Source organism: Phodopus roborovskii, unplaced genomic scaffold (genome assembly GCF_943737965.1).
Source record: "Phodopus roborovskii unplaced genomic scaffold, PHOROB, whole genome shotgun sequence".
NCBI lineage: Eukaryota > Metazoa > Chordata > Mammalia > Rodentia > Cricetidae > Phodopus > Phodopus roborovskii.
In genome coordinates this window covers 38,531,736-38,675,914 of record NW_026126511.1, presented here as the reverse complement: position 1 = coordinate 38,675,914, position 144,179 = coordinate 38,531,736, and the positions used below count along the sequence as shown (strand labels likewise).

The 144,179-nt window shown below is 43.7% G+C and overlaps 2 protein-coding genes across 3 annotated transcripts; one reads left to right on the top strand and one right to left on the bottom strand.

Annotated features, from left to right (window-relative positions):
- The first annotated feature begins 51,266 nt into the window (after window positions 1-51,266).
- Erich6b (glutamate rich 6B) lies at window positions 51,267-79,490 on the top strand. Its single transcript, XM_051195763.1, has 13 exons — window positions 51,267-51,650; window positions 53,518-53,535; window positions 54,162-54,193; window positions 58,079-58,251; window positions 61,425-61,502; window positions 63,710-63,789; window positions 69,194-69,330; window positions 70,182-70,243; window positions 73,114-73,268; window positions 75,734-75,819; window positions 75,983-76,135; window positions 77,904-78,132; window positions 79,271-79,490. The coding sequence occupies exons 1-13, from the start codon at window positions 51,267-51,269 to the stop codon at window positions 79,478-79,480; spliced, it is 1,797 nt and encodes a 598-aa protein (XP_051051720.1). The 3' UTR covers window positions 79,481-79,490.
- A 3,763-nt stretch (window positions 79,491-83,253) lies between these two features.
- On the bottom strand, window positions 83,254-139,066 carry Cog3 (component of oligomeric golgi complex 3). 2 transcript variants are annotated; one of them, XM_051195365.1, is made up of 23 exons: window positions 138,764-139,066; window positions 132,168-132,314; window positions 129,505-129,566; window positions 128,282-128,447; window positions 127,531-127,605; window positions 125,973-126,065; window positions 124,938-125,063; window positions 123,342-123,422; window positions 120,494-120,537; window positions 119,501-119,627; window positions 118,603-118,694; window positions 117,276-117,415; window positions 116,002-116,162; window positions 113,956-114,061; window positions 109,922-110,046; window positions 107,044-107,133; window positions 104,149-104,269; window positions 101,788-101,876; window positions 101,544-101,678; window positions 94,172-94,247; window positions 90,028-90,155; window positions 89,216-89,314; window positions 83,254-85,006 (listed from the first exon to the last, which is right to left on the bottom strand). In XM_051195365.1, the coding sequence occupies exons 1-23, from the start codon at window positions 138,935-138,937 to the stop codon at window positions 84,977-84,979; spliced, it is 2,487 nt and encodes an 828-aa protein (XP_051051322.1). In that variant the 5' UTR covers window positions 138,938-139,066; the 3' UTR covers window positions 83,254-84,976. The 2 variants fall into 2 exon arrangements, 1 of the variants encoding a protein (XP_051051322.1); XR_007835165.1 differs by lacking the exons at window positions 83,254-85,006; window positions 94,172-94,247.
- Between the last annotated feature and the right edge of the window lie 5,113 nt (window positions 139,067-144,179).

The following is a 144,179-nucleotide window of genomic DNA, read 5'->3' as shown; positions in this document are numbered from 1 at the left end:
AACCCACATGAAGGCTGAGTAGGTTTGTTGGACTTCATGTAACCCCAGCACTCAGGAGACGGAGAACCCAAGGGCAAACTGACAGCTAGGATAAGCACAGCTGGTAAACTATGGCTTCAGCAGAGTTCAGCAGAGACACTCTCTCTTTCAATATGTAAGATGGAGAACAATCAAGGAGAATTCTCAACGTCAACTTTGTGTGAACACAAATCCAAACTTGATGACCCCTTGAAGGAAGCACCCACAAGCTCTGTCACTTGGAGCATATTGCCAGCAACTCACCACAAATTAGATTAATACCTTGTATTAATTAGTTTAGTCCCTTGTATCTGGGTGATGTTGCCCTGTAATGTTGAATTTGTTGGACTCAGTAACACTACATTGAATAGCTCAGGGCCAATTGCCAATGTCTCTGCTTAGCAGAGGGCATTATGGGAATTGTGGGGCGACTTGCAACAAGCCCAAATGTGGGCCTGAAAATGTGAAGCAGAAAGAACATGACCAACAATCTGTCTGTTTTTCCAAGGAGCAAAGACATAATTCATTATAAGCCTCTCCTAGGGAAAAGAAAGCATCCAGAACCCACTGTATGACAATGAAATGGCTTCAAGATTTCCCCTTCCAAAACCTTGCCTCCTTAAAAGATCTTCAAGGTCATGTTACTCAGGCCTGGGAGAGCTGGAGTAACCCAGCAGGCCAGGCAAGTCAACTTCAGAGAGACTGAGTAAACCATTCAACCCAGTTCTTGTCCTAGCTTGGTGTGTGTGTGTGTGTGTGTGTATGTGTGTGTGTGTGTGTGTGAGAGAGAGAGAGAGAGAGAGAGAGAGAGAGAGAGAGAGAGAGAGGGAGGGAGGGAGGAGGGAAGGAGGGAAAGGGAGGGAGGTCTATGGGTGCTTTGTCTGCATGTAAGTCTGTGTACCATATGGTACTTGGTGCCATTGAGGCCAGAAGAAAATGTTTGTGAGCCACCATGTGGATGCTAGGAACCCAGTGGATGCTCTTCAAGAACACTCAGTATTCTTAACCACTGAGCCATCTCTCTAATGCCCTAGCTGTGGATTTTTCACGTGTTTCAAAAGAAAACTAAGATAGCTTATGACTCTGACCATGTCTCTTCTACTAGTACAACCAGATAGGGTCTCCTGTGCCATGATGCTGGCCTGCTCTCACCCCTATAGCTTCCAAATCAGATCAGATACCAGAAGCCCTGGAATGAGTTTAAAAGGTGGGGAGAGAGTAAATAATGGTATCACTCCTTTGCTTTCTCCCGGTGGGGTCACCTCGACCTGGAAGTGTCCACATTTGGTCACTTTTCTAGAGGTGCCTAACTACCAAACTTTTCCAGTAGCTTCTTCCTCCTCCCCTCCTCCCCCTGATTCCAGGGTGGTAAACACCACACTGCTAGACCCCCAACTTTGGAAAGTCTCTTGGTACATACCTTCCTCGTATAACCTACTTCAGCTTTCACGGTGCTGCCTGCTAACCCAAGAGGATGCTGCAGTCAACCCTTGGACCCTGTAGTGTTTATAGATAGAAGCAGGAAGTGTGTCTTTTAGAGCCTGAGGGATGACTTGGAAGGCCAAGTTTTATCATGTTTCCTGGATCTTTGAGAGCCCCAGAAGGAAATGGCCACTCCAATTTAAGATAAACCTAGATTACTTAATCCCGGCAAGAGTTGAAGGGTGCAGAGGAACTATGGAACAGGCCCACCGAGTTATTAACAGACCAAAAACTGGAGGAAAGAAATGGCTCTCAGAACCTGGAGGAAGAGAGTGGGAAAGACCACCAAGTTTGAGCCATGGCCAGTCCACACAGAGGCCACAGCAGGGAAAGAGGCGGCAGCTTTCTTATCAGCACTGTCTTCTCCACTTCTGATCACCTGACTAGGTCTCCTGCTGATAAAACTCCAGGAGCCAGAGAGCAAGAGAGCTCCTCACTGCAGTAAAAATCCACAATCTTTGTGCAAACAGAAAGATGGGGGTGACGTAAAGAGTAAATGGAAGATAACCATCACAAGAAGAATGCACAGCATCAGGACCCAGTCAAGGGACAGTTATCAAAATGCCACCACCCTCCCAGTTCAGAATTGATTTTTCAGGGAAGAGTTACGCCATCTATGTTTTCTTAAGATGTGTATCTTAGGGCTGGAGATAAGCAGTTAAGGATACTTGATGTTCTCCTGGTAAACCTGGGTTTGGTTCCCAGCATCCACATGGTGGCTCATAGTCATCTGTGACTCCACTTCCAGGAGATCAGAGCCCTCTTCTGGCCTCCTGGGATACAAAAAGAACTTGTGGTGACAGACACACACACACAGGCAAAATAGCCATTTACATCAAATTTAAAGATCTTCAAAATTTTTCTTAAATGCTTTCCATGAGCAACTAATAAAGGACCATCCTGTTTTTATGAGCCATAGAAATGACCTTGAAGATTTCAAAGGAGGTCACAGAACCCCTTCTCAGCACAGAATCGAGCCGGGCAGGATCCAATCACTTAAGAATCCTCTATGAAGTGATTGCATTCTGTACAATTATACCATCCTCGTTGAGAAAGCGCTCACTAAGAAAGAACAGTGCCCTCAAGGACTAACCCTGACGACAGCTGAGCCTCAGAAGATTTAAACATTGATCACTATCGTTCTTCTATTTCTGAGTGGAAAATGCAAGTAATCACCGGCAAAGAAAGTCCTGGTCCCTTGAAAACCCTCCACACGAAGCCAGCCTGTCAACCCACGCCCTGTTGCAACTCCAGTGGCTAAGGCATACTATATTAGCAAGAGGACTGTTCGGTGGCAATCATGTCATTTGGATATTTCATTTAAAGATCATCCTTCCCATTTTGATCCTTGAAGTGAAACCATGAAGGGGGTAAATACCCCTGACAGCCTGTGTCCTAGACTCTTAGCATCAGACAAGCCTATTAATCCAATACAGAAAAACTCACAAACTCCCAAGAATCCTCAAGGTACTCTTAAAATTGAAATTGATTCCGTGAAACTCCTTCCACCTACATCATTAAAGAAAATTCCATTTTAACTCAGCTTGCCACAGAGAGGACGTGAAGAAAAGGATTGGGTCTAGGAGTGCAGGTTTTTGCACACACTGGACTCCTAGAAGCAGCACAAGGAATGCCCAGTCCAATCCTGACATTTGCCTGCTCCTGCAGGCTCTGAATCTAGCAACTGCCAACCTTCCCAAGTAATAAAATAGAAGAAGCATCTCACACTGTCCATCTCGCAATATATCTAAAAGCTATGTACGCTGCTTTTTGCAAAGCAGTAAGGATTCAGGCATTACGTTGGCCTGCCCCTGTCACCTGGCAGAATGTACTCAGGCAGTACTCTGGTCAGCCCAGGGTTCCATGACTACTAATCTGCACGCAGGTGCAAAGGACCCCTTTAAAAGAGACCCCGCCCAGTTCTCTCTCTCTCCCACTCTCTTTCCTGCTGTTCCCCTGGGGCAGACAGGACTTTCCCTGTCTCCCTCTTCTCTTCTGTCTTCTCTGTCTCTCTGTCTCTGTCTCTCTCTGTCTCTGTCTCTCTGTGTGTGTGTGTGTGTGTGTGTGTGTGTGTGTGTGTGTGTGTGTGTGTGTGTGTGTGTCTTTACCTCTTTTCGCTTTCCTTCCACCCTCGTCCCTTTCTAATGAAACTTCTCACTTAAGCTCTGTCTGCCTGGCATGTTTGTCCCTCCCCTCCACTACCCTTGCCTACCATGGAATCTGCCAAAATTCCCCTCGAACTTTGTCATAATACTTTTCCAGTTAATGCACCCACGGGTAACAAAATTTTGAGGAGCGGGGAGATGGCTCAGACAGTAAGGTACTTGCCTTACAGGGACAAGGACCTGATTTTGATACTATATCCAACCATATGAGGACCCGTATGAAAAGGCAGGGCAGGATGCTGTGCATTGCTATCAAGATGAACACAGGTAGATTTCGGGGCGGGGGAGTTCCTGGCCAAGGAGAGACCTTATTTCAAAATAAGGTAAGCAGCAATTCTGAAGGATGACACACCAAGGTTCCATATGCATGTGCACTTATGAACACACACACACACACACACACACACACACACACACACACACGGAGTAGGTGGTGACGCGGAAGGCATTCCTTATTTTCTTGTAGAATGTGTTGGTTAGTGTTAGTTTGTTGTGTTAACTTGATGCAAAATAAAGTCGTCTTTGAAAGGAGAACTTTAATTGAGGAATTACCTCAATTAAAGGTCTGTGGGGCATTTTCTTGTTGCTGATATATGTAGGAGGGCCCGTTCCACTGTGGGCAGCACCATCCTCAGGCAGATAGACCTAAGGTGTCTAAGAAAAGTGTTTGAGCAAGCCGGCACATCATATCCCTCTGGGGTCTCTACTTCAGTTTCTGTTTCCAGGCTCCTGCCCTCAGCTTCGCTCAATGATAGAATGTGAGCTGTAAGACAAGATAAGCCCTTTCTTTCTCAAGCTGCTTTTGCTCAGTATTTTTTCACAGCAACATGGAAGCAAGTGAATAAATATGGGCAAGGTAACCGAAAGGCCACATTTGACTGCAGGCTCCAGAATTGGAACGAGTACTTTGATCTATACAGTAAGTGGATTGGTGTGGCTGGACTCCTGGGTCCTGTTCACTAGCAGGCTATTAATCTTCCTTGTGGCCTTGAGCCAGAGCTTTTAAATGTTTCCTATCAATTTCTTGGCATGAAGAATGGAATTAAAAATATGCCTACCTCTCCGAGCAAAAGCTCCTTTCTGTTGATATATCTCACCGTAGACAATATTTGTGTCCCTCTTTGCGATGAAATGTCACTTACAATGAGTGAGAAACTAAATGGTTGTCAAGAGGCACTTACGTTTTGCTCAGAGAGTGGGCTTTAAAAGCACTCACACAGGAGGGGCTCAGAGGTCAGGTGTAGAAGAAAGCACATCTCCTTTTTTATAACAAGAAAATTGGCTTGGGCAGATTAACCATTCTTTTTTCTTAATTCCTATTAACTGTCCAAGACCCTTCTCTTCTGCCAGGAATCTCCTGCATTTACCTCTTTGTCAATAGCAGTGTCTTAATTAGGGTTTCTGTTGCTGTGATGAATCACCATGACCAAAGCAACTTGGGAAGGAAAGGGTTTATTTGACTTACACTTTCAGGCAACCGTCCATTATAGAGGAAAGTTAGGGCAGGAACTCAAACAAAGCAGGGACCCGGAAGCTAGAAAGCTAGAGCTGATGCAGAGGCCATGGATGGGTGCTGCTTACTGGCTTGCTCCTCATGGCTTGCTCAGCCTGCTTTCTTTCTCTCTTTCTTTATTCCTGCCTTCCTTCCCCTTCCCTCCTTCCTTCCTTCCTTTCTTTTTTTTTCTTTTTGGTTTTTTGAGACAGGGTTTCTCTGTGTAGCTCTTGCTATCTTAGAACTCTCTGTTGACTAGACTAACCTTGAACTCAGAGATCCATCTGAGTGCTGCTGCTACTGAAACCACAACTGCTGCTTTCAGCCTTCTTTCTTAGAGAATCCAGGACCACCAGCCCAGGGTGGTGCAATCCACAATGGGACAGGCCCTCCCACATCAATCATTAATTAAGAAAATGCCCTACAGCTGGATCTGATAGAGGCATTTTCTCAACTGAGGTTCCCTCCTTTCAGATAACTCTAGTTTGTGTCAAGTTGACATAAGACTAGCCAACACAGGCCATCAGCAGGAATGTGAATTATATTGTCCCTCCATAGGCTAAGGACACTGCTGGAAAGCAACTGACTAACCAGAGACGGCATTCTCCAGTCCCTGTGAGCTAGCCTGAGGTCATGAGGCTGAGATAGAGATGACACATGCCACCACAGCCCCACCTTCAGAGGGGGACATGAAAAACGCTCTGGTCAGCCAAGGGACTCCCGAGGTCCACTTGAGATGGTACACACACCTCTCTTTCCTGTGCCTCAAAGAGCATCACACACTTCCCTAGAGTCAGTGGGGCTGCCCTCCTGGCCTCAGCCTGGGATGGGTCAGCCTGGAAATTAGACTACCTATATTTGTTACTTTTGCCTTAGCCTGACCACAATATCTGACAGAAACAGCTAAAGGGTGGAAGGATCCATTTGTGCTCATAACTTGAGGGGATTCCGGGCCATCGTCAAAGCATGATGGAGCAGCTCAACTGATGGTAGCAGGCATGCAGGGTGGTGACTGTTGACATCACAGCAGACCAGGAAGACAGGCAGGAGCCAGGGGCTGAGGGTAATCTTCCAGTTGTCCTCACTTCATACAGGTCTCACAATCCCCTCAAACAGCATTACCAGATAAAGAACATGTATACAAAAGACGAGATGTAAACCAAAACATGTGGTCTCTGATGAACTATAACATGCCAACATCTTTCACGTGACAAATATCTTCTTCTCAAGGCTGAGGATCAAATCCAGGGCCCAAAGATGCTAGGCGAGCACTCTACAGATTGAACTATACCCCCAGCCCCCACAATCTTATTCTCAAGAAAGGAAGAATCAGCTGCATTTAGCAGGGTAAGAAACTGGGATCAAAAAGATGTGATTAATCCAAGGTCAAATAGAATTCAGTAGCTTTGACGTTTGAAGCCAGGTTTACTGGCTTGGGCTGCAAAGATGGTCACATTATCCCACAGACCCATCTTCCAGACTGTGTGCCCAAAGGAATCTCCAGCTGTCATTCAGCTGTTACCCTCAACCCGAGGCATTCAGCACTTCTCCAAATTGTTTGATGTACATGAATGCATAGGCCATGGGGTATGACCATCTGTCCACTGTCCTTGTGTAGCTGACCACTGACTGCCAGGTGTCATGCCAGCCGGCATGGATTACATAGTGTAAAACAAGTCCATTGTAATTAATTATTTAAATTGGAGCCTTCAGTGTTTAATAATACTAACTGGATACTATAAACTTGGGACCCAGAAAAGATGAATGACCAGAGAGGAAGGATGAATGAGGTCATTAGTGAACCTGATTCTTGCTTGAATCAAGTGTAATACTCATTTGCCCAGCAGAGACTCTGTCAACAGGCCATTGTTGTCATTGAAAAATTCATGTGCCTGAACACATATGGATTCGTGATCATGTGACCCGCCACAGAGAAACCTTACACAGACCCTTCTGTGAAAACAGCTCCTTGCTGATTCCAATCAGACCCATACATTCCAAATCTGCTGGCTAGGGACAGGGAGGTGCATTGCAGTTACCATGGCAGAGCCTCCATTTGCCCATACCCTCTGCCTAGGACCACGACACATATATCATTCTAGCTTCCCAAGGGCGCTCCCAGACTGTCTGTGCTAGCTATTGATTGTTTCAGCAATTTACCAGGTAGGGGGTTAGAGCTATGGGTTGGTAATTTCCTGTCTGTGTCTTCCTTCCATTGTTGTGTTGCTTGGATGCCCTGATGGTGATACAAAACCTGGCTATTTATCTGCAAGATTTGTCAAAACTCGCTAATTGTCAATATGTCTCTGGGTGATGTACAAGACCGGTTGCCAAAAAAAAAAAAAAAAGCTCATTCTGGGAATAAATTGAAGATTCGCCTAGGTGGAAAGTGAAAAGATTGGAGAAAGACAGCTTGGCATTATTCTCCAAAGAGGCAGTAGGAAGGGGCCTACACTGCCAGGGACGCTACGTGTAGCAAGCATGTGCCTTCCTCAGCTGCACCCCCCCACTGCACTGTGCCAGTTTACCCCATAAAATCAGTCAATGTATTCAGCCAAAGAAAGGCCAAACTAACGTGGAAAAAAGTAATCCTCACAGGGAATGAATGCTAGCAAGCACCTCCTCCTCCTCTTCCTTCTCCTCTTCCACTTTTTTCTATTCTTCTCCTCCTCCCCCTCCTCCCCCTCCTCCCCCTCCTCCCCCTCCTCCCCCTCCTCCCCCTCTTCCTTCTCCTTATTTGAGATAGGATCTTATTATGTAGCCCATCTGATCTTGGACTTACTAGGTAGACCAGGCTGGCCTCAAACTCACAGATATCTACCTGCCTCTGCCTCCCAAGTGCTGAGAGTAATTAAATGGATGGCTTTATCCTTTGCTCAATCTTGGATGATCTGAAATCTTTTGTCCCTGGACTTGCTCCACTACAAACCCTATTCTCAATTCATGGGTTAGTTAGACAATCCACTAAGGTCCATTTGGCTTCTTCAGTGCCCCCATACCCCAAAGAAATATTAGCAAAGAGTCTAACCAAAGTCACCTAAGAAATGGCTCCATACTGTCTCCAGCCAAAGTTTCGTAACATACCTTGTATTTCCAACCTTGTCAGGTCCCAAAGAAACTCAAATGGCTTACTGTATAGTGCCTATTAGCATACCAAAGCATATGCCAGCCTCTAGACTCCCTCAGCAAGTACAGAGTCAGCCTGGCTGGCCTACCCCACACCCTACCCTAAACTTCCCCAGCCTAGGGACTGTGCTTCTCTTCTAGCTTCTCATCTCTATAAAAATAAATAAAAAATAAACCCTACCATTTCACCATCTTTTGACTCCTTTCTTGGTCTTGAACTCCCCTCTCTTGGTTCTCTCCCTCCACCCCCCCCCCCCTTCTGTTTTCTTGGTCCTCTTGGTCCTTGTCTCCTCCCCTGGTCCACTTGTTTTTCCCTCTTCCTCTTTCATGGCATGGTTCTGCCTGCAGGCCATGTTCAGTGTATTATTTTCTCTCCCCACTCTGGACCCTTCCAGACACCCTCTGGCTATTCTCTCCCTCATATCTACAATAAAGACCTCCTCAACCATACCTAAGAGCGATCATGTCCTCATTTCATTCAAACACTGTTTTCATTATTGAAATATCAGTAGCACAGATACACAGAAACACAATCAGGATATGAAGTGTTTGCAAAAGAGTGGTGGTTCTTTGGCTTCTCAAGTATTTGGCTGGAACCTCTAGCTCACTCCTGCTTGATCAAGAAAGCTCCATTTCTCTCTCTTCAAACCTCACCTGCTCAGAGACTCTCCAGCCAAGAAAAGGCCCCCCAAAGCCCAATGCCACATCCTTGGCAGCTGCAGCGGCCTTTCCCCTGAGGTTGTCAGGGGCCCAAGTCCATGCCTGAAGTGTACCATACTTGGGCACAAACCCAGCTTATGGAGAACACACCATCACCCCTCACCCACAGGGTGTTTAAGCTCCCTGCTTTAGTTCAGAAACATGCTCTCTCCTGCCTCTTCTCTGGCCTCGATCTCTGGAGGACTCCGCCAGGAGTTGCTTTGCTCAAAATAAACCCGTTCTTTTACTTTTTCAATTCTGCTTGATCTGAATTACTGTGTTAGCAAAAAAAAACCTACTATCAAGGTACAGAAAGCCTATTACCAAGAGCTAAGCATTGTCTGTTGGGAGATGTCATTCTGTAAATATGTTTCTCTTATTGGTTAATGAATAAAGCCCTGTTGGCCAATAGAAGAGCAAGATAGGTGGGACTAGGAGACAAGGAAGATTTGGGGATAGGTTGTAGGAGATTCAACATGAAGGACCAAGAGAACAGAGGTCTGGATCCTCTCTCCAGTAAGATAAGACCACATGGAAATACTTAGATTAATAGAAATGGGTTAATATTTAAGACAGAGCTAGATGATAAGAAACGCTAATAACTGGCCAACAGCTTTATATCTAATACAGCATCTCTATGTGTTATTTGGGGCTGGTGCAACTTTGGGGCCAAACTGGAGGGTAACAATTGTCCTTTGAGAGAGAAGACAGAGTCTAAAATTCACATAAAGGCATGGAGCTTGGTGGCAAGACATGTCTTCTGGAATAGTGAGAATGGTAGATGGAAAAATGAACCAAGGAATTTAAAAATATCCAGAAGTGAGGACTGAAAGGACCAGAGTCAACACAGGACATGCCAAGACCAAGCTCTCAGCACAGAGATTTGCCCCAGAGGGACAGAAGGCAGGGAATAAGAGACAAAGCAGGAGACAAAGGACAAGGGAGAAGGGGAAAGGAACAAGGGAGAGGAGAAAGGGGGTATTTGTCCCCGAGGGACAAAGGATTGCATCTGCGTGGGGTAGGTGTAGCCCTAAGGCAAATGGCAGTTTATAAATGGAAAGGGGGAACACCCCCCACCCACCTCATGTTAGGATGAGTTGGTTTGTTTTTATTGGTCATGTAAATTAGGTGATCTAAAAAGGGAGCATTTGATTGCTGGACGTCAATATTTTGATAGCTGGACCTTGGTAGTCAGCCTTAAGAGGAAGAAATGGCTGAATAGGGGATAGACCTTGGTGGCTAGCTTTAGAGACGTAATCTAATGGTCTAGCCAGGAAGAGGGCATGCAGAAAGGGCAAGACCTTTCAGAGCCATGATTGCCATGCTCACGCCTGCTAGTGCCCCTCAATGGCCAAAGGCAATTCTGTGCTTTTTATGATATTGTCAAGGACCAGATGCGATGTCAACATCATGGAGATAGCCACATTACAACAGGAGAGCTTTGTCACAACTCCTGAGTTTAGGGGCTTCAATCTGCCTGGGATCTTGACCTCGTGGCTTTCAGACCACCTGGAGAGGGCATTTCACCGTGCCCGAAGCACATCAGGTGACAAAAATCTGGTGGCCAGAAAGCAGTGCAGAAGACACAGGAAGAGGAGAAGCTGTGTCACCAACCCCCCTTTAAGGACACACTTCCAATGACCTAAGATCTACCAAGACCCTGACTCTTAAATGTCCCACCACCATCTCCCAGTACTACAAAGATGATGAGGGCAGACTGTGGAGGACTGTCAAGATCTGAACTATAAGGCTGCACTCACTGACATAGAGCCTGGTCTTCGTTAGGTGGAATTAAGAATCACCCCAGTCACACTAAATGCCTTGCCTTTGCACACAGTTTGATAGAAGCAGCCTCTGTGGAACTGGTGTGGGCTAAGGAAAAACACCCAACTCTAGCAGACAGAGCCCTTATCCCAAGCCCTATAAAGCACCTGTCCACCCCCACCCCCGAATACCCCAACTGTCCTGGTAGCCTTAGTCCCTGTATTGTTGGTGCCAGGCTGTTTCTTAGGGCCTTCTGTAATTAACAGGAGTATTTCAGACCCATATTTTAACTCATCTCACAGACTGATTTTCTAAATTAATGTGTCAGCATGGATAGGTGACACACACTTAACTCAGCAGCAATTGCTTACAAAGCCTTTAAAGATTAACTTTCGATTTCACGGGTCTTTAAGAGCCAGAAATGATATTGGTAGCTACTGAAATCAAGTTGTGTTTAATCCCTGGCTGAAAAAGCATTCAATGGCATGAATGGTCTTATTACTAAGGCAATATTTGTTCAGCTTTACTTTTCTGTTGCACTTCTAGCTGCTAACATTTCTTATACACACACACACACTTACTCTAAATGGAGACACATTGGGGTAAAATTTGGCTGGAATGGGCATTGGTCATAAGGAGTGCTCTTTGAGAATGTCAGCACACTGTTTTGTACAACACTTAGGTATAAGGCAGTTAGTACATCCACCAGGCATTTCCAGGAAAACTAGGCCTCTGAAAATATGATCCTTGGAAAGGTGATTCTCAGTCATTTGAAAGCTTCTCTGTCTAGTTGGAGAGGCCCAATTAGCAAGAAGCCACTTATTTTCAGCAACAGAAAGCATTTGGTACCACTTTCTGTCGGAGCTCAGGAGCATGCTGCGCTCCAGGATGAGGTGAGCAGTCTATATTCCTGCCTGTAACTCCGAGACCTGATGACCTCACACTGACATACATGCAGGCAAAACACCAATGCACATAAAATAAACAATTATTTAAAAAAAAAAAACCCTGAAAGTCAGGGACAGATTGGGATGTGAGTCCAGAGGACTATCCTTCATCACCTAATACCATAAGGACTTGGAGGCTGAGATCTGGCAAAAATGTCCCCTCTGTGGTCTCCTACCTGCCAGGTATCAAACAGGCTCACAAAGGTCTCCTAGCTGCCAGGTATCACAGAGCTTTCTGCTCCCACTGCCCCTCTCATTTGACATTGTGCTAACTTTAATCTCGTTTCTCTTTCTTCTAAAAAGTGAGGGGTAGGGGACAGCCGCCATGTTTTGGGACAGTCATTCTTTATGACTGAACATTTTCCTGAGGCTGCCTTGTCCGCTTGAGCTCACACACCTAAACTCCCTTGGCCTCATGTATTTTATCTCATTAGATACACACCAGCCACGTAAATCAGTGTGCTTTGACTAGCAGGGATCACAGAACACACTGTCTTCAATGTGACATAACTCACAGTGGCTCACGTTTCACGCCATCTTTGTCCTGCTTTGTCTCCTGTCTCATGACATTCTACAAGAGTTCAGGATCTTGAATAGTCTCTTAATTACTCCTTATGAGCAATGCCCATCCCAGCTAAATAATTACACAACAGTAGCCTCTGTTCTTCCATCTTCCCTTGGATATAATCTATACAGCAAGTCACGAGAGAGAGAGAGAGAGAGAGAGAGAGAGAGAGAGAGAGAGAGAGAGAGAAACAATGTTTATAGAGAACAAAATTACCTATAAATCAGTGATTTTCCATTTTGGATTAGCCAGTCTCTGAGGCCTCCCTGTGTGAACATCCTAACTGAGAAATGTGGATCTAGGGGTGGCGCTCTTCAGTGAGGTGATTATTGTGGTACATCAAAGACCATAAAACCTCCACACCAAAACCCCCTGGCTCGCTCACTGTGAGTCAAGCTGCCTCCACCCACTGAGAAGCATTTTCCGTCTTTAAAATGGCAGCACTCACTCTTCTCTGGTATACTCTTGTTATGGGGATCAATGGGAAGCATCTATGAAGAGTTTGAACTCTTGGGGGACAGGGCTCTGTATCTGGAGTTATCTTTATCGGCAGCAACAAGGAGCTATGGTGGGACTTTCCTAATACAATTCCTGCTTGTGCCAGCTTCTCAGGGACAGCTGGAGCAGGTGATGGAGTCCACACACTGCCTTTGTCCTGCTGCCAGAGGGCATGCTTAACCTTAGCTCCAATAAGAGACCAAAGCTCCGTGCACATGAGTGCTCACATGTAGACAGGGCCAAGGCTGGGAAGAACACACCATCACCATGGCCAGTAAAGAAACTCCTGATCTTGTGAGGGTCTCTCATGGTAGACACACGGCGGCTCTGATCTGGAGACAGGCATAGCTGTGTCATTCCCAGGGGACATCATTCCACAGCATCACAGCATAGGCAGTACAGGCCTCAGATCACTGGAGCTAGTCTGCAGGAAGATAATCCCTTCCCTGGCCAGCAGTGCTTGCCTGGGATTTTGTTCTTTATGCTGTCAAAACTAAATGATGTGCCCATCGCCTTTGAAGACTGTTCATCCTCAAAGCTTACATTATCTAAAGGAGAGGCCCAGAGTCCAGTCCATAACCCTTTACTCTGCCTCCTGCAGCAGCCACTCTCCTTTCTTTTATATGATGGCCAAGGCTCATTTTCACAGGCAAATTCCTCTTCTGGGAGATTCAGAGGTTCCCTGACCCGAAGCATTGCCCTTTGCAACCCGAAGGCTTCTATGTCTGAATTTTTGAAATATACTGTTGTGTTGCTGTTTCCTCAGAATTAAAATACTTGGTTAAGGCTGAGGTGAAAAACAAAAGAAATCTCTGGAAGCTACTGAAATATGAAGGGTTCACAAGGCCCCTGAAAAAGGTCATCTAAGCAGTAGCAACTGCTGTGTGCTAAGAAACCCTTCTACTGGCTGAGCTGTTGAGTTCCTGCAGGAACTCCAGAGACATCGCCCAGGCTGGGCTTCAGTGGTGAAGCTGCCTTTGCTCATCACGTTCCTGTAACCCATTGCCCACGCTGCTGTAAGTCACCCCAGCACACTTACAGGTTCAACTTTGGGTGGAGTAGTTTCTCTGGTTTATCATCAGCACCCAATCGATCTGGCGATGCCCTATCTGGAGTAAAGACACTTTTGATCACATCTCCCCCAGACCTCTACAAAGCACATGCCTGCTGAGTCCTTCTCCAGCACTTTGGTTTACACTGTTTTCTCTCAAGTTTTCCCAGATGTCAGAGAACATGAGAACAAGTCCTGAAATCCGATGCCAGTCACTCAGTTCCAGAGAAAGCACTTTTGTGTGCGGCTGGAAAACTGCTGAGCACAGCTCATGGCGATGTCGGCAGTATTGGCAGAGTAGCAGTGAATGACCAAAAACTTCAACGACCAAATGAGATGAGATGGTTTCTAAGTCGGGTTGGGAGAGACTGAAAAGCTAAAGTCAAAAATAAATAAAAAGTAAGAAAAATAAATAAAGAAAGAAAGGAAAAATACACCACACCACACACAGAGAGAGTTCAAGACTTATCTGACTAAACAAGCAACGTTTATGGTACTTAGCATCAATGAATGCCAGAAAAGGCAATTTCAGAATTTCTGCAACTCAACTGCAAATGTCATGAACACTTGGGAAAGAAGAGGAAAATGAGTGACAAATGTACTTGGAGTCTTGCAGACTCGTTTTTTGGTTTTTGATTTGTTTGTTTGTTTTTAACTAAATTGCTGGTTTGAGACAGCTCATAGGCTCTGTGAGAACACCCACTGCAGACTTGTCGCTTCCAGCTCTGTGCTAATACAAGCTGAGTTATTTTCCATGTCTGCTTGCCCCAGTCATCAGCCAGGCTCGGGGACTAGTGAGAGCTGTCATCAGTGCTGTAACTGGGTGATGGGGAATGGCGGTTACAGGCAGGGGGCACTTGGTGCACAAAGTATGAGCCGCACTAACAGAGAAGGCATCCGTTTGATTGAAGGCCCCTCAAGCCCAGTGTGGACCTAATAAGCTGCTCTCTGTTGGTTCCGTGTCCTGGCCCTGTGCTCAAGAACCACTGCCTTCTCTCCCCCAGGGCCAGACTCATTTTAATTCAGGCCACATTCTCCCAAAGACTTGGAGAGAAAGCTAAGACTGCAGGCCTAAGAACTCCAGGATAGGAGTCACAGTTGATCTGCTTTCTTAGGGGTGATCCTACTACTACTACTGCTACTACTACTACTACTACTATACTCTCTCTCTCTCTCTCTCTCTCTCTCTCTCTCACACACACACACACACACACACACACACACACACACACACACACACCATACCATACTGAATGTGCTTGGTGCCAGAAGCTAAGTAGGGTTAGGCCTGCTTGGTAAACAGATGGGAGAAACCATACAACTAAGAAATTATTAAGTCCTTAGATTTTTGTTGTTGTTTTGGTTTGGTTTTGGTTTGTTGTTGTTGTTTGGCTTTTGGTTTTGTTTTGCTTTTTGTTTTTGAGACAGGTCCTCATTTATCCTGGGCTGTCCTCAAATAGATTATGTACCCAAAGATGAGCTTGAATTTCTGTTCCTTCTGCGGAGTATGGCAACTGATGAGGTGAAGCCAGAGTGATCTGAAGAAAAGATAGCCAAACCCACGGAAGCAGCTGCGTGCATGGCTCCCACCAGGTACTGAAACACCGGACACGGACTCTATGCCTCCGGGATTTAGACCAATTAAAAATAAATAAATAAGAGGGGGAATATAAAAGTAGGGGAAAGAAACACTAAACAAGTCCTCAAGAGGGTTACCTCTCCGCATCCTTGAAGTGTGTCAAGCTTACACAGCTCTAAATCCTGGCTTGTGTTTTGTTTCTGACCCTTATATCTGGTTTATGGAAGGGAAATAAAAGCAGCCTGCATCCTCTCCCCCACTCCTGCAATGGCTGTGCTAACATCTGCAAAATGGAAACTTTGTGTGCCGCACGCGGTCTGTTCATTCTTGCCACACCACTGAGAATCATTGATTATTGAGACTAAATTAACTTCTTCAAAATCCATTGACACCACAGCATGTTATCAGTTGGCGATGGTACTTTTTCTCAGTGCTTCGTTTTTATTTTTCTAATATATTCTGGGATGTAAGAGCAGGAAGATGGAGGGGGTGTCGTAGAATGCTGTTTTCTGGGGTTTCGTGCCTGTTATACACATAAGACCTGCGCAAGAGCCTGCCAGTGGATTAATTAATTAATGTATGGGTAAATTGAATGCATAGGTGAACTAAAGATTGACTGAGTCCACTGAAACCTGGCACAATGCTAAAACACTGTGCAGGGGAAAGACCAAGACTGCGAGAGATGCCCAGTACACACCACAGGCACATGCTGCTGCCATTTCTGTTTGTCATATAGCCCAGTTCTGAGTCGTCTGAGGCTGAGAGCAATTTCCTTCGGATAGACTCTGTTGGTCTTTACGGCAGGGCATGCTAAATGCCAAAGGGCCAAAAGATTTACTGGAACATTGTACTGTGGCTTATCTAACACTCCCTGCCCACATGCGCTGACTCACTGGGGAGTTTCCGGTAGATGCTGTCTAGCACTCCTTGTTAGAACGCTGTGCTGCTCAGCGACTTGCCAATGATTCCTTTCTCACAAACAGAATGACCAAGTAACAGTGCTTTACTGCAGAGAAAAGAAGAAATCTCACATCCTGTGAGGACAGGCCTCACAGAGCCTCCTACAGTCTTCGGATAATGACAGCGAGAGCTCATCACAAGTCCCAGCTGTCACCGTGGGTGTGCAGTGTCAAAGACAAGAGCAAATCAACCCAGAGAAGCAGTGAGACGGATAGCCTTCCTGTGTTTTGATGTGCTGACCACAGGAAAATGATCATCCCCTTCCTGTCTCTGTTCTACCTTCAAAACCAAGCAAGGAAAAAGATTCAAACAGAAAATGAACCTTCCTCAGCATGCACAGCCCTGGTCCCCATCACCACCAGGCCCCTGAGTTCATTGCCCAGAGCCCACAATGGAAGGAGAGAAGTAATTCACTTGTGAAAGTGGTTTTATGTCCTAAATACACACACACACACACACACACACACACACACACACACAATCATGCACATACATACAAAACCACAAGAAAATAAATGTTAAAATAAAGTTGTATCTATATGTTTCCTCTCATGTGGTAGCATGCATTTATTATTGGTGAATGGGAGGTCTCTAGCTGTTACTGTTTGCTAATGCAGACTAGTCTTATTTCTTTTTGCCCATTTTTATTCTGGAATTATTCTTCTTCTTGTGCCTTGGTCAAACTCCTAAGAGTACTACTATATTTGTAGGTTTGCACACGTTGTCAAATGCCCTCCATACTTTGTCTTCATTACCTGCCAAGTGTGTCTCCTTTCCCTTATGGGTTCTAGATTTTCAGTCTTAAAATTTTACCAAAATCCTAAACTATATGTACAGTTCCTCAAATTCTTATTATGAATTTATTCTTTTATATTAATGTCTTAGTGCACCAGAAACTTTATTCTAGACTATGTTATGAGTTAAAAACCAACTTAATCTTCCGGGTTTATCTTTCAGCAAATCAGGATCCTCCTAGCATGTAGAATCCCTTATAGCTCTCTATTCCTCCTTATAACCCACACTGGTTTGATACACTGGCTTTGGGGTGTGTTCTGAAGTCTAGAATTAAAAGACTCTCTCCCTGAGTTGCTTATATTTTTCAGCACCTGAGATACAATGATTCTCACAAATACCTTGTAAGATCATATTACTCAATTCAAAACCATCAAAATAACCAACCTGATACTGTTAGGTTTTTCTCTGAAATTTCATTAAATTAATATTATCTTGGGGGACTCGATTCTTTGGGGCAGTCATGATTTCTCTTAAAGGACCATAACTCTACTCTTCATTTATTCAAGGGCTTCATTCTATTAGAATTTTGTATTAGGGCCCTCTAGAGAAACAGAACTTATAGAATGAATGTATTATATATAATATATATATATATAGCCAATATTATATAATATGTAAAACATGAATATATGTGTGTGGATATATGCATATATGCATATATGTATGTGTGTGTGTATATATATATATATATATATATATATATATATATATATTCACATATATTTGGGTTTTATTGGAATGACTTACAGGCTGTAGTCCATCTAATCCAACAGTGGCTGGCTCTGAACAATAAGTCCAAGAATCCAGTAGTTGTTCAGTCTACAAGACTGGATGTCTCGGCAACTCTCCAGTACACACTGGAGCCCTGAAGAAGTAGGCTCTAATGCCAGTGAAGGAATGGACTAGCTTCTTCCATGTTCTTCTACAGGCTTCCAGCAGAAGGTGTGGTCCAGGTTAGAGATGAATTTTCCCAGCTCAAAAGAGCAGGCCTGAAGGTGTGTCTTCCTACCTTAACAATCCAGGTTAGTTAATCCCAACCCAGTAGGCAGAGGCAGCTGGATCTCTTTGAGTTCAATGACAGCCTGGTCAACAAATTGAATTCCAGGACAGCCAGGGCTGTTACACAGAGAAACCCTGTCTTGGAAACTAAAAGTAGTAGTAGTAGTAGTAGTAGTGTACTAGTAGTAGTAGTAGTAGTAGTAGTAGTAGTAGTAAATTTAAAATATCTGGATTATAAGTAGATCTTCCCACTTCAAATTAAACAAAAATCCCTCACAGATATGAGCTATGTCCTTCACTTTGGGGGTTTTAGTTAATTCCAGATAGTGTCAAGTTGACAACCAAAAATAGCCATCACAACTCTCCCAAAGATGTATAATATTATTTAGTTACAGTTAGTAAACATTTCCAGCCTTGCCTAAGTATTGCTGAAAAGTATGTAAGTTACTGGCTTGTATTTAATTGGTATGAAAGCACTTAGCCAACTCCATAGTCATTCTAGCATTTTTCTTTTTCTTTCTTTTCTTTCTTTCTTTTTTTTTTTTTAACCAAAAACTCTTTCTGAGAAAATCATATGGCAAGCAAAAATTGACACAATTTTGTGGTTTGTGGTTTTGTTGCTTATTTTGATGTGAATTCTTCTTTGAGCCAATCAGCAATAGCGCTCAAGCAAGAGCAGAGTAGCTGTCCATTCAGGGAGATGGTTGACAGATACCTGCATCTTCATTACCGCCTTGGATTAGTCTCCTCTGCAAAACTGGAAACAGACAACTGGAAAATTCTGAAACTAGAGCCAGCCACTTTCTACCAGCTAGCACAGAACTGACTTAGACACGGTAGAGCCGTTCCCAGATTCCCAGCAGGCTGTACTCCGATCTCATTTCATTAACTTCCAAAAACATGAGTCCACATTTTGTGTGGCTAATCCCACACTGTCCCCCAATGGGCTTTTGTCCCACTAACACTTACTTGCTCTACTTTATTTTGAGTCTCTATGGTTTTTGTTCACTTTGTCTGTTATCTTACTCTGTTCCCTCAAGCCTTCAAGAAAACTATGGAGTAATGATAGGGGGAGTGTCCTTCTGTATATGTGCTTCTCTTATTGGTCGATGAGTAAAACACTGAGTGGTCAGTAGCCAGACAGGAAGAATAGGCGGGGCTCCCAGGCGAGTAAAATTCTTGGGAGAGGATGCAGAGAGGGAGCTGACAGGGAGTCGCTGGGCATGCTGCCTGGGCATTCTCTGGTAAGCCACCACCATGCAGAAATACATAGATTAATAGAAATGGATTAATAATTAAGAAAGAGCTAGCCAATAAGAAGCCTGAGCCATCAGCCAAACAATTTATAATTAATATAAACCTCTGTGTGCTTATTTGGGACTAAGGGGCTGCAGGACCAGACTGGACAGAAACTCCATCTACAGAATAATAACAGTAAGAGGAGCCAACCTATGTACTTGTTGCTCGATTTTAATTAAAATGTCTTTTGTGCTTTTTTACTCAGAATAAAATTTGCCATCGGTTTCTGGTTATTGATCATTGTCCTTGTGAAATAGCTTGAATATAAGTCACAGAGGCTTGGCTGAAATTTAGACAGCTATTTAGGGACAAACAATTACTACTGCTGATTGGCTGGTGCAACAATATTTGTGACTAAGTGGCCTATTCCTCCATCTTGTTGCCTCACAACTACAAAATGTGTACTGCGGCTCCAGACACCACCATCACATTCAAGGTAGAAGGAAGAGAAAAAGAGATTGGAAAAAGCTTTGTTAGGAACCCCACACAGACTTCAGGAAGCATTAGTGACACTACAACCCCTATCTTAACGAAAACAATAATGGACTCGGGCAGGAAAAGGAAGATCACTACCATAGGATCTACCAAGTACTCTCCGCCAGTCACACTCATTTCCCCTGACAATGGCTGCGATTTGTCAGAGACGGTCACCGTGATTTGACGCCATCACTCTCTCTTTATTGATGGAATAAATTGCAGCGATGCTGTCCTTGTGTTTTAAAAAAATATATATTTAAATTTGAATTGTGTATGTGTGGGTATGTGTCTATGTGTGAGTATATGCACACGAATGCAGGGGCCCATCACCCCAACACTCAGGAAGTGGGGGCAAAAGGGTCCAAAGTTCAAGGTCATCTTTGGCTATACAAATGACGTGCGGCCAGCCTAAGACCCTGTTTTAGATGATGATGATGATGATGATAATTGTTATTATTATTACATGGAACTCAACAGTAAACTTATTACAATTTCATCCCTGGTAATTGGTCCATTCATGCTTTCAATGCATTCAGTAAATTTAGTAGATTGAATCTTGACTCCTTCTGAGTCAGTGGTTATACTTTCCAGCTAGCAACCTAGGACACGCTCTCATATTCTCCCTCCCTCCTCCTCCCTCCCCCTTCACCCTTCCCTCCTGAACATTAGCCAGCCTTGCTTGCTAGTAATCTGTCTTTACTTTTATTGATCCTTTCAAAGAAATAACTCTGTGTGCCTTTCACACTTCTGAAGGTGTTCTATTCCATTATCTCAGTTTTCTCTTACTCTAGATTGCTTTATTATTGCCTTTTGGATTTCCTTAACCTAACAGAAAAAAAAAATATGTATTTTTCTCTATCTTCTTTAACAGGAAAGGTACAAAGGCCTGGCTCAGCAGGGAAAGGCATTTCCCACCAAGCCTGTGGGATTCTACATCGATCCCTGGATCCACATGCTGGAAGGAGAGAACCAACTCCCACCGGTTGGCTTCTCTCTCTCTTTCTCTCTCATGCATGCATGTGTGCACTTATGCACGCACACACACACACACACACACATACACACACACACACACACACACACACACACACACATACACACACACACCCCAAGCCCAGCCAGCCTGCCCATGACCCCAGCACTTGGGATGTGGAGTCAAGAGAAGAATCAGAATTTCAAAGCCATCCTCAGCTACATAGCCAGCCTGGGCTACATGAGACCCTGTCTGGAAAAAGGCTTGTTTTTCAAGTGGCTAAACCTGGGGAGAGAAAGCAATGGAGAGGATACTTTTGCTTAAAATGTTAATAGCACTGTGGGCTGGGGAGATGGCTTACTGGGGAAAGCACTTGCCACACAAATATAAAACCCTGAGTTCAAATCCCAGAACGCAGACAAGTCAGGCATAACAGCATGTATCTATAACCCCAGTGCTTCTGTAACAAGGAGGGAGGCAAAGATGGGAGAATCCAGGGACACTTGTGGAAGAGCTGGCCTGGCATATGCAGTTACAATAAAAGGACCCTGCCCGGAACAAGGTGAAGGGGTGAAAGGCGACACCTGACCTCTGACTTCCGTGTGCACACCAGGGCACGTCCATGCAGACGTGTGCACTGACACACACGTCCTACACAAAAGTAAAATAAAAACAAAACATCAACACTATTGAACTGTGCTCTGAGAAGGAGACCTCGAAAATCTCTATTTTCTTCAAATTATAAAGGTTCCCTTATAGCCAAAAGCATGCTTCATTATTTTGATTCACAAACAAAAAGCACACTTGCTTTTGAAAGATGGGCCAGACGAATAGGACGTTGACGGCCCTGTGTGCATCTCTGTGTCCTCAGCCACGCTTGTCTTTGCTGATGATTCAAGGGATCTAAACCCATTCCTAACCGGACCAGTTCCCTTACCTTCTCTCTCCTGGGCTGTGCTCAGCAGCTGCAGGGACTTCCTCAACGGTGGCAGGATATCTTGTTTAACACGTGCACTTGACGCCTCTTAGATTCACCTTCACTTAGTGCCACTCCTCCATCCGCCTTCGCCTCCTCCTTCCCTCTGTTGTCAACTTTCACCTCCTTGCCTGTGGTTTTATCATGTCTGGGTCTTCTAGGCCAGGGCATGTCGCGATGCTGTTACCTCCTGCAACCCCCAGGGTTTGGGTGAGGTGCTCTTGGCAATTTATGTCTCAAAAAATTATTAGACTTTTCTTCGCAATCTCTCTTCAATTTCAGTATTGATCACTCAATAGTTATGTCATACATTCCTAACCTCCAGTCACTTCTAACAGCATGGGGGCTAGGATGACTCCAACTGCTGGGACAGATACACCTTGAAATCTAAGGAGCCTGAAACCATGTAAGCTGATTTCCCGCGTACAGTCAGTGTGAGGCAGGAGCTCTACTGGATCACTTAGGAACTGCACCGTGAATGGCCTTCCCTGGCAGGCCCTGGATTCCACCGGCCCTCCATGCTCCTTATGTAACTGGAGGACAGAGAAAGAAGGCAGCAACCCCAGCCTAATGTGGCCTGTTTCTTACAGCTGTCACGTATGATGAAGAGAGTCAGGAAGTGGATTTGGTGAACTATCCTGCTCTGTCCTTTCACTGGCCATCAGGTGATACTCCACGTCTCTTCAAGAAACACAGCCTACTGCACCCAACTCAAAGCCCGGAGACTCCCCAGTGCTGCAGAGATGGTCCCTCTATAGAGAGGGATGACCTAAGTGGCGATGACCTAAGAAGTTAAAGTACAAGTTAACACTCCATCACACACACATAGAACAGACAGGCCCACCCTGCAATGTCCAGGTGCAGAAGAAGCCCAGTGAAAAGCTCCTTTAGGAAAAATAACTGGGATTCACAGGGGCCACCAGTCCACGGCGCTTACACTGACCTGGGTAGGAGGGTCGGTAAGGCTTTACTGAGGTTGGGGAAGGCGCAGTAGGTGCCTGGCTCTGTTCCCTGAATGAGTTTCCTGTTCTGCTCTCTCGACCTCCAAGCCACTTTCTCAGTGTCTCTGAAATGGCCTGTGAAAAGCATCCCTTTTTCCACGGCTTTCTCCATGGGGCTGAAATTTAATCAACATTGGTCATTCAAAGTACTTCTCGGGTTTGTGTAAAGGCCTAAATGACAACCACTTTCCCAGCTTCACGTGATCTCTAACTCTGGGCCCTTTTCTTCTGTCTTTTGTCTGGATAGCATGTGAGGATCTGAGACACAGTCTCGCTATGGCCTGAGTGGAGCCGTGTGCCCTCTCATCGTTGGGTGAGGGATTTTAGGAAAGCAAGGAGTGAACCCTGTGTGGATAAACCTCTGAGGGGTCAGTTCTCCCTCACCAGGGTCTCCTCAGCTGCCCCTGCAGCCTCTCCACCGGACACTCTTCTTCCCTCTTGATATTCTGATTTGTTTGTTTGTTTGTTTTTCTCAAACACTTTCTCTGAGCATACATTATATATTATCAATCAGTATCTATATACTCACAAATACGTTTTTCCATCCACCTGATGTATATAGCATATTTCCTTGGATTCTTAGATTATATTTCAAAACGCGCCATCATTTTACTTACCACTTCAGAAAAAAGAAGAAAACATTCAATTCCTATGACATCATAACAAAATGTTCTGATAACCTGAAGCTTTATCTAAACATTATAGGAATGTTTTTTTATTTAATTTTATATAACAAAGTCCAATTAATTGAAAACAAACATTTATACACAATATTTGGGAATTTGGGCGTCATTCTTTCCAAACTACTTCCTGCTGGTAAGGGGCGCTGTCTTGGGGGATTCGAAGAAGATTCAGATATCCTAGCTGTAATCTGTAGGGCTGTTTAGGAATGTTTTTTTTTTTTTTAAGCTCTCTCAGACATAAATTTTTATCTTGGTTTTGTGCATTAATTAAAAAAAAAGGAGAATTGAATGAAATAAATTGGCTAACACACTTCTCTGGATTCTTCATCTAGAGACCAGATCATCTAAATTGCTCATTGACTCAGAGCTAAAATGTCATGTTTTCTCACACAGTGTCATCCTCTGTCCTATTAAGACGATGTCTTGGGATAGTATTTTTTTTTTTTTTGTATGTTCAGGAATTTCATACAAGATACTAACTCTCAAGCTTTGGTGCCATTTTTAAAAAAAAAAAATATTTCTTGAGTTTGCCTAAGTAAAAAAATATTTTACTGGCTCAGTCAGAAAAAAAGAAATCTTTGCTACATAAGTATGAGACCTGAGCTCCATCTTTGGAACCATTGGAAAAAGCTGGGTGTGGTGGTTGAGGGAGCAGAGATGGAATTCCTGGTTTTTGTTGGGCAGCCAGCCTAGCTGAGTCAGTGAGTTCCAAGTCTCAGTGAGACACCCCATACCGAAAATAAGGTGCATGGCGTCTGGGAAATGACACGCTTGAGGCTGAACTCTAATCTCCACATGCACGCAAATGTTCACATTCTTGTATGCAAACTCTTTGCCTCCCTCCCTCTCAATGGATAGATGATAGAAATATAGATTAGATAGATAGATGATAGACAGACAGACAGACAGACAGAGACTAGATTCTCCTGATAGTAGAAAGGATGACACTGTGTGGGGAAACATGACATTTTAGCTCTGAGTGGATGAACAGTTTACATTATCTGAACTCCAGATGAAGAATCCAGAGAAGTGCATTAGCTCATTTACTGCATTCAAATCTCCTTTTTATTAATGCACAAAACCAAGATAAAAGTTTATGTCTGAGAGAGCTTGGGAGGAAAAAGAAAAACCCTTCCTGTAATGATTAGGTAAAGCTTCGGGTTATCAGAACATTGTGTTAAGATTTCACTGGAACGATTTTTTTTCTTTCTGAAGCAGATAAAATGACAGTGCATTTTGAAATATAATCTAAGAATCCAAGGAAATATGATTTGTATGTCAGGTGAGTGGAAAATATGCTTGAATTACATATTAATTGATAATATATAATCCATATCCAGGAAAGTATTTGAAGGAAAGAAAAACAAAATGAGAAAAAAAAATCAGAATAGCAACAGAGAAAAAAGAATGTCCCGTGGAGAGGCTCCAGGGCCAGCTGAGGAGACCCTGGTGAGGGAGAACTGACCCCTCAGAGGTTTGTCCACACAGGGTTCACTTCTTGCTTTCCTAAAATCCCTCACCGGATGGTGAGAGGGCACCCAGCTCCACTCAGGCCATGGAGAGACTGTGTCTCCAGATCCTCACATGCTATTCAGACAAAAGACAGAAGTCACCCCTTTCAGGAAGGCCAAGGTAGAGAACAAGGTTGGGGAGATGGCTCAGTGTTTAAAGAGCTGCCTCAACAGCACCAAGACTTCAGTTCGAATCTCCAGACCCCATATACATGCCAGGTGGGTGTTGAGGCCTCATGGAATAATGGGGAAGCATGATGGGGGATGGTTCCTGACACTGACCTTGAGCCTCCAAGTGCACATGTGCCAACATGCATGCAAACCCTCCCTGGACACATGCCAACATGCTTCTACTCCATACACACATGCATACACACATGCATGCATGGTATATACACAGACACACACTAAAAAATAGACAAACAAATAAATAGAAGAACCTAGGAAAATGATCAGCCCACACATGTCCTCCCACCACTGGGACACAGTACTTGGAACCACTGTTCCAATGTACAAACGGCACTCTGCCTATGTGAGTCCCTGGGGACAAGAGGACCAGGATGTTAAGCCTAAGGTGGCTTAGATTTATAAACCCCCTTTACCTGACCTGACCAAGACAGCAAAAAGACCATTCCAGCTTCTCGGGGAATTTATGCAGAATGGGCAAGGCCAGCATAATCTAGACAGTGCTACCAGACCCCTCAGTTCAAATCCGTAATTCCCTTAACATTCAAGATTCTTCATGAGGGAAGGGGCAGTGAGATCACAGAGAAGCGTCCCATTCAGACCCCTAGCCAATGAGGCCCGGCAACACACACTGCTGTCCTGTCTCTTATCCCAGCCAGCCTGTACTAGAGTCAGCTTGCCACCGGTGTGGTCTGGTGGCCTTCCCAGCTTGACACTCTGCGAATGTCAGTGTCACCATGCTCAGTGTCCCAGTGCCTTCTCCAAGACATCACACTCAACTGTCCCCGAGTTTCTATTGAATGTGAGGCTGCTGGCCAAAATGTGTCAAAGTGTTCAGGACAGTACCACACGTCTACAGTTCTGTCTCCATCCTTCCTTCTCACGGCCACCCCATCCTGCCCATTTCTAGTGGGTAAAAAGAGAGAATAAAGACAGAAGGGGTGAGAAGGGAAACGGGCCGAGTGAGGGGGAGCTATGGGGAGAAAGTAGAGAATATTCCTTCCACCTCTATGCAGGGGACAGGGAAAAATACCCTGCAGCATTCTTGGAAAACAGCAAGGTGGCCACAGAAACAGGACATGGAGTGATAAGTTTGACATCACACTGGTCCTGCAAACTTAAGCCGCAGACTTCAAATGTCTACCGTGCTGTAGGATTATGGAGTCCTGGGTGCATTCTGTCCTCTCTGGAACACTTACTATTCTCACATTTCTTGGGCAAATGAATGCAACTGGATGGATCTTGCTGCTAAGACTTGCAAATGAAGGTTCTCAGTAATGACACAGCCCCCCCACCCCCCACCCCCCATCCCAGCAGACTTGGCCCAGGAACAAGTCACAGGAGCTTCAGTGGTGGCTTCCTGCTCCTCCACAGGCTTAAGCTGCCATCTTGCAACAAAATCTAAAGGCTTTAAAATGAAGTCTTAACATGAGGAGGGCCTAGGCCCTGCTCCAAATGGTATGACAGACTTTGAAGATCCCCCATGGAAGGCCTCACCCTCCCTGGGGAGCAGAAAGGGGACAGGGACAAGGACGGGAGTTGTGGGGGACCCGGGAGGAGGGGAGGGAGAGGAACTGGGATTGACATGTGAAACAAGCTTGTTTCAATTAAAAAAAATAAATAAAAATAAAATGAAGTCTTAGTTTTCCAGAGGGGGTCAGCATTCTCAGAATTTATGTTTGATTTTAAAAGCCTCGTGTGAAAATAATTACCTTGGTCCCCGGGGCTTCTGCCCTTTCAAAAAAAAAAATAAATAAATAACAAAAAACAAAAAACAAAAAAACCAACTGAGGCCAAAGCTCCAGGGAGCCCCTGCTACAGCAGAAATAGCCCCAACAGGTTAGCAGGCCCAGAAGGACATCGTCCAGGGTGCTATCCCTTTTCACATCTTCCTTCATCTAGAGAGCTTGGCCGGCAAAAGCTGAGCAGCTGAGAGACTGCAGTCTTCGAAAAGAGAAGTTAAACCCGTGCTCCCCCACAATCAATAACCAGGAGTCTGGAACTGAAACAAAACAGTAGCCTTTGCTTTGTCTTAGGGAAGATAAGCTTCCCAGCTGCCATTCAAACGAGCATGGCTTTAATGGAACAGTGAAAGGGTTGCATGAAGTACTCAGAGACGTTCCAGAAACACCTGTGTGAAATCAGTGGCGGCCTGTGGGCAGGCACACACTTAGAGGGTCATTTCACACGCATTCCCAATCATGACCCCACCATGTGAACCCTTAATTAATTACGGTTGTCCTGGTGTGAAAAATACTTTCCTAACAGAAGGGTGACCTATTCTCATACATAAGCCGACCACAAATCAGTCACAACTCCCTAAACACCACCAAGGAGGTGCTCAATTTGTATCTGCGATGAACTTCAAACGCTGCATAATTTATACCTAGAATCCACTCTCATACATCTGCTAAAATACCCACTCTGACCTCCGCTCCCAATCCCAACTGCATTAAAAAGGGACTATAAATCACTGATGCACAAGCCCCCGTCACAGCCCAGCTCTCCCGAAGCCAGCAACTTTCTTCCTTTGATGAGTTCATCATCCCCCTTGAATGGGTTATGAAAGCTGCTTGCATCTCAAGATAGTAATTCAAAGGCTCTTACATCGAGGCTCATTGTCTGCACAGGAGAGCTAAGTGAGCTTATAGACAAATGGCACATCTCGGGTTCCACAGAACCTTACATTTATCTCTAAGTTGAGGGCACCACCCTCGGATCCTGCTCACACTCTGCAGAGCCGCCCTCATGTTGACAGAGCTCAGCTTTCATCCCTTTCATATCTCATGTCCAAGGGCACCCTGGGCTCACACTGACTTTGCATTAGGGCACTGGGAGACAACACTATGTTTGCTTGTTTTGCTGTGGGTATTTAACATTACTTGGAGCTGGATATGATATAGCTCAGTGATAGAATGCTCTCCTAACATGTACAAGGTCCTAGGCTCAATCTCTGGCACTGAAAGAACCCAAAGATTCTCAAACTGGTTGCACTACTGAAGCCAACAATAAGAAGCTGTCACTCCAAGTCCCTGTGTGTGTAGAACACCAGAAGCCCTGCAATGAATAGGTACCACAAAAAGGCGTTTCTTCCAACTGCTCCCAGGAAGACTTTTAAAAACGACCCAAGAGGGACTCTGAGAAAGTCTTTCCATCAGCTGTCACCCAGCAGTGGGCAGCTCGGTGTCCGATGTCCACCTAAGGATATAAGAGAAGACTCTGGAAAACTGACCAAGCTTGCTACAGAACAGGGGCCCCACTATAAATCAGTCTCCAGAGAAAATGTTCTCAGGGTGACATCAATCAATCCTATTCAAGGGATGCTATCAATGACGTCCAAGATGAAGAGTTGTGTTGAGGTCCCATCCCCACAGGCCCTAAGGGCCTTTATTATTTATGATTGGTTCCTTGCAAATGTAGATATAACTTGTGAGCATCTCAACTACAAGTCAAGTTGCTCTGACAAAAAATAGTCATCTAAAATACAAACTACATCTTGGCCACCACAAGCAGCAGAATTAGATATGTTCTGCCCCCAAAGAGATAGCCCTTCCCCTTGCTCCACGGTGCCTCTCCCTGGCTTCTTTTTCTATTCTTCAGCGATTACTTTTTCCTTTGCATCTTCAGATGGGATCAAGGACGCTGTATGGTAGAGGCAAGTTAGCAACGCAGTGGCTTGATCACTCTTCTGTTCCTATAGTCCTGGGTCAGGGAAACATCCCTGGCCTCCTGCCTACAGGACAATTCCTTATGGCCAACCCCAAGATATATAAGGGAGCTTTCTAAGGTCAAACACGTTCTTCGATTCTTCAATGGAAGAGCCACCAAAAGAGTGGGGAAAGGATGCGTTCAAAATACAAAACGGGAAGAAAGCGCCCCAAAATGTAGACAGGGGAGAAAAAGAATCAAGAAGCAATGGAGGCCGAGAATGGAGCTAAGTCGATAGGGGCCGCACGAGAGGTGCTGGGAGGGGAAGACGTGCGTGGTAATCCCAGCACTTGGAGACACAGGTGGGTCCCTGGGGTTTGCTGAGCAGCCAGTCTAGCCTATTTAGTGATCCCTAGGCCAATGAGGGGCCTTGTCTCAAAATATGGACAGTTCTCCTGAAAGATAACAGCAGGGGCTGTCCTCTGGACTCTGAAAGCACACAAATGCATATTTGTACACACATGCACACAATAAATAAATTCACAGATGATAAATAAAACAGTGTGGGTTCCAAGGCACGGAGGCCAGTGAAAGCTACCAAGGGTTAAAACCATGTCCCACATCCCTTCCTCACATGAAGATGAAACTGGGGCTGCTGCGCAAGAAGAAAATGCACCTAGCAATTGCCAAGTGCTGCTTCAAAACCGTTGCCTCTGAAAGATGTTAAAACCGATTCCACACGAGTCCCTTTGCACCAGCAAGGCTTTATGAAAAACCTTATCATTCTACCCTCATCTGACTGTGTGGTTTAGATGCTGGCAGGTGCAAGAAAGTAATAGACGGTATCGCTAGGCCCACCATTAGGCTCTGGGTTCTCTTATTGCCAGCAGCCGCCCAAGGAGCAGCCTTTGAATGAGGGACTTGGGGGCTGATAGCTGGACAGAACAGAAAGTCTGCTTTGGGAAAGGGGCAGGCAGGGGACAGACAGCAGAAAGAGAAGTGAGGTCACTTCAAGGCTGTCCTGACTGGGGGTCAGCAAACGGTGACCCAGCTCGGGTGCCTGGAAAGCTGAGGCTAAGCCTTCTGAAGTTGTAGAATGGGTCTGGGGCTGTAGCTAACTTGGGAAAGCGCCTATCTAGAATCATCCAATCCCAGCATAGCAGTACTCACCTATAAAGCTGGTACTTGGGAGATGGCAGCAGGAAGATCAGGAGTTCAAGGCCATTCTGGGCTACACAAGGAGTTCAAAGGCAGCCTTGTCAAAAACAAACAGAAGTGAGAAACAGAAATAACTGAATCCCAGAAATAACTCTCTTTGGTATGCTGCATTTGCCTGCCTTTATCTGCAGCTATTCATGGCTCCCTCTCTTTGTGTTTGAAAATAGTTCTGACTGAAGCCAATGTTAAGAAGAAAACAAAATCAGCTTGCACATTTAACCCTTCTAAAACTGAGGGCTGCCCTCTAGTGCCTGTGCAAATCAATCTCAACTGTAAGTACTCTTCTGAACTTGGTGTCCAATTAATGCCTTTTAAAATTTTCATTCTAAGTTCCTAAATTCAAATAAGATTTATTAATGGGAAAAGCTACTATCTGTGTATCAAATGGGCTTTATTTTTGCCCCTAGTGGTGCATGCTAACTATTGCTAAAGTGATTGTTTCCCCCAGTTTTCTGGAGATGACGCCCATTGTCTGTACATATTCATCTTATCTTCCCTCTCGAGGCCCCCAGTCTGGATGACAAATTGTGCTCACCCTATCTGTGGACCACACACAGAGCTTTCTTCCTCTCCAGTTTCCCCTCCCTAATCACCAGCTGCCTCTTCTAGACCATTCCACTGTCATAATTTACCCTTTATGTCACACTTACTTCCAAAAGCGACTTAAATGGTTTAGTATGCAGTTACTTGACAAATATTTACGGGAATCTTAAAAGTTTCCAGGAGCCAGCCAACATGGCCAGTGTTTGTAATCCCAGCACTCCAGAGGCTGAGGCAGGAGGATCAAGTTCAAGTAGTCTTGGCTATACAAGAAGACCTTGTCTCAAATAAATAAATAGTCAGGGTTATTACTACCTGAGGATATGCACAAAGTTCTCCAAATAAAAGTCTGTAAGGTGGGCCAGTGAGGTGGCTTAGTGGGTAAAGGCTCTTGCCACAAGGCCTGATTTCAATTCTGGGTACCCATATAGTGAAAAGAGAGAAAACTTAGTTCCAAAAGTTGTTCTGTGATTTATACAAGTGCACTATGGTATGTGAACATGCATGTGAATATGTGTAAACACACACACACACACACACAAGTAAATAAGCCTAAAGACAGTAAAAAGTCATCAAGGCAGAATTACTAAATTAGAGATCATAAATAAAATGGAAATTATAATGATAACTTTACCATTGACCTTTTTAATACTGACACAAAATTTATGTGGTATATATATAACCTTAGCCATATTGCCTAAAGACACGTAGCCTTGAAACAAAAGATGCTTTCATTTTCATACTGATCTCCAGAGAACTTAATCATGAACTCAGTAAATATATACTGAGTGCCTGCTGAGTCCCAGGCACTGCTCTATACGCCAGGACATGAAAAAGCAGACACAACAAATGTCCCTCTCCTTGGACCTAGCCTCTAGTAAGACAAGACAGTCATAAATAATATATAGACTGTGCCATACCGTGATACGAGCTATGAACTCAGAGAGGGGATGCAGTTTTAATGTGACATTTAAGGACACATGTGAAGATGAAGAGGGAGGAGCCACAGGGATATCTTAGGAAGAGTCTCCCAGGCTCAAACAAGCAGATAGATTCATCCATGAGACCGGAGCACTTCTGACACATAGGTGCCAGTGTGGGAAGACAAGTCCAGAATGGGAAAGAGAGGACTCAAAGGGGCAGGCAGGGGACAGACAGCAGACAGAGAGAGAGAGAGAGAGAGAGAGGTCCGGTTCCAGGCTGTTCCGGCTAGGGTCAGCACACAGAGACCCAACGTGGGTGCATGGGAATCTGAGGCTAAGCCTTCTGAAGCCACAGAATGGGGAGGAGATTGTATCTAGGAACTGGCACAGGAGTTTTATCTCCCCAAGAAGGAGAACAACAACCGTGGGAAGTATGACTCGACGTGTTTTAAAGAATTGCTCTCTGATGGCAATAGATGGAGAGAATTAGAAGATCAATCAAGAACCTCGTGAAATCTTCCAGAGAAGAAAGGAAGTGGTAAGAAAACGTTCAGCCTCTGGCTGTGCCCTTGGGTTGAGGATCTCCCATTTGGAAGCACACTGCGTGTGGAGAGGCGAGAGTATCCAAGGTGTCTAAGTGCTGGCCTGAGCTGTAGAGCAGCAGTTCAACAAATAACAGAGATCCAAGAAGGCCACATGGCACATTCCTTCTGGACGCCCAGGGAGAAAGGCCACTCAAGCAGATGGCCATAGAAAGGTGAACAATAGCTTTAATGGACAGAACTTAGGGAAAAATTATGAAAGCATTTGTTTGATCACCATTTTTCTATCAGCCTACAATAAAAACAAAGAACATAGTCTTCCATGAGAGCCGAGCAGAGGCGTGTCTAGAAGCAGCCACGTGGTGTAGGAAATGTCTGAAAAGATGTTTTCATTCAGAAACGTAAGAGGATGGTTTAGTGAAGGCAGAGGGGCAGACCGCTCAGGAGGACCTCTGACTGCCTCTCTACATCTCCCCACTGTGTGAGTGCTGGGATTGCATTTCTTCTCTGGGGCAGGTGGTCAGGCAGCAGGGCTGACAATCAGTACAAAAGGAAGGGACGGATAAATACCCACCTAGAACAAAGACGGACTCACTCTCACTCTAAGGCAAGTCAGCAGCACGCTTCAAAGACCTACCTGAGTCCTTTCATTAAAAAGAGCCGTGAAGGCCCAGTGGTTAAGAGGGCTTGCTGCTCTTGCAGATGACCCTGGTTCAGTTCCCAGTACCCACATCCAGGAGCTTAGCACCAGTTCCAAAAGATCCCAATGCACTCGGGCCTCCTCAGACACCTGAACACAGGTAGCATACATAAACTCACACACTAAAAATACAAATTAGTTTAAAAGGATCCGTGAAAGCCTCAAATAACAGATGAATCCAAGCTGAATTGCCAGATGGTGAGATAGTGTTCAGCAATAATTCAGAATTGCACCGGTGAAGACTTCCGCCTCAGATAGTGACTTATCTGGGCAGGTGTGAGTTAATCCCCATCTCCAGACATAAATAAGAGCCTTCCCATGCCTGCCAGCCTAGAGAACACAAGGAGTATGCCATTGTCAGAGACGTAGCAGAACTATCAAAAGAACCTACCGGCAACAAAATAGAGAAACATATCACTCTTCAGCTATGCATCCTAGGACTGTGAAAATACAACCTTTTGAAATAACTTAAAACCTCAATCTGTATTCCCAACACCCCCTGACACAATAAGGTATATAGTGTTTGTTTGTTTGTTTTAATCTCCACAAAGGAATGATCCCATCAACACAGAACACTAAAACCCAAAACTGATGGGTACCGTCCTGTGGGAGACTTTACTGTAACCATGTCCCAGATTCCAGACACCAGGCTGTCAGTGAACCCCAAGATGGACCTGAAGTGTGAGCTAAGGGTGCCACTTGCAGTGACAAGCTTGGGGACTTTTCTTGAAGCTAAGTGCACATGAGCATTAGATTCCTGTAAGAACTATAGAGATGACAAGGGCCTATAGTCATTTTTCCCAGACCAGCCCTTGGTACTGCCCTTGAGAATAACTGACAAGTGTAGATGCCCAAGCCAGTCCAATCTGTTCTCCACTCTCCATCCCAGCCAAACAGAAAGAGGGGGCAGGATTCTAAGAACTCTCAATCCATGGATTGCACCCTCTGTCTCCTGGCTCTTTGATCCCCAAACCTCAGGATCCTGGTTTGAATTTCCCCCCTTGTTTGTTTTTTTTTGTTTGTTTGTTTTGTTTTGTTTGTTTGTTTGTTTTTTCTTTTCCTATCTTTTCCATCTCTTGCTGTAGGTGGGTAAAAATTATCACTTGGCCACTTTCCGTTTGCCCATGTGGGTCTGTGTCCATTTCTCCCAGAAGATTCTTTTTTATTGTTCCCAGCTCTTCCCAAGAGTCTGGCCCAGGCCACCAAGAGACATTAAAAGCCAGAAACACATGATAGGCACACAGTACTCACGATTCTTCGCAGACACCTGCAGCTTGTACAGTTTGGAAGACTCTCAGAAAGGAACAAATAGTTGCAATTACAGAGTTAAATGCAAACACAGTTGTTTATTTAGAATGGGAAACCACACCAAATTATCACATTTCAAGTACTCGGCTCACTTTCTTACGAAAGTACTGTATAAACCCCAGAAACTGCCTGCCCCTGCACACAGATAGACCTCCCCGCTCATCTCAGCTCCACCTATAATGCCAGCCCAGCCGGTCCATCCAGAGAGCCACAGCCTGTGACTTTCACCGTTGGTATCCTCTGCCCCTTGACTCCAGATCAGTCCCATACGTGTGGGCTTTGTTCCCTCGAGGCAACTTGTTTTTTGCCCCAGGGATGGCACTCAACGGGGCTAAGGAGCAAGGAACACTAAGTGCTTAGAGATGTTGATCCTGACAACCAGTTTCATGCAGGCTGCCCTGAGAGGCACTCATGCCGTCTTGTCTTTTTGTCTTAGTAGCCACTCTCCCTCCCACCCCCCTCTCCCTCATCTAGGAATGGCAAGCAGAAGGTACCATCCCAAGTGTAGAATGCCTGAAAAACCTCAGAGTGGTGGAGAGGCTTGTTCCATCCCCATGGTAACGGAGAACGATCCAAACTTGAGATCGGAAGAGTGCAGCTGGCTCCTGGTCAGGATCCAGACTCCGGTAAGAGCTCTGGGCCTGGGCCCCTCAAGTCTTTGGGCCTTGGAGAGGCAGAAGCGAGCAGGGAGAGGGTCTAGAGTAGCGCAGAGTCCACAGGTAGCAACGAAGATACGAAGATACGCCAAGTACCCAGACCTCTTTGTTGCTCTTTCCCCCGCCCCGCCCCCCCCCCCCCCGCCCTGCACTGCCTTGACCTTTGTGTTCCCTGCTTTGACCCCATCCTTCCCTTTGTAAAGGCGATGCTCTATGGGTGCTGTACAAATAGAGGAGGTGTGGGTCTGTCCACCCAGAGAACCCAGGCCCCAAGGGGAAAAAAAATCCTCAATCTGAAACTCCAGCCTTGCCCAGACCTACCCTGTAACCCAAGGTGCGACATTCAATTTCCTTCCACCCCACCCGCCTCTCACCTCTGTCAGGTGGGAAGGAAACATCACCCCTACCCAGCCTGGGTGAGCGGGGAGAGGGAGCTGTGCCCAGGACTGGCCTTCGACAAGTGCTTTGTATCATCTGTAAGCTCAAAGTCACCCTCCTTCTAATTCCAGTACATTTGAAATCCTATTTATTAAACAAAAAAGAGAGATATTCCTAGGAGATAAAAGTCTCAACAGGGCACTGGGTGTCTCTTCTAAAACCTGTAGCGATTGGTCCACGAGGGTTCCGTGGAACTTTGGGAAACTAGTATTTGTCCCTGGCATGGAATGTGGATCTAGACCAGGTATGCATCCCAAACCTCACAAAAGTAGGCCACCATCAATTGTTCCCCTCAAGAGGGACAGCTGCTGCCTGCCACCCAGGGTCCTGCCAGAGCGCTAACTAAAAGGACACAGCCCCGGGAGGAAGGCTGTAGTGGGATTTCCTGGATTTCTCAGAACACCGTAGGACTCCCCGGTCCATTACAGAAGTGAGATTTCTTCCCTTGTTCCAGATAGCATTTCTAAACATCTGCTGTGGAAAGCCCAGTGATCCCCAAGGGTCCTGTGGTCCACTCCGTGTCTTCATCAGCTCCCTTTTTACCGTCTGAGCCCATCACTATCCTTGGCTTTTCCCCAGTGGGGAAGTTAAGTGGATGAAACATCCAAACCATTCATAGTCAGTCTCCTGTATGCCTCCTCCTGCAGCTCACCAATTCAGTGCAGAGGAACGTCTGTTGATCCCCACAGTATGCCAGCATGCGGTGGAGTAGTGTCCCAGGAGTGAGGCAGATGTGTCCACAGACATGAGGCCTGCAGAACTACAGCAGGAGAGCTGGGAGAAAGATGTATTTTTCTCTAGAGAACCTGCATGCAAGAAGAGCCTGGGAGAGCAGGCTCTGCGTGTGCTGCGTGTGCTGCGTGTGCTGCGTGTGCAGGAAGACTGATCACACAACCTAGCACTTGCTCTAGCCCTGGAATATGACCCATTTTCGAGCATGACCCATCTGAATGCCTGGCCTCTTACTACATAAACACTGGCCAGACTGGCCCTTAGTACCGAATGATATAGCTTTAGTAACAGAGCCTGTGTTGTGGTTTAAATGTTAAATGTCCCCCACTAGTTCATGTGTTTGAACACGTGGGTCCCAGCACTGTTTTGGGAGCTACAGGAAGCTTTGGGACATAGGATCACTAAAGGTTTTAATTGCCCCTGGTCCCGATCTGTGTTCTCTGCTTCCTGCTCCAGAGGCCATGTGAATTCCGAGCCTGCCGAGCACTCCGGCTGTGGTGGGACTCTCGGGCATGCCTCCCTCGCCATGATGGACGGATCCCTCTGAAGCCATGAGCCAATATAAATCTTCCCTTAAGTTATTTCTGCCAAGCGTTTTGTCTCAGCAGTGAGGAAAGTGCCCAAGTCATCTCCTTCTGGGCACATCAAGTCTGACAGGCAAGAGGCAGGAGGAGTTTTTAATTAACTGGCTCATTTTAGTCCCCACAATTACCTACCCAAACTTGAGGCTCCCTTTGCACCGTGACAGGGAGAAGCTCTACCTCCCATATCTCCTAATATGTCTGTTAGGAGAGTCCTGAGCAGAAAACCCTTCACTCTTCCTAGATCTCAGCCAATGGAGCGGATCAAATCAGCCCTGGTTTGATTGTTTGACCCATTCACTCTCGGGAGGCACAGCTCAGACCATCTAGCAACGCCTGCCTGTGTTCTTCCTTCCCCGCCATAAATGGGAGGCTGATTCCATTGTTTTGCTACATCCCTCTTGTGGGGATCAATTTGGATTGTCAGCTTCCCTGGGTTGAAAATACCTAGCGATGGTATCACGCCCTACTGTGCCTTCCGGTGAGAATGATCCCACCGGAGACCTGCTTGAGAACCAGTAAACAGGAAAAGCCTGCCCGGAATGTGGGTGCCAGCATCCAGTAGGTTGGAGGCCCACAGAACGTGGAGCTAAAGACGATGAAGCCAGCTCTGCTCCCTCCCTACTTTCCCAGTGTGTGCACTTTGCTGCTGCTGTCTCCAGTGGACACCAGATTCTCAGGTCTTCAGCCTCTGAATGCAGACTTGCGGTATAGCGGCTGCAAGAGCTCTCTCTCTCACTCTCTCTCACTCTCTCTCTCTCTCTCTCTCTCTCTCTCTCTCTCTCTCTCTCTCCTGCCCTTTGTGAGATCATTTGGCCTGTGATGGCACACAGTTTTCCCATCCCATCTTATGATGATAAGTGTGAGTGTGCCTCTCTATGTACAGATACATATACCTTCCACTGCTTCTCTGCTGAACCCTGACTTACACACACTCTTGAGTTCTGATGTGGAGCCTTTTAGAAGAGGAAGGTGTTTGGCCCACCTCAAGTCTGGAGCCTGTCCTCAACCCCAAACCCATAGAGCTTGTGTCATGTTTTGATACAGTCAGTGGCAACTTTTTGTCATGCTTTCAGAGCTCTGCTAGGTGTGTGGTCTATAGGCTGGGCACTCGTTGTCCTAAGGGAAGGCAGCCTGTAACCATATTCCTGGTCACAATGTCAATATTATTCACCCAGATCTCATTGTTTAAAGCCTACAACAGGAAGGGATCAGCAGCCCTGTTCAAACCAGCCTGTGCTGTCAGCTTTTTATAAGTGGCACTGAGGGGAAGACTCGAGAACAGATCCCAGGGGAAGCCAGGCACCTGGCCCAGAGCCAAGAAGTTTCCAGAACTCCCTGTCTTCATGACTGCAAATATTTCTTTCTTCAGAAAGGGCTTACTGCCAAGAGGGTGTCCCTCAGTGAGCAAGGACACAGGGTGATGGGTCTACCAAGGTCGCTCATTCTCCGTTCTTCACATTTCTAACTCCTGGCACTTTCAGACGTTGGTCCCACCCTGAGCTCTCCAACACACATAAGCCCAGGTGGGTCTACTGTGTAGCCAAGGATAACCTTGAACTTCTGGTCCTCTACCTCCAGCGTACTGGGACTACAGGCCTGTGACAGAGTTTATGTAATCCTAGGGATCAAACTCAGGATATCATGCGTGCTAGATGAACAAATTACCAAGTAAGCTACATCCCAGCACAAGGAAAGCTTTTAAATGACACTCGAAAGAAGCTCATGAGAAATCCTAAATACAAAGTCCCCTTGCGTTTGATTCTACCAGCCTTCCCAACAACTAGACGCTCATTTTCAGATTATAAAAGACCCATTCCTTTCTGACTCCTCTCTCCCTACTCTTTCACTCACCAACAGAATAACTTGTGCCTCTCTAACCTACCCTGCACAAACAGACTCTTCAACCAAGTCAGCTGCTCCCCACTCTTCAGGAAGCCTTGGTCAGGCAGGGACAGGAAGGGCCGGGTGGCAGAGAGAGAGGCGGGGGAAGAAAAGGCTAGGACACTGGGCAGTAGCAGCCTAGGCAGCCCCTTGCAAGCTTTTAACTGAGTAGGGACTATACTTCCTAGGTAGGCTCAGGCTCCAGAAGCCAAAACGAGGGCTGGCTGGCTGCTGGTTCCCCAGTGTCTCCTTTTGCAAACACTATGATTTCAATTCATGGTAGAATTTTTTTTCATTCATTTTATAATTGTACTATGCTGTATCTTAATTTATATTTAATAAACATAATAAGCTTAATAAGCAAGTGGCTTTCTTGGTATTTACCTGCAGGTGTGCCTTTGGTAATTATAGAATCCCAGTACCCAACACAACGTCTGGCATGTGAAACACTTGCAGGATATGTTTGTAGAGAGAAAATAACACAAAGGGAAGGCTAGGAGGGAAGCTGGCAGCTTATCATTTTCAGGAGAGAGTTATGTAAGGTCTAGTTAATATACGGAGTGGTACACTCCCAACTCACAAGTTTCTGAGCAGCTTGGGTGGGTGAGACAAGCCCAGCATGCTACAGTGTGATGCCAATTCCTTAAATACCTATGTCGGGATCAAAAGGCAAACTTGAACGTAGGTCAGGAAGACAAAAGGAGTAGAGGAAAAACATAAAAGCTACTCTGAGTATCTGCAGCTTAGTGCAGAGCATGTGTGCTGTGTGTGGCTGTGGAGTGGACCCAAGGCAGCTGGCTGCAAGCCCAAGGGGACAGTTAGAGGTAGAAGGCTATGCTGTTTGTTATTCACTAAGTGCAGTGTCTGACATATAGATGGTGGCTGTGATCTTTGCTGTCACTGTTATTTCCAGCATCGGGGTCATTATTTATTGTTTGTTAGAGCCTCCATCCCTGGAAATGCAATGTTTTATCACCAGGGAGCCACCTGTCTGGGGTGTTTGTGGACTTGATTCCTGACCCATGGCTTCCCTCATTCTGTAATCCTGTGATCCGGGGAACAATGCCCCTAAGTCCCTGCTAGTGGAAGGCGCATTGCTAGCTGAGCAAGCGCCTTTCCAGAAAGCCCTTTGCATCACGGTGTGTGCTGCTTGCTGCGTGCCTCCTTCAAGCAGCCTTTTCCAAGCAGCTCTTTGATGTTGAAAAAGAAAATTGCTTTGTGTGAAAGCTCCTTTAATCTTATATAGATACAAATGCCTTGTATCTTTGGGGATATGCCAAAATGCGCTTCATATTTCGGAATTAATCTTATTAAAGAAAGCTCTGTTTAATCCCCACTGCTGTTGCCCAGAGATGTTGAATAATTCTGCACCTGTGCCTATCATGGCTCTGCCATGCACCCTTCCTGGATTCACTATGGAAAAAGCATATCAGCAAGCCGAGGCCAGACAGAGGCAGTCTTGTTTTGGTTTAATGCCATAGGTGCAAAGGTTCCTTTTTAAAGTCTTTGTCTCAGTTTCTCTAAAAAAAAAAAATAAAGAGGGGGAAGGGGAAAGAAAAGGCAGGGAAAGCTTGCCCAGCATGAAGAATAACAAATAGTGAAATAAAACTGCTTTAGTAACTAGGTAATTCAATATAACTACTTATGATGAAACATTAATATTGTTTACGAACATGGGGTTCATGCATGAAAACTAGTTGCTGAGTGTGTGTGTGTGTGTGTGTATATATATATATATATATATATATATATATATATATTCTCCTTGTCCTTGGCCAAACAACCTTCTAACCTTCTGTTTATAAATGTGTATACATCAGCTGAGTTGAAATCATTGGCTCCCTCCCTTCAGGAGCACCTTGGGGTTCTCCCTGATACCCCATCCTCGTCCTTCCCCCACTACCCAGCAAGAGACCCAACCAACCCATCCGAGATAACGCCTCCCTTATTTTCTGACAAGTTCTTGTCACACTCCTACTGTTCCAGGCCCTGTTTAAGTGGTGGCAATTTGTCAATGGCAAACAAGCAAGCTGGGTTTCTATTCCTGACCATACGGGCCCATAAACATAATACTTACCAGAGTGATGCACGTCTTGAGGAAAATAAAACATGACGAGACGTGCCAGGACTAAGAGGAGATGGCCCAGCTTCAGATCAACTACTGAGGGAAGGCCTCGCTGGGAAGATGCGGCTGGGCAGAACCAAGCGTGTGTAAATCTTTAAGGAAGTTAGTAGTTTTTCCAGAGGGTAAGAAGTGTAGAGACCTGAGGAGGAACACTGCAGCAGGGGAACCCAGGAAAGCAGGTAGCACTGAGGCTGGAGTTCAATACTCAGAACCCACATTGAAAAATAAAATAGAATCTGGTCATGGTAGCATGTACTTACAATCCCAGGACTGGGAGAGGTAGACACACAAGTGGTCCTGACTGACTTGGTCACTTCCAGGCCAGTGAGACTCTGCCTCCAAAACAAGGTGGAAAGCCAGCACCTGAACAGCATCACCTAAGATTATCCTCTGGCCTCTGCACACATATCACATATGTGTACACACACCCACACATGTGTACTCACACACACAAATACACACAAGCACACAAATAATTTACACCCCAGGAATCCCATTACGAGAGACCAGCTGGCCTCAAGCTCACAGAAACCCACCTTTTCCTGCATCCCAAGTAATAGTATTAAAGTCATTCACCACTCTGGTCCTACTAGAACTTTTTAAGGCTTGTTTTCATTTCTGTTGATGTATTTGGAAGGTGTTTTCTATGTGTGTGTAAGTGCCCAAGAAAGTCCAGATTCCCTGGAGCTGGAGTGACAGGTGGCTATGAGCCACCCAAGGTGGGTGCTGGGAACTGAACGTGTGTGTGTCCTCTGAAAGAGCAGTAAGGGCTCTCAGCCATTGAACCATCCTTCCGGCCTTCCATACTGATTTTCCATGGTGGTTGCTTTTCTATTTCAGCAACTGCCAAAACCAATCTTTGCAAATATGTCATTTCAGAATGGCATTTATCTAACACCGCTAGTCCCCGTGATGGCTGGCAAATGTTGAATATTCTCCTTCTCTAAGAGCTTTAAATTATACAGTGGTATTCTCATGAATTCTCTGCAATATCTGGGCATCTACGACTTGAAGTAAGGAAATTGACATGGATGGGTGTACAAGAGAGCTGCCTGAGTTTGCTTTGCTTGTTGGACATTCAAAGACATCTACTGGCCAAGGAAATTTGCCTTTTTCCTTTTCTATTACAATGACAAGATACCATGACCAAGGCAACTTATAAAAGAAAACATTTAATTGGGTTAGGATTGCAGAGGGGTAGAGTCCATGGTGGCAGAGCAAAAGCATGGTGGTGGGAACAACTGATAGGTCACATCCCTAAGAGCAAGCAGAGAGAGCTCGCTGGGAAAGGTACAGCCTCCGGTGACATACTTCTCCAGCAAGGCCATGCCTCCTAATCCACCCTAAACAGTTCTACCAACTGAGACCAAGCACTGAAACACACGAACCTGTGGGGCTAGTCCTATTCAAAGTACAGTGGGAATTTACGAAAGTGATAGATACTACTAAAACAAACCCCATCCAATAGTACTACAGAAAAAAAGTATCTATTGTCCAGTATAAGGATAGTGTTCTCTGCCCAGTTTTCTGGATAAGTAACCAGAAGGCTGTTTTCTTTCAGCTGCCATTGCTACGAAGTCTCCTGGCTTGGATTCACTCTCCCAGCATTGTAAGTACTGAGCCCTGAACATAACTGCTTCGTGTTGTTTCAATGGTCATAGACTCCACAGACATGGCCATGAATAACTCTCATTGCCCTCTGTGTTAGCCACACTGGATCCCAGAAAACAGCAATGTCCAAATCCTTTCTCCATGAGGTGGATTTTATTTCCCTACGGAGAAAACATTCCCCATCAAGAACTTGATGTTAGATACACCGTAGGTGTTACCACCAAATGTTTATATGGAATTAAAATCCTCTACCTACAAATTCTGACACCCTCAAAGTTCTAAAAATTGGATCTTTGGGGGGAATTAGCAACAAATCAAGTGGCCATGTGACCTCAACCCACTGTAGCTCACCTGGAAGCAAATTTCAACCTGAACCTATATGGGACCATGTAAAGTTCTTTTTTTTTTTTTTTTTTTTTTTTTTTTAATACTACTAATTGTAAAGACTTTCATGCTGTAGAAATACAAATAAGAGCCTCTCAGGAGCCCTGCCCTGGACCTTTCTAGGGCTGCTCCACAATTACAATATCTCTGATATATCTGAATTCCACATCACAACCTGCCACAACAGTTTCAGACAGGATGAGTTAGTCTTAGACACATGGCTAATCTATAATATTATGGAGAATGACAAAGCCTAGAGTCGTATATGACAAAAGCAGGGAATATGTTCAAAATTACATATTTGGGTTGGAGCCCAGCCAGGATGTGTGATTTTTTCCTCCCGACCCTGGCTATCACTTGTGAGAAGCCGAATGTCTGCTGGCCCTTGTTCAACTTTCGCACCTTAGCGCTCTGGTGATGTGGACAGGATATACCCCCCAAATACCATCCTACCACAGTTCAAAAGTGACATGTCTCAAGTTGAGCGTGCCCCCTTGTTGCAACATAGTTAATAACCCTGCTTTGTTGCTGATACCTTAGAATATCTGAAATGGTTAATTAGAAAGCTTGCAAATTAGTCTAGTAAACTTCTAACTGACGATGTGCTTTCATGTAAATGAGTTTCCTTTTAATAAGTAGGAACTCTGTCTTCCCCACTCGTTTGTTCTTTCAAATCACTGCCATGAAAGCCTCTAAATAATTGAAGGAACCCCATTGTGTGGCTTTTCCTGGTGAGACATGAAGAAACATCCACTCATTTCATGTGGGACACTGAGATCGGATCAAAAGCCTACTCCTCCCCACTGCAGCATTAGTGAGTCAGTGGATTCATTGGGATTACTCTCAGAAGCAAGGATGAACACTTACTAGCAGAATCGTTGCGACTAAAAGGCAGCTCCGTCACCAGGAAGACCACCCAGGGTGGGTGACGACTCACAAAAGCTTCATCCCACCTTGCAGGGAGCTCCTCACGAGTCTTCTTCAGAGACCATTCACTACTTATACAGCTTTAGGGAGGGTCCTCCTGAGTCTTGCAACTTTCTGAGCATCCTGAGACTTGTAAGTTTAGTGAGCTTCCGGAGCTATGAGCTTCCCTCTCCCCTAATGTTTCAGTGCAGAGGACATAGCAACACTACTGTCCCTAAGAGCTTGGCTGTTACATATCCTACTCATCTACTCCTACACGGAATGCTTTATGTAGACTTTGGGATTACACACAGCTACAACAGAATCCCAAATGTGGTCCTTAGTAGCTATAGTCTACTGAGATCAACCCAACTTCAGAAAGCCTGGGTTTTTGTTGTTGTTGTTGTTTCCTCTTTACTGGATGGATGTCAGTTTTTAAGTGAAAGAAACAACAAAGCAGATACCTTGTTCTGTTATAGCTACACAGCTTGTGCCCAGTAAAAGACAGGAGCCACTGCTCCTGCCTCCCCAGTTCTTACCCTCTGTCAAGGTGGATGGTTGTTTAGCTAGGGCGTGTGACATCAGCCATGGGATAACTAAAGCCAGTGCCCAGAATGCTAGCAAGCTTCCCTAAGAGGCGCCCTTGTCCTAAAACTATCCTTCTGTTCCCTTGATGGCTAGCAACCCGATGCTCAGCCACAGTAGGCCTGGGTCCTCCCTCAGTGTGGCCTCACTACCTGTCTAACCCTGATGGAGTCTCTTGGCTTCCCTGATGCTCAGATGCTTGAGGGCAGGTGACACTACATGGTACATAAAGACAACCGGGCATGTGGGAGCATTTAGAGGACCAACATAAGATGCACAGTCACATCATGGAGGGGGATGGGGTTGGACCCAAACCTAGAGCCAAGAAAAAAATTCTCTCTCTCTTTTTTTTCATAAAAAAGAGAATAGAAGGCAAATTTGAGGCAGGCATTTTGACACCAGTGCTGGACACAATTCTAGAACATTTCAGTATAGAGTCCCGGGAGAGCAACAGACAACAGGCTTCTGGAGAAGAAATGTATTGAACCTCTAATTGTCCCTTAAAGAAGGGAAACCTTGAGGGCACAGGAGTCTCAGTGGGCCTTGAAGGAGGGGCTTCGGGGAGCCCAGGAAAGGGGATTCAAAGAGCTGAGAGGGTGCCACAGGGATTCAGTGGTACTGCGGAGAAGCAAGGGTGGGAGCCTGAAAAGCTTCCCATAGCCAGACAACCACAAGAACTGTATTCAAGGCCTGATTTTCTCAGGAAAAGAAAACTGGACACATACGTGTTATAGTAAGACCTCCCGACACACTTCAGACTTGATCCTCGGGACGAAAATAGCTATTATCTTCAAACTGCTTTTAGTTTTGGTATGTGTAAACAAAGATTGCAAACTACCCATGGCTTCCTTCACCACTGAAGCCCATTTCTTCTTCTGTGAAGTAAGTATCAGAACCCTCAGCGGTTAAAGTCCTCACACCATGGCTGCCATGGATGTGCCAGACACCACCCCCCAAAGCCTCATTGAGGACAAGAGTCATTGAGGGGGAGGTCTGTAGTCACTGTCCTTTGGACTCTATGACATTTCTGTCAAAGGTTTTAATGAAGACACAGGAAACAAGGCTGGGAGAGAGAAAATGGATGGTGTGGGGTGGAGAGCTAGCTCAGCTGTTAAAGGCTAAAACTCACAACTGAAAATCGCAAAAATGGATGGTGCAATAAGACTGTGGTGATATCTTGTTTGTACAAATAAAACCTGTCTGAAGATCAGAGGGTGGAGCTTGCCACCAGCTAACCATAGAGGTCTGGAGGTCTGTACAAACAGACAGGAAGTGAGATGGCATTTCAGAAAGTCGGTAGAGCTGCGACTCCTGTGAGAAATACGGAGGATACCACAAGTGCTGAGCCTCCCTCTGTTCACAGAGAGATCCCTATGGGCCCTTAACCCATAAAACCACAGCTGGAAACAGGCTATTCATCCTCTCTGACCAGTATTGGACCAGTCACCCGCTGAGGGAGTATTCTGTTCTGTTTGCTTGCTTGCCATAGCTACTTAGGTCTTTTCATTTACTATGCAACGTGTAAGGTCTTATGCCAGAGCGTTGACCTTGACAGAGTGTCACACATTGCACCAAATATATGCCCACAACAAGGAAGTTAGTTAAGCAAAGCACATGGCACATGACTGGTACCTTCTTTTTCTCATCCATCCATTCATTCGTTCATTTATTCATACACTCGACTGATTTTGCTGAGTTCCTATTACATGTGCTAAATTTTGACTGGTGTGAGTTTATGTGGGAAGCCTCCAAAACAAAACATTAAATCTTGAAAGTAAGCTCTTCGCAGGGTGTTCTAAGTAGAGGTGAACATTCCACCCTATGGGAAAGCTTCTTAGACTTCAGGAAGTAAACAACTCAGTAGCCTCAGGAAGTCCCTGATACTAACCAGATTCACTGGGTGACTTCCGTCCCCCAAACATCCCCCACCACTAAAGACATTCTCATACCAGCCAAACTGCCCAGAAGAGGCAGACAGCAACTGAGCTGTCTAGAAGAGGTGATGTCCAACCTACGGACCAGCCTGCAAGTCATTCAGTGATCCCCAGCTTTGGGTGGGCTTTGGGATGCAGCTGTCTTTGAAGTATTTCTGCTCCTGTAAGTAAACTCTCACCCATAGTCCTGTAAGTCTGTCATTGGTTCACTATTTGGGGTGAGAGGTGTTGGCTTTCATTTCTCCAGGAGCAGCGTCACACCGCCTGGGGTGTGTGCTCACGTGCATATATGCAGAGGCCAGAGTAGGATGTTGGGTGTAAGCTCCACTCTCTGCAGGGACCTGAACCCTAAAGGTAGTATATAAGCAAACCATTAGGAATCACACCTCCTCAGGCATCTTTTGTTCTCTCTGTGTTGGTGAGGGTGTGAAAACAGGGGCTGTTGCTAGGCACACAGCAGGACTCGGGTGATGCTCAGCCTCCCTGCTTGAGCAGTAGTGAAGGGTAGTGAAGACAGAGGGACAAGCATTCTCCTCAGAGAACTTCCCTCCATTCAGCTTCTGTCTCACAATAGGAAAGGTGGACTCCTTTGTCCAAGAGAAAACAGAACTATCAGCTCCTTGTCGGTTCCAAAACTGAAAATATTTGCTCCAACTTTTAGAAATCCATTATTTAAACTGAATGGAAACTGCAAGCTGGACTGAATGAATGTCGACATGTTGGGCAACTGGTCTAGCAATCGATAAATCACAACCACCCATTATAAAATCGCTGGTCCTGTTGTAGCCATAGAAATTAGCCTGCAGTCTATCAGGCAAGTCAGAGTCACAAGTTGCCTCATACAGCAAGCATCAGGCTGCCGTTATGATTTAGTTCTTCTGCCCTGGGCTTTTAGTGCACATTTCTAAGATAATTAAAGTGAGGTGTTGAGAATAATTTCCTTTCTGGTCTTTGAAATGAGAATGCAGCTGGCTAGATCCCTCTCCCAACCCCCCACCCCACTGCTTTTTCCAAGGCTTGGGGGTTGGGGAATGAAAAGAAAAGACTTGTAGCCCTGAGTGACAGCATGCTGTTGATAAACGCAATCTGGTCGGTCCAGGAGCCCGGCTGATTTCGATTCCTTAAGCAGCTAAGAAGAAATCTCAAAGATGAGCATTTGATGAGCCTATGTATATGTGCTCTTCACCCATCAGTCTGGACAGCCCCGCTGTCAGAAACCAGACCCCAAAATGAACAGACACTGAAACTGCAAAAATAGATTCTATATAGAAAAATTGCAGTAAGAGTAAGGGGCCTTGGTAGACCTGGGCTCAGTTCTGAGTACAACAAAGGGCAAGGGAAATCCACTGCTGTGGACCAGGGTAGGACCAGTAAATGTAACTCCAGGGGAGGGACCAGTGAGGGATGATAGAAGGATGCACAGAAAGTTAAATAGCGGGTGTGGGGGGGATTATAGTGAAATTGATGTGGCAGGATTCTTGCTGAGAATCAGATTTGACCGGGGAATGGTGGAGTGTGAGGACCCTGATCAGATATTGGTGATGATGAGGTCTCAAGAATGGGGACCATTGCTAACCTCTTAGCAGAGCTCTTGCTACAGTTAAGTGTTACAACGACATACACGGATGAACCTAAAAGAAAGTCCCAGAGCCCAGCTTAAGTTTGGTCAAATAATGGGTTTTTGTTTTGTTTTGTTTTTTTACTTCTAATTGTTCTCACCATCCGAAGCTCTGGCTGGAGGCATGTGGAGATAGTGAATGGAAGCCGACAGTAATTCCAGGGGTTATGCTTAGGTTTCAAGTCCAGTATAGTTTCATGTGAAGGGAAGAGTTTTCTGTAGACATGGGTTTAGGTCTAGCATTTGCTGACACCCACCCCTTATCCATGATAGCTGACTCTATCACAGCGTCATATATGTAATTTATACCTTGCCTTCCCCAAAAACACAATGCAGGCAACCCACAGGAAAAGACATTCACCTTGCACCAGCAGAAAACAACAGTTCAGGGCAAGTCAGCTGCAGGCAGAACTCCCAGAGTGTTCATTCATCTCTGGCCAGCACAAGGCCACAAGAACCCTCTTGGTTGGTTTAATTGAAACACTTCCCCAGTCGCCCTATGATAAATAAGAATAAGACAACCGTGTACACTAAGCAACAGACCAGACCAACCATGATCAAGTTTTCATGCTAAATGCTTCATACTTGAACAGAATTTTGCCCCCAGTACCAGGGATTAAACCTAGAGCCCTATATGCTTCATGCTAGCCAAGCACTTTACCATTGTCCTAGTGCCCAACCTCAGCCCCAAGTAGCTGAGATTACAGGCCTGCCCCACTAGGGCCTAGCTATAAGTTACATTCCAGGGAAGCAGATTCCTAACATGGCTGCTCTTTCCTGCAAACAGAAAATTCTAATGGATGGGGTCAGTTTAATAAGAAAGCCTTGCTTTGCTCTTACAAAAGAAGAGGAACCCAAAGGGCTCCCTACATTGTGTTTGCTTGTTCTTCTGTATGACTTCTGGGCAGGGACCGCCTGCTCTGAGGTTACAAGTGCACACACTACCACACTCACCTTCTTGGTGTGCTCTGAGGGTCGAATTCAGGTCCTCCAGCTCTTTATGGACTGAAATAATTCCTGGTAATTCTGTCTTCCGAGACCACCTATTGTGCAACTATTTCCTTGGATTTTTAACACCTTCCCTCTTAAAGAGAAAGTTTCAAAGACTCAAGAAGCAAAGGAAATTTAAGGGCCCTCCTCAAGGTTTCCTGAGCAGTTACACATTGCTCAGGAAAGGGAGACTCCACAACTGAGCTCAGCCTGTGAGCATGCCCAGAGTCCCGGATGCAGTGTTTGTGTCATTACCCAGCCTGCAATGGGCTTTTTCAGTGATGCAGTTCCTTTGAGATACTCACTCTCCTGTAATTTACCCTGACCTGTGATGCTGCAATAATCTCCATAAACACGTTGGTTTACCAAGCTAGACCAGAGTAGAACAATTTCTCTGTTTCTGTCGTCTGTGCCTATCTAGGATAAATGCATTTTCCCTGGGAAAAGTCACACAGCACACCTTACAGCAAAATCTTTTTTTCTTTCTTTTTTCCTTTTTTTCCTATTTGGAAGGTGTTTGTACTTTTATATTTTACTTTGCATGTTTTTATTTATTTATTTTTTTCTGAGACAGTGTTTCTCTGTGTAGCCCTGGTTGTCCTGGAACTGGCTCTGTAGACCAGGCTGGCTTCAAACACAGATCCACCTGCCTCTGCCTCTAGAGCTAGGATTAAAGGTGTGTGTCATCACACCTGGCTTGATTTTTTAGATTATAATATAATTACATCATTTTCCTTTCACTTTCCTCCTCCAAACTCTGCCATGCACTCCTCTCTGTCCTCTTCCAAACTCATAGCCTCTTTTCATTACTACATACATATATGTGTATGTGTAGACACATACTCCTAAGCACATAAATGCAGCCTCTTAGTCTGTTTAATGTTCTTTGTATGTATGTTTTCAGGGCTGAAAATTTGGGATTGGGTTAATAACTGGCTCACACAAAATTTGTTAGTTTGATATTTTTGTTGTTGCTTTTTATATTTGTTTCATTTATTTATTTTACATCCCAACCTCAGTTTCCCCTCCCTCCTCTCCTCCCATCCCTTCCCCCCATTGTTTTGTTTTTTGAGACAGGTTCTCTCTACATAGGCCTGGCTGTCCTAAAACTCATTCGGTAAACCAGGCTGGCCTCTAACCCACAGAGATCTGCCTGCCTTTGCCTCCCGAATACTGGGATTAAAGGTGTGTGCCACCATGATCAGCCACAAAATTCTTTGTTGTTGTTTGCTTGTTTTTCAAGACAGGGTTTTCTCTGTATTGCTTTGGAGAATGTCCTGGAACTAGCTCTGTAGACCAGGCTGGCCTCGAACTCACAGAGATCTGCCTGCCTCTGTGTTGCCCACCACCCCCCAGTGCTGGGATTAAAGGCATACACCACCAATGCCTGACCACAAAATTCTTAATGATGAAAAAGCCTTCCTTTACTGTCACAGCTGCTATTACTCGCTGTAGTACAAGACTCCCTGCCACACTTTAGTTACTCCTACCATCACCCCTGTTGCTATTAGTTTCTTTTCCTGTTGCTGTGAGAAAATAGCCTAACAAAGGTAATTTACAGAAACTGTGAGCCAGAATCCATCCTTCCTTCCTTAAGTCCATCCTTCATTCCATAAGTTGTTTTCATTAGGATGTTTTCCACCATGGCAGGGGGAGCCATGGCTACAGGAACTTGGGGCTGAGGGTCACATTGCATCCATAACCAGGAAGCAGGGGAAAGAAATGCTTATTCCTTCTCCCTTTCATGCAGTTGGAATGGAACACAAGCCTAGGGAATGGAGCTGCCTACTTTGAGGATGGATCTTCCCAGCTCAATCCATCTAATCTAGATAATCCCTCCCAGGAAAGTCTGTAAGTTTGTCTGCTAGGTGATGCTACATCCTGTCAAGCTGACAATCACTATTAACCTCTACACCTTCCCTTCTCTTTATTAATTCCTAAATTCAGTTCTCTTCCAGGATGGCATGAAGCTGCCTACCACAGGGCAGTTGCCTGGAAACAGACTGTAAGATACAAACTGGTGAAATGCAAAATGTTTCTTGGGTTCAACCTCCATGAAAAAAGGAGGCCTAGATAGTACTTGTAAGACAAGCTTGGGAACTTGAACCAGACTACAGGGGAACTATAGGATGACATTCATCTCATGGCATCCCATCTAGAGCTGTCTGGGCTTCCTTAGTCATAGGCTAGCTGTCCCTAGAGGAGCCCAGCTACAGGCAGAAGACACCGCGGCAGGCAGATACTGAAGGCCCTGGCAAGAGGGAGCTGATGCATAGCTGAGGACAGTTCGTCTTTGGGCAGGGACCTGGAAGGTCCACCTCTGTGTATTGTGGCAGCGTTTCCCAGCTAATAAGTACTGAAGTTCTCTAGTGGTCACATCGCCGATCCCTGGCCTCGCCTTCACTTTTCAGCCTGTTTAATGCATGCTGTTGCTGTGCTGTATGTATTCCCCTCCACCAGCTACTGAGGGTGAAGCCACTGGCCCTTCTATTTGGGGGCAGAGGCAGGTCTTCATGCCTTATCTGTACACACAAAGGGACTGCTGAAGGAACGGAGTGAACAAAATGGATCTTCATCCTACTTGGTGGCCTGTGCTTACTAATGGGGATTTATTCCTTTCTTGGCTACCAGGACGGTAAAGTAACATTGTAACATTACCTGCTACTGAAAGGACCCGTCTGCTCAGGCTTCTCCATCATGTCTAAAGATAATTTATCACCAGAACCCTCAGGTCCTGGCCCTCCAGTGGCTTCCAAACACTCCACACTGGCAGCTACCTTGGACAGAGAGGATAGTGAAGAACAGGAAGATGAGAGTTCACTGGAGGAATCTCTGTCTAGTCAGGAGGATGAGTCTGGGGGTTATGATGATGATGATGATGATGATGCGCTTCTACTGTATGGGGAGTCTATAGAGGACGATGAATCTCTGGAGGAGGAGTACCTGGAGGAGGAATACCTGGAGAAGGAGGATTATCTGGATGAGAAAGCATTTTTGCAGAATGAAACATATCTGTTTAAAAAAGCATTTGTGGAGGATAAAAAGTATCTAAAAGAAAGGGAGTTTAAGAAGCATCTGAAGGTGGGTGAGTATCTGCAGGGGACGGTATCTGGAAGAGCATCTGGAGGTGGGTGAGTATCTGCAGGGTAAGGTGTCTGGAAGAGCATCTGGAGTTGGGTGAGTATCTGCAGGGGAGGGTGTCTGGAGGAGCATTGGAGGTGGGTGAGTATCTGCAGGGGAGGGTGCTGGAGGAGCATCTGGAGGTGAGTATCTTCAGGGGAGGGTGCTGGAGGAGCAGCTGGGGGGTGAGTATCTACAAGGGAGGATGTCTGGCGGAGCATCTGGAGAAGTGAGTATCTGCAGGAGAGGGTTCTAGAGAAGCATCTGGCAGTGGGTGAGATGGAAGAGGATAGGTCTGGCTGGCTGAGAGACTGGGTGCAACACTCGCTGCTCTGTCCATGGTGCTGACAGAGAAGATGCCTCAAGGACCAAACTGCTCATAATATCTACAACAGGGCACCCTGCCTAGAGAGCATCAGGGGAGACTATACCGGTGTGAAGTGTGTTTGGTTTGTTTTTCCATCCATTCTTTTCCCATTTGTTTGTTGAGATAGGGTTTTATCTATTCCCAAATGGTCTCAAATTCATCCTATAGCCCAGGATGACCTTGAACATCTATCTAATCCTCCTGCCTCTACCTCCCGAGTGCTGGGGTTACAGCCTGCACCATCATTCTCAGTTTATGTACATGTCCTGAAGGCACTCTACTAGCCGAGCAACATTCCTTTCAATCTGTTCAATAACAACAGCGACATTGTCCTTTATGAATGGGGAATGAAGCTTTGTCACGGGTGTTTTAGAAACCATATACAATATAGGAGAAAAGAAAGTTCATAAGGATGACACTCAAGGCTGTCCTTCATAGTCCACCCACATGTGAACATATGTATACATGCATGTGCACATGCACAATAAAAAAAGAAAAACTTACCACCAAACATGACAAGCATTTTTCATACTTTGCTCTATTCTCCTTAGACTTATATGCACATATATGTGCACATATAATATACAGACTTATTGCATATACATAATTTACTGGTAAGATCTTAGTACTATATTGGTTAACAGGTTGATAAACTTTACCATTTGGAGAAGGATCATGCTTTTTGTCGTGCTTGCTTGTAAGGTGCACTTATTTAGGTATTTTTGCCTTGTGGTTACAAATACTACACTTCATGAATATAATTTTATATTTTATAAATTGAATGTATTAATTTTTCTTTTTAATATTTTTATTTTTAACTGACATAACAATTGCACACATTAGTGAGTGTGGCATTACAATCAGATAAGGAAGCTGGGAAATGTGCCTTTCATACATGTATCTCTTCCTTATGGTGGAAACATTCAAAATCCTCTCTATTAACTATTTTGAAACATTCAGCTGTTATCAGCCATGAAAATCCTTCTTTTCTACAGAACATTTAAAGTCATTCCACTCGTCTACTGTGCCCATTAGCCATCCTCTTCCCATTGCCCCTACTCATCCATACACACTTATCCCAGGCTAAACCACAATATTGCTATTCAATCCCTGTTACCGATCATTCATTGTTTCTGACTTTAGTGTTACCTTTTGTCTCATTTTGTTTTGTTAACAGGGTCTGCCTATGTAACCATAGTGAGTGTGGCATTCACTACATATCTGAGGCTGACCTCGATTTGAGGGCATCCTGCTGCCTAGGCCTTTGAGTACTGGGGTTACAGGCCCACCACTCCTTGTTTATTGTTACTTTTATAAACATCCCATTGAGCCTGGGAAGTAGCTCATTTGATAGAGTGTTTGTCTAGCACCCATGAGCCTTAGGGTTGATCCCCTACATCACATAAACTGGATGTGGTGTGCATGCCTGTACTCACAACACTCACTCAGGAAGTAGAGCAGGATAAACAGAAATCCGAGGTCATCCTTGGCTGCATAATGAGTATTCCCTAGACACAGACCTACAATCTGACACTCTGCCACCAGACTCCACTTCCCGGGATACCTGCTCAGCCCCCTAGAAGGAATAGATGGCTCTTGGCCAAGGACTGACATTTTCTACATCACTGTTCCTGAGATTGGCAGCATCGCCTTGAGTTGGGTTTTATTCTGGCAGCAGCAGCCACTGTGCTATTTGCTAGCTCTGGCTAATGTGTTCTGGCACAGAGATCCACGTGGCATCTTTCCATGATGTCATGACTACATGATACTATTTAGTCAAGTACAGAAATTTAAAACCCCAGGGTATCTGCATCATCTTGATGTGGGCCTAAATTAAGAACTCTCCTATTTTTCTGGGCCCAGTTTTGTTACCCTCAGCTTTTATCTTTACATCCTCCAGCATCTCATCAGACATACCATTGATTCCGACTACCCTTTGTGGAAGTTGAGTGGCTGAATTGCAGAAATAACTCTATGGCTGGGAAATCCTTCTCTGGGCACCTCTACCACCAAGCTTCCTCTAGGGATCGAATATCCCTGCTGTCCAAATACCAAGTGTAATGTTAATACTGAAAAATAGCAACCCGTGATTTTCTTCTGCACAGTCTGGATCAGGCATTCTTAACGTGTCCCCTATGTGTGCTGGATCTTTGTAAATGTATTAGCCACTAGAGCAGGACAAATACAGTGCTGTCGAGCGAATGGAACTGTGTATAAAGCACAGGCTTTGAAAATAAACGACCTGCTAGCAAGAATTGGAAAAGCCCTGAAAGCCCTGCAGGGGAATGTCAGAATGACTCAAAGGCACAGGGAGGAGCCTCCTTGAGCTATGCAAACCCCAATCCCACACTAGATTATGCAAAACAGGTTATGAGGGGGTTAAAAAGAGAATTCTTAGTTTTTCGAAAGAATTTGTATCAAGGTTTTTAATGTAGAATATTCTCTAAATATCTTTAAGATATAACTATTATGGGACACAGTATTGAACAAGAATGCCATCCTGACCCATGGCAGACATGCAGCAAATTGAATCTATCAATCAGATTTATTTCTGCCGGACACACACATACACATGTGTGCACACACAAACACATACACACACGCACACATACAAACAGACATACATACTTAGTTTTAACAAATTAATTGGCATTATAAAAGGAACGTTAGAAAGGACATATGAACTATCAACTCCCATTCCAATGGGTACATTACTAGCCATTAGAGGCAGGTCACTAACTTCAGGAAGATTAAGGGGCCCTACCTAAGCACAACAGTAAAGAGTACTATTATCAGCTAGTAATGTCCACCACAGAATCAGGAAGTGACAATGAAGATGACCTCCATTTGTTTATTAATAGCAGACAGGAATCTACCATAAAGAAGGTTTTTCTTTCTTAGTGACCTGACTTCTTAAATGGAAGCTCTGTCCCACTTGTGAGTTACATGAACTTGGACAAGTCTCTTGTCTTGGTATCTTCTCTTGATTGAGGAATAGCAATAGACTACCTTACAGGATGCATCAGACACACAGAATTTTGAGACAATGTGAAGGTTAGCCATAATCATATTATATCTTATTCCCTTGCTACTGTCTTATGCGTGACAAGTCTTCCCAGGCCACATTTTCCTGCTTTGTGAAATGGACAAGATATTATGGGGCAGTGAAGAAGGGGATGGGAGATATTTACTCAGGAACAGTCGATGCCAGCCATGCCCCTGAATACCACGCTGGCCTTAGCAACTCTTCATCGCTTGAGTTGATGACAACTGTACTTGAGGCTCTTGCTGTCTTATCATTAAAGACAATCAGAGTGTTAAGTGACCCAGTGGTTAAAATCCTGGTGCATGTCTCGAATCCCAGCATCTGGAGGCAGCGTCAGGTGGATAGATCTCTGAGTCTGAACCTGGTCTACATGGTGAGTTCTAGGTCAGCTGGGGCTACATAAAGAGATCCAAAAGGAAAAACAAAATCTTTCTAATCTTAAACACCCATGCCCCCGCTCCACCTGGTGCCTCTGCTGCAGAGCCATCCTTTGAGCCTGTGAGCACCTAAGGTTAGCAGGGCAAACCCAGAGAACCATTAAGACAGAGAACACTGAGGAGAGGCAGAAGTAGAAAATTTCTATAAGCCCGGCCCTCTCATCCTCACCATCAGGGATGTAACAAGATATGTTAAATGTAAAGAAAAGTGCACTGTGTGGGTCAATAATGCCTTTCTGTCCTTTTTCTCCCCCAATAGAACTCAAGACACCTGGCACAGAACTCAAGACAGCAGGCCAGTCCAATCTTAATGCAAGGTAATACTCTTGTGGGACAGGTCAGGTGAAAATCACATTTTCAAAGATAGGGAGGGGTGGAGAAGGTCCTAAGGAGCAGGTCCCTGAGGAAGAGGGCATTGAGTAAGGAGCTCCTGGAAGTCACCACAGTGCCACCTTGTGTCATGCTGTCACTCACAGGGGAGGGTTCCAAGGTCAAGTGTCTGAGTGCCCAGGTGCCCAGCAATGAAAGGCAGGGCCTTCTGAGTTTGGGTCAAAATCTAGATCAGGAACAGGCACTCCCCAGGGACAGGCAGTAACTAGAGGCAGTCTGCAAAGGACTGGTAAGCAATGTTCCTGATGGACAGAAGAGTGAGTGGCCAAGAACTTGCAAGCCATACAGGGAAAGAGTCAGCTTGAGCATATCCCAAAGGCTTCAGTGAATAGTGACTGGAATACTGCAACCAGGGCTAGCGTGCCCTAGGTGATAAAACTAAAAACTAAAAATTTCTATGGAATAAGCACACTCTCCTATGTACCCAGCTTTAAAGAAGCCGGTAGAGACTCGCCCAAGTGTCCTGTCATGCTATCCTCATCTTTTGTCCTGTGCCCTACAATCCCCCCACAAGTGCACCTGCAGAGGCCCGGATGGGCCGTCATCTTTCTCCATGGATGAGGTGAATGGACATGAGATCATGAAAACTCACAGGCCACTTGGGGGTGGTGAGAAGTTGGGGTGAAATCCCTGCTTTACCACAAGTTGGAGCTCAGAGCAGTGGGTTGATCCTGGCAAGGCAGCCCCCCTCCCAGTTCTGCTCTGTACTGGCTCTTCTGGTCTATATTTCATTTTCAGGGGCCAGGTAAGATGGACCAGATGGGAAACACCACACATACACACACACACACACACAGGCACACACATGCACACACACACACATGCACACATACAGGCACACATAAACACATAGGCACACACACATGCGCGCGCGCGTATACACACACACACACAGGTGCACACACAGAGGTACATGCATACACACATGCACACACACATGCAAATGCACACACACAAGCACATTTATGTGCACATAACACTCACAGGCCATATACAAACACACACACAAGGGAGTAGCTTGTCAGAGGCACCTTCTGTTCAGTTAACTTGTTTGGGGATTGGCTGCAAAGCAGACAGACAGACAGCCTGTCAAGTCTGTCTCACAGCTCCAGCCAGCTAGCCAGGCACTACAGAGCAGCTGCCTTGTCTCCTGGCAACCGTGTCTTTACTTGGGAGGAAGCATTTCCACCTCCCAGGTGTAGAGAGAAAATGAGAGAGAGGAGCATTAGCCCAGGGGAAGTACTACACACACACAGAACAGGCTTGGCAATTTTGAAGGTTCTTCTTCATTCTGCTCCTCATGGACCACTAGGAAGACTCTTAGCAGGCCTAGAGCATGCATCATGACCACAGGTCATCTAAAATCCAAGAGTACACACACATCCCATCTTCATCCACACTTCACTAAGATCATATTCAATTCCCTGGGGCCTACATTGAACTCTAAGGACTGGGGGGGGGTTATGTGTTCACATGTCCTTTGGAGAAGTACCCTACAGTTTCTTACCAGACATTGTTACCACCCCCATATCTGTTGGACCGTCTCCTTCAGCCTGTATCTGCCGGGTAAACCAATTGATATTAAATAATTTCACAGTGGACACTCCCTTTCAGTCCTTCGAATTTAAATCTGAACCCAGTGAAAATCCAGATTTTCCTGAGAACAGACACAGTATGTTGGAATTGTCCTTCTTGACTCTCAATTGTAGGGAGCCCACACCTCATCCCAGCACTCTGTCATCCACGTGGACAACCCTTTAGGCAACAGTGAGCCACCTACAGGGACATACCTCCATGCTCGATTTTAAATGCTCTAAAATCATGGCATGCAACCCTTGTCTTTTGTCATTTATGGCATGTACTTCTGTGGTTCTAGACCAGGATTGGGGGAGTGTTCTAGAATATTCTGCTGTCAATGAAGGCATCCATAGATCCTTTCACATTTTAATGAGACAGCAGCTGGCTACATGGAAGGGCCACACATGTCTATTCTGCATGATCCATAAGCTGGTGCCTCAGACACCTGGCACTGGACATCTATAGGAGATGAGTAGCCACTGCCTTCCCAACCCCATAAGTGCCATACAGCTGGGATCCAACCCTGACTTCTATATGGAAATTAACCAACCCTTTCTCTCCCCTTTGACAGGGGCCCAGTTCACAGCCCTGTTCAAGTGATCAATCTCATGACTGCCACTCCTCCCAGCTCCAACCATGACCTGAAGTTTGCCACATCCTCTTACTACAGTTTGGCAGGAATCCCCATCACCCTAAGAGACCAGAGCAGTCAGACGGAATGGCCCTACTTTGGGAGCAAGTTGGGTAAGGGAGGCTCCACCCTACCAGGACCCCATGGCCATGTTCCTATGCCTGAGATGGGAGAAATGGCTTTGCAGTGTGTGTGTGTGTGTGTTACTGAGGCATGAGTACTGTCTCCTGTACTTAGAATATGACACAGTTCTGGGGGATAGGATGCCAAGCCAGACATATTTGGGTAAGAAGTGAACTTCCTTGGCATCCCTGTCACCCACCACAACACATCCCAAACCCTCTTGGAAGGATCTGCAAAGAGTGATACAAGTTATTGACTTCCTGTTAGTCTTCCTGCCCTTTGCTGTGTGAGCATAAGCAGCTCTTCCCTCAGGGGCAAAAGCATTCACTTCACTTTCAGGCAATAGACCATATCCAGATAATTATATGGAGACTAGTCGTCAGGACAGAGGCCAAGGCAGTGTCTTGGCATGTAGTTTAAGCTTGTTCTGTAGCATGAAAAATAAAAGACCCAGAGATAGATATTGGAGTTCAAGCTTCAAGCTGAAGATCAGAAAAACAAAGTAGCCAAGCCAGTAGCTCTTACCTCTATCAGGCTGAAATCCTGTCTCCACAAATCCTCAAAGGCAAAAGCTTTCAGTTCCTGTCTCCTCCTTTTATTCCTCTATCTGTCCAGCCATATCCCTTCTGCTGAGATTAAAAGTGTGTGATCCCAGATGCTCTGGGATCACCTTTGTGTGAGCTGTTTCTTTTAGGACTGGATCAATTTTGTGTACTCAGTGTGGCCTTGAACTAACAGATAACCGTCTACCTCTTTCTTTTTTATTAATTTATTTTTTATTTTTATTTTAAATATCAATCCCAGTTCCCTCTCCCTCCCTCTCTCCCTCCCTCTTCCCCTCTCTCCTACCCTCACATGCACCCCGACCACCCTCCCCTCCCATCCCCATCCATCTACCTCTTAATCTGAGTCCTGGGGTTAAAGGTGTGTGCCACCATTCCTGACCTCTCTATGGCTTGTGGCTGGCTTTGCTTTCTGAATCCCTCAGGCAAGCTTTAATAAATCATAAATAATATATCACCACAGAGCTCCACCTCAAATCCAGGCCAAACCATCATACAATGAAATACACAGAAAATATTTCAGGGAGATGGCATCAATGGTCTTAATTCTCTACCCAATTAAGATCAAGGGCCCTTCCCTCTGGGTCTTAGGAGTAGCAAACCGAACTACATTTCTTAGCATTATTAATCGTTGAAGTCCAGCCTTGGTAGAATCGACCCATGGCTGATTCACAGATTTAGTCCCCATCTGTAACCATGACAGCAGGTAAATTGGATTCTCCATCACCTTACCTCCCTGCCCCAACCCCTGCCTGCTAAATTTTGTGCTTAGAAGCCACTCCAGAAACAGTGGAGACAGGCCCACATGAGCCAGTGTGTGATGAGTGTGTTTTCCAAGGCTTAAGAGGCTCATTTGGCCCACACTGGAGTTTCATGCCCCCCCCCAAGAACTAGAACCATGCAGTTAGTGACAAATATGGGAGAACACTGGGCTCTTATCTAGTTATGCATAAGCAAGACTCTAACTGCCTAGCAAGTGTCGATAGAAGCTTAAATGAATGTGGGAGAGAGGAGGATAAAGAGGCTGTGGGAAGGGAAGGCCCAGGATCTAATCATACCGTTGTGGACACACACCATAAAATCCGTCTAAGACCTCCGTGTGTTTTAGTACCCAGGCTCAATGAACACCACTCCTGCATCTACGTTTCAGTTGTGTCGTGCATCTCTGATCTGTGTGGACATCTTGTGTAGCTATGCATCTTCCCATCAAATGCTGAGTAGACATTTATGAAGAGTCCAGCATTCCATAGCAAATGTCTACTGACCAAACACTATGACATCAGCAGCTACAAGTGTGGGCTATTTTGCAGCTTCCAAGCCAGGCTCATAAAGACACACAAACGCCTACAGTTACTTGAGGATAGTCAAGAATGAGTCCGTGGGCTGTGGACTCACCTATGGCACCCTGGTATTAAATCAAAGGATCCTAGGTGGCCACAAAGACTAGAAAAGGTCCATATCCACTGCAGAAGGAAGTAATCACCTCTCTGCATTTACAGTTACTACAGGAAAAGGGGCTACAACCTGTTGACATGCCTGAACAGACTTTGTCTACACACTCCCGTCTTCCATTTTGGTCCCACTCAGCATTCCAAACAGAATCACTTGCCACCCTTTCTCTGTGCTGCACAGACAGTGGACACTGTCCAGGTCACTGTGTACTATCTAAGGCTTTGGGATACCCTGAAACATTGTATATAGCTGGCAGCTATGTGCTTGTTAAAGCCTTGGAAAATGTGATTGAACCCTGTCCTGATTCAAGATTAGTCAGCACTTCCTACTCCGAAGACACAGGTAGAAGCACGTGCAAAGGCACTGTGTTTGAAAATGTAGATGAGCAGGACTGTGATCCTCTAAGCCCCCTGGCAAGAGAGATGTGGCCAGGGTTGGAAAACAGTTGTGTTCACACAGTATGTCCTTTGGTGGCCATGGACTTGGATTTTGTTTTCAATGCTGGAACTGAAACTTGAGCCTACAGGATATTCTCTGCCAAAGTCACATCCCTGGTCCCTAGTCTGGGATTCCAAAGAGTCATGTGCAGAGGTTAAAAAAAAAAAAAGTGATGGTGATGGTCCTAGACATGAATGAACAAAAATAAATGGTTTTGAACTTTAAAAACATACTTGGGAAAACTCAATCCCAGGAGAGACATTCCTGTCAAATAACAACAATAGTAATAAAATAAAATAAAATAAACAGGGGCTTGGGTTGGCCCACCCCAACATCCACCCCATCTGTGATCTGCCAGATCATGAACTAGGAGGGTCAGTCCTGTGGACCCAGAGCTGCAAGGTCTCCATTACACAGGGCAATAATGGGATGTCCATGAAGAGTCCCAGTGAGGGCCCAGTGTTGATGGTGTAGCAGAGATCAGGGGCCTCGAGGACCCCTGACCTCCAGCCATGATAGCCCAGGGATGGCCAGGGGAGACCAATGATTTACTGCAGACTTCCAGTAAGTCACAAAAAAGTCAAGGCAGCCATACCCTGCAGCCTCCACCCTTCCCCTCTCCCAGTGTACAGGCCCCGTATGTACAACATGGAGCCATTGCTAAGCCCAAACCTGAAATCAGAACGGCCACTCTCTTTCTCTTTTCACAGGAACACCCTTAAGATCAAAAACAGTACTAGATCAAGACTCTTCCTCCATGCTAACACATACGAAATCTGAGCTGGAAGGTAATGATTGTGATGAGTTTGAATGACTGTAGAAGTTACTAACCCAGCCACAAGAAAGTAAGAAGAGCAAAAGTAGCTGAGCCCTGCTAAGCTACTCCCTCAACCAGGCATCCTCACTCACTGGCCATGGCCAAGGCACCATCCCTGGAATGTAGAGACAGGGGCATGGACGATTTGAAAGGATAAAAAACAGTGACTATGACTAGAGGCAAGTGGAAAGATAATGATTAGCATCGTAGCTCATCCAATGGCATCTTTTTGTTCACTTAGCAGGATATGTCCAAACTCTAGTGAGAAAGAAGAAATAGAAAAAAAGGGAAAGGGACGGTGTGTACTGAGTAACCCTGCAGGCCCCAGGCTGCTATGGACCGATTTTCTCTCTGTATGTGTGATCTCAACCTCCATCACCTTTCCTCCCTCAGCTACCTAAGAGGTGATTTTAAAATCAATTCCCTCAAGGATTAGGAGGTCCACACACATACACATGGCAGTAATCATTTCTCCTATTCTTTTCAGCATTTGAAGCCAGTAAAACAGAGAAAGGTAGATTAGAGTAAAAGTCCATCTTCACCTATGATTTAGAGATTTCTGCAGAGTACTGTGTGCTTAGGAGGTGCCCCCAGGTGATTGCTCCCTTGCTAATGAGGCGTAGATCAAATCCTGGAGGGGGACCTGGGGACATGCTGGCATAGACCCAGCAAGCCTCCTGAGGAAGGAGAATAAAACAGAAAATAAGAGGCTGCAGAGGAAGCCATGTGGGAAAGGGCTAGAAGTCTGTCTCTATATCCAAAAGCCTTGGTACAGGGAGGAACTCCCACATTTCAGGGGGGTCCATGCTATGGCTCCGTTCCTGAGGTCATAGAAACAGCTTTTATGAGATGTGTTGTGTCGCATCATAGACTAGCCCAGTGCCATCTTGATAGAGAAAAGGTTTGGCATACCTACATATGGAGTTCTTTGCTGCTTTCAGGTCACAGAAACAGCTTTTCTGAGATGTGTTGTGTCGCATCATAGACTAGCCCAGTGTCATCTTGGTAGAGAAAAGGTTTGGCATGCCTACATATGGAGTTCTTTGCTGCTTTCAGTGTTTATTATTAATGAGGACTGAGCTGACTCCCATGGGAGACTAAGACAGAAGAAAATCCTAACCTGCACACCATCCCTTCATCATTTAACAGGAGCAATGACCCAAAGCCATGCTCACCCAAAAAAAAAAAAAAAAAAAAAAAAAAACAATTTAGAGACTAAACTGAAGGTTTTCTGGGCTCTAGGGATGTCCCGGTTTGAAGGACCTGCATTGTCCTGAAACTGAGGTAACAAGCCATGTCATTTCCCTGGAGACTCAATTATCCAGCTAGAGCCACTTCCTCCAGGCCCTACCCCAGGAGCCATACCTTCCCAAGAGGGGGACAGGGAAGACCAGAGTTATAATTATCAATTCCAAAATTCAATTTGCACCCCCACCGCCCCGAAGGTTTGAATCCCTCCTCCATTTCCTAAGCCTCCAGGCTAGGGCTGATTATGAAATACAAATGCATGCACTATTTCCGGTAGATGCTCTTCAGCTTTTTGGACTGGGGAACTCTCTCCTATCTCAATTAGCAATGGTAAGCCGTGGGCAAGTCTAGAGATCAGCAAACTCGAGAGAACTAGTGGGAGATAGATACAGGTCTTGGAACTTCTGATGTAAAACCATATTCAGACTAAATCTCCCTGGAGATTACAAAGTCCCTCTTGACCATCCACAAGGACCTCTACAGCTAGCCCCTGCCCTCCATGTCCTCTGCTGGCTCCCCAGTCTCCTCCTTGTGCTCCACACCAGGTATCCAGTGCTTTTGCAGTTTTTCAATATGTGTATACACATCTCTCCAGCCTCACAACTGGGTAGTACCACCCAATCCCCAGCCATCTGCCTGTTCTCCACCTTCCACATCCAAACATCACTTTGTCAAGCTGCCATGCATCAGACACCAGGACCACAGCAGCTCCCCTAAGTCAGCCACTGAAATTACTTACCCCATGCCTACTGTATTATTACTCCCATGTTGAACCTTAAGTAAGTTGATGAATTTGCATCCTTGGTGATGCCTGTGGTTTTTTATTGACATGATGAGGGTGAGGTAGTAAATCTATTTCTCTTCTCTCTTTTTTTCCTCTTTTCTCTCAAATGATCCTCCTCCCAATGTTCCTTCCCAAACTGAAAGCAGTGGAGAGCTTTCCTCAAGGATCCTTCTGGGACACTATAATAAATGGGCCTTTTGACAAGCAGGAAGATGAATCCTTTGATGTAAGTGAAGAACCACAGTCCCCTCCCTGGAGGGAGACACAGGTTTCTGGAGACTCAGGAATGGCAGACCACACTTTGTAGCCTTCCAGAGCATTCCTTGGGACAAGTGGGCTGAGCAGGGAGCACCCACCACATCACAAGCACCTCACCATCCTGGGGCTTTGCCACCAGAGGACATGAAACATAGCCTTACTTATTTATTGCCTTAGGTAGTCTCGTTCAACCTATATTTTTGAATATTAAAGCTACCTTGTGCAGATGATTTTTAAAGATTGAAAAGGTAAAAAGGCTGTAAAACAAAATTTTCAATTCTCCTTCTTACCTCCCAGAAATAGCTATTATATAGTGTAATTTATGGACATGTCTAGAAATTTTAATACATAGTAAATATACTTATTGCAATAGCACAACTAGCTACAATGAGACCAGAATATACATTCTGTCTATTTCTAACTTTTCCCTTGACAATATATTTTGGAAATCTGTATTTCGTTACATATCTTTGGGGGTGGACATGGTTTCTCTCTATAGCCCTGGATGTCCTGGAACTCACTCCGTAGATGAGGCTTGCCTGGAATTAACAGAGATCCACCTGCCTCGGCCTCTGGAGTGCTGGGATTAAAGGTGTGTGCCAACACCACCAAGCTTCAGTACATATCTTAAACCTTTATTTAACTGGTATCCATCATTGGGTACTTTTCTGGTAAGTGCAGTATATGAAACATGCACAGGAGAGGGGGAGGAGAGAGAGACAGGGAGGGAGGGAGAGAGGGAGAGAGGGAGGGAGGGGAGAGAGGAAGGGAGGAAGGGAGAGCATGCGCATCTGCATCCTTGACTTAAAGGATGATGATAGGTGTTTGTGATAGCCCACACCTGTAACTGCACTGGGGAAGCTGAAGTAAGAGAATGAGTTTGAGTCAGCCTGGGCTATGCTGTAAAGCCCCTGTGACAAAAACAAAACAAACAAACAAAACTGGCAGATTTCCATCCAAATAATTTGTGCTGTCTTCCTTTTCCCAAGAGACTGAGAGAGCCCCTCCATGAGGGTCTCAGCAGGCCCACCTGGCAGGGAGGCAATGGTGATGTTACTGTTTGCACCCAGACTTCGTGGTAACGGGGCACTTCCCCTGCTAGTGGGCCTCGTGTCTCCTCTGAGCACCCACCTGGTGTCTCCTAACTATCCTCCATCTCTTCTTTTCTGGTTTATAGAACTTGTTTTAATTTATTTTACGTGTATGGGTCTTTGTCTGCATGTATGGTTTGTACCATGTGCATGCCTGGTGCCCACAGAGATGAGGAGTCAGATCCCCTGGGCCTGCAGTTACAGAGAGTTGTGGGCCATCATGTAATTGCTGGGAACCAAACCTATATCCTCTGGAATAATGGCCAGTGCTCTTAAGCATTTAACCATCCCTCCAGCCCTGTAAGCACTCTTTAATGAGTTTTCTGACATGTGTTGTGAAGCTTTCATTCAGTCTTTGTATTCCAAATCCTTCACAGCCTTCCCCACAACATATCAGTTTCAATTTTTCTGTGGTCTCATTGATCAATATTTTCTCTTATGACTACCAGCTATCATTTTATGCTCATTAAAATGTCTTTTCATGCTCAAAAAGTATTTCATAAATCACCTGGGGATTTTTCCTACTTCTACAAGGAATCTTTTAAAAAGTTAACTGGGAGGTATTTGAAATATATATCATTTACACACATATACATATATATACACATATATATGTATGTATGTGCATACATATGTGTATGCGCATATGCATATTTTTAGGAGCTGTAGCCAGAGTGCCCTGAAATACTGAGAGTCGATTTTGCGGTTTTAAAAGTCATTCTGGCAGCTTTGTAGATGGTAGGTTACAATGAAGAAACCGAGGACTGGGGGAGAACCAACTTCACACTATCAGTACGGATGAACAGCAATGATGTGTGGTTGCTTAGGGGCATGACACAGGATGCAGTAGACTGGAGTAAAGAGGAGAAAGCAAGCTTGCAGGTTAAGGCAAAAACTTCCACTTGGTCCACACAGAGTGCTAAGTTCCTGTAGGATATCCAGAGAAAGTTCAGCTAAAAGCCAAGGAGATGGATCTTGGTTGGAGAGTTTGGCATGGAATCTGTTCATTTACTAGGGTTCTGATTGGCTTGAACAGCAGAAGTGTGTAGTGGTTGTCTTTTGGGTTTTATTTGTGCATGCATGTTTTGTGTGTGTGTGTGTGTGTGTGTGTGTGTGTGTGTGTGTGTGTGTGTGTGTGTGTTTCTCTTTACTCTTTTGGAGGCCTGCCACAAAGCTCCCAAATAAATGCAAATGGAGGCTTATTCTTTCTTATAAATACCCAGCCTTAGCTTCATTAATTTCTAGCCAGCTTTTCTTAAATTATCCCATCTACACCTGGGCATTTACCTTTCTCTATTTCTGCGTATCTTTTCTTTGCTTCTGATTCCATGTCTGGCTGTGTTGCCTAGTGGCTGGCCCCTTCTTTCTCTCTCCTTGATTTCCTTTTCTCCCAGATCTCTCCTTCCATTTATTCGCTCTGCCTGCCAGCCCCGACTATCCTTGCTATTAGTCACTCAGCTCTTTATTAAATCAGTCAGGTGTTTTAGACAGAGTAACACAGCTTCACAGAGTTAATTAGACAAAAGCAACATAAAAGAATGTATCTTTGCATCATTGAACAAATGTTCCACAGCATACACAAATGAAACACATCTTAAAATAATAGTCTTCAACAGAAGTGTGTTGCCTAGAAGCCCAAAGTCTAGGTGTTGGCAGTCCCAACTCTTCTGTGAGCTCTGAGGGAAGTCTGTGCCCCAGGTTTCTCTCCTAGGCTTGTAGACAGCATCTCTTCCCAGATCACTTCATGTCATCTTCTCTCCTGGTCCTTCCTTTAGTATCTCCACCCACCTATATAAGGGTCTAAATGGTGTTGAATGAAGGTTGTGGTAGTTAATGTTGACCATCAGCTTGACAGGATCGAGAATCACCAGAGAACTAACTATAGCCTCTGGGCCTGTCTGGGAGGGATTTTTTTCTTCCTAACAGTGAGTGGCAACACTCCATGGGTTGGGATCCTAGATGGAAATAAAAGGAGAGGAGGAGATGGCAGCAATGCAGGGTGCCGGCCACTCTGCTGCTCAAGGACTGGATGCCTGCAACCCAGAGACAGAGCCAGGGCACACACACCAACCCTTCCTGACAGGCAGGGTCTTTGGCAGCTCTGCATCACCACAACAAAACACCGGACACGGGCTACTCACAAAGCGAGATTTATTTTGGTTTACTGTTCTGGAGGTTCGTGTCCGAGACTGGGGTGGTCCACCTATTTCAGGCCTCTGTCATATCCTGAGCCAGAAGCAACGGGAAGCAGGAGATGAAGGTCATACAACCCTTTTAGGTGACACGCCTCCAGCAGCCCAATGACCTCTCACTAGGTCCCACATCTTGGTTACACTGTCATCATGGAGCATACAGCCTTAACATGTAGACCTTTCTGGGTACATCCAACTTCCAAAGAGTGGCTCTCGAGGGTGTAAGCATGGCAAAATAGGACTTCTCCAGGCAACCTGGTAGAAAACATGTTCCGGCAAGTTTAGGCAGCCTAGAAGAAGGAATGTCACATGGGACAACCAGCTGCTAACACTTCAAAAGAACCTTTAGAGGGGATCCCAGAAGGCGCTAGGATCCAACTAGACAGAGGGAACTTGAGCCCTCCTGGTGGTATCCTGACACCTCAATTCACTTGTTATTTCTAGTTTGTTTTTACTTCTAAGATACATGCATTTACCACAAGTTTTTCTGTGCAAACATTTTTTTATTCTAACAACCAGAGATTTACCTAGGAGGGTCTCTGGGCACAGGAGACCTCACCTCTGGAGTGCCAAATAAGTTTACCATGATGCAGAGAATAGACAGCTTCACCCAATAGGCTGAACAAGCAAATGGGGCGACCCCACATGATGTCACATGCTGGCTAAATAGAGTGGATCATCACAGCCTAGAGAAGACAAGAACCTTGGATGAACCCATTCACTTGTGTCTATTACGGTGGACAGTGTATTTTCTGGCAAATAGGACATGGAATGTAAAGTGTGGTGAGAGATCAATTGATAGCAAGGCAAACAGTCATCCCACCCCTAGGGAAGGGTTTGCCACCAGGAACATGGAGGCAGGAATGCCAATATCAAGAAGGGCCTTCACCTCAAACGTCCCTAAAGCAATGGTGTGGGGTGTGGAGGAAATGTATTCAGAGATCACAACCAGGCAAGTCAGTCCTAAGCTGCCCCCTTAACCTAGAAATACCATGAACCACAAGCTATAGTTCTGCAACTGCCCCACATCAGATGTGACTTAGAAAGGTAATACAAGTTTAATTGTTCACTGCAGGAGGCTAACAAGTTAAGGGTACACATCTATTATCACATATTGAAGGTAACACCCTCAACTTGGAGACGTGCTGGGAACAGGTATGATCGTCCCTAGCTCTCTCCAAGAAGTCCACTTTCACCTCTACCAAAACTGTGAAAAAGAAACGAGGTGAGGACTCACCTGAGGGTCAGTCATAGTCAGCAGCACAACCCTGGGACCGAACGGTCCCACTTATGAGCTCATAGACAGAGTAAGACCACAGTGTAAGCCCTTCCAATGCGGAACCACCCACACACTGGGGGTTACAAAGCCTAGATCTCGAGCAAGCCAGCCATTCCTGGGAGATCAGCCATGTGTAGAATGCAGAAAGGCTGCTTCATGCTTCAAACATGGAAGCATGTTTATTATCTATAGGCACTTCCACAGTCAACCCATGATTCTGTGCCCAAAAGATTTCTTAGCACACAGACACTAAACATGATTCTTCAGGGGGTGGGGGTCAGGCACGAAGAGGGTCTCATAGTAGTGGGAGATTTCGTTATCCATTTGTATTTTTTATGGTGTGTGTGTGTGTGTGTGTGTGTGTGTGTGTGTGTGTGTGTGTGTACCACAACATGTGTGTAGAGGTCAGAGGACAAGGCTTGGGAGCTGGTTCTTGCCTTTCCTTTGTTGAAGCAGGGTCTTTCTTTTTCTGCTGCCACTCTGCAAACTCCATGGTAGTTGTCCCAAGCTTCTGGGTAATTGTCCTCTCCTACCATATGAATTCTGGGATTACAGATGCTGGGACCACACTTTTTTACATGGGTTTCAGGAAACAAACTAGGGCCATCGGACTTGGGTGGCCATGGCCCTGGCCCTGGAAGACTTCTTTAAGAGAATCCTCATAGCTTTCCGACAGCCTCATACGTGCAGCTGGTGCTTCTTAGCAATAGATTAGAATGTCACCTGTCACGACTGGAACCTGGAAAGCAGTTAGCTGACAGGGCATCAATCTCCACTTCCGGGCTATGTCATTTTGTGATCCCTTTGTAGTCTATTTCCAGCTCCTATCAGTCTGTGTTCAGGGAGATAATCAGCGAACTGGCATCTCGCCATGAATTGGAAGAGGACATGGACATGCCCCTGAGTAAGCTAATGGAGGTTGAAAACAGGAAGAAGCTGGGACTCATGTAAGTAACTGATGAGGGTAAGCTGGTCAGTGGGTTCCAGGAAACCAGATGTGGTAACAGGCCAAGTATAAACACTGCAACCTGGGAAAGAGACCTGAACTAGGGTCAGGCTGGAGCCCAGGCCAGGACACAAGGACATGGCTAACACCCCAGAGTCAGATGCACACAAGATCCAGTTGCCAGGCCCAAAGTTCACAGGGAAGGCAAGCAATGTATTTGATTTGTACATTGACATGAGCCCAGGTAAAAGGCCTTGATCACGGTGGAAGGTGGTGCTTGGTCTTTTTTAAAAATAAATCACATTGGCTAAGCCTGCTTGAAATTTTTCCACCAGAACTGATTTAATGCCTGTTTCCCACAGATATCGGTGTCCTTTCTATTTGGTTGGATCTAGCCATCTGAATGGTTGTACATTGTTTTGAGTTTCAAGGGCTTTTGCATGGTTCTGGTCAGTTCGTGGACAATGATATTTTTCCAAGCCATGTCCAGATGTAAGCCCCATGGGATTCAGATAAACCACAGAGAAGAAGGCTGCAGGAACTTAACTCATATAGCTACCCTGGCACCTGGGACCTCCAATGCTTATTCCTGGCCCCAACATGAGCCTCACTGGATTCAGTATCCATGCTGATCAGTTACAGGCTACATGGAAAGAACTGAGTAGATGCCATGTGGCATCCCTCAATTCTTGAGAACACCAACCAGAGGGGAATCTGGGTCAGACAGCAGAACCCTCCATCTAACTTTCCCTGATAAAAGACTCCACAACCTCTAAACCCACTACACTGTTTATTGTGATACACAAATATGGGTTAAACTTGACTTTTGAAGATCATTTACATTCCTTTCAGGTTGAAGAAAAATTTTGACAAATACAGAGAAACAATTCTGTGGATTATGAAAAAACGTGAAGGTAAGTACAATTCTACCAGTCTCTATCCATGCCTGGCCTTTGTTTGCCTACTTGCTTGCCCTCAGCTAGGTTTCTCTTTTCTAATACTACTCAGGAACACCACACACACACACACACACACACACACACACACACACACACACACTCCTGCTGCCTAGGGAATGGTACCACCTACAATTACCTGTGTCTTCCTACAGCAATTAACAATCAAGGCAATTCCTATAATCAAGATTGACCCACAGACAAGTCCACAGGTCAACCTGATCTAGATAATTCCTGATTAAAACTCTTCCCATGTGATCCTGGGTAATGTCAAGTTGATAGTTAAAACCAACCAGCACAATTTCTAATTTGAAAATGAAATAAGAAGGCTTGGGGTCACCATAATGCATCACCATCATGCCTGCCTACACCCCTGGATACCCTGAAGCCTAAAATGTTTGAGCAGCCTATACAGGAAAGCAATGGCTTTAACTGACAAGTGGCTTCTCCTTCATGATCTTGACATAGCCAGTTCCAAGGAAACCTCTAAGCACCTTTGAGAGGTTATCTACTTGCTTCCTGTGTCTGGCCTACTGTCCTGTATTACTGATATACCTCCCCACATTTCTGAACACTCTAATCTTCTAGCTAAGGTTAGAAATTATACTGGCAGCCACTCTGCAAACAGCTCTGTGCTTGTTATAAAGCCCTGATGGCATTGTCTTGAAATTCTTAGTGATTTCAGAACAAGAATCCTTGTGTTTTTATTTTGCATCATTAAATGAGGTAGCATCTGCTAGCCAGACCATCTATTCCAATGAAAAGGCACACAGTAGCTGGGTGGTGGTGATGCACACCTTTAATCCCAGCACTCAGGAGGCAAGGGCAGGTAGATCATTGAGTTCAAGGCCAGTCTAGTCTACAGAGTGAGTTCCAGGACAGCCAGAGCCACACAGAAAAACCCTGTGCAAAGCTGACCTGCTGCTGGGTGGTACCCTGAACACACTGTTTCATAGTAACAGCATGCTTGTTATGGTCAGAGACAAAGTCTTTCTACTTATCAGAATTCTGGGATTTGGACACTTTCATTTTTTCCTTGAGATTCAGTTCTCCCCGACTTCTCCTTTCTTCACATTGTTCCCACACATTGATGTTATGACTTTTCACTGGACTCCCATGACTGCCAAGAAGATGTCTACATTCTTCATGTAGTTTATACGGTTCTCAACGTTGCCTCTCCAGCCACACTGGCTTTTTGCCGTCATTATCAGAGTCAATGTCCCCCTGCTGGAAAACCTCAGTACTTTGTTACTTCTGCCTGGGATAGTCCTGTCTCCAACATCCTGTGGCTGGCTCTCTCACTTCACCCAGGGCTCTGCTTAAATGTTACATTCTCAGAAATATATTCTTTGGCTTCCCGTTATAAAGCAGTGTGTGCACCTGCCATTAAGCATCCTCCTTTCTCTGCCTAGTGGCTCTTCACAGCACTTGTAACCATCTGGCATATCACACAGGACATCAGGGAACACAGCCCCCTACCCCCATCATCTCTCTGATGCTCAGGATAGTTCTTTGTACTCAGGATGTTTGTTGAGAACATAAGCAAACTGATGGTCCAGCAGTACCTGCCTCTACCAAGTCACCTGTCCCTGTTAACCCATTCCTACTCTAACCTTGAGCCACCCAGTTCTTACTTTAGGACCCCTCAAACATTGCACATTATAGACATGCCTTCCTGAAGACACTTGGGATTCAAAACCTGGATTGCCTTCCCCTTTGAGCTCTCATGGCAGCCTGTACTGGCCCCAGTTGGTGGACACCAAAGCTGGTTTAACCAACCTCCCCTGACCCAGGTACCAAGGAAGCCAGGGTCCTTATCCCCACCAAGAGTGATGCTACAGGCAGCAGTCCTCACTGTGGCTCCTAGTACCATGTTCAGCTCACCAAGAAGCATGGGAAAGGAGCTTGCCCCTCTAGCTCCTACTATTATAAAAAGACAAAAAGATTAAAATAGAAACGTGTTTCCATGAAAACTAGGTTAAAATGCTCTTTTAGAAGCTTAATAAGAAAATAATGTTTCAAAAACCTGCCTTTCGTACAACGTGAACCAAATGTGCAAAATGTTTGGAGACTATAGAATACTTTTAAAGATTATTAACCTTTCAGAGACTGCAAAAACTGGATAGCAAAAAATAAACTATGGGACTTGGGATGTGGCTCAGTTGGCAGAGTGCTTCCCTTATATGCAGTAGGTCCTACGTTCAAACCCCAGCACAGCACTGAATAAACTGGGAGCTGAGGCATGTGCCTATAATCCCAGCATTCCAGAGGTAGTCACGAGGTCAGGAGATCAATACCAGCCTGAGCTACATGAGATCCTATCTCAATAAATAATTTAAAACTAAATGCAATTTAAATAAAAATGATCACAGGGCCCCAGTCACCATACCTCAAAAGAAAGGCTTCTTCCTACATCTTAAATAACATGTTAACAGACATTTATATTTTACATTTCCTTTTTTTGAGAAGTTAACCCTTGAGTCAGTGCATGAGTTGGGCCAAGTGCAGCACTGCTCTTCTGTAGTGAGCATATGGCTGCACCCATGCATCCCCCAGGCTGTGCTGGCTACCCTTCACCTCTGCCTGTCATGCAGCATGGGGCGGGTACACTCTAGGCCCATGATGGTATTTGTTGAATGGCTAAACAGAGAAACGGGGCTTGCTTCCCCCAGCCCCCCAGCATGCCCCACTGACCTGCTGAGTGGCTGAACCCTCAGACCCTGTAGCACCTTGACAGATGGAGTGTAACTCAATTCCTCTTCCCCCACCAATACTGTAACCGATGCAGTCACCCAACTAAAAGCAGTTGTCATGTACTCTTTAAACAGCAGGGCAGAAAATGTCCGAGAAGAGTACTACCATTACATACACACTATCAACCCTGATACAGCCCATGAAGTCAGATGAACAACAAACCCTAAGACGGAGTTCTACTTTCAAGAAGTTAAAGCTAGATAAAGAATGGATCCAGGCAAAGATGAAGGTAAAAATGGCAGTGTGTTGGTGTGTTCACTGTGAACAGGCTTTTTTGTTTTTGTTTTGGGGTCTGGCGAGGCACACATATCATCTGTGGACACAAACAAACAAACAAAAAAAAAACTGTCCTCCATATGTGAAGACCCAGCTGCCTGTGTAGGCTGTTGGAACATGGACTAGGGTTTAGTAGACCTGGTTGAATATATTCTCCCTGTAGGACCTGTATTAATCAATTAGGTGTAAGGATCGGAATAAAGAAACTACATAGTGGGACTACAGAGATGGCTTAGGAGAATGTACAGGGGACCTGAGCTCAAGTCCCAGTATCCAGATCAGGCAACTCAACTGGCCAAAACTTCAGGTCTGGGTACATCACATCTCTGGCCTTGTCAGGCAGCCACACACATGGCATTCACACACACACACACACACACACACACACACACACACACACACACACACACAAAACTTTAAAATAAATGAACAATCTTTAATAATGAACTTAATATAATAGGTAGTTTCCTTGGTAATAAGTTAGAATCCGCATTTTAACAATTAGTTACACAGTGAATAAATACATGCATAGAATGGAGCTAGAAGGCTGAGGCAGGAGGATCATGGATAAGAAGTCATCTGGGTTATACATCAAGTGGTCTTTGATATCCCAGAGTTCTGGTGTCTACTTGCCTTGACAGAATTCCCAAAGCTAGAAGCCACATTTAAATGCCATCAAGGAGGACAACTCACATGAGACCCCCCCCCCACTTAGCTGCAAGGGAGCAGGGCAGGAGACTCAAGCTGGGTGTCCAGAGAAGAACGTCATCAGTTTGCACTCAGAGGAAAATCAACTAGCAGCGTTCATATGGTCCTAGTGGAAGAGAAGCAGAAAGCAGCAGTCCGCCACAGAGCATCTTCCAGTTCCTATACATGCTCCACACCCTCCATCTCTCCGTCCTACATGTAAAGGGAGATATAGCAACCCAACCCAGCTAAACCAAACTTCTGCACACAGGGGAAAGGGTTCTCTGGGTGACAGATCACGAAGAGCTTAGAAGCCTCACTAGGTCCTGGCTCCCTCACTCCCCACCCCCGGCCTCACTTCAATAATTAGAGAAAACATTCTCCAATTACCCTAATCAACTCACACAGCCCTTCTAAACACCTGTGGGATATCTGCAATGTCTGGGCACACAACAGCCCACAAAACAAATACCAACAAACATCATATAAACCAGGTCCTCTACTGCATTTTAATTAATAGCAATGTTGATGTCATTAAATGTACCATATCCACTGCCAAATGTAAAAACACTTACATAACTTCAACATCAAAGAAGAAATCAAATTGGTCCTTGAAAATATTAAGATGAAATAAATATGAAAATGAAGTGGCTTCACTTCTGGGAAGCAGCTAAAACAATATTTGGACCTTATTATTTTAACTGCTCGTAAAATGCAGGGAGAAGGGGGTGGATCATGAAGAAGGGTAAAAATTCCAAATGTTAGCATTCAGATCTAGAAAAGAAACTTACAAGGCATGAACAAAGAACTAGAACAAATAAAACATAAACCAGTGTGTAGAAAAAAGAAGAAAAAAGACTAGTAAAGCAAGTAGGCTTTCTGGCAAGATTGATCCGGGCAGGGGGGTTTTAAGTATAAAAAGAATGAGAACATAAGGACAGGGGAAGTCAAGATTTTTTTTAACAGTACATGCAAGCTTTGTATGGCAATAAATGCAAAGTTTTACATAAAATGATAACTTCCTAGGAAAGTATCATTTACTAAAACTAATTCAAGAATGAGGTTTTAAAAACCTAAATGTACCAGTGTTATGGGTTGAGTTGTGTTCCCTTAAAAGGACATGTTAATGTCCTACCTCCAGGGCCATAGAGGATGGCCTCAGCTGGAAAGAGCATCCTTGGGGATGTAATTAGTCAAACAAAGATGGAGGCATATTGGAATCAATAGGTCTCTACCCACTTACAAGCAACCATGTAAGAACCCATTGCCACAAGGAAACAGAGGCAGAGACTGGGGTGATGTGAGCCAGAGATAGCAGGATCACCAAGCCTTCCTCACAGGTTTGAGACCTAACCCACATCTGCATTTCTTACACGTTGCCTCTGCAATGGTGAGAGTATATTTCTTTTTTTAAGACTCATTTTCATGTGTGAGTGATTTGCCTACATGCATGTATGTGTACCAGGTGCATGTCTGCTGCCTGTGGAGGTTAAAAGAGGGTGTTGGATCTCCTGGAACCTGAGTTACCATTAGTTGTGAGCCACCATGTGGGTTCAGGGAATGAACCTGGGCCCTCTGCAAGAGCAACTAGTGCTCTCAATGGCTGAGCCACCTTTCCAAGCAAAGTAGCGAATGGGTGCTGGTAGATGCAGGACCTGAGCACACAACTGACCCCACGCCTCTCTAAGAGACAGCTATCACCTGCCTGCTTTTCTTGTCTCTTCTCCTCAGGCACATCGAAGTGATGGAAAATTAGTTACCTACCACAGCGGGAAGAGTTTCCATATTCTGTTTCCTAATGGCACGGGCCAGATATAGTATCCACTGGGGAAGAAGGGTTGCTCGCGCTGACACCTAAATGTTCATGATTCTGGCCTGGCACCTGTTTTGACTGAGAACTGTGTTCTCTTCGGTGCCTAACTTTTCTCTGGGAGAGAGGGGCTGACCCAAGAAACTGCTTGTGCCTTAACCAACTCGCAGCTATCCGTCAGGGAACCTGGCTCTGCTTATCACCTGCAAAGGAGTCGCAAGGATCACATACTTTGTTCTGGAAGACTGTGCAGAAAAAATGATCCGAGGCTTTGTCACCAACTCTGGCCATGCCACCTTCTATGATAAGGATGGAGGGATCTGGTAAGTTTGAGTCTTCAGTCGCCACCATTTGGGCCATGTCAAAGCTGTGTGGTAGAAGCCTGGTCCCTGTCTCCAAATGTGTGCACGATGGAAACATAAGAAGGGGTACAGCGGAGGAATAGTACAGGCCCTGCCCTCAAGAGATGGCTGCCATAGCATCCCCCAGAGTAAAAGAGTAATTATGGCCTCTATGACCACAGGCCACACCAACCTCACCTCTAAACACCTCCCAAGAGTCCAACCTTGTGAGAACTGCCCCCAGAAGAGGCTGGGGGGTCTCTATTTTAGGAGCCTGGGAGTGGGGCTTAGGGACACACACATCGTATACAGAATCCAGAGAAAAAAGACATAGTCTTAAGTATTTCTTAAGTCTCTAGTTCTGGCAATGGTGAAAGTTTCTCTCTCTAGTTCAAAGTTACTAGGTCACCTCAAACTATCCCTGAGCATCCTTAGGTTCTCAGTACCTCCTCTTCCAGCTGAAGTGATTACAGAGTAGGGGAAAACTATTATCTTGGGTTAACGTATTTTCATCAAAACCAAATGCACTTCTATTTCTAAAAGTCTACTCTTGTCCCCTGGGCCTTGGCTTTCAAATGCCATTTCCTGGTTGGCTTCTGCACTCTTGAGGAATATCTGCTCTCCTCGGATGTTCACCTGTGTAGAACATGCTGTCTGCAAAGTCAGGTCCTGGATACAGGAAGCACAGGTCCTTGAGGCAAGAAACACAGTTAATGACCACAAATCTTATCTGGTGACATGCAGTTGGGTCTCTTCTGTTTGAAGTTTTAAGGCCAGAAGGGAACTTGAAGAAACCCAGGACCTGATCACTGTAGGTACAGAAATTTGGACCCAAAGGATATAGTTACTTGCCCCGAGTTGCATGTAAAATTGATGCACAAGATCTTGGAGCATTTACTTTTCCTGATAAAAAGTGAGTTTAAAAATCAGCAAAGAGCAGCTATAACCCCAAGTTCTGTCAACAGCCAAAGGGCAGAGAGATGGTCAGAGAGGGAGTGAGAGCTGACCCCATCCTCAAAGTTCTGCTCTGTGGGCCTGTGATCTCTAGGGTGGAGAAGAGCTCTACAAAGCTCTCAAGGGAGCAGGGAGGGGGGAAGCAGAAGAGGAGGCTTGCTGCATGAGGCCAAGGGAAGCCATGACTGAATCTAAAAACAGAGCCTCAACTTGGGTGCACATTCCTTGTTGGAACTCTATCCACTGTCTCAGTTAGGGTCACTATTGCTGCAATGTAACACCATGACCGAAAAAGCAAGTTGGGAAGTGTTTATTTCATCTACAAATTACTGTTCGTCAAAGGAAATCAGGACAGAAACTCAAACAGGGCAGAAACCTAGAGGCACGAGCTGATGCAGAGGCCATGGTGGAGTGCTGCTTACTGGCTTGCTCCCCACGGCTTGCTTAGCCTGCTTTCTGATAGAACCCAGGACCACCAGCCCAGGGATGGCTCCACCCATGATGGACTGGGCCCTCCCCCATCAATCACTAATTAAGAAAATGTCCTACAGGCCGGCCCACAACTGGGTCTTAAGGAGGCATTTCCTCAACTGAGGCTCCCTCCTCTTAGATGACTCTAGCTTGTGTCACGTTGACATAAAACCATCCAGCACACCCTCCCACCCTTCCAAACCTGTGGGCCCAGGCAATAAAGGGGGAGAGGGAGGGTCTGAGGGGACGAGGGGCCCTGACACAAGAGGGCTGTATCCCAGGCCCCGGCACCAGATGTGGTTTCTGACCCATCTCCATCCCGCAGGTTGAGCCTCAGCAAACTCCTGGGCTACTACTTCCCCAAAGACAAGCATCAGAAGGCCTGGAACTGGTGGAATCTGAGCCTCCATGTGCATGCACCCCCCATCATGTGCATCACTTTGAAACTCAACAAGTACATCCATGTCCAAATAAGGAGCCAGGACAAGGTCATCTTCTGCTTCTCCACCCCCAAACAGAAGAGGATTTGTTTAAACATGGGCACCAAGTTCAAGGTAAACCCTTCACTCCCACAACTGGCAATCAGAGAAAGGAAGCGTGAGAAGGGTTCAGGGTGAGGAAAAATGTACAGCCCCCAGGAGCGCACTCTGGGCGACCTACCCCCTCCAGCTAGGCTGTACCCCCTGCTTTTCACCACCCCAGTAATAATGCCATCCTATTCAGAATCCGTCAAGGGATCAATCCATATCTAAAACCGCTGCTGCACACAGAGAGGTGTGCTTTAGTAATCTCAGTCCAGTCAAGACAACAGGCCTGTCTTAGTGCTTCTGTTGCTGTGACGAACCACCATAACCAAAGCAGGTTGGGGAGGAAAGGTGTTATGTGGCTTAACCTTCCACAGCACTGTTCATCATTCAGGAAAGTCAGGATGGGAACTCCCACAGGGCAGGAGCCTGGCTGGAGGCAGGAGCTGATGCAGAAGCCACAGAGGGGAGCTGCTTACTGGCTTACTCCTTCCCCCCCCCCCCCAGCTTGCTTAGCCTGCTTTCTGATAGAACCCAGGACCACCAGCCCAGGGATGGCTCTGCCCACAATGGACTGGGCCCTCCCCCATCAATCACTAATTAAGAAAATGTCCTACAGGCTTGCCTAAAGCCCAGGTTTATAGATGGATACACTTTCTCAATTGAGGTTCCCTCCTCCCAGATGACTTTAACCTGTGTCAAGTCGACAAAAAACCACCCAGCACAACAATCAAGGTTAACCATTGTCTTAGGGTTTCAATTGCTGTGAAGAGACACCATGATGATGGCCACTTTTATAAAGGAAAACGCATGCCGTCAATACACACTGCTTCGAATGTTCACAGCTGCCCTATTGGAAATTAAGAGATTTATCCTCTTTGGTCCTCCCTGAGAGCACAGTTCTCACATATACACCCCCAAACGGGACAGAACAGCGCAGACACAGAGCTGGCTCACCCCTAGTTCCACTGGAGAACAGTGGCATCAGCAGGTCACGTGACCATAGAAGGCCAAGAAGGGTACCGGTAGCAGAGCTAGGAAGCGAGATCTACCCTCTGGGGCAAAGGTTCCGGAGACATTCATGGGGCCTCTGTGGGGCTAAGCCCTGGGTGGGGGTACAGCATCTGAGCAGCACTGGTCCTCACCCAGCCTTCTACACACCCCACAGTTTGTAAACCTGAAACTGCTTCAAGCCATGAAGAAGAAGACAATCCTGGAGACAGAGCCTGGCCCAACATTGTGGAAGATCCAGGCCCTTCTGGGCAAAATAAGTAGGAGTCTCAACTTCCTGACCCTGTCTGACTTGGAAAACTTCACACAGGTCATCGAGGTGGCACTGAATAAGCTCAGTATGAGGAAATCTCGAACCTGGCTTTAGGGCAGCCACCAAATCGTCTCTGGCCTCCACTGCACGTCTTTGGAAATGGGAGAGCTCAGGGCTTCAGGCCACCCACAGAGACCTGTTCTTGTCTTTGAGAGGCAGCTTGCAGTTCAGGACCTGTCCCAGCTCCTTCGTTGGGGGTCAAAAAGAAAAGGGGGGTAGTAAACATAAAGTGTGGCTGGGCACAGAGAAAGTGTAGTGCCCAGCCTTGACCTAGCCACTTGGAGACACATAATCTCAGTAAGTTTGGCCACCGTATGTATCCCCTTGCTACCATCCCTGCAGTACAGAAATTCTTCTCGGCCTGTCAGTACTTGCTTTCACTGAAGACATGGACCACCATTGTGTGTCTTTGGGCAAGCAGCTTTATTCCTTAGTTTCTGTTTCCTGTAAAATTGGCCTAGAAATAGTTCCTGCATGACAGAGTCGAGAGTGTTGAATTCATTCATGCAGATAGTCTCCGAGGTAATGAACCCACAGCAAGCATCATTGCAATGACTAGTAGCTTGGCCACCCCACCAGTGTGCATCTCTTAGTTAAGGCTGGGTATCTGCATTTCCCTTGGTTAACAGGCTCAGCCCCCATCCTCTGCCATGGGTCATTTTTGTCATGATTCTGACTACCATTTACCAAGCCTGTGCCTTGAGCTAGTTGGGCCACAGGGCTCTGTGACACAGGTGATATTTCTCCGAAGGCACGGAGGCCAAGAAAGCCACAATGACTCCCTTTACAGCCTATAAGCTACCTGTCTACTAAGTGGCATCCCCCTGTGACAACACAATTATCTGTATGATTCCTCATGTATCCCCAAACCTCAAGGTTACCCCAGGGCACTTCTACCCTTCATCTACACCCATCCCAGCCCATCCTGGGGCCATCTGGAAGACTGTCCCATCCATCAAGTTGCCACTGACATTGTACAAGTCACACCCCACTCCTGGCTTTGGTACATTTGGGGGACAGTACAGACCACTGTTGCTCATGCCAAGCTGAGAACGCCACAGAAAACCCTCCCTCTGGGACACCACTGTTTCTGCACTACCTTGAAGACTGTCACTAACACTGACCCCATCACAGATGGCCACCCACCTCCATTCCCTCAAAAGAAAGCCCAGACAGAAACCCAACACCAGCCCGCACTTAGTTCCCTAAACTAGAAGCTGAACTGAGGCCCACAAGAGTCTGCAAGTTCACCCCCTAGATAGCTAAGAGTTCTTGGGTCACTGGTTAGTCATTAACTTGGTAGCTAGACCAATCAGAAAATATGTCATCACCTAGCTAAGATGCTCTGCCGAGCTAGCAGTGACCTCTAGATCAGAACCCAGACAGCTCTGTCCTTGGATGCCTGCCTTGTCCTAGAGAAGCTTCCTACACATCTTAGTTCACAGGCTTCTGTCCTCTGTGTACTCTTGAAGACCCTACTGGTCTCCATTAGACACCTTTGGTCTAATCCAGTGTGGCAAGGGAGGGTAGAATTATGTAGTGTAAACAAAGCTCCATGATACCTAAGCATGGGGTAGAGTAGTTCGTTGAAAAGTAGGAGCTGATCTTGGTGGCCCCCCAACAAAGTGCCTTTTGTATGGACATGGGGTACTTATTCTTCCCAGAATGACCTTAACCCCAGGCTCAACCAAGAAAGCCAAACACCTCTCAGCCCTGCCTGGCAATCAGCCTTTGTCTAGTGTGATCAGTGACGCCTAAATGCCATCTCTGTGTCCTGTTCCCCGATGATTTCCCACTGGCTGCCACCCACTTTCACCAGATGTCACCACCCCCAAAGCACCACCTGAGCAGCTGAAGCAGAGCTAAAGAAGACTCTCAGAGGACCCACAGTCACTTCTGCAGGGCTGCCACACCATATTCATATTGGTGAGCGGTGTCACTGCAGAAACAGAACACAGTGAAGTTGTGACAAATATGGCATCCCCTACACACCGACATCAACCTTTTAGTGACTTCCGGGCAGAACGTCTATGTCCCGTGTCTGTGAGCTCTTTTCACTGACTGCTGTGCTTTGGATCTTCAATGTGCCCCTTACCCCATCCTTAACTGCTCAGACTATTGCTGTAGATCTTAGCAACCTGTTGTGTTGGAGATGGGGGTACTGGTTAGTTTGTTATGGCCCAGTGCATGTCTGCTTGGACTAACATTTCATGTATTTGGGAGGACTGAATATACTATAACCTTAGAGAATATAATTTACTAATGGGAAAATCCAGGCTTTGGTTCATTATATAGGATACCTAGCCTGTGTAAAACAAAAGGACGGACAGAGGGGGAGATGGGGAGAGGGGGATGGAGGGAGGGAAGGAAGGAAGGAACTGTCACCAAAAGTTGAGGGTGGTCAAATCAAAAGGAACTGAAAAGGGCTGGGGAAAGGGTTCTGTAGGTCAAGTGGTTACCAGGCAAGCTTGAGAAACTGAGTTCAGCTCTGCAGCACTCAGATAAATACTATGCACATGTCCTGGCCCAGCTATAACCCCAGCACACAGGAGGCAGGGAGAGAATTCCCCAGAAAGACTAGCCAAATCAGGGAGCTCTGAGTTCAAGGAGACCCTGCCTCAACACCTAAGGTGGAGAGTGATCACGGAAGGCTCCTGGGATAAGTTTGTGCCCACACACACACACACACACACACACACACACACACACACACACACACACAGACTTGCAAGGGCAGCCTTGCTGTCCCATGCTCCCCTGCCATGGCAAGTGGCCTCACCACAAGCCCCTAGCAATGGGGGTGAAATATACATTGCACTGGTGATTATATTGTCACTTGCTGTGCAAGCCCTCCCTCATCTCAGCAAGTTTATCTTATGTCAAGTCCCCCACACTGTTCTAGGTCAGGCTGGCCCAGTCAGGTTGATCCCTCTGGCTCTGTGGCAGGGACAAGGAAAACAGCAAAATGGTGAACATTTCTGACAGAGGTTACTATTGCGTGTCCTGTGTATAAAAACACCTGCCTGGGAAGGGGGAGCTAGAAGCTCACCCTTGAGAAGAAAACTCAGGTTGGATCTTGACCCTACTTGATTTCTGCTGGCTGTTGGAAGCCCAATCAAGCTGATCCAGTTTGTGCTAGGTATCATGAGTGTTTGATTCGACGATGCTTTGTATTATGGGAGGTTTCTATCTGCCACTTGCTACTTGTGTTTGGCATATAATTAATAAACTCAGAAATTAAAAACCAAGAATGGCTAGAGATTGTTCTCCAGACTACAAAATAGGGCCAGTCTCCAATTAACACATCTTGATGAGAGCCAAAACCATGAGCCAAAAAGAGCTTTCTGTGTTCAAACTTTGACTTATCCCAGGTATATTACAGTAACAAAATTAAACACCCCTCTTGCTAATAAATCACTATGCTATCTCAAAGTTGGCTCTGATGCACACCTCCCAGCACTTGGGATGCCGAAGCAAGCAAGCCTGAGATAGAGGCCAGCCTGGTCTACAAAGCAAGTTTAAGGATTGCCAGAACTGTATAGAGAAACCTGGTCTCAAAAAACTAAAGAGAGAAATAAAGAGAGAGATTAAAAATGTCCTTTCACAATTATTACAAAGTAATTAGCAAAGTCTATTGATGTAAAACTCTTGGTTATAGTGAACACCACAGCTTGTAAGATGTTACCACTGAACAGAATTAGTTAGCTAAAAGGAACTCAGGGACTATTTCTTATACATATAAATGAGTCTACAACTTGCCCCAATAAAATTTTCAATTAAAATATTTTTAAAGAATCTACACACATACCAAACAGATGACAACAAAGTAGGAAGCAAAGATCTTTATTTTTTTAAAAAAATTTTTATTTATTAAAAACAGCAATTTCTAGCTAAATAATATAAAGCATTTAAATTAATTATTTCAAAGTATGTACACTCTGTATAAGTAAACACTTGAAACTGTACAGATTTAAACAAATATTCATTCAACAAACAAACTGAATCAGTACCACCTTCCCAGCACTTGGTAAGGTGTTGAGTGTTTTCAGGAAAAAAAAAAAAAAAAAATCAAACCCAAGGACAAGTGTCTCCTGGAGAACGCACCCTGCTCTGAGATCAGACTACTGGATCACAGTGCTGCACAATTACGCCCTCATTTCTTTGGAAAGGCTATTTGAACACCAAATGTACATATAATACACAGAACTGGATATTACAGTTCATCACATTAGACATGTATTAAAATAGTAAGTACAATCTTCCTTAACTCGTTCATTTCATAGCAAAGAAAAATATGGACCCTCTTACCTTCGAGTTTCCCAAAATATAGAGTAATATGCTCTACCAAGCAACGTCCACCACCGATTTAAACTGGGTTGAAAAACAAGTGGCCTGTTGCATCAGGATGGGTCACCCACGTGCACACTGTGCAAGAGGCTGCTCCTGTCACTCCACCTGCACCATGAGGTCACCTGCCCTATTTCAGAGCCCTCAGCACAGTCCTACCTTCACATCTACAGTTTGAGTAACTGAAGAAGCAGGCTACATTTACTGTAACACCAGGCTCTAAACCAATCCAATCCCAAATTCAGAGAGGATCTGTAGGAAAATTCAGGGATGCGTATAGTCCTTTGACCCTTGACTGGTGTAGTGTTTAACGTATGGGCAGTGTTTGCCACAATTAGGTGTTTGGCTGTTGCAGGACTGGGGACCCCAGAAAGATGGTGTCTTGTACAGCAAGGGCAACTAAAGAGTATTCACTTTATAAAGGACTGCAACCAAGGCCAGCAGAAGGCCAGCAACTAAGCTCCACTCCTGAGACCCGCTTCCACAGACATCCCTCTGCCTGGGATGTGTCAGACTTAAGACCCCATCACTGGTAACTCCTACTCACACACTGATGCCCATACTGGGAAGATCTGATTATCAAGACACATCTGTCTAGTGAGGAAAATACAGTTCAGGAGAGGACCTTACGTGAGGCCTTGGCTTCTTGTAGCTGCCTCACATCAAGTCCATAGGAAGACAATAGCTTGAGTCCAGGAAAAGCAAGAAGTCTTCTTGGAAGCATCCAATCTACTCCCAACTCAACTTCAAGATGGCAGGGAGAAACACTCCATCAGGATATAGAAGTAAGATTTCTCCAAGTAACAGTCACCATGGGATACCCGGTGGATAAAGAAAGGCCTTGCAGTGTCCACAGGAGCAACTGTGACCCAGCAGCTTTCCAGTGAGCTGAGTTCCTATGAAGTACTTTGCACTATTTACTGTAACCTACTTTTATTGCACAATCTCTGTGAAGGAACGTTTCACTGTGAACCATGGCCACCTCTTAGACCTCTCCATTTTTGGAGACCATTTGAGTGAGGCTGTCGATCTTTGGCGTTTGATCTTCTGCTTCGCTCAGGTTTCCTTCTGCAGGCAACACCAAGCAGCATGCTCGTGTTTCCCCAGAGCCATCCCACATAGGGGTCTTGGGCACCCTGCAGGCTGCAGGACTCCTCAGGCCTCTCCCACGGGACAGACGGTGACACCCACAGTCCAATGGTACTATTTAGAAACTGACAGCAGGAGGTTCAGCTGAAAAGCAACAGAGGCCTGTGTTAGTTCCTCTAACACAGAAGTCTCCAGTCCCAAAAGCATGAGGAAAGAAAAAGCCTTGGATGTTTACAGCCACTGGAGGCACTGCAGGGAGTTGTACTCCACTGCCAAACCCAAGCCTCAAGTCTCTTACAGTACCATGATGGTGATGGCAAAGCAACACACAAGTGGAAGATGGCAGGCATGTACACACAACCCATACCACCTCTTCCTACTCAGTGCTTGGGAGAACACCGTTGTAAGCTTAATTAGTTAAATGATGATTTTGTTTTGTTTATTTAAGTACAGCCCAGGCTAGCTCTAAATTCAACACCCCCCTATCTCAGCCTCCTTAGTGCTGGAAATTAAATGACTTTAAAAGGAAAAAAAAAAAAAAAAAAAAAAAAAAAAAAAAAGGACAGAGACTCATGCAGTTTAGACTAGCCTCAAACTCACTATTTAGCCGAGGGTGGCCTTCACTTTGATTCTCCCCATCCCAAGTGCTTAGGTTAGGGCATGCACCATGCAGGGCTGCAGGGTTCCTGTGGGGTAGAGATTGAACCCAAGGCCTCCTGCACTCAAGGAAAGCGCTCGGCCAACTGGGCTTCACCTGCAGTCCTTAGACGATGTTTTAACGGCCCTCAGCAGGCATGCTAGATGGGTTCTGGCTTAAGACACCAACTCTTACCCTCGCAGGTAACAGCCTTGTCATTCAGGCAATGTGCCAGTAGACAATGGAGGCCTGAGAATCCAGAGCCAGGTCCCTGTGGCAACCCAAGAGGAGTGACCACGCGGGCCATGGAGACCTGTAGTAAGCAGCTGACTCCCCTTCTACAGGGGACGGCTGCTCTGGCTGTCACTCATCACCTCATTGTCTCTATGACTGTGCTTCCAGGAGAAAAGAGACAAAATCTGGGCTGTTCCCACCAGGAATGCAAAACCTGAAACTAGCTGTGAAAAAACCATGCAATCATCCAACCTTCAGAGGACCTCTACTAACTGACAGGCAGGGGAGACTAGGAGGGTTTCCTTCTGTATTCAGGAGAACCAAGCAAGCATCTCCCCACTGTCTCTCAAAGGAAGGATGGAAGGAAGCTAGAAGAGGTTAAAACCAACAGAGCAGTTAGCAATGGGGTAAAGGATGCAAAGGAGTTTCTTACATCAGTTCTGCATCCTTCTGTTACATGCTGGAACACTCCCCAAAGGCCCATTTGTCCAAAGCTTGGTCCTCAGACACTTGGTACTGAGAGATGGGGGAACTGACAAGGAATGGGGCCCAGAAGGTCTCAGGTCTCTAAGAAAGGAGACCAGCTCCTTCCTCTTCCTTTTTGCTTCTTGGCCACACAGAGAGTAGCTTAACAGCACCACATGCTTCCCCATGCTTCCCAATTGCCCCAAATGGCCCTGAAGCAATGAGGCCAAGCAAGCATGGACTGGAGCCCACAAACTATGCCCCAAACAGGACTTTCTCTGTCAAAGTGATGGAGGGCTGACTAATACAACTGACTCCGATGGTCCAGCTACTCCACTTATTTCCAAGCAATCCACAACAACTACAAAACAAAAACAATTAGACAGCTAAGATCCAGATTCCTAACCACTATACTTAACCGAGCCTTCATCTTCAGAATCAGAAAGCACTACAGTGAGACCTCCATGAGCCCCACCATCCCAGCACCCCACATCTGTGCCACACACTCAGACTTCCTTTAACTCAACTGAGCTTCTCCGTCTACTGCCACTACACTATACTACCACCATACTATACTACTCCTACTACAACTATACTAGTACTATACTAGTGCCTGTATTACTAATATAGTATACCATCCTACTACTATATCATTCTACTAATACACTACACTACTACTACACTATACTATACTATACTATACTACCATTCTGACAGCCTCACAACAGCCCCCTAAACAGCACTAGAAAACAGAACAAGAGTCCTACAAATTTACCATGTTTCACAATTCTGACTTGTAAGTAAGACATTTTATATAATCCAAAAGCAAAATTAAGACCAGCGAAATGGCTCAATGGGTAAAAGGTGCCTGTCACCAAACCTAATAACCTAGGTTTGATCCCTGAGACCACACAATAAAAGGAGCATGTTGCCTAAATTGTCCTCCGACCTCCACATACATTCTGTGACACACACAAAATAAATGAAATAAAAATACTATAAAAATAAGCAAAAATAAATCAAAGTGGAGAAACTCTGTAAATAAGCCTAACTAAATACTTAGCAGTATAATCACACAGAAAATGGACATTTCAAATGACTTAAGTTTAGAAGCTAGAGAGAAGATGCAGTGGCTAATAGCACAGATTGCTCCTCCAGAAGACCTGAGTTCTATTCCCGGCACCTACAACAGGTGGCTCACAACCACTTGTAGTGACATAGCCACCCTGCCCGCACCTGTTACACTGACCACGCCCATTGGGGTGTTGGGACAGGTGAGGGCAAAACCTGGGGGGACTATGTCTGGGGTACAGGACCCCAGCTCACATTCTTACTTCCTGGTCAGAGACAGAGAGCATCCGGGGGCTTCCTTGGACTGGGAACCTGCAGCAGTCATCTGTTTCTGGTATAAGTGATTTCTCCCTGAATAAACATCCACCAGACAATATTGTGCCCTGGAATCCTGTTTCCTATGCTTTAACCACTCATAACTCCAGAGAGTCCAACACCTATGGCTTCTACGGGCACTCATGTACACGTACACACACACACACACACACACACACACACACACACACACACACACACACAAAATTTTTAAAGGTTTAAAATCTTAGCCAGGTGATGGTGGAAATGGCCTTTAATCCCAGCACTAGGGAGGCAGAGGCAGGCGGGTATCTGAGTTTGAGGCCAGCCTGGTCTACAGAGCAATTTCCAAGACAGCCAGAGCTACACAGAAGCCCTGGGTCAAACCAACAACAAAATTAAAGTGTTGATTGTAGGATACTAGAAGCCCTAACTTTTCCAAATATGACCCCAACTATCTACATAAACAGGGGGAAGAAGGGGAGGAGGGAGGACAGAAGGGAGGGGAGAGATGCTTCAGTGGTTAAGGATACCTGCTGCTCTTGTAGGGGACCCAAGTTCAGTTCCCAGCACCCACATCCTGCAGCCCCCAACCAGCACTTCAGCTCCAGGGATCTGACCACCCTCTCTTGGCCTGCACAGACATCTGCACAAACTCACATAGAGACCCAGACATATACAAATAATTTAAATTTTTTTAAAAATAAATCCAAATAAAAAATTAAAAACCACATGCTGTGACATGTGTGAGCCTTGAAAGTGTGCTGAGTGATAGACCCCAGTTAGGAAAGACAATGCATGACTCCCTGTGATGAAATCCACAGAATCTACAATCCCAAAAGGACTAAGGGAGAAGGGGAGAGGGAAGGCTGGTGACTGGCTGTGATGGGCTCTTAAGAGAGTAATGAAAATCCTCCAGAATCAGATGATGGTGACGGCTGCACTGTTGTGTAAATATACTAAAAACTACTAAGCTCTACATCTTAGCAGGAGAACTGTGTGGTATACAAACTGCATCTCACTAAAGAAAAGCACAGTTCTCCCCTCAGCGTTCTTCTCCCTGGTACAGTAATATCCCTAGAAATACCCACACTGCTGTCTCACGTGCTCCCCAGTCTCTACTCACACTTCACTAAGCTCTCAACATCCTCACCGCTCCAAGACTCTCTGGTCCTGAAGACAAGAAATAAGAACAAAGCACCAGCCTACTCCTAATAAAAATTTCCTGGCTGAATTGTATAATGAAATGAGTGCTGACACAAACTGGACTCTCTAATTTAGGTTTTTAAATTTAGAAAGAAAAAAAACCCAAACACACAGATAGGTCCAGCATCAATTCTAATTCCTAGAAAAACTTCCGTTTCGAGCACTTGAATGCTGGCCTCTTGTTTTGAACAGGGAGAGTTGACTGATGCACTGAGTCTTTCACAAGCAGGATATCCATCCTCAAAATGGATTAAACAAGAAACTAAAACTCTAAAGCCATTCCCCAGAGTTAGTCACAATTCAAAGTTTGAATTCTTACTCATCAAAATAAAATGATGCAGAAGTTTTCAAATTAAAATTAGAGACATGTTTACTCAAACATGTTATCAACTCAAGTGAAATAAACAAGGGGCCTAAAGGATCAGAGGCCTGTAGTCTGTGCATACCTGTTCCACTGAAGGACAAGCAATGATCTGGATGTCTTCAGGGCTAAACTCTTCCTTTAACAGAGCATGGAACTTCTGGTAGACTTGCTGAATGTTGTTCTTAGAAGAAAAAGGAGAGACCGTATCAGACAGCCCAGGGGATATATGCCCACATCATAAACAAGAAATGCTAAGAGTATTAAAGCATCATGGTTCTTGCCAAAATGAGTAGAGGAAATATATTTTTATGAGATTACCAAAGACATATAATTTGTACTTTAATATTTTACATGCTAGCACAACCTGATGAAGACTTATCAGATGATTCCTAGAAACATTAAATTCTCATATATCTTATCTCCCCAGAGCATAGTAAGTCTTCAGCAATTTCTCACATAAAAGATAATAAAGTTTCTAGACACATAAAATGCACTTAAAAAAAAAAAATCGACCAATGCCTTGGGTAAAGCTGTGAACTCAACATGAACTGAAAGTTATGAGTCTTAAATCTACTCTGACACTTAATCCCTCGGTGGCTGTTACAAGTCATTTATTTCCTCTACGCACTAGTAAAACGGGGTGTAAATCCTGAAATGCTGCTCTCCCAAGTGCTGAGCCACAGTGCAAAATGCAGGTCTGATTTTTTTTTTTAATTATTTACTTTCAAAATAAACAAAAGGTTTAAGGCAAAGTGAGCCAGGAGTAAGATCTAAGCAGAAGGTCACAGAGAGCATTAACATCACTAACATCTGAAATGTCTGCAGGAAGAGAAAGTGACAGGAAGAAAAGCACACTGTAGTCACCAGCCAACAAGCTGCCACACCGTGACTCACCCTAACAGGCTTAAACAAGATGAACTCGGTGTCCTTATTGGACAAGTACAGTGACATGCTCCTCAACGTCAGTGGCAGCTTCGTTTTTATTGTCTTGTAAGCCGTGGCCACGAGGTCATTGACCTTTGCTGTGGAGAAATTACCCTTGTTAGTGTCACAAAGAAAAGGAAAATTTTTCATTTTAATTCAGAGGGGAATAAAAAAAAAAAATAGCAAAGACTCTCTACTTCCCAAAGAATCTCTTCCGTATGTCTTGTTATTTATCAAGTTTAAATACAAGCCCTCTAAACATTCATTAAGTATATGCTATGTACAAACTCTAAACCCAAGGACTAATGGAGCCAGAACGTCCCCCAGTATGATTCAGGACGCTCATAGGCGCTGTAATTTGTGCCTTGGGAATGTGGAGGTAAAGATGAGGTTTAAAACTTTCAATTATTTTTAGAGATACAGTGGATTGATAAGAAACAAGTCTCTCCATGTGCAGAGCTGACCCCAGGCAGGCATCTCTGACTGCTTTGCTTGGGTCATTCAAAAGATGCTTATTTACACATGGTGGAGCAGAGCTATGTGCTCATTTATTTCCTTCTTGTACTCCGGACCACACAGTTTTTAAGATCTATGCTACCCAAGTGTAGCATCCGAAAGGGCTATGTGGAAATAAGTATAGTCAAGAGGAAATCACCACATAGCTACAAAGGAAAAGGTGATTTGTAATTTCTAAAATGCTCAGCCTCACTCAAAATGCAGTACAAATTAAATACTGGTAAAAGGATTCAGATTTCCATGCCTGACAGAGTGTAGAGAAATAGGTAAAGAGCCTTCTACATATTTTTTTTTTTTTTTTTTTTTTTTTTTTTGGTTAACATAAAAAATATTCAAAGGAAAACAACTAAAACCACCACAAACTGAGCACAATGGTACACACTTGCAATCCCAGCATTCCAGAGACTGAGGAAGGAAGATAATGAGTTTGAAACTAGCCTGGGTGACAGAGAGGCCCTGTCTCAAAAACAAGCAGACTAAATGGAAACCAGCAGATACTAAGTAAGGGACAGTGTATCTTCGTCAGCTGTTGATGGCAGTAAGATGGTTCAACCTGGGGGTGTGCTAGACAACGTCCCGAAAACTGAAAATAAACCCTCTTAACTAGTACTAAAGACTATGCCATGTAAGCATTCATGAAATACATATGTACATATATGTAATTTTTTATTAAAGGGTATATGGAAAATCCAGCTGAAACATTAAATGTAGTCATAATAAATGACTGAAGGAATCATGATGTGGTAAGGTGTTCTATGCACCCACTGACCAGAATGAACAGTGTCCACATATGGAAGGGCTGCAGAGCAGGCCGTGAAAGATAATGAGGGATGGTACGATCTCACAGGACAGCTGCAGTCTGTGTGTGCTAGTGTATACATACAAACAACTTGGAGACAGAAGCTGCAATCATGGTCTTTCCAAAGGACTAGTTTACAGATAGAGAACAATAATTTTATTATATACCTTTTCACAGGTCAAATTTTATATCATGTAAAAAAAAGTTTAATTGAGGAAAGATTGGGCAAAAATATGGTAGGAATGCCAATGCTTTCAGGAATTGCTATTTTTACTAAATAACTGAAGTCTCCTTCACGGTCCTTTCTCCCTGGGTTCTGGTCCCATCATCACTAAAATGCTTCAGGGGTCACTAAATCAGACTTGAAAGTTCTCAGTAACCACAAAGTGAGTGCACAGCCAGTGAACACCATACTCACCAGCTCCTAAAAGATGTATCTCCTAGCTTAAGTCAACAAATGGACATTAATCTACAACTCACAACATAATCTCCCCCAGAAGCTGAGCTCAGGGCAGAAGGCCCAGCAGTTTCTAGACTGCTCTTCTTGATTCACCTCAAGAGACCCATGAATCTCTCTCTGACATTGAAGGAAGGGTGTTACTCACTGCAGACCATGAAAACCAACTCCACACTTCCAAGGTGACCAAAGAGGCAGAAGATGAATTTATAAGACAGTGAATGATCCCATTCCAGTCTGTCCTGTTACCTAATGCTTTACTAATGGCATTTAAGTAAAAATGAAATACACAATACCCCCAACATGGAACAGTGTAATACCTCTTAAGAAAAATCACGGGCCCTACTTCAAGAGATAGGATCTGTCCAGAAAGGAAAGAGCTACAGTTATCTATGCATTGAGTGCCTGGGCTTAGCGGCATAACATGCTATGCCTGCTTGTCAGTGTTATCTATTTTAAGAAAGATGTACTGCACCTCAGAATTCCATTTACATAAACATTCAGAATACAAGCCAGTTCCTACTTCTAAGTGAGTAAGAGACTAAAACCTTAAGCCAAAGGTTCAAATTAATTCAAGATCAAGAGAATGACCCCAAGAGCCATGCTGTCTAGGGACTGCCAAGTGTCCTCACTGTGAGGACCAGTGGTCTGCGGTAATGGTAACCTGTGGTGAGAATTTCAACACCGAAGTGAAAGATTTGCTACCTTTGGACAATATGCTCATCCATCAAATGTGCTCTAGTTTTTGCTGTTGTTTGCTTGTTTTTGTTTTCTGAGACAGGGTTTCTCTGTGTAACCTTGGCTGTCCTGGAACTCACTCTGTAGACCAGGCTGGACTCAAACTCACAGACATCTGCCTGCCTCTGCCTCTGCCTCCTTAGTGCTGGAATTAAAGGCATACACAGCCGATGCCACCACCCAGCTGTGCTGTTTTTAGAAGATGTCACAGATGTCAATCTCCAGGACAAGACAAAAGTCTGAAATAATGAGAGACTAAAAGATACACTGTCTCCACCATGGTCACCAAACAAGCAGAAGTGTATCCTCAATGTACACAGGAAGGATGTTTCAAATAACACCATCTCCTTCCAACAACAACTGGTATCTAAATGTACACATCTTCCTAAGAGACAGCAATAGGTACTTCTTAGTTTAACTTTAAATTATGACTGAAAGCTTCAATCAAAATTTTATATGGTATGAAAATTTGACCTGTGAAAAACTATAAAGTGGAAAGGACTTCTTGTTTTCCACCTACAAACTGGCCCTTCTCTCAATGATAACCACCATTATAACGTCTTCCCCAACTGTTGATAAACATGCTGCACGAACTTTAAAAGTCACCTGCATAAGACTGTACCATCCCCTATTCAAAGGAGATACACGCCTAACAGGCATGGCTTTCTTACACCATGGAAAACCAATGGTATTATTCAGCTGGTTCTAGGTTAGGCACCTGCAGCTGCCAATCTCCATGGACAAGCCAGAGCACTCTTTGCATCTCTCGCTATGTGCGAGCAGCAGGCCTCCCTCCAGAGACTCAGAAACAGTTTCTCCATGACTAAGACACTGTTCTTTCATGACCGCCTCATTTTAAAATTTGGGCCATGGGATGGCCAGAAATAGCAATTTAACAAATTTTATTCTAGTTAATGGTAACTGAAAATGTCATTTAAAAATAGCTAAAAATAACCCAAAGGGGTGTGATTCTAAACGCCTCATACCTAACACTAAAGACCCCCCTCCACGTGCCAAAAAGAAAAAAAAAAGCCTTTAGCATAAAAAAAATTACATTAATGGAACAGAGTGACTGGAAACATTCAAGTGAATCTGCAGGCCACATGGTGGAACTAACTGCCTGCCAAATCCAACTGACTGTTTCATTTTTACACTTTTTTTTTTCCCCAAACACTCTAAACTGTCAACAGAGGATGTAACTTGGAGAAAAATAAGGAAAGAAAGAGTGGCCCAACATTTCTTCGTGCGCTGAAAATAAGTGCATTCCTTCCATCACTCATTCATCCTGTGCAGCACTGTGTTCCCATTAAACCCAGGCCAGGGAACAGCAGGCGCACACAAGTCTGTGGGCGCAAAGCACTCCCAAGAAAGCCATGCTTTATTTTTAACCCAGTAAACTTCCACCCTTCTTCCCTCTAAATGAACGTTTGTCAGATGTGAGCAGTGCTGGCCAAGTAAGACCTGTCAGCCCCAAGCCGAAGCTGAAGCTGGCTTTAACCCACATCCAGTGTCCTGAAGCAAGCAGGAAACCATGCCCCAGCGAGGGCCACATAGATCCTTCTCTTTCCTAGAAAGAGAAGTCCAAGAAAGTAAAATCCCAATACCTGGTTGTGCCCAAGGCTGCTGTGAGAGGGTGTACTTGGGGCCTCCCTGACTGGCCATGGTTTTTAATGCTGACACCTAGTAGAGGAAACAAAAGCAGAGGTTTCATCTCACCAACAGCAAATAAACAGCCATTTAAGCCTATTCAAAAAGGCACACTGGTAAACAACCTGTGCAAACTCTAGCAAAACTCCATAGACTCTCACAAGCTTTCACAGCCAGACCTTTTTTTTAATAAGACTTTTGTGATTTTAAAGCATGTGCTATTCTGGGGAGAAAAACAAAAACAAAACAGCAACAACCTATCAGGCATTCTGTGTGAGACTTTTCAGGACAGGAATCTCTGAAGGAATTTCACCAAAAAAAAAAAAAATGGTCCCTCCCAGAAAGACTGCTGTGCTAATACTCATCACTATCATTGCTCACTCACAACTGCACAAGAGGCTCCTCACCAGGACTTTCCCCCTTCTTTAACCTCATCACAGGCACAGAAAATGTACCTAAAGCAAAAGTAACCAGGCTAGAGGACTGGAGTTTAGATCCTGAAACTTGTAATTCCAGCTCCTAGGGTAGGATGCTCTCTTCTGAACTCCACAGGAATACATACAAATAGCATACATTCACAGACACAGGCACACACATCTCTCCTCTCTCTCTCTCTCTCTCTCTCTCTCTCTCTCTCTCTCACACACACACACACACACACACACACACACACACACAAATTCTAGTCAGGCATGGCAGAAGCACCTGCAGAGTCAGCATCTGGGAAGCTGAGGAATAAAGTACAAGAGTTTGAGGCCAGCCTGGGCTACATAGTGAGACCCTATCTCAACATACACACAACAACAACAACAAAAAAAAAAAACAAGTAAGATTTTCAAGTACCACTACAAGGCACATTTGAACAACATATGCTGAAGAAATTAGAAGCCACTTCTGTATTTTTCATTCTACTGAAGCAGCTTAGGAAATAAATACAAATTATGTTAGGCTAGCTATTTAACTTCATGAAAATAAGCAATAAAATACTTTTTTGAGGGGGGAGTGACTCGAGACAGGAGTTCCTTGCTGGAACTAACTCTGTAAATCAGGCTGGTCCTGAACTCAGAGATCTGCCTGCCTCTGACTACCAAGTGCTGGGACTAAAGTGTATACCACCATCACCCAGTGCACGAATTAGTTTTTAATGGATAGACATGGTTTGGGCAAAGGTCCAAACCATTAGAAAAACTGAGGCATTACTCCAGCTTTCCCATAAAGGCAGACTATTTTGACAAAGGCTCGGCAGAGTTGTATCCAAACACTAACTGAGGTGTCTTTCACTTCTGTCTATCTCTGATCCAGAACCAATCTAGACCTTTGCTCTTACTGCCCACTGCAGATAGACCTCACCTCTAACTCCATGCACTTAGTTTCTTTCATGACTTTATTTTTATTGTTGAGATGCAGCTTTTAAAAATAAATTATAAATGGCTGAATGTGGTAAAAGACACCTTTAATCCCACCACTCAGTAGGCAGAGGAATTCACAGATCTCTGAGAATTCCAGGCCGTACTGGTCTAAATAGTGAGTCCTCGAATAGCCAAGACTACCCAGTAAGATCTTGTCGCAGAGAAGTACATATAAATTAATTAGAATAAAATAAATTACATATATTATTATAAATTAGACAATGCTAAAAGTAAATTTACCTTTAGTATACATTACCCCAACTTTTTCCAGTGTAAAGATATACTCCTGTATTTATTTATAAAAATCGGAACACAGAGTTCATTAACTTTTTTCTAGTAGCTACATGCTAAGCCTTTTTCTAGCCCTGAAAGTTTTATTTTAATAATAACTACTACCTATCACTCTCCACTGTTTGTTCTAGGACCTCGCTAATTCTCTAGTAACATAACTCACGCTTTTTTAAAAAAAAGAAAAACAGCATCACACTATATAAACCAGACGGGCCTGAAACTCACTCTGTAGCCCAGGCTGGCATTGCATCCACAGTGGTCCTCCATTTTCAGTCACTGTTCTATGGCTGCAAAGGGACAGACACCACGACCAAGGCAATTCTTAAGGAAAGCATTTAATTGAAGCCCGGCTTACAGTTTCAAAGGGTTAGTCCAGCATTATCACAGTAGGGAACATGGTGTGATGCAGGCAGACATGGTGCTGGAGGAGCTGTGAGCCACATCCTGACCCCCAGGCAGCAGGCAGAGAGCAAGACACCGATCCTGGTGTGGCCTTTTGAAACCTCAAAGCCCACCCCCAGCAACACATTTCCTTCAACAAGGCCACACCTACCCAACAAGCCCACAACTCTTGATCCTTCTAATCCTGTCAAATAGTGCCTCTCCCTGGTGACTAAAAACCAAATTTATGGGCCTATGGGGGCCATTGTTATTCAAATCACCATATCCTCCCTCTATATGTGCCACCATGCCTGGCCAGCTGCTTAAAAACTGCAAAGACTTCTATATTCACCCTGTTTTGCTATGTGCATAATTTACTTCTCTTTAAGTCAAAACAAGGCTTGTTTCTTCAGAAGTTCTCCTAGATCTGCCAGGGCAAGCCCTCCTAATAAAGTAGGCCAGAGACAGAAAGGAAGGCCCATCTCTTATAGAGCCTGGAGACCAGAAAAGACCTACACTCTCCCTCATCACTGCTCGATATACTTTAATGTGGACACAGTTTATATCTTGATTTCCATACCAGATTACAATTCATTGACTACCAGAATTAAATTTGTAAGGTCAATTTCTACTATATGCACTACATTAATAAAAATATTAATTTATACATGTCAAGGAAACTAACACTTCCAAGGGGATGATAAAAATAAACATGCAAAAGTTTATCAAACAAAAATGTGAAAACTTTTTATCTATGAGTGAGATTTTTTTAGCAAAGGCTGGCTCCAGAAATATTATAGCTCAACCATAACCTGAATATGCTTCCTTCAAAATGCCCTGATTTGTACTTTGCTGAAGTAAAATCTTTAGTTCAGTTCTGACTTCTTTTAGTATAGCTTTTCTGAGGAGTTTTACAATCACAAAATCCTCACATTTTGTTTTGCTTTGTTTTATTTTTTTCAAGACAGGGTTTCTCTGTAGCTCTGAAGCCTGTCCTGGTACTTGCTCTATAGACCAGGCTGGCCTTGAACTCACAGAGATATCTGTCTCTGCCTCCCAAGTGCTGAGATTAAAGGTGTGCGCCACTACCACCTGGCTCTCACACACTGTCTTATGCAATCCTCACTACAGCCTCAGGTATGGCAGATAGGTGTTGTGGTTTTCAACAAATAGGTTTGAGGGGAAAACTGGAAGCCACTGACTTTCTGGTGATTTCAGCTGGGAGGTGGCAGAAAGGGTCAAGGCCCACCCAGCTCAACCAACTCTAAGACACTGCAGTAGTTTTTAAGAAAATGGCCTTCATAGGGTGTGGCACTATTAGGAGGTATGGCCTTGCTGTAGGAAATGTCACTGTGGGGGTGGGCTTTGAGGTTTCAGATGCTCAAGCCTCACCCAATGAGACAGTTCACTTCCTGCTGCCTGAGGACTGCCTGAGATATAGAATTCTTAGCTCCTTCTTCAGCATTTATGTCTGCCTGTATGCCACCATACCCCATCATGATAATAATAAACTAACCCTTTGAAACTGTAAACAAGACCTCAATTAAATGCTTTCCTTTATAAGAGTTGCCATGGTCATGGTGTCTCTTCACAGCAATAGAAACCCTAATACAGAAGTTGGTACCAGGGACTGTGATAGGCCTGACCATGCTTTTGTTTGAAGGAATATGGATCTTGGGACTGTGGGTTAGATGGAATGCTTTAAGTGCTAATTAATGGGCCATCCTAGTAGAAACATAGAAAACAGTGATGCTGAAGAAGATTTGAACTGTGAGGCCCTGGCTCAAGAAGTTTCAGAGAAGAAGGGAATGTGGCTATTTGGCCCTTATTCAAAAGTCAGCCTGAGGCTACAGTGAAGAGATTTGGATTAATTCTGTTTGGCAGAAGAAATCTCAAAACAGCCTAGTACAGACTCTGTCCCATAGTTATTAGCGTTGACTTTAATGAAGATTATATAATTAAAAAGAACAAGCTGAACAAGGAAAAATACAAAATGTACAATTTGAGGAGAAAAAGGAGTATCAAGAAGTAGAATGAAACAAAGTCTTGTGTTCAAGGAGACAAACAGATTAAGAAATAGAATAAAGAGAGTAGTGACCTCAGGGCAAGATTCCACCCAACTATATTTCCAAATTGTGAAAAGGAATTAAAGAAAAGCTTGGAGCTGGGTGTGATGGTACATACCTTTAATCACAGCACTTCTGAGGCAGAGACAGGTGGACCTCTGAGTTTGAGGCTAGAAAACTCAGAACAGCCAAGCTCAAGTAGTGAAGGAAACCATGGAAAACAGAAAGCTTGTGACAATGTAATTAAGCAAGAGGCCATATTCCAGCCTCAGCAGCAGCAGCAGGACTTGGCAGCTTTAGTCACATGATTCTGGCTTTAGAGTCAAGGACGGAAGAAAGGGGCAATGGAACCTTACTACACAACTAAGGAAAGCCACCAAGGCCAGGCATGTGTCAGAGGTGTCCCTGAATAGAGGCCTAGAGTGGCCATTGGTTGAAGTTGTCAAGTTGAAGCCTGGATTGCCTTGGAGACTCCAAGATGTTGGAGATGCCAGAGTAACGGGACATCTGCCAAGGAGAGCTGCTAACAGGGAGTGGAATCAGCCCAAGAGAGAAATGTTGCAGTCAACAAAGCTGAAAGGAGCTGGGAATCTGAAGACTGTTTTGACATGGAGATGCAGAGTCTGGCGTTTGTCCAGCTGGTTTTTGATCTTACTTTGGTCCAGTAAAATTCCCTCACTATGCTCCCTTCCCTATGTTTTGAAATGGTAATGTATATCCTGTGCCAATATACATTGGAAGTATGTGATCTGCTTTTTGATTTTACAGGGGGATTATTACAGTTAAGACACTGCCTGAATCTCAGAAGCAACTAAACTTTAGACTTTTAAGTGGGTTTAAGACTGTTATATGAGACTACAGGGACTTGAAGTTGGACTGAATGCATTTTTGCATTATGTTATGGCTACAAGCCTATAGGAGCCAGGGAGTAGAATGTGGTGGTTTGAAAGGAGTGGCACTATTAGGAGGTGTGGCTTTGTTGGAGTACATATGGCCTTGTTGGAGGAAGTATGTCACTGTGGGGGTGGTCTTTGAGGTCTCCTACACTCAATCTACACCCATTTGCACAGTTTACTTCCTGTTCTCTGCAGATCAATCTACAGAACTCACAGCCCCTCTCCAGTCACCATGTCTGCCTACATGCCGCCATGTCCTGCCATGATGATAATGGACTAAACTTCTGAAGCTGTAAGCTATCCCAATTAAATGTTTCCCTTTATAAGAGTTGCTGTGGCCATGGTGTCTCTTCATAGCAATAGAAACCCTAAGACAGCCATGTACTTTTTCTACACCTACTATAACTCAAAAGTCCTATTTAATAGTGTTAAGCAACATGTTTACCATGGTATTCTAGAATAAGAAAAATTTATTGAAATTCTTTAAGCCTTAAAGAAAATAATCTGAACCAAATGTTTTCATATATACATCTACCTCAATATTTACCACAGTATTTATTCTCTTAGGCCATCTACATTTTTTGAGTAAAGGTTATTTTTGCAGGGACAATGTGGTAGTTATTTTTACTTATCAACTTGATGGATTGAGATTCACTTGGAAGATTGGCCTCTAGGTATGCCTGTGAGGAGTCATCTTGACTAGGTTAATTGATGTGGAAAGACCTGCTCACTGTGGATGGTACCATTCCCTAGCCTGGGATCCTAGACTATGTACAAAAAGGAAAGTAAGAGCTGAGCACAAGCAATCCTCACTCTCTGCTTCTTGACTGCAGATACACTGTGACCAGCTACCTCAAGCACCTAGTGCATTGACTTCTCTGTAATAAGGGACAATAACCTGGAACTTCCTCCCTTAATTTTCTTTTTTTGAGAGTACTCTTTCACATCAACAGGGAAGATAGTTAAGGCAGGCAGAAAAATGAACCAAAACAATATAATGATATAATATATATTGTTTCTACATCTTCTTATATGCGAATACATAATATATGTGATATATATCCTTCTGATTTATATATTTATATTACACACATAACACCATTCACACACACATATATATATGTGTATGGTGTGGTGTGTGTGTGTGTGTATGAGCCAATGCTTTATTTTTCTCAGGAAAAACTACTATCAGATCAAAAATCAAGTAGGAACCAGTTGAACAAGAATGAAAAAGGTTTATCCCACATACAACCAGTGATTCAAAGCTTCACTTCTCAATCTACAAAATAAAGCCACTCCCCTAACTCTGGGTACTAGCAATATGGTAAAGGTTCAAGAAAATTCCAAGTTCAAGGATAACCTGGTCTACAGAGTGAGTTCCAGGACAGCCAAGGCAATACAGAGAAATCCTGTCTTGAGAAAAGAGAGTTCAAGAAAATGAAGCATTTTGTTAGGGACTCAGGAAAGGAGTGCACAAGCAAAGGCTGACCTGCAGCTTGTGACAGGGACCTTGTGCTGTGAAAGAACTGATCTGACGCTTGTGAAGGGGACAGTCTACAGCTTATGAAGGGACTGGACTCACATCTACAAAGCCAGACTCAAAACAAGTCTCCTGAATGCCAAAAATGCCCTCTATACACAAGCATGGTTTGCTTTGTTATGCCAACCTATCTCTGCATTCTTTTCAAATGAGCCTGAAGCAAGCCAAGGTTGATGAGGTGCGCATTCAATGGCACAAAATCAAATCAACAAACAGAACTATAAACACTGGTTAGTTGCTACAGTGCTTGCCCTAGCATATACAAGGCCTTGACTTGTATAATAGATGTGATAGCTCATGTTTGCCATCTGAGCTGAACTCTTGGCAGATACTGGCAGGAGGAACAGAAATTCAAGGTCATCCTTGGCTACATCAGAAGTTCAGGCCAGCCTTGAACTTGAGACCCTATCTCAAAAAAGAAGAAGTACAAAGAACCTGACTGCTGCCAAAAAGCCCCCAACAGGAGGTGGAGGGAGAGATTTCAGCAAACTGAGAGTGGCAGCCAGCACAGAGAAGACTTACAATGGAGATAACAGAACACACCAAGCAGGGCTCAGCTACAACCAGCTGCACAGTGTCTGTTCTTCACAACTACATGCTGCTAAGCTCACAGAGATGCAAAGCAGCTTTTGTGATAACTCTCCTGGAAAGACACAGCAAGAAAGAGTCAGACGTCCTCTCCTTCCACTGTGTTTTCACCACTCAAAAGCAGGCTAGGAAAGAAAAGAGGACTAGGAAAGTGGCACCTTTGTCATAAACTCCTCCAGCTGCTCTACAAACAGCTTGGTCTGCTGCTGAATGAACTGTTCACAGGCGGACTTCAGGTGCCGGTCTACATCCTTCTTAGAGTCCAGGTAATGCTCTCTGATCTCAGGAGTCCCCTGAAAAACACAAGGGCAATTTCCTTCTGTTTTCATGTGCCTAGAGATTACCAGACATGGAAAGAAAATCATTTAGCTCCCACCACCAATGAAACAGATTCCTTCTCACCTCCAACAAGAACTCTATCAAGGCATTGTTGCTATTCAGCCTAAAAAATCTCGGAACAGTCATAGGGTTCAGGATTTTAAATGCTGCATCTGTGAAACAAAATTACTCATCCAGTGAAAATGTACAGGTTCAACAGAGAAGCCCTGGGCAACACCAGCTCCCAACTGCTGCCAAGCAGTAAGTATTCATCTTCACTGGGTCCCCTCAGGAAGGGCTGAGATGAGACCAGTGACAACCTATGCCCACACAGTCAGGTCCAAAAGTCAGTTGCATTAACCACAATCATCTACTTACAGGGGGGAAAAAATGATAAATAGGATAATACACAGAATTTTTAAAGTGCACATACTTACCTAGCTTCTTTATGATCTTGGCTGGCACAGAAGTTTATTTACTTGAATGACAGTGAATAAACAAATGTGTCAGCCAAGAAGAAAACACCAAGAGGACATATTTACCCCTTAACCTCCAGACTAACTAGAATCTCAGAGAGTACTAACTGAGGTCTCATTGATGTTCAAATGCAATAAGATATGCCATTAGTCACGAGATGTTAGAGGCTTAAAAGTGAAGACAGGAAGTATTATTACATGACAGTAATGGCTTTGCTTTTCCAGACTGAAGAAAGCAAAGTACACACTGCTCCCAGCCCTGCTCTGCAAGCACATGCCAAGGGCCTAAGTCCTGCCTTGACCTGGGTCTTAATGAAAAGGAACCTCTATCAGAGTCAGTACTCAGGAGAGACTGTTCCCAGAGGACAGAGCCAAGTCACCAACCACATGGTAGGTGTGTGTGTGTGACCTTCATGATATGGTAGGAAGAGAAATCCTGCCAAAATCTTAAGCTATTTCATTTTCTCACATCTCAGCAGACTTAGAGCAGAACCAAGTGGCAGCAACATACAGATTAGAAGTAAAAGTGAACAATCATACTGCATCCCATCACCCAAACGGAGGTCATCAGCAGCCACGAGCTCCACGCAGTTAAAAGCCCTGTTCTCATAGCTCACACCAAGAGAAGGCAGTCAGCCAGGAGCAAGGGGAGAGATGCTCCTTGTGCCAATATGCTTTTAAACGACTGGGCATTCTTTACAGGCAAAGTTCAGAAAACCTGAATCCTATTTAAAAATGCAGGTGACAAATCCAACAAATAATACCCACAGCTTTACAAGGCCAAAAAGCATTACTGTAATGACCATATGATGGCAATAGGAGAAAGACAGGACCAACTGCTTTGACATGACTCATCAGGAGACCAACACGGAATTCAAATAAGTTAAATCAAGTCCTCTCTCAGATAACCAGTGATAAGGGAGCTAAAAGCCTGCTATCTTCAGGATTCTTTATTAGGCATTTCTGAATTACAGAACATAAAAAATAGAGTCACTATCCCTTCAACTGCCTCTAGATTAAGAGGGGAATTAATTCATTACACAAATGAATGCTTAAGGAATAAGAGCTTAAACTCTGGAATTCATTAAGAAAAAAAACAGCTTACAAAAATGTGTAAAAGAAACAAATATATTTATGGTGTGTCCTTATAAAAATCTATTAATTCAGGGCTGGAGAGAGGGCTCAGTGGTTAAGAACACTGGCTGCTCTTCCAGAGGACTCGGGTTCATTTCCTAGCATCCACATGGCAGCTCACGACTATCTGTAACTCCAGTTCCAGGGGACCCAACACTCGTGGCAAAACACCAATACACATTTTTTTTTTTTATCTGTTAATTCAGAAACAAGTAATTAGAAGACATGAATCATCTTTCCCAAGATGAGTAAAATTCTACATATTTCATATCACCTGATTTAACAATAAGCATCTCCATCTTGATGTTATCTTAAACACAGTGACGTATCTTTGCATTCATTTTCATTCTTAATGATCTTGGTAACCAATGAAGGTTCCATGACAATGTCATTGTGCTCCTTTTACACAAGAGGAAGATGGGCTCTGGAAGTTAACCATCCCTCAGTTCAAGTTTACATAAAAGTCAGGAATAAAACCTGACTCTTAGACACTTAGATAAACCCCATTTTGCTGACACTGACACATGCTATTTATCTTATTGGTATTAGTGATTTTCATCTTAAAGTTGCTCATGGCATATGTAGAAGGGCCCAGGAGAGTTAAACTGTATTATACATAGCAATGCTTATATATAACTCCTTTCATAAGGAAAATACAACAAATTAGAAGTAATTAGGACACTGACAGCTCTGTTTAGTATGAATAAGTAACATATTTAGCAAGCAAAGCATGCAAAAGAAATTGCAGATGAACATAAAATAAACCTGTGGCCTGTGCTGACACACTTGGACAGGTCAAACACACCCAACTGTGCCAGCCAGGACAACAAAGTACCTCTAGTTTTCTTGAGGTCCAGGGAAATTTCCTTAATGGTGAATTCAGTGTGAAATGGAGCAATTTGTTCACGAAGAATCAAAAGGTGCTTAATTAAGAACAGTTGTCCATCAATCTGAGTCTAAATCATAAGACAAAAGAAATGGATATTATCACAGATGAATACAGCATGAAATACACTAGCTTTCCTTAACTTAAACATTATATCTATTCAGATTCACAGCCTTGAGGAACCAATACTCTGCTGTACAATAAACTCTCTCTAGATCATCCATGTCCAAGTTCTCTGGAAAATTCTTACTTCAAACTCTGAGCATTGTCACTTTCTCTACTTAAGGAATCCAAGAGAGTCAACCACTCAAAAGCCAGGAAGAGAAGTTAGCCTATTAGCGTGATGCAGAGGTAGAAGGATGCTGCTACCTAAGGGCTACCTTAGCAGCAGAAACACTCAAAAGATGAGTGTGAGCCCACTCGCTCGCTCACAGCCTTCTAGTTTCTCTTGGGAGGACATTTGCCCCATTTGGTCCACATGGTTTTGATACCTGGAACATTAGCATGAAATAAACTGGCATCCCTAACCTGGATTACCTACCACCCACAAAGTATTGGCTGTCTCTACACAAACGCTTCTGCTCTCTCAGGACTGTCTACTATGGCCCAGTGACTGGAGTGGAACCCTCAAAGCTCTGACCAAGGCCCAGAATAACAGCTACAAGCCTCACGACCCAAGTTTGTGGATTAACAAAGCAGGGTTGCTCCTCAAGGCACAACTTCATTTTGAAAACATTTCTAATGAAGTTATCCTTCATAAGCAGTCTAAAAGGATTCATAGACAATTTGTCAGCCCCTCAATCCCCTCAATCCCTCTTTCCACCAACTTCTAACAGACAAATCACTATCAGAGCAACATGTGTAAGGCAAACTCACTCTTCTGTGGAACACTGCAGCAGGTAAATATGAAATGCTGCCCACTGTAAACGCTTGTTTACGACTTCCTAGTTGTGAAGGACAACTCTGACAGCAAAAACGACATCACTTACACTTCACTTGCTTTATTAAAGCTGTTGTAACTCAAGAAAATAGTATCATGTTAATTTACTAAAGACTAGGAGCTGGAGATGGCTCAGCAGTTAAGAGCACTGGCTGTTCTTCCAGAGGAGCCAGGCTCATGGAGGCTCACAACTGTCTGTAATTCCAAGATCTGACACCCTCACACAGACATATATTCAGGCAAAACAACAATGCACATAAAAATAAAATATATTATTTTTAAAAATTTACTAGATTAAGTGTTCAATTTATGTCTATAATGATAATTTACCTTAAAAAAAATACAAAAACTAAGTTGAAAGGTAAAAATTAAGCACAATTAAGCCACAGAAACAAATAAGCTAATTATGCTTACCAAGCAGAGGGTCTCCCAGACACACATAAACCCTTATAACATGCAGGATACAGAATTACATAAAGGATGGAGACCTACAGGTAATGAGGACAAAAGGCTTGGGGGCTTAAAGAAGATGGTGGCACAAGAGGCCATAGTATGTAACCGCCTCTTCAATTAAGTCAGCCTTCCTCCTAATGAGCTGAGAAACATGCTCACTGTACAAAACCTACAGACAATAAGGAAATGTGTAGGGAGCAGGGGCAGCAATCACCTAGTCTCCCACTTGCTTCGTGCCATTTTTGCTACATAAAGCCACAGGCTGTGTGTCTTTTTCAGCGTTATCCTTTACTTGTCTTAATACAGTTAAGTAACATTTACTTGTGGTGATACCATGCTCACCACGTTTACTGTTTCACGTCTTTGCACTCTGCAGCTGTGTGATATTTCATCATACAGAATATGTCCAGTTTAGTTAACCATCTCCCCCAGGGACTTTTAGGTATGAGTCCTACATTTCACTCATCATGAAAATGTGAGAGATGAGACTTGCAGGTATTATTTAAAACTTAACTCTGCCTGTGTAGAATTTGTCTGTCCCATGCTCTCTTAATGCCTATGTGGAAATCCTCTCAGTGTCATGCACAAATGGAGAAACAGGGGCAGTGCTTCTCTGGTAACAAGATACCAGATTCTTCCATCAGGAGACTTTTCTCCATTATCTGCAATTCTGAGAGTGGAAACTGAATTTGCAAATCTGGAGTTTGCAGGCTTGAACAATGCTAACAAGGGTGAAATGTGGCCTACAAGCAATCCCTCTCTGCAGGCAACAGGCATTCTAGGGAGAGCCTAATAGGGCTACACTGCTGCCCACACTCGACTTTCTGAAAAGGCAGGGGGAGAGGCATAGACCAGAAGTTTCTGGCCCCAGAGCCAGTGCTGACTACAAACGATACACCATGGCAACTACTTCAAATCACGCAACACAAGGACTATAACAGCCTATTCTCAGAGCTGACTGGCTGATCTCCTCCAGGTAAGACTGTTAGAACTATTTAGAATATTGTAGGGATGGCCAGGCAGTAGTAGCATTCGCCTTTAAACCCAGCACTAGGGAGGCAGAGGCAGAAGGATCTCTGTGAGTGGAGACCAGAATGGTCTACAAAGTGAGTTCCAGAACAGCCAGAGCTATACAGAGAAACTCTGTTTGGGCTGGGGGGGGGGGGGGGGTTAGGGTTGAAGGGATGAGGAATTGCTGTTTCCTTGAACACAAACAGCAGTACCATTTCCTCATCTTCATCCTACAGGGTTAGGCCCTCAGTACCATTCCTGGTACATCAGCAGAGTACACTCTCTTAGTGCAATCTTCCTTCAAAGGGTCTCCAAATCCACTCCCACTAAACAAACAAATCTTACTGCTAAGTTGCTTTAAATTCCTGTGGTTCCAAATAAATGGCATATTGCACAATACTATTACAGGTAATAAAATTTCACCTAATGCTTCATCAAACCTTGTTTTTGCTGATAGACTCTGATGCTCCTAGCAAGGACTGTATGCAGGCAGACAATGCTTCTTGTGATAATCCTTGGAATACTGCCCTCTGGTGGAAGAAAAGAAAAACATCAGCCTGCAGCCATTCACGAAACCAAAAAAGAAAAATATAAAGCCATGAAGGCAGAAAACAATGCTTACATCCCTTCATCACAGATTAATACTTAAACCATTCTCCCTCAAATTTCATGTCCACTCAACTGTCCACCTTTCTCAACTGTCACACGGCTCTGTATTGTCATGCCTTGAAACACTCACGTGTCCTGTACTCACTGTGGGGTTCACTGGGAGGAGAGATCGATTAGGCAGGTAGGGTTAGCCACAGTATCCACTCCAGAACAATCTCATGTAGTGAGCTAGAACTTTATATAGTGCAGGCTGGCCTCAAACTCCAGACCCTCCTTGCTCAGCCTCCTGGTACTGGGCTCACAAATATGTGTACCACCACAGCCAACTGGAAGGCTGTTTCAAAGCTTCAAATTAACTACAAAAAACCCACCAGTGAATCTTCTCAAAGTGTATCCCAGATGGTTATAATGATGCTTTAAGATCAACATACAAGGCCCTTTGCTGCACTGCTCTTTTAAATAGGAAAACAATGGAAACAGTCAGCAGGAGAAGGCTGTGTGGAAGCCCAGAGCCTTCTGAGGACTATGCTCAAACTCATAAAAAAAAAAAAAAAAAAAAAAAAAAAAAAAAAAAAGGGGGGGGGTGGAGATGGCTCAGTGGTTAAGAGCACTGGCTGCTCTTCCAGAGGACCCAGGTTTGATTCCCAGCACCCACACAGGGGCTCTATGACTCCAGGTTCCTCTGTGATGCCTTCCTCTGTCCTCTGGAACCAAGTGCACACATGATTCCCAGAAATACATGGAGACAAAACACCTACACAGATAAAGTATTTTTATTATAAAGTACAATTCATTGGAGCCAGGCTTGGTGGCACCTGCCAATAATCCCAATGCAGGACAATCTCGGTGACATTATCAAGGAGGAAGCCAGCCTGGAGTACAAGAGACCCTGTCTGGGGCACAGGAAAGAAATAAAGATAAAAATATTTCTATTTCAGAGCTAGGCACAATGGCCCATACCTACAATCCTAGTACTCAGAAGGCTGGGACAGGACTGCCAAGAGTTCGAGGCCAACCTGGGCTACACAGTTCTAGTGCAATATTGGCTACAGAGTGAGACTCAGCCTCCAAAACACGAGAACAGAAGATTTGGATATGGGGTAAGTGGGAAAAGAGGAGGTAACCCTGAGGCATAAGGCAAAGCAGATGGGTAAGGGTCATCCGAGCACCCACCTGTGCCTTGGATGACATTCCTGCCAGCATCCTCAAAGGCTGAATGCACTGAGGTCTGGGTAACAAAGGGCATGACCCTTGCACATTTCCCTCAGGATCTTGGCTCTGAACCCCGGTCTCCTGCATCATTCCCTACTGGGAACCAAATGTCCTCCTAGCCCACACTGGAAGAGATCTGTGAACCACACTTTACATCAGAGTAGTACGGGTGGCTGATGCCAGGAGACAAGCATGAGGCCTTATTTGGTCCTAAGAGTCTGAAGCATAAAACATGCATGTATGCGTGTGTGCATAGAACACACACAGAGAGTACACACCTACTCCTCTTAAAAAATAGTGGGGTCTGGACAGGTCATTACATGACTACTAGATGCAATCATTTCTCTTCATGTGCAGTAGGATTACAACAGTCACTTAGGAAATAGAATTGAGCCAGGTGGTAGTAGTGCACACCTTTAATCCCAGCACTCTGGAGGCAGAGGCAGGTGGATCTATGTGAGTTCGAGGCCAACCTGGTCTACAGAGCAAGTTCCAGGACAGGCTCCAAAGCTACAGAGAAACTTTATCTTAAAAAAAATAAAATAAAAATAGATCCAAGACAGTGGGGTTGCCCTCTGCAAGCTGGACTGGTGGGCCATGGGGTGGACAGGACACAGTTCTTTATCCTTTTCAGAGGGAAACGTTCAGATATCAAAGTCTAAATAAATGCATTCAGAGGTTTAAAAAAAAATAGGAACCACCAAATTTATAAAACTATTTTGTTTTAAATGTAAACCACTGACAGCAAATATGTAGCTAAATCTGCTACTGTAGGGAAGGACAACCATATCATTAACTCAGCATGCTTAAAACAACTGTTTCCCAAAATAGTGCATGGTCTAAAAAGGTGCTTTTAAAAAATTCTGCCAGCTTCAGCAAGTAACTAAACTTAATTCATGACTGGGAACACATGCACTCTTGCACTATGTATTAAGGATGCTGGCAGAAAACAAGTGCAAAGCCAGATTTACAGGGACTGGGCATGGTAGTACCCACCTGAAATGCCTGCACAGGGAGACTGCAGCAAAGGGATCTGCAGGTTCAAGGTCAACTAGAGCTAGCTAATGAGCAAGACCCTGTCTCAACAACAAAAAATATGTTACAGTGGCTCCATTTAATACTAAATATTATGCCAATGTGGCAATCCAGTGTATTAGCCCACAGTCTTTACTGCATCCTTACTCCATCTCTTTACTTCACATACAATCTAAAACAGACAAATTAATCAGTAGTTTTTAACTTATTTGTGGTTATGGACTCCATCAGATGCAAACTCCAGCCATGGTCCTCAGAAAGACACAAATATAAATACATATTAAAACGTACCCAGTTTCCAGGAGCCCTTAATTAGATCAACCTTCAAGTTACCATCATCTAAAAAATCACAACTCTGAGAATATCAACAAAATACTGCATCAAGCTCTTAAAGTAGATTAGACCTTAAAAATACTCCAAAAAAATTCTAGAATAAGCAGATAAAAGAATTCACACACATACATCTATGCATCTATATAATTTGGAGAGACAGACAAGCGTTCTTCGCACTGTGGGATACCACATCCCGTGAAGATCTGCTGGAGAAATCGTGTTCTGTGGTCTAGGATTGAGGGAGTCTGTTGAACCTAAAACCCAAATAGAAAAGAACATATATTCAAGGCATGTGAGTATCTGCCATACAATAACTTACATGGCAGTTATGAACTACTTATTCTCAATGGCTATCAATGGCTAGAATCAATTTCCTCCCCCCACCTCATAGTTAATAAAAATACTCTAGGAAGTCTAAACAGGCAAGTGACAGCTAAGGGTTCAGACTGAGAAAAACTGGAGCAAACATGGACATACACATTCCAGTTGTACACATATACACACATGCTCGATACCACTCAACACTAGTCATTTTTCCCACCTAGGATCAAAATCTCTATGGAATAAATCAACAACATGCTTATGGAAAACAACCAGAGCCTAGAAGGCAGATAGTGCTACATGCAGTGGGTATCAGTGAAGGTAGGAGAGTGACAGGAAAAGAAAGTTTTTCCAGTACAGAGGAGTACACCGAGGGCATCACATGCCAGGCAAGCGCACTATCACTGAGCAGTAGTCACATCCCCCCTCTTTCTTCCCACTTTTTGAATTCTGAGACAGGATCTTGCTAAGATGTTCAAGCTGGCCTAACTCACTTCAGTTCAGGCAGGTTTTCAACTTGTGATCCCCTGACTCAGTCTCCCAAGGAGCTAAATTACAGGCCTATAACAGGCCAGGTGAAACAGGACAATTTTTAAAAGGTACATGGATCAAAGCTGGCTTGCCTGACACCTTCAGTTCTAAGCTGTATCAGCTCCCAGATGATCAGAACTGGCCCCACCATTCAGGTCAGAAAAGGCAGGTTTTGGCCAGTGGGAGTACCTGAACAGAAGAACATCTTTGCAAGACAATCACAGTCACTGCAGTATCCAGAGCCAGATTTAAAACAACTATAGAGTCAGGAGCTCATACAATTCTCTGGAACAAGAGGCAACACTCACATATAAACTACTCAAGGGCATCTTCACAAACTACATTTTTAGCACGATAACTTGTAGTTCTGTAAAAGATGTCCTCATTCTAGAGAGATGCAATACTACTGGAGGGCAAAGTGTCAAGCAAGGGTACCAACAATGTAAAGTGTCTGGCTGCCTGGTGTGGTGTGGTGGCCACACCTTTAATGCCAGCACTTGAGGCTAAAGGAGAATTGTCAAGCCTTCAGAGCTAGCCTAGGTTAGACAGTAAAACTGTCCCTCTGTGTGCATTTGTGATAAACACTATCCCAAAACTAGATGGTACATATGTGTATTCATTTTATCTTTCTTTTCACTTCTCTACATATTTGAGTTTTTTTCAATAATACAAAATAAAAATCCATAATGAATTAGAAATGTTGCAAAATAAATACAATTTCTTAAAAATATCTAGATCTGGATTGTTCAAAAAATCTGGAGGAGGGGCTGATAAGATGGCTCAGTGGTCAAGAGCACTGGCTGCTCTTCCAGAGGACCTGGGTTCCATTCCCAGCACCTACTCTGCAGCTCACAGCCATCTGTAACACCAGCTCCAGGGGCTCCAATGCCCTGTTCTGGCCCCACAGACCCTACATCTATGTGGTACACAGACATTCAGGCAGGCAAAATACCCACATACATAAAATACAGGGGGAAACGCTTTAAACAAATAAAAGATCTGATGGTTCTGTGGCACAGACTGAGGAAGAGAAATGAGGGAAAAGTTGAGGTTTAAAATTTTCATTTTAAAACACAAATTTTCAAAAAATATTTTCACTTTTGACTTTGGTAAGCACTTTTTTCAAAGTTGTCAATTTGTATAATCTTTCATCTCTTTCGTAAGGCCACTCTTCAATCTAAGACCTACTTTAATGTCTTAAAGACAGTGGGGTGCTTACCTAAAACACACAAAGACCTGGGTGTGATCCCTCAGCACTGCAAATGCTGAGGACAGTGGAGCATGCCACTCAGAACGGAGGCAGGAGGATCAGAAGTTCAAAGACAGCCTGGTCTACATAAAACCCTGACTCAACAGAGGAAATAAATAAGTACAACACACACACACACACACACACACACACACACACACACACACACAGAGGTCCTTTGCGGGTTCCTTCCTTCACATACAGAACCAGAACTACCAAGTAAGAGCTGAGTGCTCCGAAGCTGCAGGCAGCTTGTCTGCTCACTTTCATTGCCCTATTTAACTGTACCAGGGAAGTGTCCCCTCAGTGAGCCACCTTGCCAGCACAGGGAACTCCTGTGACCCTCCTGCAAGTCCTCCGCCATCACTGTCCCCTCCTCACTTCTCTACACAGGAAGAAAGCCTGAGCTCTTTAAGGGACTGATAATGGCGTTGTCACAGAAAAGAACCACAGCCTCTGCCAGGTCACCGTTGTGCCTCATGAACTCACATTCCAGCCTCCCTCTGGGGCGGTTCCCACTGTCTCCCTTGCACACACCCGGGGACTAGGGCAATGACTACACTCATGTCCACTGCTCTTCGTGCTGACTCCTGTTCCCACTGTAATGGCAGCACCAGGCGGATGACATGTGTTCTTGCCCTTCCTTCTTAGCGGCAAGCTTTTTAACCCTCACCAATTCCCCATACTCGTACTTTCCATGTTAATTCCTGAGAACTACACTTACAGCTTCCTCAGGTTCTCCTCTTCCTCCCACTAGTCCACCATATTCCAGCCGTGTCCCCTTCCCTAGTGACTTCATCACTCTCAACTGGCCACCACCTTAATCACACTGGCCTGTTCTTCCTCAGTCACCCCCCATGAGCTCCTCAACATGGGCACTGTCACCGGCTCCCCCTGCCAAACAATGGCTGGGCTCTGCCTTGGTACAGGCTACAAACTCAAAGCATCAATCATGCCTCAGTCTTTATCATTAAGCCAGCCTTCCTACGATAGCTCAACAACAGTGCTTTCAGAATTACAACATAACATTACGTTATGTTATTATAACGTAAGTCAGAAATGTGGTACATTAAAATGATGCTATAACAAAGTAAAAACAAAGGGAATTATAATGTCTTACTTAATCCAATAAATCTCAAATATGAATTTAAAATAATAACTAAGAAAAATTACTATCATAGTATTTTCCATTCTTTTTTTTAAGATTTATTTATTTATTGTGCTGTGTTCTTCCTGCATATATCCCCTGCAGGCCTGAAGATAGATGATTGTTAGCCACCATGTGCTTGCTGGGAATTGAACTCAGGCCCTCTGGAAGAACAGGCAGTGCTCTTAACCTCTGAGCCATCTCACCAGCCCAGTATTTTCCATTCTCTAGTTCATGCTAAATCTTTGGTTCTGGTATGCACGTAACATGTCTTATGGCACACTGTATGCACTTGTCACGTGTGGAAACATTCCACATGCTCAGTGGCGGGTGGCTGAACACTAGAGGGCACAGCTCTAGATCCCTTCCCTTTCCAGTGGTTTCTCTGTTGCTATGATATACACTGACCAAAACCAATTTAGGGGAGCAAAGGGCTTATCTGTTCTTGTAACTTGTGTCACAGTTCATCACTAAAGGAAACTGAGGCAAGAGTTCAAGGTAGAAACCTAGAGGCAGGAACTGAAGCAGAGGCCATGAGGGGATGCTGTTTACTGGCTTGGTCACCATGGTTTCCTCAGCCTGCTCTCTTACACAACTCAGGACTACCTGTCCAGGGATGGCACCACCTGACTTTACCTGACTCACACACTATAAAAACACACTCCAGTTCCCAAACACCACACCTCACACCGATCCCACCTCCTGCATTCAGCATATGCCCTCCCCAACTTCTGTGTCCCAAAGCTCTTCATGGTCTAGGAGCGGCCAGTATATCACACTAACACTTCACTCTACTGAATTACATTTGGGATCTATCACTCTGCCCCTAGAAAGCACAAAAACACAAGCTATTTTTTTATGCCAGTTTAACTAACTGAATGAATAAATGCCAGAAGTTAAGCCATTGTAACATACCAGATTTTCTTAAACTGCCAGACTCTCCTTCTTCTAACCGGACATCTGAAAAGGAAGCTTCTGAGGGTAGCTTCTTCTGCTCATCCTTTAAACTCTGAGCGATTTGCTACATGGAGAAACAGGAAAGAACATTCAAGTGTAGTTCATCTTAATGCCTTGTGATCTAGACCAGCTGAACACTGAACAGATGTTCTGGGAAGACCTATAACATTCAAGTATCATCCAAAGGGACCCACTCATTACAAAGAGGAAATATGCCGAGTGGTGGTGGCACGTGCCTTTAATCCCAGCACTCAGAAGGCAGAGGCAGGGGGATCGCTATGAGTTCGAGGCCAGCCTGGTCTACAGAGAGTTCTAGGACTGCCAAGGCCACAGAGAAACCCTACCTTAGGGAAGGAAAAAAAAAAAAATCAAAGAGGAAATACACCTTCATAATCAGCTCAATCCTTAAAGTTACCCTTAATGTTAACACCTCACATTATCCCTCAGGTATAATGAAGAAGTACATATCAGCTCCTCAGTATTCTCACCAAAACAAAACAAAACAAAAAACCAGAATCAATGAGACAAATCCTGGTCTCTTCCAGTCAGTTACAGAAATAAAAAACAACACAAAGCCAGAGGAGGAGCCTTAACTTCATTTTTAGGGTTTTATTTATTATTTTGTGTGTCCAAGTTTTTATTCATTAAAAACTAATGTGCTCAGGAGTCAAGTATCCAGAGTCCTTAACTTGGGCTGGAGCTATGACTCAGAAGCTAAGACACATGCTTCTCTTCCAGGGGCCCTCACTTGGTTCCCAGCTCCCACATCAAGTGACTCACAACCACCTGTTACTCCAGCTCCAGCGGGATCCTACGCCCTCTTCTACGCCTCTGAAGACACAAATATATACACATAAATGGAAAAAAAAATTAACTTTAAGTATTCAAACGTCTTTTTTTGTTGGTGGTGGGGTTTTTTTTTGTTTTTTGTTTTTTGCTTTTTTGTTTTGTTTTGTTTTGGGGGGTGGGTTCGAGACAGGGTGTCCTGTGTAGCTTTGAAGCCTGTCCGAGAACTATATTTGCAGTCCAGGTTGGCCTAGAACTCAGAGATCCGCCTGTCTCTGCCTCCCCAAGTGCTGGGATTAAAGGCATATGCCACCAATGCCCCGCTCAAACTACTTTCAAATGATTAAGCAACAAAACACACTGACAAAAGTATAAGATAATGTGACAAAAGCATTAACCACTGCTGACTCTGAAACACTGGCTGTCTGGATCCAGAATTCTAAAAACTCTATTGTGTTTAGGTGAGAAATTCTACCATGACTGTGTTAAAAACGAAACTGCCCTCACCTTTCAGAGTTACCTACTGAAATACTTACAGACTGAAGTAATGCCTGAAAGAAACTCACCCTAAAACAACTGATGGGAACAAGGGGAGCAAGGGGAAGGTGAACAAGACACTGAGCAGGCCTCATGGAGACTTCATTGTGTAATTATCCACACTCTGGCTTTAATTGTAAGTTTTCACCTAAAAAGCTCTAGATTCTCAGAACCCTGCTACAGCACCAATATTCTAGGCAGTCTTTGAACTCTACCCAAAGGTCACAGAAATGTAGGTACAAGAACAGTCAGAAGAGTCAGGGTGACAACTGGAACCCTCAAGACATAAATCCAAAGTTGGGACAATATAATTTTAGGAGTACAACCATTTTAGGAGTAGGGCCATGCCACTGTCTTTAACTGTGGTGGCTGCTATGCCATCAACCCTCTTAAATGCCAACCACAAAGAAAAATGAGAAAAGGTAGACAGCACTAACTCAATTTAAAATTTAAGGATGCTCACACCCTGGCAGAGGGGAGAAAGCTATATAGTATACTTACCAAACATAAGTACAAATTAACAATTTCTTTGTGTTCAATCCTTCAGTTTCATCTCCTATGACTTTTATGGCAAGTACATTTTGATTTTATATTTTTACTGATAGTTTAAAGAGTAATATTCTATCTTAACAAAACATGTGGGAGCAGGGAGAAGATGAAGGACAGGTAAAGAGGCCGCACCTCCATCATGACTAGCTTATCAGGGTATGCCAAGTCTCCTGGTGCTGGTTTGTAGCCTGTAATGTCCGTCTGAATGTAGATATGGGTCCGGTATACAAGCCTCTCTTGTACATCTTCCAACATCTGCTTTACTCCAGCTGCAAATGCCCCCAGTTGTTCAGCTTTAAAAAAGAAAAAGCCGTCATCAACTCCTTCAGGGTTAAGACAGTGGTTCTTTTAACTAAGCAGAGAATGGTTCACACTGAATGAACCACTGTGTAGGTGGACTCTATGCCAGTATGACTCAGTGATCTCAGAAAATGTTGACAGCTTTCAATTTCCACAGGTTGAAAATGGAGAAATAAAATGGCCATTCCACCTTCTTCCCTGGACTCTGAAATTTTATTTCTATTACTAACAATCGTAATGAATCTAGGTGCACTATACTAAGTTAATTCAGACCAATCCTAAAAGATGGCCAAGGCAGCTTACTAACTGGTTTGTCAAGCCCATTTAACAAATAAACTGATGTGTTAACATTTTTACAAAGAAAAAAGAGAAAGATGAGTTTATGCAGTAAAAACATGAATTAGTACTATCTTTCCAAGGGACTAGAGATACTGCACAGTAATGGAAAACATTCACGGCACTTTAAAAATCAACCTAAATTCCCAAGCATGGAGGTGTGAGACATTACACCACAGAAAGGACTAAATACACAAAGAATAAATTGGAAGCACAACGTGGCACCTACAGATGGAAGCAACAGCAGCAGTAAGTCCCACCAGCAAAGGGACGACAAAAGGACTTCTTAAAGGTTATCAAAAGCGTGTTCTCTACTGCAGTCTAACCAAACAGAGGGTAACTGGTCAGATGGCTAAGTGCTACTGAGAGAAATCCGCTCTTCACTGCAGTTTGAAGAGGACAGATCATTGCCACCTGAGAATGCTACATAATCCCTGGTTTTTCATCAAAAGCATGATGCGAGTTGGCTCCAGCGTGCTAGGTCTCTAACACAGGGCAAAGCTCAGTTTTCTCTGAACTCCAAACGCCCAAGTGAAAAGTGACTATTTCACTACTGACCTCACCAGATATTTCTTATCTGTGTAATTTCCAGCATTAAATAGATCTAGGTGAAGACACTCCTTGATTTAAAAAGGAGTAAGGTATCAACCCAACCTCCTCATCATTAACCTTCTACTTAAAGTTTTAAAACTTAAAAAACATGACATATTTATGAAAAGTTCTTTTTTCTTCTCACATCCCCTGAGCCACAGACGCTTCTGCATAATTACCATTGTTCTGTACATGGTCTTCAAGCACTTCGTTTTTAAGAATGCCACAAAGCTCTGATAAAGTCTCTAGGTGAATGACATGGATGATCAATGGCCGGAACACATCGTACAACGACACGCACAATTTCTCCAAAAGCTCACTAAAAGAACAAAATACAGTTGTTAACAGTAAAATTTTCAGGATTTTTCCAATGTGTTAAAAAGTTCCGTGTATTTCTTCTGGCCGGTAAAAAGAATAAATAGCTACTGGAAAATGGTAACTGGGCACATTACAGGGGGAGGAGAATGAGTCTGTAAACTGCTTTTGCTTTAAAAGCTCAGAAGAGGTACTTAATCTGTAACAGTTAATTCAAATTACATATCCCCAACCACAGGTCAACTGATTATAACTTTTATTTTAACAATAATTTTCTATTCTTTCAAAAAATAGATTATTTCAGTAAATGATATTACCTTTTATATTCACTGCAGATCAGTGATACCACCACTAAACACATGTTCAAACTTAAAAAAAAAAAAAAAAAAAAAAAAAACTAGCTGAGCATGGTGCCGAACACCTTTAACCCCTGCACTTGAGAGGCAGAATCTGGCAGATCTCTGAGTTCAAGGCCAGCCTGGTCTATATAGTGAGTCCCAGGACAGCCAGGAAAGGCTACATGGAGACACCCTGTCTCAAAACAAAACAATGGGGAAAAAAAGTTTAAAAAAAAAAAAAAAAAACACTCAAGTACTTCAGCGCCCACATCAAGTATTTTTGAGAAATTTTAAACATTTGAAAAGAAAAGGTTTGGTGTATATGTTTTTCAAACCACTCTTTTATATACAGTACCACCCCAACCAAAATCAGGAAATCCATTTTTCTCTTCCTCAGTCACAATCTCAGGATCTTTATGAGTCAAAAATAGCCAACATGAGGGAATCAAGTGACTAACAGTGAACCTGAAAGTCACTTTGAAAAAAACAAAGATTATCAAGTGACATCTACATTTTTAAATACTGTTCATGTTAGATGTACAGAATTTCTAAACTAGAAGGAACTATTTATTATACTTGAGGTAGATAAAGGGATCCAAGTCCCAGGACTTGGTTTCTCATAGACTTCTTGTTATCATCCCATAATGTCTCCAAAATTTTACTACAAAATATAAAAGCATGCTTACCTTTCCACTACAGACAAAATAATCACAATCAACAATATTCTGTTTCCATACACAGAAAGTTCAAACACTGCAGTTAACTGTAAGATGTTTCTACAATATACTAGCCCATTATTGTCGATAGCAAATTAAATCTTATCCACAAGAGCTAGATTCTATGAATCACTTACTCTAATTTTGACGTTGGCTTTGTGAAAAATTCATTGTAAAGTTGGTGCTCATCTTGGCATACATGGACCATAAAGGCACAGCCACTGCGAACCTGCAATAAACAAACACATTCCACCTACAAAGACGCACATTCTGGCGCTTACGAAGTAAAGCTTATACTTTGCCTACAAAGAGATTATGCACATATACATATAAGCAACTTTCTAGAAAACGGGAACTGGCTAGTTTCCAATGGATTGCTGCAAAATAGGACCCAATTTTTAATTTCTTACTGTTTTATTTTTTAAGATTTTGATAACATTATTTTCTAACTAAAAGGTAGTACTTTTTAAAATAACTTTTATGTGTTTTTCTAAAGTATGAATTAAAACCACACCAAACAAAGGCCATTTCTGCATCAAACACTATGCTGAGGCATGGTGGCACAAACATGTAATCCCAGCATTCAGAAGACTGAGGATAAGTAAATGTCAAGGCCAACCTAGGTTGCAGAATGAGACTCTATCTTACACAAATCAAAAAAAACACCTAAAATTACATTTTCAACATAAATCCTCTATCTCTAAAACTTCATCATTCAAGAAGAATACATACTTGCAAATCTTCATATTTTAAGAAAAAAATAACATGAGGCTATTTTACAAAGCTGAACAGAACTAATGTCCACTATCATAACTAGAAAACATTGTTTTGGGATCAGAATGCTATCAACTGATCGAGCCAGGTCTGACTTATTCTGCTCCCCAAACTATGTGCTACAAACATAAGGTTAGAGGCAACTGCTCAGAAAGTATCAGAAGCATGGCCAAACTGGAAGAATGCTGTCAAGAAGGAGTGAAGCAAGCAAACCTCAAACAGCAAAGAGCAGGGAGGATTTGCCCACCAGCAGGCGCTTACCAAGGCACAATGGTCTCTATTATTTTGGCTGGTTAGCTCCGTGACAGTACAGGCAATACTGGGGCCTAGAAGGAGCTCCCGCTGATCAAGGTAACACTGGTGGATATCATTGAGCAGGTGCTGGTATCTAAGGGAAGGCAAGTAAAAAAAGACAAGAAATACTGTACGATTCTTCCTGTGTACAGGCTAGATGTACACACATGCGTGCGAGCGCGCACACACGCGCACACACACAGGCACACACACATACACACGACACGGAAGCAGAGGGGGGCTAGCTGAGAGAAGGAGGGGACTACTAAGGAATAGAGAAAGGGGGAAAGTATGGGGAACAAATAAGGTCAAAGTACATGAGATGCTTGAATTAAAATGTCTTTAATCCCAGCACAGAGGAGGCAGAGGCAGGTGGATCTCTGTGAGTTCAAGGCCAGCCTGATCTACAGAGCAAGTTTCAGGACAACCTGAGAAACACAGAGAAACCCTGCCTCAAATAAATAGATAAACAAACAAATAAATAAATAAATAAAGCCTCTTCAAGAGCCAGCCCATCACTATAGACAGTGAATATACAATATTTTTTTAACTAGAAAAAAAATAGTAAGACTGAAGTATACATTTTTTTTTTTTTTTCCAAATACACAAATTAAATCTGACCTTACGTTCCAGAACAGGTTGCCAGGCATCTCAAGATATAGTGGTGGCCTCTCATTTGCCCACATTAACACTCAGGAATACAGACATAGAATAAAAACCATAATGAAGTGATACAAAAACCTGGTCTTTTAAGGAAGGGTTCTCTTCTAAGAGACCTCAAGTCTACCTAACTAAGGAAGAGGGAAACAAACGCACGCACTGCCACCATGACAAACTTGCTGAGTCAAGCCCAGACTCTGCTCTCTAAACAGACTGAGGACAAAGGAGGCTGCTCAAAGCCACCAAGGGCATAACCACATGGGAAGGCATGGCAAAAAGCAAGTGATACTCAGTACTCACTCGGGTATCTTTTCAGATCGTTGTTCTATTTGTTCAATTAGAGCCTGTGAATAAAGAAAGACACATATGTCCACCTGTCTTAATTGTGCTTTCCATTACTTACTGGTTATACTGGTGTCCCTCATTTAAGAAACAATGTGAACCAGGCAGTGGTAGCACACGCCTGGTCCCAGCACTCAGAAGCTGAGCAAGCAGATCTCTGTGAGTTCAAGGCCAGTCTGGTCTACATAGTGAGTTCCAGGATAGCCAGGCCTGTTACACAGAGAAACCTTGTCTCAAAAAGACCCAAAGGCAAAAAGAAACAATGTGAAAAGGTTTAAAAAAAAAAAAATCACAAAAATGACATATAGGCAATAATCACAGTATGTATTTTTCAGTTTTTTGTACCCAATTAGCTTTTGTTCCTTCCTGTTTTTTTGGTTTTTTGGGGGGTATTTTTGTTTTTTGTTTTGTTTTGTTTTGTTTTTTTTTTTTTTTTTTTTTTTTTGTTTTTTTTTTTTTGATTTTCCTTATAGCTATGAGTGCTTTCCCTACATGCATGTCTGTGCTCATGAGTGCCTAGTGCCCATGGAGGTCAGAAGAGGGCACTGGATCCCCTGAGACTGGTATTCCAGACAATTATGAGCCGCCATGAGGGTGGTGGAAATAAACCTGGGTCCTCTGGAAGAGCAGCCAGTGTTTTTAACCAATGAACTCTCTCCGGTCCCCATAGTTTCTTTTTAATCAAAGTTGGAATTGTACTATTCATTCAGCTCTATAATCTATTTTTAAAAACATTTCAGAAATATTTTCTACCACTAAACTTTTCAGTAATAGACGAAAATACACAGAAAGCCTTATGTACCACCTAGTACCTAGTAAACACTCAATAAATTATTGCAAACAGCATTTAAAACATTCCATAAAGCTGGGTATGCTATAATCCCAGTACTTGGGCAGGTGAAGCATTGGGAGGTTCCATGCCAGCCTGGGCTCAATGGTGAGTTAGAAACCAACATGTATTACATACATGGCAGCAGCAGCAGCATCAAAAGTTTTAAAAATGAATGTAACATCATATGAAATGGCTGCATATTATCCTGTGGGTAGATGCACTCAAAATCAACTCTTTTGTTCAGCATTTGTTTCCAAAGAATCGCAGCCACCAGTTCATAGTCCAGAGGCAAACAGCTGTTCTGCTATTTAGAGCCCCGGCAGGAAAGTTCACTTCTCTGAGGTTCCATAAAGCAAACTAGTATAAGTAACTACCTTTCTACTTTTTTTCCAAAGATTTTACTTATTTTTACGTGTATGGGTGTTTTCCCTGTGTGTATGTCTGTGTGTGTCTGTACACAATGTGCCTGAAGAGGCCAGAAGAGAGCATCGCATCCCCCAGGACTGGAGTTACAAACTTTTGGCTCACCACCACAAAAGAAGCTGGGAATTGAACCTGGACGCTCTGAACAGCAGTCAGTGCCCTTAACCACTGAGCAGGCTCTCCACCCTACCCCACCCAGTAACTCCTTTGTAAGTGCCCCTCTGTGATTACTCCAACTCACTGACTCAAAAGAGATATACTTTATATGTCTTTGATCTATTCTTCTAAAATGTTTTTGGGAAAAAAATCCATTTACACCCCATCAGCAGTATTACCCTCACTGAATCCTCAAAAACACTATTATACATTAATTTGAAATTTCCGTGACAAAAATTCTTAACTTTGTGAGCTATCTGATCATTTTATAATAAATACTCATCTGTTTTAACATTCCAGCTTCTACCTTCATTTTTCCTTAAAAATCAAACTTTTACATTTTTATACCCTTAATCTTTTAACTTGGTCATTTCTCCCCCAAATAATTCTTAGTTGTACTTTGGGGGAATCTACTTAATTTAATACTTACTAAATCACTTAGAATACATTCTGATGTTATAAAATAAAAAGAGTTTTACTCAATTACTTAGAAAATTTTCCAAATACTACGTAAAAAAAAAAAAAACTCTAGTTCTTCCCTCTTATTTGAAATGTTCTAAGTTCTAAAAATTTTCCCTGTCAGTGAGCTGTAAATTCTTAAATCAAAACACTACATTTTCCAAAATTTTGTTTTGTCTTGCTGATCTAAAGAAATCTTTTTCTAGCTTTAGCTACCAGTACACTCTAACCAAAAAATTAGAATGACAAGAACTGACATTTCAAAACTTTAACTCTCCCCAACCAGGACCACGGCAGTTTTCAATCTTGGGTGAGTTCTCTGTACTTTTGTCATTTTATTCAACCCCATATTTCCACTAAGATTATTGCTAGCTAAATAGTTGATGCTTTCTATCAGTAAAATAAATGCAACCCCATCGCATACATTAATTGGTTATTTAAAAAATGTGGCAAAGCCCCAAATCACAGGCACTCATTCGACAGTAACCCACTGCACTAAGTCAAGTCCTCTTATTCACACCATTTCTTTCTGAATCAAATATTCAATACACAGTAGAACCAACTGGAAAATCCAAACCTCATCATCCTTTCCCTCAGTCTTCTGTACAAGTGTCTTCCATCTGAAAACAAACTTATTCTCCTTTAACTGGCTGACTTTCAAGGAAGAACATGAAATCCTGTCAACAAAAGTGTAATATTTCTTCTAGCAACAAAAAGAACATACGTGTATAAGCTCCTGTTAACTATCTCAGCTTGTATAACAAACACAAATAATGGTTTCTGACCATTCCTCCCCACTTCTAATTTAATCAGGATAAATACACGACTATTCCATTAAATATGACACGCTTCATAGAAATAAGGCACATACCAAGCCTCCCGAAAGGCTGGCTAAAATTTTTCACACCAATATTCAGTATACATCAGTAGACTTACTCTGACTTTAGGGGCAGCAGCTCGAAATTTCACATAAAATAGTGTGAAGGCATTGTCTGCATTAGGTACTGATGAGGGGTCCTGAAGAAACATGGGGGTAGGGAAGAAAGATATTAGCAAACATGAAATTACTCAAAACAGAGAACACTGAGCACTTCATACATCTAAAGCTTGGCCTCCATTCCAACCAAAAGCTTAGAAAAGAAAATATCAATGAGAGGCTATATGTCAATATTGTTATAAGCTGAGAATTAATGAAGCTATCATCTCTCACCTTAATAATTAAAATTTAGCCTGTATTACTTGAATGCTGGCAGTAATTCAGACTTAAACTGTTACTTATACAGTGAGACACTGACCAAATTTTTAACATCTCTGGCCTTCAGAGTACAACCTTGAGGAAGCAAATTTTTAAATTTTCATTAATCCTTTCTTCTACCTTAGTAGAGACTGAATCTAAGGCCTGGCACATTCTAGGCACTGCTCTACCTCGGAGCAACATCCCCAGACTATCTTTAGTTTGTTTGGTTTGGCTTTACTTAACTTTGAGACAGGTCTCTCTCACTGAGTTATACAAACTATCTTGAACTCACTGTGTATCCCAGAGTGACCCTGAATTACTTATCCTCCTGCCTCCACTCCCAAACATCATAGGTCATAGGTATGTCCAACTGAAAAGTGAGCTTAAAAATAAAATGTAGACTTTGTGGTTTTTTTCTTGGGAAAAAATATGTTTAGTGACCATCCTAGACAGTTCTACTCTTATTTTCTAACCTAGTCAAGTATGCATTACCTACTAATTTTTAAGTATTTTTTCACCATTTTTACTAGTTATTATTCTTAAATACATCCACTATGACAGCAAGGACCTCATAAGCTCCTTTTTTCCACCATACTGTTTCTAATACAATACTAAACATTAGGACACACTCAATAGAAATATGCATGCTACAGAGTATGGTGGTACCCTGTAATCCCAGCATCCAAGAAGCAAGAGGACCACAAGTTCTAGACCAGGCTGAGCAACATAGTGATACCTTGTCTCAAAACCCTGTGTGCTGAATATGTAACTCAGTGATAGAGGTCTTGGGTGCAACTAAAGCACTATACTAGTTATTCATGGACAAAGCCATGAATTCTGAGTGGTGACTGTATTTGCATGACACATACATACATACATACATACATACATAAAAGTCCAAGAAGTATGAACAGAACCCAGTACTATTTGATAAAATGCAAAATGAGATATAAGCTACTTGCTACCTAAAACATTCTTTTTAGCATTTTCATAAAAATACTGACAGGAAATAAATCAAAAATAGTAAAATTAAGTCTAAACAGTAGATAATTAGAAAGAATTTCTTCTTTTTAAGAATTTCCCCTAGAGCTAAGGGTTGAAAAAGGACTTTATAAAATTAGGCATGGGTTCTACTAGCTGAGCTATATGGGATAGTCATATTTCTATTACAAAAACTGCAGCATATATTCTTATTTAATAAGAGTAAACATTTAATTCTATAGTATTAATTCAGACAAAGGTTGTGGAAGGCAAATAAATCAAAATCAAGCAGTCATTAGGATCCGTTAACTCACCCTTTTGAGTAACTGATTTGTGAGAGTCTGCAGTGTGTTCACAGTATATGTCTTCATGAGGTGCAAAGCTTTAGAAAGACATTGTTTAAACTTCAGTAAGTATACAGGATAATCTTTAAAATTAGGCTGTAAAACAAAGAAATTTGCAAAAGAAATAAATATTAACGATAAGCAAACTTTTAATGAGAACCAAGGTGTCCTCTATGCAAAGCTCTGTAGATCATTAGCTCTGTGATGAAGACCCTTGAAGGACTTGGTCACTGCCAGTCCTCTGTGCCTGACACAAAGCAGGTTCAGTCAGCATTTGCAGCTGCAAACAAAATCAATGTCAGAGCCCTACTAACCCTGAGGCTGGTGTTAAGACCCTACAACGAACAGAATGGAGCTAGCGAAAGTAAGAACAGCAATGTATCATTGGGAGATCAGGAAATGGCTAAAATGAAAGGACTCATCCTTCTGGGTTCCCCTGCACCTCCCATCCTAGTAACTAGATTTCCAAAGAGTATCTCGCACATCCATCAATGAACACCTTAAATGTCACATCTGTTTAGGTAGGATAAAGCTGAATCAGAGGGCCATTTCCACTCCAGGAAACATTCAGAAGTCGGAAGTACTTTGTACACCAATAAGAACAACAACCAAAAAAAGCAATAGTTTTTCTTCAGCATGTTACAGATCTGAGTCATCCCTTAGAATTAATACAGCACTAGTTCTAGACCACAAAGGATACACCAAATGTGTATCTTCCCTTATACTTTACATCATCACAAGTTACTTATGAGACTAATGTAATGTAAATGCTACAAAGACAGCTATTATGCTATACCATTCAGGGAACAATGACAAAAACAGGCTGTGCATGTTTAGTACAAACAAAACAAAGGTTCTATAACCTTTGTGAGATACAAGTGGTTGAATCCACCTAAGAAAGCCATGTAGAGATACCTGACTATATTTTTTCAGTGGAAAAAAAAAAATTGTATAAATGATATAGTAGAAATGTTAATTTTTTTAAAATACAAAAATATGACTTACATGAGATGAAATGTATGTTATACAATCATCTAACTTGGCCAGCATAGGGATAAATCCTTCACTATTCACAGACAACGTGGGAGAATTCAATTTCTTTGAATAGAAGAAAAAGAAACAACAAAAAAGTAAACATTGAAAATTATTAACTAGAATTAATGTTTCTTTTTAAATATAACAGTGTAATTTTAGGTTAATGACACAATCTTTAACAATCACTAAAATATCCTCAACTGTGTTCATGTTTAACAACCTAATAAGCATCAACCTAGCAAATAAAAAGGCAGAAAAGAACCCCAAAGTGTTTTGACGATGCAGCTGTGCAACAATTAAACTCAATTAATACACTTTCTACCACTTCACACATATAATCTGTCTACGTTTGGACACTGGCCATGTTCTAATGGCTGAAGGATTAACTAGCAGTCACAATATTTATTGAGCATGCTCATGGGGCCCTGGGTTCAATTTTTGACACAGGAAAGAAAAGCCAACTATTACTAGTCACTTATTCTGTCTTGATACAGATGTGGTTTGCCAATGAACCAATTCTCACAGCATCCCATGTCTAAATGGATGCCAGCTTTACTTTTATGTCTTTAACGTTACGATATAACAATTACAATTATTTTAATAATTTAATAGCATGATTTATAAATAACTATGATTAACTTATAAGTCAGAAACATAGAAACAGAGTTTACCCAGAAGCCCTTGTTATCTGCTTTATGAGGACTATATGCTTATACTTTACATCATCATCAAGTTACTTATGAGACTAATGTAATGTAAATGCTACAAAGACAGCTATTATGCTATACTATTCAGGGAACAATGACAAGGAGAACAGGCTGTGCATGTTTAGTACAAACAAAACAAAAGGTTCTATAACCTTTGTGAGATACAAGTGGCTTAAAAATGCATGGACGGAGCCAGGCATTGGTGGCGCACACCTTTAATCCCAGCACTCAGGACACAGAGGCAGGAAGATCTCTGTGAGTTCGAGGCCAGCCTGGTCTACAGAGCTAATTCCAGGACAAGCTCCAAAGCAATACAGAGAAACCCTGTCTCGAAAAAAAAAACAAACAAACAAACAGAAATGCATGGACAGTATTATAGAAATGCAACACAATATTTAAAACTGATGATTTATGATCCTGATTTTCACAGTTTATAGGGAAGATTCTACAACAAGTAATCAACAAAGAGTAACAATAACACAATTGAAGAAATTGTACTTAAGTCACATGGGGAAAGTTCTGAACTGGTAATGGTATCTTGCTTAAATCAGAAGCCCCATTAGCAACTATTTAGTTCAAGTGTCATTTTATACCCTTTTTTTGTTTTGTTTTTGTTTTTGATTTTTGAGACAGGACTTCTCTGTGTAACTTTGTAGACCAAGCTAGCCTTGGACTCACAAGCTGCCTCTGCCTCCCAAGTGCTGGAATTAAAGGCTTGTGCCACCACCACCACCTGGCACATCATTTTATATTCTTGGAGATTACCACAAAAGGGAAATAAGAAATATCACTAACTTTACAGAAAAGTACAACACACTTACTGTGTTAATTGTCTCCAATTCATTAAAATAGGACAGCTTCTGTTGGATGTGCTCAGCAAGGTCAGCAAGTTCCGACTCACGTGTTAGAGAGAAAAGCCAATTAGTATACAAATACACCAATCGGTACCCTAATGTCAAAAGTACTTTGGATAGAGTTATATTTGACATTCAAGTTTAAATCAGGTATAAGACTTCAGAATGATGCTCAAGTATTTCTGTACCCATGAACAAAAGGAGACAATAATTGGTATTATATGATCTTCTATAAAACTAAGTGCCTGCCTTTTAGAAACACAAAAATACAGAGAAAACTCTGAAACAGAGTAACTTCAATGCTCTATCTGCAACTAACCTCCTCAGGCAGTTGATTAAAAACAAAAACCCTTTGAGGCCAGCCTGCTCTACACAGTGAGTTCCATAACAGCAAGCGCTACACAGAGAAACCCTGTCTCGAAACCAACAAACAAACAAAAAAAAAAACCACCCATTAATGCACTCTGCTTATGTGACAATGTCAGTAATGGTGAACAGAGCAAAGCAATCAGTACTCTGCAGCTGCACCTAGCAGATCAAAACAAGGAGGTCTGCCTTTGGCTCTGCTCCCTTTCCAGCAATCCGCCTGTTTAGCACAGTCTAAACCAGAGCAACCTTCAGCATCAACTCAGAGAAATCAAGGAAATTAAAATTAAATAGCATTCATCTGTTTAAAATTAATCACTGACTGTCTCTCTCGCCCCTCATTCCCAATTACCTGTTCTTGTAGGAGCTGTTCACAGGCTTCATGAAGAGTTCCTGTCTTATTGGACACAAAAAGATACTGCTTCTGCAGAGACTCCAGATGCTGAAGAGCACTGTTCACATCACTCAGAATAGCATCGCACTGTTCCTGAAACCCAGACAAGTAATCCCTCATCTGTCTAGAAAACAGAACCAAGAGGGGATTGGCAATAATATTTTCCCCCAGTAAGCAGAGTCAATAAACAATACGGTCTTATCCTTTCCAAAAACATTTAATTTCAAGTGGAAAATCTGACCTATTCTTCCAAAATATGTAACACTCAGATTTATAGGACAAGCTAGCCCGTAAATGACCTCAATGCTTAGGAAGATGAGTCACTGACACCACAAGCAATAAAAGGAATTAGGCATAGAGCCATGACCTGGTTTCCTGCTTGTAAGTCAATAAATCACAGGTGTCAACCTTCAAAGATGGGGACCACCATAAGGTTACTCCTCCCAATAACTGCCACCTCCAAAGGCCATGTGATGTGAAAAGAATTTTGGGTTTGAGACTAGAAGACACTGGTCCAAACTGCAGCTCTACTTAAGTCCAAATGACACTGGTAGTTAGTTAATGTGTCCAAACCTCAAGCTGGCCATTTGTAAAACAGGAATGATGACATTTCCTTGAAGACCTGCTATTGATAAAGTAGGATTATACATCCGTAGCACAATGCCTAGCAATAATGACCGTGACTATGCCAGGCATAGTGATGCCCACCTTCAATCCCACCACTTGTGAGTTTGAAGCCAGCTTGGTCTACACAGTAAATTATAGAACAGTCAGGGATTATGTAGTGAGACCCTGTCTCAAAAAAAAAGCAAATACAAAAAACAAAAAATAATAATGGCTGTAAATAAATGTTACTGAGCATCAATGCAGAACCCATAGTCTGAACTTGGAGAAGACCATATATATGGCTTCTTCCCCTATCAAATATGCTAGCATACTCAATCCAGATGGCTATCCCCAAGGCTTCCATGAATGTTTCTGAGACAGAAACACCTCACAAAATCCCCACACAACTTCTTGATCCAAGTCCTTTCTGTAATTCTTTTTCTAAAATGACTTAGAACTCCAATCCTTGCCCTGACTAGTATTAAGGAAAATCTGACTGCTAAGTTTTCTTGGTAACTTGAGATGACTATGATATAAAAATCAGCATATCCAACAAATAAAGGACCCACACATACCTATATTTAGTTCCTTCCTCCTGATCCATCTGAGTCTGCAGCTTTGCAAACCATGAGAAAAACTGAAAAATAAAGAATGTTATTATGTCAATCAACTAAAACAGATAAAAGAAAAGTTAAAAGGCAGACATTATCTAACTAAATCTTATTTCTAGGGCTTAGCCACCAATAATTAGCTTTGAACTTTATATGTTACATGTATGTAACATACATGACATATTTTATATATATATATATATAGCATTCATGATATATAATATATATGACACACACACATATACACACATACAAAACATCTACATGCCAGGAAAAGCAATGGACATGAAAAGCATTGGTCATTTCCAGACCAGAGTCCAGTAAGGAGCAGTACTAAAGACCCATATAAAAAATAAATTATTTCTTCTTAAGAAACTAATATCTGGCTCTTAGTTTGCCAAATTTGAAGAGTTACCATAGGGCTTTGGGTAATTAATATTAATGTTACCTAATAAGAATGGTGAGAATATAAACTTGAAAATCACATAGTGAATTAAGAATATGGACTTTGAAGAGGCTGCAGGATGGCTCAGTAGTTAAGAGCACTGGCTGCTCTTCCAGGGGACCTGATTCAATTCCCAGCAACCACAAGATGGTTCATAACTGTCTATAACTCTAGTTCCAGGAGATCCAATGCCTTCCTCTGGCTTCTGAGGGCACCAGGCACATAAGTGGTACACAGACATACATGCAGGCAAAATATCCACTCACATAAGATAAAAATGAAAAGTGAAAGAAAATATGGACTTGAGGTTGTATATGCCCCTACATCAATGTTATATAAACCTCCCATTATTTAAAAATGGATAAAATCTGGCATGGTTATACATGCCTGCAATACCAGCATTTGGAAAGCAGAAGCAAGAGAATCACAAGTTCAAGGCCAGCCTGGGCTACATAGTAATACACTGGGGAAGGGATAGGAGGAGAGGGGGAAACAGAGAAGAGAAACAAACAAAAAACAGGTAAGTGTAGCTGGATGTTTTTTTCTGTCTCGCTGGGCCCTACTAGACTGGTTCCTCTCCTGCCTGCCGGATCCCCACAGCCACTTAAGTAATAATCACTCAGAGGTTACTCTATCGATTATAATTGTTTCATTTGGAAATGCCTAAGCTTTAAGTCTTTTTTTTGTGTGTTTGTTTGTTTTTGTCTTAGACACACAGCCTATTTACTATGTAGTCCAGAATGCCCTTGAACTTGCTATATATCCAGACTCAGAAACTAAAGACCCAAAAAGTAATTTACTGAAAGTCACAATGATGGTAAGTAACGAAGCTAGCTGACAGCAGGAGCAGATGTGGAGGCAGATGTGGGTGAGTCTAACTACAGCAGGAGCAGATGGCAGCTGTGGGTCAGCCTAACTCTACAAGAGTGAGTAGACGTAAAGTCCACCTAAGTGTACAACAGGAGAACTCACAGGTCAGCCCAACTACAGCAAGAGCTCTCCTTTGCTTTCTCCGCTGCCTCTTTTGACTCTAATGCATACAGTTCGGCACATCTGTTTCACGTTTCATTTAACTCATTTTTGTCTTTGTTTTAGTCTTAGACACAGAACCTATGTACTATGTACCCAGGATACCCCTGAACTTGCTATGAATCCAGGCTGGCCGCAAACTAGTGATCCTCCTGTCTCAGCCAGCTCTAACTCTCCTCTTCAAGCACTAACCGGGCCTAACCATGCACAGCTCCCAAGACCAGATGGGATCAGTATGTTCAGGGTGGTGTAGGCATAAAGAGCTCAAACTCTCTTAACATAATAAACAAGGAAGCATCTACAGAAACTGCTACACATTTAGGTTTATAATTAGCAGTAAGGAAGTACTAAATTACAGGCTACATTACTATAAAATAATTATAAACTTTCATCTAAAGAAAACATTTAGGATTTTAAAAGAGAATTACCAAGCAACAAGTAGAGAAGGGTGTGTGATTATGTATCTAGATGTACATATTTTGTAAAAATCTATTCTTATCTTTTTAAAAAATATTTTATCTGTTTGACTGTTTTGCCCGTGTGTACTTCTATGTACCATGTGTATGCCTAGTGCCAGCAGATGTCAAAAGAGGGCTTCTGGATCTGAAGCTAAAATGTGAGAAGCCAGGGGGTGGTGGCACACACCTTTAATCCTAGCACTCAGGAGGCAGAGGCAGGCAGATCTCTGTGTGTTCGAGGCCAGCCTCATCTACATAGTGAGTTCTAGGACAGCAAGGGCTATTCAGAGAAACCCTGTCTCAAAGACCAAGCAAACAAACAAACAAACCAAAAAAAAAAAAAAAAAGCAGCTCTTAGCAAACCAATGTGGGTGTGTGGATGCTAGGAAGAGCAGCCAGTGTTTTTTAACCACAAGCCATCTCTCCAGCCCCATTATGTTATCCTATTACCTTATCATATTTTTATCTATACTGCCAATATAATTAGGCAATGTGGTGGTCTGAGTAAGAATGGCCCTCAGAGACTCATAGATTTATTTGAAAGTTTGGTCACCAAGGAGATAGGTGACCAAAAACTGCTTTCAACTGTCCTAGAACTCTGGAATGCCAATGTTTGCACTGTGGCAAGCATTTTTACTGTTTTACTGCGACATCTAAAATGATCCAATGTCCCAAGGAAAGATGGTACCATTTACCTGCTGTGCAGTCTCAATTCTTTCCTCTTCCATTCCTAAGGAAGTGAAGCCCTTCAAGAGGATGTCTTCTGTAGATTCAGGCACAACAGCAGTCAGCTCAATGGGCAGTGACTGGGATGCTAAGCTGCAGACATCTTCAATTGGGAGCTTGAAAAAGAAAGCCACAAGACATTTAGCTCGAAAATTTCCTTAAATCAACTCAATTGTTTCTGTCTTGTTAGATCAGGAAATGTCACACAATACTAACAATTTCCACTAGCCCTCTTTGGGATAGATGTCACTCTCAAGATGTTGTAAATAGGACACCAGTGTCACTCGGTAGTAAGGTCTGATTGCTGAGTCAGCTTTGTAACAGTGGGAGGAGTCTATGTAGAACCACTTGAACTCATGTAAACTACCATTAGAGAAAGGGAAGTGTGTTCTCTGCAGGATCTAACACAAAGGCCTGAACAACCAACAGAACTAACAAATCACAATCATTAACTAACAAACTGCTTCCTCCTACCACATCCATCCATGGTACCCCACCTACACTGACATACTGTGAGAGTCAATGACAGAAGAGACTAGGAAGGATCTCAGTTTTTATGGTTCCAGAAGAGCCTAGAGACAAGGCCTCCCTGTACCACTCCCCACTAAGGATACTTTAGCTCTGGTATTAATTTATATGAAGTCACAGACCAGGCAGCTGTTTTTACACCTAAGTGGGTGACAGGGAAAGCATCAGGGCCTGCTATGAGGTTCAGTTCTACTTTTCAGCCCTCAGCTCATGGCATTTAAAGTCTTCCAACAGAAGAGATGACTCAAGGCCTTAGCAAATGGCTTTCTTTCTAAATGCAGACATTCCATCTTTTTCTTTACAGCTCAAATTAGCTAGATGCACAAATATCCCACTACTAATCTAGAAACAAGAGTCTTGAATATGGGGAGGTTACATCTGTATTCACACAGGGCTATACTTACATGGTAAACACACTAAAGTGAAGCCTGGTTGAAAACCTCTTGCTTATGTACAAGCTAGATGGCATTGGGGAAATTCATGACTCTATTCCTCAATTTCTCCTCTTATCACATACAGATCCTGTAGCCATACCAAGACTACAGATCCTGTAGCCATACCAAGACTATAGATCCTGTAGCCATACCAAGACAACAGATCCTATAGCCATATCAAGACTGCAGATCCTGTAGCCATATCAAGACTGCAGATCCTGTAGCCATACCAAGACTACAGATCCTGTAGGCATATCAAGACTACAGATCCTGTAGCCATAAAGACTACTGTAAGGAGCAAAGGAGAGCATTGGCTTCTTCAAGCGTGAGCAAACAACAGCCAACAATAGCAAACATGATCAGGAAGGTCCTTATACACAAATGAGTTGGATTCAAGAGCCAGGAGGGTCCTAGCCAAATGCAAATGCCTTCTCGGGACATCACAACACATATAAACTCTTGCTGAAATAGCATAGACCCTGGTATAAAAGTACTGTGGCCCAGCAAGAATTAGGTTCTCAAACTCAGTGAAATCTATCTTGAGTCTAGAGTATAACCAGCAACTGTGTGTTGCCATTAAGGGTTCTAAAGACAGAACTGTAACTGAGATAAACAGCATCTACACCCACACTATAGAAGCACCCCAATTAACCAACAAGGAGCCCACACAGACAAACACACACACAAACAACAAGACAATGCTGTATGTACACAACACTTAACATAAGACCTGCCACATAGTAAATGCTCAATAAAATTGAATTACTGACATTAGAAGTATATTTTATTATTCCTATTAATAAAATCATAGTTCTTTATTACTTCTACTTAGGAGCAGCAACAGAATAAATTTACTGATCTGAATCTACATTGCTTCTTGAGAACAGAATAGTTAACTAAGCTGTCTTTGCAATATTGTATTAGTAGTAAAAGTTAGTTCTGTAACAAGAGATCACAGTTAAAGTAGGTAAGATGTAAAGGGGAAACAGAAATATAAGTAGCAGAAGGTAAATAAGATGTAAAGGGAAAAAGTAAAGCCTCCAGTTTGGATTTGACAAGCATCCCACTTAACATCAGGCTTCAAGAAGAGACTGAAATGCATGCTGCTTACACACAAACATGCAAAAAACAAATACTTTACAAAAGTATAAATATTCTCTTTTAATCATTTAGCATTTGCATGTGACCTTTTGTGGCAGTCAGTACTCTCCTTCCACCATGTGGGTCCAGAGATTGAACTCAGGTTCAATCAGCTTGACCACAAAGACCTTTCTCACGAAGCCATCTTGCCAGGCAGTGTTAAGTCATGTACTCTTATATACATCATAGCCCAGGCTGCAGGATAACCATGCAAATCAAATCCTGGGGAAAGCATGAAGAGATGGCTCAGGGGTCACAAGCACTTGTTGCTCTTGCAGAAGACCTGGGTTCAATTCCCAGTACCCACAAGGTGACTCACAACCATCCATAACTCCAGTTCCAGGGGACCTGATACCCTCTTCTGACCTGTAGGCACTAAGCACAAACATGGTACACATGCATGCAATACATACATGCAGACACAGCACTCGTACACATAAAATAAATCAAACTGGAGAAAGATGGCCATTTCCAGTGACAGTCAAATACTGACCCTCTTGTGGGAGACCACGGGAAAGAGAATGACAAGCACCATGCAAGTGGCTAAAAAAGAATTCTCAAATTAATTTGTCACCAACCACTAGGACTAGAAGGTAAGTGGAAGCATTTGGAAGCCACTGCCTTAGGAAGAATCCACACCTACTCACAAACTCCACTAGAGATCTGTGACAAAGTTCATGAACAAGGTGGTACCAACAGAGCAGTGGTTGCTACCATGTGGAAAGCAGGGCACAAAGCCTGCCTAGCCCTTTCTCCTCAGTGAACAAACACCTTAGGCCACTGGTGGGGAGGGGGGGATCTCGGGTTCAGTGCCAACCTGGCCTACAGAGTGAGTTCCAGGACAAGGCTGGAACAGAGAAACCTGTCTTGAAAAGCAAAATAATAATAACAACAATAACAATAACAATAATAATAATAATATCTTCAAAAATTAAAATCTTTAAATACAAGAATCAGGAGGGCCCTGCTCCCTTATTCTTACTAACAATTTTCTCTCAAACTAGTAGGAAAGAAACCACAATACAATCATTTTAAAGAAATAATAATTTCAAAAAGAAATACTTTATGAAACACTTAAGAAAAACGTTTTTAAAATTTAAATAATAATGTTAACAACTTGCTTTTAACAGCATAAGAAAAAATTAACCCTTTGGGTACTTATGTCCCACTAAGTTCTTCTCACAATTTAGCAGAAGTAGAGTGGCAAGTCAAAAGGCAGTGTGGTAGTGTCACCGGCATGCTTCTGACTTCTCAGAGAAAAGCTGACTCGATCAGGGTCTCCCTCAGTGCACTGCCAAGGCGGCAGGACAGAGCAGACACACCACCAGACACACATGAACTCAGATATTGCTGGCCGTATTGGAAAGCTACTATACAGCCTATACAAATGGGCATGAGCATACTAGATAATAATTACAATAAATCACACAGCACTACCTCACCAGCTAGGCCAATCCAGGAGAAGACAAATGTCCCTTCCTCTCATAAGCTTTGTTTCTTGGAAAATCCTGGAGTGGAGAAAAGGACTCTTAGAATCAATGGGATCAATCCATTCCCCAACTGAACTGACAACACTTTCTCTGTTTAGAGCATAGCATTGAAGTTGGAGTCTCAAAACCTTCCAAGGGCCAAAACAGTTCCTTTCTTATCTTCAGTCTCCGTGACACCTAAACTAGCTCAAGATTCTAATCTACTCTTTTAAAACATTCATTGCTTGAAAGAGATGACATGAATAATGTAACATTAGCAAGAAGCCTGCCGTGCACCATTTATGCACATGGCTGCCTTTACTTTTCACAAGTCCCCAGGAGACAAGCTTCTATGCACCATTTATGCACATGGCTGCCTTTACTTTTCACAAGTCCCCAGGAGACAAGCTTCTATTTTATAAACAGAAGCATGCAGAAGTTAATTGTCACTCCAAGGTCACACACCTACAAGAAAATAGCAGCTATGGGAGTAAATTACAGATAGGTTTCAATGTAAATTATTTTAGCACTACAAGAACTACTTATCCTCGCTGCTATAAGAAAATTTGCCTAGAATACAAGGAGCCACACTACTGCAAATTCTTTTATCTAATGCAATATATATATACAAATATATTTACAACACTTTTAAAAGAAAAGCAGGTGCAACTTTCCAAGGTAAGGAATTTTTATTACTTTTTCTCATTTTATATGTGTGTTTTACCTGCATATATATGTATTTGCACATGCTGCAGTTACAGGAGTGTGGTGAATCACCATCTAAGTGCTAGGAATTGAACCTGGATCCTCTATAAGACCATCAAGAGCTTTTAACTGCTGGGCCATCTCTCCAGCCCTAAGTATGCTTTTTTATAAGTGGGAAAGCTGCTTTCTAAAGACATTAACATCTGTATCATGTTTAGTGACCATTAGCTGACACCAAATAGACCACTAAATCAGCCCTGTCTAATAAATCAGGAAATAATTTATTGAAATACTACAGAGAAGTCTATGAAAATATGCTGGTTTGACAAGCTAAAACCAATGCATTCTTTTTTCAACAGTGAAGTTATCAGACATAGAACACTTTAGTACAGGGAAGAAATAGCCATGAGGACATGCCCCTCCAAGATCCCGAAGGCAGTGTAAACAAGCTCTAATACTGAGACCACCCCAGAATACTTGGACTTGTTAAGTACATCCTCTAGCCAGGACCTTACACTGCTTTTTCTTCCAGCTAGAATGTTATTGACTTAGCCTATCCCAGGCTGGCTTTATGTCTTCCACGTCAGTTCACACCCTAGGTTGTCATTTCCTTTAAAAGCCACCTCCCCCTTTACATTACCCTTATTTCAGGCCTCCCATGAAAAGGCACACCTCATCCACTCTGGTCCCACCATCCTCTTTTATTTTTCTGATGTAACGAATGGATCACCATCTGGACCTTCTTGGTTTGTTAGTTTTTTGTTTTGTTTTGTTTTGTTTTTGTCTCATTACAGGCTCAAGATCTCTATGATTATGTCATTGTCCTAAAGCTGGAAATTTCATCTTTCCTATTTGTTTCCATCTACAATCCCTACCACAGTGGAGGTATGTGGCAAAATAAGTGACATGAGATAATAAGTATTGCTGCATAAATAAGGAAGAATGGTGTAAAATGATAACACTGCCATTTCCTTCCAACCCTCTCCATATTAAATAGGAAGAAAGCTTAGTTCCTAACCCATGGCAAAAAACAATGAAGTTTCTTATAGTGTTCGGTTCACTCCTGACTCTGTGAAGTCTAGACACACAGCTTCAATAATAGGGCACACAAATCATAAACAGACTGGGAAGGAAACACATAAACCAGTTTCTGGGCTGAGAATGTAAGTCTGTGGTATAGTGCTTAGCCAGCAATGGCAAGGCCCTCGGTTTAATCCCCTGCAACACACAGGCCCTCGGTTTAATCCCCTGCAACACACACACACACACACACACACACACACACACACACACACACCACACCACACCACACCACACCTACCTATAACCCAGGGCATAAAGCATAGCCAGGTCAAAGAACTTTCCACCTGCTCCCTCGTTTACTCAAATCTACTTCCTGTAAGACATCCTGGAGGTGGGCAGGAAAGCGCACCTATGAACACCTATTTGTCCAGCACAGCACACAAAGGTGCAGAGAACGTTTCTAATCACACCTCCATAAAGTAAGGTGAGAATGCCAAATTCAGTCTGCATTCGGATACAATTCCAAACTGAATAGAGATTAATGATGCCTCCAGCATCAAAACTAATCACCACTGCTAATAAAATAACCCAAAGTCTGGGCCTCGAAATCAGAAGAGCCTGTCAAGCATCTGCACAATTCGTAAAAAGTTCTCTACCATTATAACCACACTGAATCACACAAACGGTACCTGCATACTGCCCCAGTGGCAAGTGGATTAAAATGTTGACACGAAAACCCAAAGAGCACTACTTAATAACTGAGTCAACTCGCAAAAGAGATTCTTTTTTGTATTGCTTCGCCATAGGTTAAATAGACCTCATCTGCCACAACCCACACCAAGAGTTCACAGCTTTGCTGTGTGATGAATGAAACTGTCACTCGGGACCGAGTCTGATCCCAAGTGCTCCTTCGCCCCTGGGAGCAAGCAAACCAGATGACTCGGGGACGCAGGAAAACAGAGTAGCCGACTCCAGAGGACGGCACCTCGGGCCCATGGGAAGCGGGGTTACCCTGACACTGGAACATCTGGAGCAAGACGCTCGGGCAAGGCTCAGGCCAACCGTCCCACGCCGCTGGGGGGAAGGCGGTGCCCTCGCGTGGACCCGCACGCAACCCCGGCGGGGCCACGGCCGCGGTGGCCGGCAGCGTGAGGCTGACATCGGGGCACACGCAGGCCCCTCCCGCCGGGCCCGCCACGGTGGCTCGGGACGACAGGCCAGATCCCCGCACAGGGCGGCCGGGCGCTGCCCACGCCCTCGCCTCACCTCGGCGGGCACCGGCAGGTTCTCCACCGCCGCCTTCAGCTCCAGCACCGAGTCCGTCTGCCTGTCTGTCAGCGGCGCCATCGCGTCGGGTCTCCGATCCCAGAGAGACAGCTTCTCGCGGGCGTCCCGCTCGGCCGCCGCCTCCGGCAGCAGCAGCAGCGCCGCCTCCGCCATCCCCGCCGCCCTGGGCCCCTCCGTGGCACAGAACCGGGCCGCGACAGGCAGAGCCGGGAACTTCCGGGAGGACCGAGGCTTCCAGCGCCGCAGCCGCGGCGGGGCGGGCCCGAGCGCCCTGACCCCGGAAACGCTTCCCGGCGTGGGGGCGGGACCGAGGCCAGAACAGACGTGGCTTTCGACCGTGGGTAAACATTTCCGGTTGAAATGTACCTGAAGCTGGGGGGGTGGGCCGAGACCGGCGTGGGCGGAAATGGGTTTGCCCCTACCGGAAGTCTCTTCCTGGGCATCGATAACTTTATTGTAATGAGTTGTTGAGGTTTTGGCCAAGTGTGGGAAGTCACCACCCGACCGATGGGAGGATTGAAGAACTCCGGAGATCTACCGCTTCTCTGCTGTCAGATAGGTAGTGGGTGATTTTCCCTGTTGACATAGCAACCAAGAGCACAAATTTCTCGAATATGCAACTTCCCTTTTAGGAAACTAATTGGTAGAGACACAAATTCAAAGACATATGTATCAGGCTTCGTTAATATAATGGTATCAAACTGGAAGGGAAAAAAAAAAAACCTAAACGGCCAACATTGAGGAACTGTATCAGTAATTGAGGATCCAAAGATGAAACTGGGAAAATTACTCCGCCGTTTAAATCACGATACACATTTGGACAGCTAAACAGTATTATTGGATGAAACCTATATAGTTGAACAAATATGCTTGGTCAGTATATAAACTGAATGTATTCCAATATAAACAAATTTGGGCAAGATAAAAGGGTGGATGCTGGTAGGAGCTGGCAAAGGTTCCAGAAAATAATGGCAATTTGCAGAGTTCCAGATAATCTCTCCAAGATATTTACCAATAAAAAGGAAGAACTAAGCATGGTGATACACACCTGAAAGCCCAGTACTAAGAAGACTGACGAAGAAGGATTCCAACATGTTCGAGGCCATCCTGGACTAATAGCAAAACCTGGTATCCAAAACAGGAGGAGGTTGAGAAAATAATGACTTACAGCAGCAGATACCATCTTAATCATGTGATCTAACGCACCATCATTGCCATGAAATTCCTGGCTGCATGAGTTCAGAGTGTGATACTCCTTCTGTGGCATTCTTACCAAAAACACAAACCTAATTCTTGTGGAGTATTACTTTATGTAGATGTGTTAGTTTTGTTTATGTTTCATGTGTTTAACTATGTAAAGATGTGCTGTTTTGCCTGCCTAAGGCACCTGATTCTAATTAGAAGCTGAATGGCCAATAGCTAGGTAGTATAAGTAGACTGAAGAATCTAGTCTGGAGAAAAGAAGAAAAAGAGGAGAGGGAATGAGGGAGACACCCAGGGCAAGCCAGTCAGGCAGCTGCCAGACAGACAGACATGGAGTAGGACATACAGAATGAAAGGTAAAAAGCCTTGAGGCAAAATGTAGATAAAGATAAACAGGTTAAATTATAAGAGCTGGTGGGCTGAGCATCATGACTGATAATAAGTCTCCATGTCATGATTTGGGAGCTGGTTGATGCCCCCCCAAAAAAAAGCCTACTACAAATTCTAGACATTGAAGACAACCAACAACATATCACAAATGGACAGACGTACAAAACACTGAACACTGTTCTTCAAAAGTGTCAAGATCAGGGCTGGAGAGATGGCTCAAAGGCTGAGAGAGCTTGCGGCTCTTTTAGAAGACTCCAGTTTTATAAAAAAGAAGATTCCCAGTTTAGTCCTCAGCCCTCCCCACCCCATCATACAGCTCACAACCACCTGTAAATCCAGTTCCAGGGGATCCAATCGCCTCTCCTAACCTCTCTAGGTACCCACATACACATGACACACACAAACACACAAATAAAACTTTGAAGTAAAAAAGAGTTTCAAAGTAATTGGGAAACAAAAAACAAAACAAAAGCAAGGAATGGCTGAGGAGCTGTTACATATAGGAGACTAACCAGCCAAGTCATTGGCTGTCATTGCATGTCATTGCAATGTGGAATCTTAGACTGATTCCTGGAACAGAAAAGGGATAATTGTGGTTAAATTATAGAATAAAGTGTGGTTTTACTTGAATAAAATGATTGTAGTATAGTTTTAAAAATGAAACCACATGATCCGGTTGACCAAAGAAAACACTCCAAAGCATTGGTTGGCCACGGCTGTTTCAGCCATGGAGGGGTAGGGTGGGTTCTCAAGGGCCTAAGACAAAGGCGATATTCTTGCTTTCTCTATTGTCACAGGCTGCAAAGGAGAGAGCAGATATGTAAAGTCATTGAAAGAATGCATCCTGCCATGTGCCAGAGGATCTAAGTCCTTGGCTAATGTCTCATTTCCCCTGTTGACAGTCTAATGAGGCCAAATGTTTGTAACAGGTGCCACCATCCAAGCGAGAAGTCCACTGTTGGGAGCATTTGAGAGCCACAAGCAGACAGCCGGTCTCCCTAACCTTTACAAGAAATCAACTGTGTAAGGGCATGCCATCCCCTCTTAAGTGAGAGAAGGTCCTTGCCCCACCCCTTTTTATAGAGCAGTGATGCTGTCAGAAATGTTGAGGGAACACAGCTAAGCACTGCCACTTGGTAGCTGGAGGGTGGCCCCTAATGACCTCCGCTCGGGAAAGCCAGGTCCTTGACTATGCACTGAAAAGAATTTCAGGACAAAACAGAGTGACTAAAACTGCCCCCAAGCCTGATGATGAGTTCCCACAGAGAAGTGACCTTCACAAGTTATCCTCTCCCCATGTATAATGTGGCACACCAGCACCTCTCCCACACAAACACACATGCACAAAATTAATGAATAAAAAACTGTGAATGAAATTATAAAGTGGCTTTCTGGAACACTTTAGGTTTAGGGATGAGTGCAGTACTAATTTAATTAAACTCAAGACCTCAACCATTCTGGCCCTAAGTGAGGATGGTTCATTGTTTAACGTCTTGACACTCTGCAGCTAAGCTTGATTTTATCTGAGCGTCTCCTGACTCTCAGATGGCAGGAAACACTAACCAGATCTGAAGACGAAGGGTTCTTTTCCTCCCCATGTTCAGTTTTTTTTTTTTTTTTATTCATCTTTCTATATTGCCGCTAGTCTGTGTCATGTGACAAGGATAGATATAAATCATTACATATGAGATGGGCACTGTACTACACCAACAGTGAACGCTAAGCTGATGAGCTGTGGGCACAGTAACATGGTGTATCGATGTGGGTTCATCAGTTGTAATAGGGACACCTCTCTGGTCCAGAATGCAGATGAAGCGAGAGAGAAGGAAAGCCCGGGAACGTGTGTACCATCACTGACTTTTCCCATGAAACCAAGTGCTCTAAGAAATGCATCAATTAATCAGCAAAGCTCCCCTCTTTTACCCAGTTCTTAACAAACCATAATATGTAACTCAAATGTTCAGAAAATGAACATCTGCCAAGTCCTTTTAATTAACCAAAAAGTTTTGTTGTTCTCTGTGAAACAAGCGTCCCTGTCTGGTCCAGCTAACCAAGGATGCCAGCTCAGGCTTCTAGCAGCACATAGCACTGGATGAAGGACCCAGGGATTGAGACTGGCCTGTGAATGTTGAGCCTGCCTTGCCAAGCCAGCCTTGGAATTAAGTTCACTCATTTCTACTAACCTGTGGAATACTTCACAAAATAATGGGGGGGGGGCATCTCCAAGGTACAAGGCCAAGAGTAAGCTGACCCAATAATGTCTACATGCAGAGAGAGGTACTCAAGGCCACTTTCATGAACACTGCCCCTCCCCCAGCCTTCTGGACCCCCTGGAGTTTGCCTCTTTCTGACTGTGTCTATGTACCTGAAATAACCATGAGCCATCATGCCATTAAATATTACTTCAGTTTATTAAATAATGGAACAAGGTTTATGCCACACAATCCAACCATGTAAAAGAGCTTGAAATAGAAAAGCTTGTGAAAAATGTATACTCTTTACATAACACATACTGTTTATAGCACATGAATAAATACAGAGAACAGGAGCCACTTTTTAGGTCACAGATCAGCAACACAGAGCATCAGCAACAAACAACACAAACACAATTTCCTTCAACTTAGTTACAAAAACTCTAAATAGTTTACACCATACTTAATCAAAATGCCAGTAGAAGAGCTTTAAGTTGTCTCTGGGTTAGGAACATCAACGACTGTATTAACTCCGGGGAAAGAAAGGCAGGTTAGACCCTGCCCTATAAGGCACTCAGGAAGTTGACACCCTTGTCTCAAAATACTGCAACTTTGCCTTAAAACATGCTTAAGTTTTACAGTAAAATTCAAGTTTCTTTTCATCCAGGAACAGACACATACATAATCTGAATAAACTAATAATACTGTCTGATATCTACTCTTTACATGATCTTCAAAATGAAATTACCTTCATACTTTAAAAAATAAAGTGGTGGGGTTTTTGTTTATTTGGTTTGGTTTTTGGTTTTTTTGTTTGTTTGTTTTTGTTTTTGGCCAGTCAGTGGTGGCACATGCCTTTAATCCCAGCACTCTGGAAGCGGATGCAGGAGGATCTCTGTGAGTCTGAGGCCAGTCCGGTCTTTTTTTTTTTTTTTTTAAAGGGGGGTGTTCAGGACAGCTAGGACTGTTACACAGAGAAACCCTGTCTTAAAAAAACAAAACAAAAACAAACAAACAAAAAAGTGGTTTAAAAAAATGCAATCCTTTCAACTCAAGAGAAAGCCTCTGTGGAGTCTATCACTTAACGGAATGTTCAGGTCAGAAGAAAAGTTATCTTTAACACATAGAAGCTGCAGTCTTCTACTGCCATCTAGTGGCTTTCCAGGGAGTTGCAGATTTTCTTCATCTTTAAGACTTCTGTTCTCTGTGATGATTTTCTTAGCTTTTCTTTTACTTTTAGAAATCAAACCCTGCTTCTCAGACTGTTTTTCAGAGAAAACATTAATAAAGAAGCCAAGGGGGGTAATGTGAAGGAGGGAGAGAGGGAGAGAGAGGGAGGGAGGGGGAACTGGGATCCATATGTAAAATAAGAAAAAATATAAAAATAATAAAAATTAAATTAAAAAAGAAAAGAAAATGTAACAACAAAACACTCAACACCTTCAAGGAAAGGAAAACCTGCACGCTTCTGCCTCAAGAAGGAAATAGCCCTATGGGACCGATACGGAATGCAGCTGGTATTGTGGCTACTTAAGAGTCCCGGTTAGCCCTTAGACTTTCACAGGGTACACCTGAAGGGATTGGGCTCCCTTCTAGAAATAGAAAGCTCT

Bases quoted from the DNA above. Each gene is read 5' to 3' on its own strand.
- Erich6b (XM_051195763.1), top strand. From the start codon at position 51,267: ATGTCTAAAGATAATTTATCACCAGAACCCTCAGGTCCTGGCCCTCCA. The intron at 69,331-70,181 runs GTAAGTAACTGA...CATTCCTTTCAG, and splicing joins AGGAAGAAGCTGGGACTCAT to GTTGAAGAAAAATTTTGACA. The intron at 76,136-77,903 runs GTAAGTTTGAGT...TCCATCCCGCAG, and splicing joins GATAAGGATGGAGGGATCTG to GTTGAGCCTCAGCAAACTCC.
- Cog3 (XM_051195365.1), bottom strand. From the start codon at position 138,937: ATGGCGGAGGCGGCGCTGCTGCTGCTGCCGGAGGCGGCGGCCGAGCGG. The intron at 117,416-118,602 runs GTAAGTGATTCA...TTGTTCTTTTAG, and splicing joins AAGCCAACGTCAAAATTAGA to TGAGCTTTTGGAGAAATTGT. The intron at 101,877-104,148 runs GTACTTTGTTGT...TTTGTTTCACAG, and splicing joins GGACCTCAAGAAAACTAGAG to ATGCAGCATTTAAAATCCTG.